Source organism: Somniosus microcephalus, chromosome 13 (genome assembly GCF_052327205.1).
Source record: "Somniosus microcephalus isolate GS21.2 chromosome 13, FLI_Smic_1.0, whole genome shotgun sequence".
Lineage (NCBI taxonomy): Eukaryota > Metazoa > Chordata > Chondrichthyes > Squaliformes > Somniosidae > Somniosus > Somniosus microcephalus.
In genome coordinates, this window is record NC_140999.1 from 35,778,129 (window position 1) to 35,922,307 (window position 144,179).

The window sequence follows — 144,179 nt, forward strand, 5'->3', positions numbered from 1 at the left end:
GTGGAACAAACTCCCAAAGAAAGTCATTGATTTGGGGTCAGAAATTTCCTCCAATTAAATATTGGGAAGACTGAAGCCACTGTCGGAGGCTGAACCAGGCTGTTTGCAACCATGTGTCTGTCCTATGTGACTCTGGGCTGAGCTTCTGACCCCATATCCTCTCCATCACCAAGACAGCCTACTTCCACCTTTGTAACATTGCCCGTCTCCGCCCCACCTCAGCTCATCTGCTGCTGAAACCCTCGCTTTCTTAACTCTAGACTCAACTATTCCAATGCTGTTCTGGCCAGCCTCCCATCTTGCACCCTCCATAAACTTGTGCTCATCCAAAACTCTGCTGTCCGTGTCCTAACTCGCACCATCTCCATTGGTGGCCCTGCCTTCAGCTGCCTAGGCCCCAAGCTCTGGAATTTCCTCCCTAAACATCTCTGCCTCTCTACTTCTCTCTCCTCCTTTAAGGCACTCCTTAAAACTTACCTCTTTGACCAGACTTTTGGTCACCTGGCCTAATCTCTCACGTGACTTGGTGCCAAATTCTGTTTGATAATCGCTCCTGTGAAGCGCCTTGGGATGTTTTACTATGTTAAATGTGCTATATCAATGCAAGTTGTTGTTGGTCTAGAAATATTAGCATTGCTTGATTATGAGGAGAAATCACACAAACCAGGGTTGTATTCCTTGGAATTTAGACGGTTAAGGAGTGATTTGATCAAATTTTTCAAAATATTAAGGGTAGGTAGAGAAAAACTTTCCGCTGGTTGGGGAGTCTAGGTCTAGGGGACATAGTCTAAAAATGAGAGCCAGGCCTTTCAGGAGTGAAGTTAGGAAACACTTCTACACGTAAAAGGTGGTAGAAATTTGGAACTCTCATACAAACGGCAGCTAGGTCAATGGTTAATTTTAAATCGGAGATTCATAGATTTTTGTTAACCAAAGGTATTAAGGGATATGGGGGAAAAGCGGGTATATGGAGTTAGGTCACAGGTCAGCTGTGATCTCATTGAATGGCGGAACAGGCTCGGGGAGCTGAATGGCCTCCTCCTGTTCCTATGTTCTTTTTAGGAAACGGAATGTGTGGAGGAGGGTGGGCGCGAAAGAATTGTAGTGGCCCTAAAGTAAGTCAACAATCAGCAGTATGGGAGGGACGGCCATGTTAGAATAATCTCACATAGGGTCAAGATGAACAGAAAGGCCTCTTCTCACTCCAGGGGCAACGTGCAGTACAGATTGCAGGCTAGGCCATGATGTATTTTGTTATCTGGCCACAGTGATGCAGAGGTGTGAGCAAACTGATCAAACAGCTCGACACAATAGGTTTGAAAAAAAAAATCAACATTTCAAAAGGATTGTGCAAGAGTGCAGGGGGGGATGGAAAAATAGATGGAAGATGCACTTCATGTCGAAGATTGAAAATGTATCTTGTACTTTCACAAGCAATAGGGAGAGGAAATATTTCTTAAAAATGGTCAAACTGGCAAGTGGCAGGCAGATGCATATTAAAGATAGCAGCACAAGTAGATAAGGCCACACAAAAGCAACAGAGCGGCAGAGGCCTCAAATACAAAAGCAAGGGGGAAATCTTAAACTTGCACAAGACTTCAGTTAGGCTGCAGTTGGAGTACGGTGTTCGGTTTTGGGTAACCTATTATAGGAAAGATATAAAAGCAGTGGAAAAAGAACGGCTTATTAAATCGAAGTTGCTATCAGATATGGGGGGGGGGGGGGGGGTGTTAGTTATGTCAAGAGACTTAAGTGAAAAAAGCCTCAACAGGAGCTTAGAAGATTAAAGGATAACTTGAGAGATTTTCAAGATTATGAGTAGTTAAAATAGGGTAAGCTGTGATAGATTGTTTCCACTGCTCAGAGATAGGACGGGGAGGGCGCCGCTCCCCGAGACACAGGGCGGAGAGGGCGCCGCTCCCCGAGACACAGGGCGGCGAGGGCGCCGCCCCCCCGAGACACAGGGCGGAGAGGGCGCCGCCCCCCCGAGACACAGGGCACCGCTCCCCGAGACACAGGGCGGAGAGGGCGCCGCTCCCCGAGACACAGGGCGGAGAGGGCGCCGCTCCCCGAGACACAGGGCGGAGAGGGCGCCGCACCCCGAGACACAGGGCGGAGAGGGCGCCGCTCAGAGAGACAGAGGGCGCCGCTCAGAGAGACAGAGGGCGGAGAGGGCGCCGCCCAGAGAGACAGAGGGCGGAGAGGGCGCCGCCCAGAGAGACAGGACGGAGAGGGCGCCGCCCAGAGAGACAGGACGGAGAGGGCACCGCCCAGAGAGACAGGACGGAGAGGGCACCGCCCAGAGAGACAGGACGGAGAGGGCGCCGCCCAGAGAGACAGGGCGGAGAGGGCACTGCCCAGAGAGACAGGACGGAGAGGGCACTGCCCAGAGAGACAGGACGGAGAGGGCACTGCCCAGAGAGACAGGACGGAGAGGGCACTGCTCAGAGAGGCGGGACGGAGAGGGCACTGCTCAGAGAGGCAGGACGGAGAGGGCACTGCCCAGAGAGGCAGGACGGAGAGGGCACTGCCCAGAGAGGCAGGACGGAGAGGGCACTGCCCAGAGAGGCAGGACGGAGAGGGCACTGCCCAGAGAGACAGGACGGAGAGGGCACTGCTCAGAGAGACAGGACGGAGAGGGCACTGCTCAGAGAGACAGGACGGAGAGGGCACTGCCCAGAGACACAGGACGGAGAGGGCACTGCCCAGAGACACAGGACGGAGAGGGCACTGCCCAGAGACACAGGACGGAGAGGGCACTGCCCAGAGAGACACAGGACAGAGAGGGCACTGCTCAGAGAGACACAGGACGGAGAGGGCACTGCTCAGAGAGACAGGACGGAGAGGGCACTGCCCAGAGAGACAGGACGGAGAGGGCACTGCTCAGAGAGACATAGGACGGAGAGGGCACTGCTCAGAGAGACAGGACGGAGAGGGCACTGCCCAGAGACACAGGATGGAGAGGGCACTGCCCAGAGAGACAGGACGGAGAGGGCACTGCTCAGAGAGACAGGACGGAGAGGGCACTGCCCAGAGACACAGGACGGAGAGGGCACTGCCCCCCGAGACATAGGACGGAGAGGGCACTGCTCAGAGAGACTCCACGGAGAGGGCACAAATTTAAAGTGAGCACACAAAAAAAATTAAAGGGGAAGTTAGAAAAAGTGTCTACACAGAGGCTGGTTAAATTGCGGAATCCTCTGCCACAAACTTGTTGAGTCCATAAATTCTTTTAAAAAGGAATTAGATAGTTGCCTGAAATAGAAGAATTTGAATGAGTATGGGGAACATATAGAAGAGTAGGATCAGTCTAGGTGGCTGATGGATAAATACATCAGTGCAGATTTGAGGGAGCAAATGGCCTGTTTCTGCAGTGTAACATTTTATGATTCTATCATGCATTATGGGGCAGGAAAGCTACGAAGTTGCAAACTCTAGTTGATCAGAAGGACACAAATACTTTCTATCAGGCAAATCAAGAGTGTTCGCAGCCCAGTTATCATTCACGCTGGCCCTACTCAAAACAGCAGATGGCACTTTGCTTTCCATGGAACCATGGAAGTTTACAGCACAGACGGGCGCCATTCGGCCCACCTCTATGCCAGCTCTTTGAGAGAGCAATCCAAAACTAATCCCATTGCCCGGCTCTGTCACCATCTGTCGCATATCTTTTCCTCTGCTTCAAATATTTATCCAATTTTTCCTTAAAAGATGAAATGGTCTCTTCTCACTGACAACCACTCATACTTTGGGGATGAGATGAGCATTTTGAAGATCTACTGAACCACCTTCTAATAAGATATGATGGCCTGGATTTCACAAGTCAAGCAGTGCCCTATTCATTATGGATGTCTGATATCTGTGACAGGAGGAGCTCCACAAAGCTATCAATTCAATGAACAATATCAAAACACCTGAACCAGCTGGAATAGCAGATTTTTAATTAGTTATCCAGCACCCAGTGACTGCCTGTCATCCTTATCCTAAAATATCAGCAAACAAGAAAGCCATTCCACAGCAACTTAAGGATGCCAAGATTACAATATACAAGAGAAAGGGCGCGAGATACTGTAGCACGCTATTTCCCCACTCGCAATTGTCAGTCAAATACTCACAAAAATACTTTTCAATCACCCCCAATCAAAATCATTGGCCAGCTCCTCTTAAGACTCGATGTGGACTCTGATCACAGAAAAGCACAACCGACATGAGATTTATTGTGCATCAAATTCAAGAGAAGAGTAGAGAGCAACACATGGGCCTACATTGTTTTAACTGATGTCATCAGCATTCGAGTTGTCCGTGACTATGGAAGTTGTTGGGAAAAGTTCAGCTACTTGAATGCTTCTATTAATATATACAAAAAAAAAACTAGTATTTATATAGCATCTTTATCATAGTAAAACATCCCAAGACGCTTCACAGGAATGTTCTATTGACACCGAGCCACATAAGGAGGTATTAGGGCAGAAGGAGGTAGGTTTTAAGAAGTGTCTTAAAGGAGAAAAATGAGGTAGAGAGGTGGACAGATTTAGGGAGGGAATTCCAGAGCTTTGGGCCTCGGCAGCTGAAGGCAAGGCCACCAATGGTGAAGCGATTAAAATCAGGCTGCTCAAGAGGCCAGAATTGGAGGGGCACAGATATCTCAGAAGGTTGTAGGGCTGGAGGAGTCCTACAGAGATGGGGAGGGGTGAGGCCATGGAGGGGTTTGTAAACAAACATGAGAATTTTAAAATCGACAATGGATAATGGTAAGGTGGTCAGAGCGAGGGGAAAAAAACAAACTTCCACTTTAGTGCCTTTCACATCCTCAGGATGTTCCAAAGTGCTTCACAGCTAATGAATTACTTTTGAAGTGTAGTCATTCATTATATAGGCAACTGCAGTAGCCAATTGTGCCCTGTAAGGTGTCTCAAACAGCAATGAGATAATGGCCAGTTAGTCTGTTTTGGTGGTCTTGGTTGAAGGATACCCGCTATTCTTTAAATAGTGCCATGGGATCTTTTACGTCCACCTGAAGAAGCAGATAGGGCCTTGGTTTAACATTTCATCTGAATCTTTGACAATGCAGCCCTCCCTCAGTATTGCCTTGAAGTGTTGGGCTAGATTTTGGCCTCAAATCCCTGCAGTGGGGCCTGAACCCGTGCCCCTCACTCACAGGTGAGAATACGACCAATGAAACAAGCCGAGAGAGAAATGCCAGAACCTTCAGCGTCTACAATGGTGTCAAGCAAGGTTGCATTCAGGAACCAAATCTTCTCAGAATATTCTAGACAAGGCCACCGGGGAATGAATGCATATACATGTCTACAAAAGTCAATTATTCTATCTGGCAAGATGAGAGACTAGAGCAATGCAAGCACTTACCAGCGAGTGTCTGGATGCTCATGACTCTGCACTGGTAGCTCATTCTGAAACTGCAGTTTAGTACAAAAAGGGCATGGCTTAAATTTCAGATATACAGATATTTATAGCATGTGGTGTTCTCGCACAGGGGTGGGGGGTGGGGGTCTCAGTTTATTCAGCAGGGTAAGCCTCAAATTCAAACTATATCCTGGAAAGAGCTTTGTGCCTTCGAATGTCAGGACACCGATGATTGTGGATTGGTCCATGTCACATTCTGCCACCATTAACTGACTGATCAAAGGGATCACAGTAGCAGGGAACTGCTTTAGATTCCAAAAAGAAAAATCAGAAAACTGAAGCGCGGATAGTGGGGAAGGTAAACCCAAACAATAATCTAACAGAAAGAGAACGCAATTACCAGGTAGAAAAAAAAAAGTACAACTTATGTTCCTTCCTCCCAACCTCCCGTACGTCAGGGCGCCCTCCAATCCCTCCTTTTATGCCTAAGGTTTCATCATCAACCCCGTCTGTTCTTCTACCCTCGTTCACACAACACAGTCTGGTTTTTCTAACTGAGAGACACCAGCAACATGAACGGACTAATCGGGGTGATTTCGCTCTAACGGAACAATCTATTATTTATATAAACAAAGTTCCATGGCAGAAAGACCAGAGTATTCTCACGAACACTGCGTCCAATGGCCTCACCAGAGACGGCCATGCTTTCCGCACATGTATATTTCTGATCCATTATTCAAACCACACTCTTGTAAACAGTCCAAAATTTACATTCGATAAAACATTTGCTATGCACACAACAGAACAGAAGCAACTCTAGGGGACAGCTTTAAACATATTGCAATTTTCAGAAAAGGTTTTGAGTATCGTTAATCAAAAAAACTTCAAATTCATCTATCAAAAGTAATCCAAGAATATTAGACTGAAACATTTCTGAATAAAAGTGACTTTTGTGGTCAGCTCTCTTCTGGAATAATGGGGAACAAGAGGAGCAAAAGGTTAATTTAATTATGTTATTCTTGGAAAACATAACCTCTGTAATCTCCTCCAGCCCTACAACCCTCCGAGGTATCTGCGCTCCTCCAATTTTGGCCTCTTGAACATCCCCAATTTAAATCACTCCACCACTGGTGGCCGTGCCTTCAGCTGCCTCGGCCCCAAGCTCAGGAATTCCCTCCCTAAACCTCTCCGCCTCGCTACCTCCCTTTCCTCCTTTAAGACGTTCCTTAAAACCTACCTTTGACCAAGCTTTTGGTCATCTGCCCTAATTAGTCCTTATGTGGCTCGGTGTCAAATTTTGTTTGATAATCGCTCCTGTGAAGCATCTTGGGACATTTTACTACATTAAAAAAGGTGCTATATAAATACAAGTTGTTGTTGAAAAAACACAAACCACAAAACTCTTGGAAATCAGACAAGTATGTCTAAAAACATGTGGTGCTTAATCACGTCACTCTTAAACATGAGATCCTGTAGTTGCTTGTCTCTGAGAATAGACACAATCTTAAATAATTAACAGTCTGGATCACATCATCGCTGAATTGTTCTCTTAAATTCACCAAAAATAGTGACATACACTCATTTGAAAATTCTTTACTATTATATACACCGACGGGGGTGGATGTGCCGCAAGTAAAGACAAGAGTGGCAGGGGCCCAGAAGCAGACAGTACCCCGTGATATCCAAAGTCTTCAGCTCCTAAATCACAACTGTAGGGTTACCAGTATTTTGTTCTTCCAGAAGCACATTCATCGGAAATTATATCTAAGTGGCAATGATAAAGACACTTTAATATTTGACTGTAAATTTTCCTCAATAAAAGCTTCTGTTTAAATGGGCCGGTATTAGTTAGCGTGCCTTCAATACACAGGCACGACAGCAAGAAGTGACTTCCTTATACAATCAGGTCTTGATAAATACACACCTAAATTTGCCAAGACAATATAACTCACAAATAAGAAGTGCTATTGTTAGGAATAATACAATATATCAGAACAGGGTATGGTAGCCTAGAGGTTATGCTACTGGACTAGCAACACAGAGGTCACAAGTTCAAATCCCACGGCAAATTGGGAAATTGAATGCAATAAATCTGGTAATTTGTGGGTTAACACCAGAAGAAAAAATGGTCATAAAAGCTGCCGGATTGTCATAAAAATACAACTAGCTCACTAATGTCTTTCGGGAAAGGGAATGTATCACCCCCTACCCAAATTCAACCATTCCATGCACACACAAAGCAGCCCCGCTGCATAACCCACCACCACATGCTGCTCAGTTTATATGGCAACTAAGTCTCACCACACTGTCCCGTCTCTGCACGCTCTCTCAATGGACTTCAGTGCAAGGTCTCGGAGATTCGAGACAACCGTTATTGATCGCCTTCATTTTTGACCCAAACTACAACACCACAGTGGTGGATTCCTGTTGCAAACAGTAATTATACAGGGCTTAAATGCAAAGCTGAAGCAAATAGGGATCAATGTTGAGTCAGAAAGTGTTATGTAAATAGTATTTAAGTGATGTCATGCAAGGCTCAGTGGATAAACGCACTGAGCTCCAGAGGCCAGTAATGGGCCTGGGTTCAATCATAAAACTTGGCACGTTAGTTGACCTGGACCTCAGCATAACCCTGAGTGACGGTATTATTTTTAAAGTGATGTTATGCAATACAGAAAAAGGCACCTTTGTTGTATTGAAGTTATCAGCAGAATTTGTTCATCTGTTTCCCCTCCCCCTTTGAATTTTCTAATCTTATCCCGCTTCCTCACAGTTTGTGACTTTTGATGCTGTATGCTTCCATCAGCAACAGTACCTCACACAAATGCCCATTCTTTATCCACGAGTCTTGGCGGCAAGTTTTGGTGGGCTATTCAACCATGGGCATCATCCCCGCTGAATCCAATCCCATCCTCAGCTAGGTGTCCACACTCAGCAGGGAATCACTGGAGAACTGAAATCTTGTCGGATTTTTCCCTTTGTGGCTGGCATGTCAGGGCTAATTGTAGCGCTGGACTGCCAGCCTTGCTGAGCGTGACTAAGTTAGCAGAAGCCACAAATCAAACTTGGGACCTACCTGGTCAATATGGCGCTGTGTCACACCACAGGGGGCAGAACTGCCAAGCTGCAACGCACATTGTAGTCGCAGAGTAAAAGAAAACCCCAATAGAAGCCAAAACTACACAAGAGCTGTTTTATAACCGCGAGTTTATGGATCCAGTGTCACACCTTTCACCTGTTTACCATGACTAACTCAGCAGAAATTGAGGTAGCATCTTATTAGTGGAAGTGCACACTGATTGAATCACACTACAGCCGACAGCAACAACTTTCTCGAAAGTGCCATATACACTTATTTCAAAAAATAAAGTCGCAGTTCCCTACAAAATAACTGAAAGCAGACGACTCGAGGAGAATCCCTCGCCTCAGAACTAAACACAAAACATGTTGCAACAACGCCTCACAAATCCAGGAGTAAGTGACTAGGCCACTGCACCCCTGACTGCTGCCTGTACCCAAGATCCACTCACTCATTACCCCCGTGCTCAGTGACCTACAGTGGCTCCCAATTCGGCAACGCCTCGATTTTAAAATTCTCATCCTTGTATTCAAATTTCTCCATGGCCTCGCCCCATCCTATTTCTGTAACCTCGTCCAGCTCTACAATCCTCCGAGGTCTCTGCACTCCTCCAACTCTGGCCTGAAGTAATGGAGAGGGTTGATGAGGGTGGAGTGGTAATGTTGTGTATATGGACTTTCAAAAAGGCGTTTGATAAAGTACCTCATAATACTGTAAACTTGTTAGCAAAATTGAAGCCCATGGGATTAAAGTGGCAGTGGCTGCATGGATACAAAATTGGCTACGGGTCAGAAAGCAGAGAGCAGTGGTGAACGGCTGTTTTTCAGACTGGAGGGAAGTATACAGTGGTGTTCCCCAGGGGTCAGTATTAGGACCACTGCTCTTTTTGATCTTTATTAATGACCCGGACTTGGGTATACAGAGCATAACTTCAAAGTACGCAGATGACACAAAACTCGGAAATGTAGTGAACAGTGAGGAGGATAGTAATGAACTTCAGGAGGACATAGACAGACCGGTAAAATGATCAGACTCATGGCAGATGAAATTTAACACAGAAGTGTGAAGTGATTGATTATATTAGGAAAAATGAGGAGAGGAAATATAAACTAAATGGTGCAATTTTAAAGGGGGTGCAGGAACAGAGAGACCTGGGGGTATATGTACACAAATCTTTGAAGGTGGACGGACAAGGTGAGAAGGCTGTTAAAAAGGCATACAGGATCCTTCACTTTACAAAAAGAGGCATAGAGTTCAAAAGCAAGGAAGTTATGTTAAACCTTTATAAAACACTAGTTAGGCCTCAGCTGGAGCATTGTGGTATCACACTTTAGGAAGGATGTCAAGGCCTTGGGGAGAGTGCAGAGGAGATTTGTTAGATTGGTGCCAGGGACACAGGACTTCAGTTATGTGGAGAGACTGGAGAAGCTGGGATTGTTCTCCTTTGAGCAGAGAAGGTTAAAAGGGCAGATTTGATAGGTGTGTTCAAAAATCATGAAATAAATAAGGAGAAACTGTTTCCAATGGCAGCTGGGTCAGTGGCCAGAGGACACAGATTTAAGCTAATTGCCAAAAGAACCAGAGGTAACATGAGTAAATAGGTGGTGAAAGGGTGCAGAAAACAGATAGAACAGCAACTCTCAAAAGGGAATAGGAGAAATACTTGAAGGCAAACATTTGCAGGGTTACGAGGAAAGAGCAGGGAAGTGGGACTAATTGGATGGCTCTTTCAAACAGCTGGCACAGGCATGATGGGCCGAATGGCCTCCTTCTGTGCTGTAGTATTCTATGATTCTACCACATCCCTGATTTCATCGCTCTGCCATTGGCGGTCGTGCCTTCAGCTGCCTAGGCCCTCAAGCTCTAGAATTCCTTCCCTAAACCCCTCCCTCCTCCTTTAAGTCACTCCGTAAAACCTACTGCGTTGACCAAGCTATCCTAATATCGCTTTACGTGGCTCGGTGTCAAATTATGTCTGAAAACGCTCCTGTGAAGTACTTTGGGATGTTTTACTATATTGAAGGCGCTATATAAATGCAAGTTGTTGTTGACCAAACTATATACTTTAGGGAGTCTGTTACTAATTTCAGGTCTGCCTTAGATATTCTCTCAGGTATGCGTCACCGGCCTCTTCCGTAAGTGGGCCCATATCCCTCGCGATCAGGTTACGGACTACCTAGATGTACGACAGTGTAACACAGGGGATGTAACAATGACGTCCCCTTGGTGTACAAACTGGATATCGTGATCCCAGCATGTGCATTTCTCCAATCTTCCAAAATGGTGGAATGATTAACATTTAATTGCAACGAGGCCAAATACGAATCATTGCTTTATATTACTACAATAACAATTTGTACGTACATACCGCTTTTACATAGGAAAATGTCCTACGGCACACCACAGAAGCATAATCAATCAAAAATTGACACCTAGCCAAAGGAGGAGATATTAGGAGACTAGAAGCTTGGTCAATGAAGTAGGTTTCAAGGAGGGTCTTAAAAGAAGAGAAAGGTGGAGAGGTTTAGGGAGGTACTTGCAGAGCTTAGAGCCTAGATGGCTGAAGGCATGCCGCTAATGTGGGCCGAAGTAAGTGTGAAATGCACGAGGCCAGAATTGAATGAACACAGAATTCTTGGAGGGTAGTAGGGCTGGAGGAAGTTACAGAGATAAGGAGGGGTGAGGACATGAAGAGATTTGAACACGAGGACGAGAATTTTAAATTTGAGGCTTTGATGGACTAGGAGCCAGGTCAGCGAGCACAGGGGTTATGGGCAGTAAATGAACTTAGTAAATCTCAACTTATTTCACCTTGACGTTAGTCGCTCCTCAGAGATAAAGAATATATAACAACAATACGCCACAAAGTTAGCTGTCAAAGTTACACTTTCTTTGGGTCAGTCCCATCAGTGAATCAAACCATGGCTTATTGTGGGGCCTTGAGGCAGACTGGCCTAGGACTTCCAGCCAAACCTTACCAACTGACCTTGGATATGTGTTTCACTCTTTTGTTGCTACTCAGATTTGAACGCTCAGAAGCAAAAGAGCAAAACATATATTTAAACATTCACTCCCTCCACCACCGGCGTACCGTGGCTGCAGTGTGCACCATCTACAAGATGCACTGCAGCAACTCGCCAAGGCTCCTTCGGCAGCACCTCCCAAACCCCCGACCTCTTCCACCTCAAAAGGACAAGGGCAGCAGGCGCATGGGAGCACCACCACCTCCAAGTTCCCCTCCAAGTCACACACCATCCTGACTTGGAAGTATATCGCCGATGCTTCATCGTCGCTGGGTCAAAATCCTGGAACTCCCTCCCTAACAGCACTGTGGGAGTACCTTCACCACACTGACTGCAGCGGTTCAAGGCGGCGGCTCACCACCACCGTCTCGAGGGCAATTAGGGATGGGCAATAAATGCTGGCCTTGCCAGCGACGCCCACATCCCATAAAAACAAATAAAGTCATCCCACTTCATCCCTGTCCAAGGATTGGCCAGTGGGGCTGTCATTTATCCAGCTACCACCACACTGAGTGGAGGAGCAGCCAAGTTGTGTACGCATGTATTTGGTATCTCCCAGCATCTTGTGTAAAAGCCCATTGGAACTATCTGAAACAAGTCAACCAGCCCCCCACCCCCACACTGTCCTAGATCATTAATAATAGTTACAATGGTTGGCCAATCTGGCTTGACCGCACAACTCTCTCCCCCTCCCAACCCCCAAACTCTAACTTCAAGCTAGATTTTAACCCACTGAGAACCCACTTTAGCTTAAACACAATAATTCAATATAAAGTTTTACTGAAATTCTTTGATGGTAAAATGGTTGAAAATCCTAAAATGCAACAAAAGTCTAACCAATTTTTGTTTTAGCAATGCTGAAATCATCCTGCTATAAATCCATGCACAGTGGCAGAGCTCATAGTTCTGATTAAAATACTGTCCTAGGGGTAACCTTTCATTCAAAGAGGGGAAAATGGAGAAAGAGGGAGCAGGGAGGGAAGAGAATCTTAAACATCTTTATAAAGGATTATACGAGTTTCCAGCACCACAAAAGTCTCAAGAACCTAACCCCTCCCTGGCATAACTCCTGGGAAGTACCAACTGAACATAATCAAACCTACAGCTTTAAAGCACACTTATATGCTTAATAAAACAAAACTAACATTCAAAAGGCTCCTACAACACAGGATTCTATGGTGCAGTATGCAGTACAATCAGAAACCCTCATAATACACCATTTCTTATGCAGAAAATCCAATTTTTCTAAATATTTTGCATAAATCTATAAAGTTATTATTCCAGAAGTCAAATGCCAAATTTTTACCTGGCTGTAATCCTACTCTGTGTATCCAATGCTAAATCTATCCATTACTTTTAGAAACTAATACCATGCATACCCATTCTTGACAAATTTACATTACAAATTTGGAAGTTGGGGACAGGATTGCCTGGGCTTTCTATAAGTTTAAGCATAATACTGATCAAGCTAAATCAACACAAAAAAGGCTTACTCCATTTATACAGTGCTTTTCACAACCTCAGAACATCCCAAAGGCTAATGAAGTACTTTTGAAGTATAGTTATTAGTTACTGTTGTAATGTAAGGAAACGTGGCAACCAATATGCACACAGCAAGGTCCCACGAACAGCAATGAGATAAATAACCACATCATCTGTTTTAATGATGTTGGTTGAGGAATAAATATTGGGCAGGACACCGGGAGAACGCTCTTGTTCTTCAAATAGTACCACGGGGTCTTTTTAGTCCACCCGAGAGGGCAGATGGGGCCTCAGTTTAACATCTCATCTGAAATGTGGCACCTCCAACAGTGCTGAACTCCCTCAATACTGCACTGGAGTGTCAGCTTAGTGTATGTGCTCAGGTATCTGGAGTGGGGCTTGAATCCATGACGTTCTACCTCAAGGTGAAAGTACTACCACTGAATCACAGTTGATATATTAGTTACAAAAGTATTATTGACTTGAAATCCAATTAAACCCCCCATGCAAGGCTCCTACTATGTCAGCTAGATGTGCATATGTAGTCACTGGGTGACCATAGGATCAGACTAAGCCATCCCATGCTCAAACATTAAGAATCACCACTTGATGAGGTACCAATACGTTCCCACCACTTGTAGACTCATATCCCAGCTTAAGTCACCAACTTCAAGAAAGGGCAAGAAAAGAAAACTGAAGACTTAAAAAAAAATTCAAACAATACAACCCAGGACTCTTTTTAAAATTAGGGCAGAATTCTAGTTGAGAATATTGAGAAAAGTGAATTAGCCATATTTCAAGTTCATTATCAAAGACGTTAAACAACACAATGGTATGATGTAAAGACCATGTCATGGTTAGTGTAAGTATCTCCATGAGCAAAACTGACCAGACAACACAAGAATAACAAAGTCACAAAGTTGTTACGGTCAACTTCACCAATTAAAATATGCTTCCTATCTCACCACTTCCCCGAAAATATTCTGGTTGTCATAACTGGGGCTCATTTTTAGCTCTGGAAAACTATGTATTCGATGTGTGTAAGAGAATCAGGAGCTGTGTGGCAACGTTCTACCAGTAATTAGGTTTTTTGTTATAAATATTTTCATGGACAATTCTGCAAATGAGGTGGAAAACTATATTCCTTTGATGTAAATTCAAATATGCTTTGCCATGTAAAATTAGTATCAGCAACTGGCGATTTGTTTGCACAGTACTGGAAGGAATTTAAAATGTCACAGCAATCCATTTACCAGCAGCCGCTGTTGTTAGTCATTGTACTATATTGCACAAATACATAGATCATCTTAAAAAAGAGGCTACATACTGGCTTACAAGTTGAAATCAAAAAGGTACCCAACATGACATTACAAAAATAATGAGATTACGTGGCTAATTAGAATATTCCTTCAACAACTATATTAAAGTTTGCCTTTTGAAATGGTTCAGAAAGAAAATATATTTAAAAATCTCAGTGAATTCTAAGACTGTCAACTTGTTGAATACCAATGGGGGGGGGGGCAGGGGAGGGGGCTCATCAAACTTTAATCTTGAAAGATTCTTTAGTAATGTGGAAAACACTGAGAAACCTTGTGATACCTAGTTGCACTCTTTCATATCTAATACATACTTCAAGCTGTGACTCAATAGGCTTCACTCAGTAGCTTATAGTAAAATGGATTACCAATTAATGATTTTAACATCCTAAAGAGTGTGCTGGACTGCTGCTAGAGAGCTTGCTGGAAGCCTTCTACATGAAGATTTTTTTTTTAATGGTAACTGCCATTTTAAGTTTATTGCTGCAATTCTCCTTACACAAGATCCTTGCCTCAGTCTTATTCTAAACACCAACTCCTAAATCTTATCCTTAATCTCAATACTAAAGCAGAATCCTTAAAAGCTAACTCTCCCCTTATTAAATGCTTAACCTTCAACCCTCAAACACTAATCTAATTCAGGAACTCATCCCGGCTCCAGAGACTACAGTCGGCCTTCCTTAAAGATGTACAGTAGTTAGCCTTTTCCAATCATGTACCTGTCAACTAAACCCAAATATCTATCTACTATCTATCTATACATAGATCTCTCAGTGCTTTAGATAGGGGGCCATCAGCATTCACTTTACTGCATTAAGTGTTCTTTTTATATAAAATAAAACTTTCCAAACAAGATCGGGGATGAATTTAAGAAATTCCAGCAGTGGGGTCTGTGCACTTTCACGCTGCCGGCTGCGTCGCCAGGGTTCTTGCAGGAGGCCCGAGGGATCTGGAACTAAAAATGCACGCGAGGCGGCGGGAGGGAGTGAGCGAGCGGGCGGGCGGGCGAGCCTGCAGCCCCGGTCTGCGGGGACTCTACCTGATTGTCCATGGCGTTGCCGTGCGCCGCCTCCTCCTCCTCCTCCCCCACCGCCTCTCCTCTCCTCGCCTCTCCTCTCCTCCCTCGGCCGCTTCCCAGTTCACACTCGCATTGTATCGAGCCGATTTTTCTCCCACAACGGAAGCGCCGCCGATTTGTTACACTGACACTCGGGCAAGGTTCCAAAACAGAACGTCGCCGCGGCCAATCCGGCCGAGGGAGGGCGGGGCCGGCTGAGGATTGGGGAGGGGGGGGTGGGAGTTACACCAATCAGCGCCGAGCGTCGAGTGGCAGAGGGGGGCGGGATTTCCCGTCAGCGAGCCCGCTGTCTGTTCCGCCGGTGATTGACAGCTGGGCTGACCATTGCCGGGAGAGAGACCGAAGCTGCTGGCTGGCCGCCCAATCAGCGGCAGCGAAAGGGGGCGGGACCCGCGGCCGGCAGCCGGCAGCCATTGGCTGCTGCCTTTACGCGGAAGTGTGGATTGGCAGAGCTGATTAATTGGGGCCGCTCTGATCCGCGTCCTCCATATGCTGCGGGACTGGAGCCCGTACCCTGCCGCTGCCCGGGGGAACAACTCATGGGGAGGGTGGTCCTTCCCTTTCAGACTAAGGGTAGGGTGGGGGATGATCCTCTCGGGGTTGGCCCGCACCCTCAGGCACCAAGTAGCGTTCGGGTCAAGTGTTTCATTCCTAATCACCTCTGGTACATCAGGCACTAACCCCATCCATTTTACCATCTCCTTGTGTTTTATTTCAATCTGTCTTGAGTTTGTTGCTTTCAATTATTAAAAAATAATCCGCATCGGATTAAGATCTACCCGCACCTCACTGCCAGATTAATCGGATTACGGTCTTTATCCTGACCGTAAAACTTTAAGTACTGCGTGAGATGCACGCCGAATGGGTACAATTGCCCATGAACGGCACATTTAAAACGTTTGCAGTCTTAAGATTCAAAAGATGGGTGGAAAAATTCAGTAAGAATCCTGGCCTATTCATCTCCACCTCCAGACCTCTTTGTACCGACGCCTTCTCCGACTGATCTGATCAATTCTGGCAGCTCGGTTAAATCCAAAAAGGAAATTTAAAAAAAGCACGGGCGCAAGAGTCCTCACCATGCTTCTGGCTCTTCGAATTATAATTCTGAAGTGTCCTTTGGAAAGGAGAACATCATTACTTCTGAGCTTGTGCTGCTTTTGACAAGAAATGCATTCCTGTTCAAGATGTAGCATGGAGATGGCTTCCTTAATTCTATCATTAAGGGATTGCAAACCAGCTCACAGAAAAGAAAATGGCCCAGTTTATTTTGATACCAAAGTTGCGACCAGTTTAATCCCGGCGTCAGAGGGAGGGAGGCCAAGCCAATCAATTTAAATACAACTATCTAATGGCATTAGTTCAAATATATATTTGATTGACAATTTTTGGGGAGTTTATTTAAATTTGCGTGGTCCTGTTCATTTTTTGGAAAGTATTTCTTTGTCTGGTTCAAAGAGTCTATCTGAAGCTTGGGCAGCGAGATGGTCAGGTTAGACAGCTTCCATCAGTCAAAATCGAACTGCCATGTAAGAGTACTGTGTATACTACAGTCTAGCTCAGTAGTTGTGATTTTATTTTCTGCTTGAGATAATGAAGTGTAACCACTAAATCTACAGTGCTCAACTATGTGATAAAGCTGAAATAAAGTAGAGGCTATTTTTATTCGATCCATGGGCACACTACAAATTTAGCAGATATCTGGGCAAGTTAAAGCACCCTCTATGCCTGAGGGAGTTGGAGGCTGTTCTGCAAGTGAACTGAGATACTGAATCCAAAAAAATATCTAGAGTAGAAAAATCCTAAGTGATCGGTGAGGTACAGAATCACTCACAGACCAACAAGCAAGTGATATCAAGAAACGGCTGAGTGCACTGGATACAGCAAAGGCTATGGGCCCCGACAACATCTCGGTGTCGTGCTGAAGACTTGTGCTCCAGAACTAGCCGTGCCTCTAGCCAAGCTATTCCAGTAAAGCTACAACACTGGCATCTATCCGACAATGTGGAACACTGCCCAGGTATGTCCTGTCTACAAAAAGCAGGACAAATCCAACCCGGCCAATTACCGCCCCATCAGTCTACTCAATCATCAGCAAAGTGATGGAAAGTGTCGTCAACAGTGCTATCAAGCGGCACTTACTAATAACCTGCTCACTGATGTCCAGTTTGGGTTCCGCCAGGACCACTCGGCTCCAGACCTCATTACAGCCTTGGTCCAAACATAGACAAAAGAGCTGAATTCCAGACGTGAGGTGAGAGTGACTGCCCTTGACATCAAGGCAGCATTTGACCAAGTGTGGCATCAAGGAGCCCTAGTAAAACTGAAGTCAATGGGAATTGGGGGCAAAACTCTCCACTGGCTGGAGTCATACATAAAGGAAGATGGATGTTGTGGTTGGTGGTCAATCATCACAGCTCCAGGACATGGCTGCAGGAGTTCCTCATGGCAGTGTCCTAGGCCCAACCATCTTCAACTGCTTCATCAATGAACTTCCCCCCATCATAAGGTCAAAAATGGGGATGTTTGCTGATGACTGCAAGTTTTCAGTGCCATTCGCAACTCCTCAGATAATGAAGCAGTCCATGCCCGCATGCAACAAGACCTGGACAACATTCAGGCTTGGGCTGATAAGTGGCAGGTAACATTCGCGCCACACAAGTGCCAGGTAATGACTATCTCCAACAAGCGAGAGTCTAACCAGCGCCCTTTGACATTCAACGGCATTGCTATCGCCAAATCCCCTCCATCAACATCCTGGGGGTCACCATTGACCAGAAACTTAACTGGACCAGCCACATAAATACTGTGGCAACAAGAGCAGGTCAGAGGCTAGGTACTCTAAGGCGAGTGTCTCACCTCCTGACTCCCAAAAGCCTTTCCACCATCGACAAGGCACAAGTAAGGAGTGTGATGGAATACTCTCCACTTGCCTGAATGAATGCAGCTCCAACACTCAAGATGCTCAACACCATCCAGGACAAAGCAGCCCACTTGATTGGCACCCCATCTACCACCTTAAACATTCACTCCCTCCACCACCGGAGTACCGTGGCTGCAGTGTGTACCATCTACAAGATGCGCTACAGCAACTTACCAAGGCTCCTTCGGCAGCACCTCCCAAACCCGCGACCTCTTCCACCTAGAAGGGCAAGGGCAGCAGGCGCATGGGAATACCACCACCACCAAGTTCCCCTCCAAGTCACACACCATCCTGACTTAGAAGTATATCGCCGTTCCTTCATCGTTGCTGGGTCAAAATCCTGGAACTCCCTCCCTGACAGCACTGTGGGAGTACCTTTAACGCACGGACTGCAGCGGTTCAAGAAGCGGCTCACCACCACCTTCTCAAGGGCAATTAGGGATGGGCAATAAATGCTGGCTTTGCCAGTGTCACCCAGATCCCATGAATGAATTTTTTAAAAGGTGGACCAATAGTTGTTCAAAATGTCCCTAAGTGCTCAGAAATATATAGATAGACAAAATTATCCCATTAAAACTCTCTACCCTGAAGGGTACAACCGCAGTACCACTATTGTCGGAACTCTTTTATTTCCTATAGGAACAGGAGGAGGCCATTCTGCCCTTCGAGCCTGTTCTGCCATTCAATTAGATCATGGCTGATCTGTATCTTAACCCCATCTACCCGCCTTGGTTCCGTAACCCTTAACACCTTTGCCGAACAAAAATCTATCCCTCTCAGTTGAAATTTTCAGTTAACTTAGCCTCAACTGCTTTTTGGGGGAGAGAAATCCAGATTTCCACTACCCTTTATGTGAAGAAATGCTTCCTGATATCACCCCTGAATGGTCTAGCTCCAATATTAAGGTTATGGCCCCCTGTTCTGTACTGTCCCACTTGAGGAAATCGTTTCTACCCTATCAAATCCTTTAATCATCTTAAATGCCTCAATTAGTTCACCCCTTGATCTTCTATACTCGAGGGAATAGAAGCCTGGTCTATGCACCCTGTGCTCATAATTTAACCCTTTTATCCCCAGTAACATAGAAACATAGAAGATAGGAGCAGGAGTACGCCATTCGGCCCCTCGAGCCTGCTCCGCCATTCGATGAGATCATGGCTGATCATCCAAACTCAGTACCCCGTACCTGCCTTCTCCCCATATCCCTTGATACCTTTAGCTCTAAGAAATATATCTAACTCCTTCTTGAATATATTTAAAGACTTGGCCTCAACCGCCTTCTGTGGTAGAGAATTCCACAGGTTCCCCACTCTCTGGGTGAAGAAATTCTTCCTCATCTCTGTCCTAAATGGCTTACCCCTTATCCTTAGACTATGACCCCTGGTTCTGGACTCCCCGACCATCGGGAACATTCTACCTGCATCTAGTTTGTCCAGACCTGTCAGAATTTTATAAGTTTCGATGAGATCCCCTCTCATTCTTCTAAACTCCAGCGAGTATAAGCCCAATCGACCCAATCTCTCCTCATACGTCATTCCTGCCATCCCAGGGATCAGCCTTGTGAATCTTCGCTGAACTCCTTCCATGGCAAGAACATCCTTCGTCAGATAAGGCGACCAAAACTGCACACAGTACTCAAGGTGTGGTCTCACCAAGGCCCTGTACAACTGCAGCAGGACATCCTTGCTCCTGTACTCAAACCCTTTCGCTATGAAGGCCAACATACCATTTGCCTTCTTCACCGCCTGCTGCACCTGCATGCTTACCTTCAGTGACTGGTGCACAAGGACACCCAGGTCTCGTTGCACTTCCCCTTCTCCCAATCTATTGCCATTCAGATAATAGTCTGCCTTTCTGTTTTTGACACCAAAGTGGATAACCTCGCATTTATCCACATTATATTGCATCTGCCACGCTTCTGCCCAATCACCCAACCTGTCCAAATCATCCTGGAGTTTCTCGGTATCCTCCTCGCAGCACACACGCCCACCCAGCTTTGTGTCGTCTGCAAACTTGGAGATATTACATCTAGTTCCCTTATCTAGATCATTAATGTATATTGTGAATAGCTGGGGTCCAAGGACTGATCCCTGCGGTACCCCACTAGTCACTGTCTGCCACTCGGAAAAAGACCCATTAATTCCTACTCTCTGCTTTCTGTCCGCCAACCAGTTCTCTATCCAAGTCAATACCTTGCCCCCAATCCCATGTGCCTTAACTTTACACGCTAATCTCTTATGCGGGACCTTATCGAAAGACTTTTGAAAGTCCAAATACACCACATCTACTGATTCTCCCTTATCTATTTTCCCAGTTACATCCTCAAAAAGCTCCAGTAGATTAGTCAAGCACAATTTACCTTTTGTAAATCCATGTTGACTTTGTCCGATCCTGTCACTGTTTTCCAAGTGCTCAGCTATTACATCCTTTATAATGGACTCTAGCATTTTCCCCACTACCGATGTCAGGCTTACCGGTCTGTAATTCCCCGCTTTCTCTCTACCACCCTTTTTGAATAGTGGGGTAACATTAACTACCCTCCAATCCATGGGTACAGTTCCAGATTCCAGTGTATTTTGGAAGATGATCAGCAATGCATCTACTATTTCTAGGGCCACCTCCTTAAGTACCCTAGGATGTAGATTATCAGGCCCTGGGGATTTATCGGCCTTCAATCCCGTCAATTTCCCTAACACCATTTCCCTACAAATACTGATTTCTTTCAGTTCCTCCCTCTCCTCAGACCCTATGTTCTCCAACATCTCTGGGAGGTTATTTGTGTCCTCCTTTGTGAAGACAGAACCAAAATATGCATAATGCATAATATGATAGAATTGGTCTGCCAGTTCTTTGTTCCCCATTATAACTTCCCCTGCTTCTGACTGCAAGGGACCTACACTTGATTTCACTAATCTTTTTCTCTTCACATATCTATAAAAGCCCTTACAGTCAGTTTTTATGTTCCCTGCAAGCTTACTTTCATATTCTATTTTCCCCTTCTTAATTAATCCCTTTGTCCTCCTTTGTTGAATCCTAAACTGCTCCCAATCCTCAGGGTTACCGCTTTTTCTGGCCAATTTATATGCCCTCTCCTTGGATCTTATGCTATCCCTAATTTCCCTTGTTAGCCACGGTTGAGTCACCCTTTTTGTTTTATTCTTATCCCAAACTGGGATGAACAATTTCTATAGTTCATCCATGCGGTCTTTGAATGTTTGCCATTGCCTATCCACCGTCGACCCTTTGAGTGACATTCCCCAATCAATCCTACCCAATTCGCGCCTCTTACCATCGTAGTTTCCTTTATTTAAATTCAGGACCCTAGTCTCCGAGTCAACTACTTCACTCTCCATCCTAATGAAGAATTCTATCATATTATGATCGCTCTGACCCAAGGGGCCTCGTACAACAAGATTGCTAATGAATCCTCTCTCATTACATAATACCCAGTCTAAGATGGCCTGATCTCTGGTTGGTTCCTCGACATATTGTTCCAGAAAACCATCCCGTAAACATTCTAGGAATTCCTCCTCCACAGTATTTTTACTAATTTGGTTAGCCCAATCTATATGTAAATTAAAGTCACCCATGATGACTGCTGTGCCCTTACTGCATGCTTCTCTAATTTCCCTTTTAATGCATCCCCAACCTCCGTATTACTGTTTGGAGGTCTATATACCACTCCCACTAACATTTTCTGCCCCTTGATATTTCTCAGTTCTACCCATACAGATTCCGCATCATCAGAGTTAATATCCTTCCTTTCAATTGTGTTAATCCCCTCCTTAACCAGCAATGCTACCCCACCTCCCTTTCTTTTTTGCTTATCCTTCCTAAATATTGAATACCCCTGGATGTTGAGTTCCCAGCCTTGGCCACCCTGGAGCCATGTTTCTGTAATCCCAATCAAATCATATTCGTTTACCTCTATTTGCGCAGCTAATTCATCCACCTTGTTCCGAATGCTCCTTGCATTAAGACACAAAGCCTTCAGGCTTGTTTTTTTAACGCTCCCAGACCTATATGAATTATTATTTGCTGTGACCATGTTTGATTTAAACTGTTGAGTTCTTTGCCTTCTAATTTTGTTTTTCTCCTTCCTGTCTTTTGCTTTTTTCCTTGTTTCCCTTTCCTCTGTCTCCCTGCTCAGGTTCCCAACCCCCTGCCACTTTAGTTTAAACCCTCCCCAACAGCACTAGCAAACACTCCCCCTAGGACATCGGTCCCGGCCCTGCCCACGTGCAAACCGTCCCGTTTGTACTTGTCCCACCTCTCCCAGAACCGGTTCCAATGTCCAAGGAATTTGAATCCCTCCCCCTTGCACCATTCCTCTAGCCACGTATTCATTTGAAATATCCTCCTATTTCTACTCTGACTAGCACGTGGCACTGGTAGCAATCCTGAGATTACTACCTTTGAGGTCCTATTTTTAAATTTACCTCCTAACTCCCTATATTCTGCTTTTAGGACCTCATCCCGTTTTTTACCTATATCGTTGGTGCCTATGTGCACCACGACAACTGGCTGTTCACCCTCCCCCTCCAAAATGTTCTGCAGCCGCTCCGAGACGTCCTTGACCCTTGCACCAGGGAGGCAACACACCATCCTGGAGTCTCGATTGCGGCCGCAAAAATGCCTATTTATTCCCCTTACAATTGAGTCCCCTATCACTATAGCTCTTCCACTCTTTTTCCTCCCAGCCTGTGCAGCAGAGCCACCCATGGTACCAGGAAGTTGGCTGCTGCTGCCTTCCCCTGATGAGTCATCCCCCCCAACAGTATTCAAAGTGGTATATCTGTTTGAGAGGGGGATGGCCACAGGGGATTCCTGCACTACCTGCCTGCACCTCTTACTCTGCCTGCTGGTCACCTATTCCCTTCCTGCCTATACACCCTTTACCTGCGGTGTGACCAACTCGCTAAATGTGATATTCACGGCGTCCTCAGCATCGCGAATGCTCCAAAATGAATCCATCCGTAGCTCCAGTGCCGCAATGCGGTCTGTCAGTAGCTGCAGCTGGACACACTTCCCGCACACATGGTCGTCAGGGACGCAGGAAGTGTCCCTGATTTCCCACATAGAGCAGGAGGAGCACACTACGGGGCTGGGCTGTCCTGCCATGACTTACCCTTTAATTAATTCATTAAAATTAAATGAATCCCACCAATTTCACTTCAATTAAATGATGTACTCAAAGGCCCTTGCTTAATAGTAGTCCCCGCTACACAACAGAGACCTTAGAAACCACAAAATTTAAGTTTAGAAAAATTTAGAAAGAAAATACTCACCAACCAATCACTTACCTGCTTCTTGGTGACGTCACACTTCGATTACTTTTTGCTTCCCTCTCCCGGAACCTGGATTGGTAAGCCGCCTCTGGTGCTCCCTCGCAGGTCCGCCGCCTCTCCGCTCTCTCGGGGCTCTGGGCCTCGCTGCTCGCCTCCTCTGGTGCTCCCTCACAGGTCTGCCGCCTCTCTGCTCTCTCGGGGCTCTGGTGAATCTGCACTGCACCCACTCCAAGGCCAATATATCCTTCCTGAGGTGCAGTGCCCAGAACTGATCATAGTATTCTAAATGGGGTCCAATCAGAGCTCTATATAATTTTAACATAACTTCCACCCCTTTGTATTCCATACTTGGACCCCAAAATCTCTCGGCTCCTTCACAGCTCCTAGTTTCTCACCATTTAGAACATTCTTTGATCTATCTTTCTTTGGTTCAAAATGGATGACCTCACACTTCCCCACATTGAACTCCATGGCCGGAATGGTTTTTTTTTGGGGGGGGTGGGGATCAGGGGGCGCATTTGGTGGCGGGTCAGCTGGGAAAATATTGTTTTTTGACAACAGGTAGGAAACCAGCTGTCAACCCGCCTCTACGCTAGTCCCCCAGATGTCGGGTCTGTCATCGCAGAACAGAATTGACCAGTGGGGGAGGCAATTTAGATCATTCGCTGGATTGTTAAGAAGCAATTAAGTCTTATTTTAAGCTTACCTTTAGATTTTTAGATTTCGCCAACGGCTTCCCCACTGCTCGAGGATCACGTCAGGTAAGGAGATCGGGTGTTGTGTCAGCATGGGATGATTTACTAACTTGACAGCTGCAAATGGTCTATAAAAGCTCCCATTTCATAGGTCTTCACTTTGCAAGTTTAGAAGCTGTTGCTTACTGCATTTGGAAGACAGATTGAGCTTTATGCAGCTAGAAAGTGTTTGGAGCAAACTCTCTATCCAGTGTCACCGCATTGGAACAACCTCTCTCAGCAGTGACAGATCGCTTCTGTCATCTCAACCTCACCTGCCATCTATTCCATCAGCATCGGTGCCCTTGAAAAAGTCTCACCTGGTCCTCAGAATCCCACCACGATCAGCCCCAACACCAGCAGCACCAACATTAACACCAATCTTCTCCACAATCAGCTGATGCTGCACAGGACACAGGGCATCAGCACCTGACCACATTGCTGCCCAGGACGCCAGGGATGGCCTCACCATACCACATTTACTTCACTTGATGCTGTACACCCTGGCTGCCACATGATGCACCAGGTTGGCACCACTCCACACCAACACCATAAAGCATCCCTACAATGCCCAAGCCATTACTTTCACACTCATCGCCATTGCGGGGGGTACCATTATGTCTCATCATTCACTGCAACTCACTAAACCACTTCCAACAGTCAACACCATTCTGTCCAAGAACACAAAGTGTTGAAAATAAAGATTTCAATGTTTGACAGCACATTAACAGAACCTTCACATGAACATTGCATAAAACACCCCCAAGTGCCTACCCTTGTGTGTTGTTAGTTGATATGATTGGACTAGGATGAGGGTGAGTGTGAGGGGTGGCTAGTAAGGTGGGGAAGTGATATTATAGATAGAGGGGGATGGGTGGAGGTGCAAGGTAAGTTAGTCTGAGTAAGGATGTCTAGAAGTAGGGTAAGAAAGGCAAAGTGATGGGGATGTGATGAGTGGCACAGCAGGGTGAGTTTGAGTGTGGCTTTGCAGTAACGTTTCGTGATCTACTGAGATCATTGAAAGGTTTGCGCCACTGCAGCCTGGTCCTCCTGATGACATCCCTGCTTGTGTCCTCCTGTGCAATGTGCAACCAGGCTGCGTTGATCTCCTGGGGAGGTCTCTTCCACCCATTGGAAGCGAAGAGAACCTCCCTGCGTGCTGTGACTCCCGCCATAAGGATATGGAGGGAGTCATGGGAGAACCTGGGTGCAGCTGTGCACCTCTATGCAGTGCTTGTCAGTGTTTACAGCACCTCAGTGCTGTAGAACACTGACAGCACAACTGTCAAAATGAATGTGAACATGGCCCCTTTAAGGATACTGGCTGATGACACGTCATCAAGTGACGTTATCAGGCCCGCTTAATAAATTGGCCGGCAAACGTGCTGGGTGGGCTTAACAAGCCCAATCAGTGTAAAATTCTTTGGGATGGAGCCAGCAGCAGGGTTGCACCTTGCCTCCTACCCCAGCAGCCCCAGGCCCGCCTTGGTAGGCAAAATCACAGCCCATATGCCACAGTTTTGCCCACTCACTTAATCTATCAATGTCCCATTGCAACTTTCTTCTCCCATCTATGCAATTTACAGTGCCACGTAACATAGTGTCATCAGCAAACTTGGATATATGGCTCTCTATTCTTTCATCTCAATCATTTATAAATATAGTGAAAAGCTGAGGTCACAGTACAGATGCCTGGGGTGGGTGGGGGGGGGGGCACTACTAGTCACATCCTGCCAATTTGAGTACATACCCTACTCTCTGCCACCTACCTCCTAAGAAATTCCCTACTCTGTCCCTCAACTGGTATTGATTTGTGATGACAAGACCAAAATCCTGTGTTCATAAATATACCATCCCATTGCATCTACGCTACTACAGCATACTCTAGAATGTGTGACAGCTCCAAAGACACTTGCAGAGGAGCTCCCCTTGACAGGGGCCCTAAGCCAGTCTGTGCTTCTTTCATGGATGCTCAAATTACTGCCATAGAGGCCTGAAGCACCATATTGGAGTGCTTCAACATACTTGGTAACCATGAGGCAGGATAGACAACAGCAACAACAACTTGCATATAGATAGTGCCTTTAACGTAGTAAAACATCTCAAGGCGCTTCACAGGAGCGTATTAAACAAAATTTGACAACGAACCACATAAAGTGATATTAGGGCAGATGGCCAAAAGCGTGATCAAAGAGGTAGGTTTTAAGGAGTGTCTTAAAGGAGGAAAGAGTGGTGGAGAGATTTAGGGAGGGAATTCCAGAGCTTAGGGCCTAGGCAACTGAAGGCACAGCTGCTAATGGTGGAGCAATTAAAATTGGGGATGCGCGTGAGGCCAGAATTGGAAGAGCACAGATATCTCGGAGGGTTGTAGGGCTGAAGGAGGTTACAGAGATAGGGAGGGGCAAGGCCATGGAGGGATTTGAAAACAAGGATGAGAATTTTAAAATCAAGGCGTTGCTCAGCCAGGAGCCAATGTAGATCAGCGAGCACAGGGATGATGGGTGAATGGGACTTGGTGCGAGTTAGAATACGGGCAGCAGAGTTTGGGATGAGCTCAAGTTTATGGAGGGTGGAAGATGGGAGGCCGGCCAGGATTGCGTTGGAATAGTCAAGTTTAGAGGTAACAAAGGCATGGATGAGGGTTTCAGCAGCAGAGCTGAGGCAGGGGCGACGTCCGGCAATATTACGGAGGTGGTTGTAGGCGGTCTTAGTGATGTCTTGGATATCTGGTCGGAAGCTCCTCTCGGGGTCAAATATGACACCAAGGTTACGAACAGATTGGTTCAGCCTCAGACAGTTGCCAAGGAGAGGGATGGAGTCAATGGCTAGGGAATGGAGTTTGTGACCAGGGTCCTAAGACAATGGCTTCGGTCTTCCCAATATTTAGTTGGAGGAAATTTCTGCTCATCCAGTACTGGATGTCGCAGAAGCAGTCTGACAATTTAGAGACAGTGGAGGGGTCGAGAGAGGTGGTGGTGAGGTAGAGCTAGGTGTTGTCAGCGTATATGTGGAACTTGATGTCGTGTTTTCGGATGATGTCGCTGAGGGACAACATGTAGATGAGAAAAAGGAGAGGACTAAGGATAGATCCTTGGGGGACTCCAGAGCAGGAAGAGAAGCCATTGCAGGTAATTCTCTGGCTATGACTGGATAGATAAGAATGGAACCAGGCGAGTGCAGTCCCACCTAGCTGGATGACGGAGGAGAGGTGTTGGAGGAGGATGGTGTTGTCAACCGTGTCAAAGGCTGCAAATAGGTTGAAAAGGACCGTGAACACAGTCACATAGAATGTAGTTTGTGACTTTCATAAGAGTCCAAAGATGTGCAGGTTAGGTTGATTGGCTATGATAAATTGACCCTTAGTGTTAGGGAGATTAAATACGTGGGGTTACGGGGATAGGGTGGGATATGTGTAGGGGTTACGGGGATCGGGTGGGATATGTGTCGGTGCAGGCTCGATGGGCCGAAATGGCCTCTATCTGCACTGTGGGGTTTCTGTGATTCTGTGATTCTGTGATTCATATTCAGTACTGTGGCTGAGGGGAGAAACCTGTTTAGAGGGATTCAAACATGGAGTTCCAGGAAAGACAATCACTAGGCAGGGATTCACCAATCTCGTTGGTACCATTAGGATTTCTTTCCCTTAGGTTCATGACCATATGCCCAGTACTAATAGCTTGGCAGGAATGCCCTCAGATGATGGTGCTGTCTGTCAGGATATCACCACATAAGTGCTCTAACACCAGCTGCATGGATGCCTGCACACGTGGCAAAACATAGCAGGCCCGGCTCACGCATGCAGCACCATACAAGGTGAGCTTAGACCAGCTCCATTTCAGCACTTAGCCCCAAGAGGCCCAGATTAACAATCAGGAGCCAGCTACTTCATTGCATTCTGCTACTCAGGTAGCATCTAGGAGGAGCACTAAATTAGTTTGAACAGTTCCCACTTCACACACTGGCATGGAGGGGAAGCACAATGGTAAGAAATTCGAGGCACATACACACATTATTAGTATCATTAAAATCATGGTTGCACTAAAGTTGTTCTGCATCAGACATTGTTGTTGACAAGATTTGGAAGGGGCTTTAATCAGTAGTATAAATGGAACCTGTGGGAAGTTATGCACACAGAGAATTGTCTGTAGACAACTCAATATTTGTAGAGGGAAAGGGGAGGAGGTGTAAACAGGATTGTTAATCCAGTGCTCAGATGTGGAAGTTTAATTTATAGATAAATTAGAATAATATAGTTATAATAGTAGGATATTTTAATTATCCAAAAATAGACTGGGATAGCAAAAATATTTGTAGTGAGAAAGGGGAGGTTTTTTTTGTAGTGTGTTCAGGTCAGTTTTCACAGAAACAGAAACCCCACAGTGCAGATAGAGGCCATTTCGGCCCATCGAGCCTGCACCGACACATATCCCACCCGATCCCCGTAACCCCTACATCAACACATATCCCACCCTATCCCCGTAACCCCACGTATTTAATCCCCCTAACACTAAGGGTCAATTTATCATAGCCAATCAACCTAACCCGCACATCTTTGGACTGTGGGAGGAAACCGGAGCACCCGGAGGAAACCCACGCAAACACGGGGAGAATGTGCAAACTCCACACAGACAGTCACCCGAGGCCGGATTCGAACCCGGGTCCCTGGCGCTGTGAGGCAACAGTGCTAACCACTATGCCACCGTGCTGCCCTTTTAGTCAATACATTGCTACTCCAACAAGGAAGGATGTACTATCTGATCTGGTTCTGGATAATGTAGTGGAGCAAGTAGGTGATCTAAAAGTAGTGGAACATTTGGCATGTGACCACAATATAATTAGGTTCAGTGTTAGAGGAAAAAGAAAAGTTGATGACTTTTGGGTACTTGAATGGAAAAAAAACTATTTTTTTTAACTATTCGTTCATGGGATCTGGGCATTGCTGGCAAGGCCAGCATTTATTGCCCATCCCAAATTGCCCTTGAGAAGGTGGTGGTGAGCCGCCTTCTTGAACCGCTGCAGTCCCTGTGGTGAAGGTACTCCCACACTGCTGTTAGGGAGGGAGTTCCAGGATTTTGACCCAGCGACAATGAAGGAACGGCGATATACTTCCAAGTCAGGATGGTGTGTGATTTGGAGGGGAACTTGGAGGTGGCGGTGTTCCCATGCTGTAGTGTATGTACTTTGAAGAAGGAACTATATTCTGCAGCCCCTGTATACTGCAGTACCAGTAGTGACCACCCCTGTATATAAGCCTGTGTAGTAACTTTGCATAGTAGTTCCAGTTTTGTCTCCACTCAGTAAACACCTGTTATAACCAACTCCTGCAGTCCGTGTCTCAATTACACACAGACGTAACACTGGCGACGAACAGATCCGAACTTACCTACAGTTCTACACCACCTCATGGGGATCCATCCCTGAAGCGAAGTTGTTAGAGGCCGAGGCCAGAAGGAAGAAAAAAAAACAAACAGAAGAAACGGGTGTCGACCGTGGGCAACTGCCTCTGATCCATCGGATTTGAAGATTTGCAGGAGAGGCTGTCGAGAGCGGGGCTTGGTTATCCTGTCTGTGGTGTTCCAGCTAATCGGGCTGGTGGCAGGTAGTACACTGATCCTTCCTGGGCTGCGGCGGGCTAGAGCTCGATCGGGTGGCTTTTCAACGGGGCCGAGCAGCGTTGTCGGGAAGAGGATCTTATGTTCATTAATAAATAGACATTCTTATTATGAACACAGCTAGCTTTTGCTAGACACTTTTATTGAGCACATGTGGACTAGGTACAGTATCTGTAGAGGCATCCATCTTGACTGCTGCCTCATGGGTAATGTAGTCTTAATATACATACAGCTGGGTAGTGTAGTCTTATATACATACAGCTATATACAGCTCTACACAGCTCTACGGCTCCACCTAGTGTCCACTACAGAATGACATGTTATTGATCATTACAGAGGAGAGAGGGTGGAGCACACAGGGCGCGGCCGGTGCTACGAAGCCGGGCAGCGTACTGACCCGAGAAGAGGGAGGAAAGTGTCCCGTAGGGTTGCTCTGACGACGGGAACAGTAATTAAAATAAAAGAAATTAGAAGCGCAGAAAGCCGCGAGGAGCTGCAGTTTGCCACGGGGACCGCGGAGAGCAGCGTTAGCAGCAGCACGGGGGGAGAAATGCGCGAAGACCATAGGGCGTCGCCATCAAGGCATAAAAACGCCAGCAACAGTGTTAGCAGCAGCGGAGAAGACAGAAAGCACGGGAGGCGCCATCTTAATCCAGCGGGGAAGAAGGCAAAGCGCGGGAGGCGCCATTTTGTTCAATCGGGGAAGAAGGCAAAGCGCGGGAGGCGCCATCTTAGATCTCCAAGATGCCGAAGACTGGCAATATCACTGCCTTCGATAATGCAATAGAAGACTGGAACACGTATGTGGAAAGAGTCGAAGTATATTGCAAGGCAAATGAAGTAGCCAATGAGAAAAAGGCATCGGTACTACTAAACTTAATGGGCGCAAGAACGTACGGCCTATTGCGGAACCTGATCACTCCAGCCAAACTGATGGCGAAGAGTTTTAACAAAATTGTTGATATCCTACAGGAACACCTAAATCCTACACCGCTGCTGACAGCAGAAAGATTTAAATTCCACAAGAGAAATCAGCATAAAGATGAGAGCAATGCTGATTACCTTACGGAACTACGCAAGCTATCAAAGCACTGCCAGTTCGGAGCAGGACTGGCAGATACCCTACGGGACAAATTTGTCTGTGGACTCCTGAGTGAAGGAACCCAGAAGAGGTTACTCTCAGAGAAAGAGCTGACGCTAGATAAGGCTTTCAGCGTGGCAGTATCGTATGAAGCAGCAGCAAGGGGAGCTGCGGAAATACAGCAAAAGCCACATGAATACGGCACCCATGAAATGACACGGGGATTTGAAAAATGTTATCGCTGCGGCAGAACAACCCATGACCAGAAGGACTGCTGGTCCAAGGACAAAATATGCAGGCAATGCGGAAAGATGGGACACATTGCACGAGTTTGCAGGTCTGGGAAGAAGACTAACGACAACAAAAAGGCTACTAAGGAACAGTACAGGAAAGTACAAAAGATGACGGACAGTAGTTCCGAAGACCAGAAGAGCGATATTGAATCCGGGAACAAGAGACTAAGCTGTCTCAAACTTCACAACATAATCGCAAAAGAGGATCACTGAACCATTTGGGTCACCCTCACGATAGCAGGGTCCCAAGTCAAAATGGAATTGGATACAGGATCAGCCCTGACCATCATGAATCGACGAGACTACGAGCGGCTATTCTCACACATACCCTTGAAAGACACATCCATTGTCTTGAAGACATATACGGGGCAGAAAGTATACCCGAGGGAAAATAAGGGTGCCTGTCGAATACAACGGCAAGGAAATACAGAAATTGTATCTGTACATACTGCAAGATGGTGGACCACCGTTATTGGGATGTGAATGGATCAGAAAGATAAGTTTAGACTGGCACTCCATTCAGGCACTGACTGTGGCTGGTAAAAAGGATGACGACGTCACACCTGGACAATTGTCAAAAATCTTAGCTAACGCTAAAGAGGTATTTCAACAAGAACTGGGAACTCTTAAAGGCGTAACCGCCTCGATAAAAATAGAAGAGAATGCAATTCCCAAGTTTTTCAAAGCAAGACCGGTACCGTATGCAATTCGCCCAGCCGTTGAGGCAGAGCTGGAGAATGCAGGCGTGTTATCTAAGGTAGACTGGAGCGAGTGGGTGACACCCATCGTTCCTGTCATGAAGAAAACGTTAAACAATAAGTCTGAGGAGCGAAGGAAGGTTCACATCTGTGGGGACTTCAAGGTGACGGTGAACCCAGTCCTTCACACAGTACAGTATCCTCTCCCGAGGATAGAAGATATTTTCGCCTCACTATCTGGAGGGAAGCGTTTTACAAAAATTGACCTAGCACAAGCATATTTGCAGATGGAGGTTGAAGAATCCTCTAGGAAGTATCTCACGATAAACACTCACAAATGTCTTTACCAGTATAATCGACTGGTATTCGGAGTAGCATCAGCTCCGGCGATATGGCAAAGAGCGATGGAACAAGTCCTGCAAGGGATTCCGGGGACTCAGTGTTACTTGGACGACATCCTAGTGACAGGTGAAAATGACAGTGAACACCTTGCCAACCTAGAGCAGGTGCTCACTAGACTAAGAGAACATGGGCTACGAGCCAATCGCCCCAAGTGCGAGTTTTTTAAGAAACAGATATCGTATTGTGGCCACGTGATTGATGAAGAGGGGTTACATAAGTCCCCTGACAAAATTGAAGCGGTAGTTAAGGCTCCAGCGTCTGAAAATGTGTTGCAACTGAGGTCATTCCTCGGATTGGTGAATTACTACCATAAGTTTTTGCTGAATTTGTCAACAATTCTGCACCCACTGAACGCCCTACTACAAACTGGGGTAGCATGGAAATGGAGCGATGAATGTAAGCGGGCATTTCAGAAGAGTAAAGACCTAATCACTTCAAGAGAAGTATTGGCTCACTACAACCCATCACTACCGGTAAGACTGGCGTGTGATGTGTCTCCCTACGGCATTGAAGCGGTACTGTCACATAAATTCCTTGATGGTTCAGAGAGGCCGATAGCTTTTGCGTCACGCTCGTTAACTTCAGCCGAGCGTAACTACGCCCAGGTTGACAGAGAGGCCCTCAGCCTGGTGTGGGGGGTGAAGAAGTTCAATCACTACCTGCACGGTCAGAAATTTACTCTACTAACTGATCATCAACCTCTTGTCTCCATTTTCAACCCTCAGAAGGGCGTCCCCATAATGACAGCACAACGGCTACAGAGGTGGTCCCTTTTCCTAGGGGCACACCAATATGACATCGAGTACAAAGGAACTAAACAGCATGGGAATGCTGATGGATTGTCGCGCCTACCGTTGCCGACGGTGGAAGAAGCAGCTGCGCTGGATCCTGTGGAGATATTCCACTCGACCATAGTCGAATGTCTACCTGTGACGAATGCAAACATAGAAAAGGAAACACGAAATGACCCAACACTCTCCAGGGTCTATGATTTAACGGTGAAGGGATGGCCAGCACATGGCGAACCACTGTTGCCAGCATTCTCGCCGAGAAGAGAACAGCTGTCAGTGTGCAGAGGAACCTTGATGTGTGGATCCAGAGTAGTAATTCCACCCAAATTGAAGGATAGAGTGCTCAATGAGCTTCATGAGGGTCATCTGGGAGGGGTAAAAATGAAGAACTTAGCCAGAGCGTTTGTGTGGTGGCCGGGAATCGATAGAAAAATCGAAGAGATGACCAAGAGCTGTACAGGATGCCAGAAGGTCCAAAGCGCCCCACCACAAGCCCCTCTACATCCATGGGAGTGGCCCTCATCTCCATGGCAAAGGGTGCACATTGATTTTGCTGGTCCATTTATGGACTTGATGTTTTTAATTGCGGTGGATGCACATTCAAAGTGGCCAGAGGTAATAAAAATGTCCTCAACCACCACAGAAAAAACGATCACAGTCTTACGAACCATATTCGCCAGAAATGGGCTGCCTGAACAGATTTGCTCCGACAATGGACCACAGTTTGTGTCTGAAGAGTTCCGGAGGTTCTTAAAGAACAATGGTGTTAAGCATTACACATCCGCCCCATATCATCCAGCCACCAATGGATTGGCTGAGAGGTTCGTTCAAACCTTCAAGAAGGCTATCAAGGCAATGTGTAATGAAGACATACCCCTACAACACAAGGTGGATAACTTCTTGTTTGCCTACCAGAATGCGACACATGCGGTTACCAACCAAACTCCAGCCATGATGTTCTTCAATCGAAGACTACGATGCCGCTTGGATTTGGTTAAGCCAAACATCAGAAGAGATGTGGAGAACAGGCAGTTTCAGAATATGAATGAAAGGCTGACCAGGAGTTTTAAGATAGGTCAACCAGTTTTGGCCCGGGACTACCGCACAGAGAAATGGCAGCCAGGAACGATCTGCACACGGCAAGGACCTCTAATGTATACCGTGGACGTTGGAGAGAGCATTGTAAGACGCTCATGCTGACCAGATTCTAGAGTCACTGGAAAACATGAAATCCACACCACGATCCGATACACCTGGTGATGAAACCGAAGTACCAATTGCATCTACCTCAGAATCGGTGATATTGGAAGCAGACAAACCAAACAACGACGTTGATCCCGAATCAACTTTGCCAGAAGAACCTGATACCCCAAAGAGGCATTATCCAGACAGAATCAGGAAGCCTCCTCAAAGACTGAATTTATAATTGCTTAACTTCAGCTAATGTTTATAGCAACTGTAATTGTAAATATGTTATTTAATTATTAATCGAATGTTATGTACTGTTTAGCTAAAAGGGGAGGAATTGTAGTGTATGTACTTTGAAGAAGGAACTATATTCTGCAGCCCCTGTATACTGCAGTACCAGTAGTGACCACCCCTGTATATAAGCCTGTGTAGTAACTTTGCATAGTAGTTCCAGTTTTGTCTCCAATCAGTAAACGCCTGTTATAACCAACTCCTGCAGTCCGTGTCTCAATTACACATGGACGTAACACATGCGCCTGCTGCCCTTGTCCTTCTAGGTGGAGGAAGTCGCGGTTTTGGGAGGTGCTGCTGAAGAAACATAATTATAATGTGATAAATGGGTTCCCTTGCTCAGATTAAATGGAACTGTGCATCATCAATGGGAAATATTTAAACAAGGGATGGAATGCGCACAAATCAAGTTACAAATTTCACAGGTATTGCATTAGATAATTTTTGGGGCTCAATGTCAGTGGACTCCACATCCACTACAATTGGGAGTGCACTTTTACTGCCCAATATCTAGTTAAGCAATAGCATGACGTAGGGACCAAAATGTAAACCCTTTGATATGCATGCGTACCAGCTACTATAACCTTACATGCCACTACATGGGCTCTCCTGTCTTTATGGAAGCCAGAATGAAAAACACTCTAGCAAGACGAGACACAACTGTAAATCAACAAACAGGTTCATTTTACATAAAATATTTTATTACAGTTTTCACTGTGGAATTCATCAATTTCCTGCCACTCATGTCCCATAAATATAACAATGCATCTGTGCCGCCATTCTGGATAAAAACTCACTTTTCAAGCTAGCTGTTCCTAAGTATCTGGCCGTTTCCGAGACATCTATGAGGGTCCAGCCATGATCCTGTCTCTTAATAGCTCATTAGCACTTCAGATCATCATTGTTAAGACTAATCCCAGACTGTTGGCCTTAATTTTCAAAAATACTGCATTTGATCATAGAATCATAGAAATATGCAGCACAGAAGGAGGCCATTCGGCCCATTGTGTCTGTGCCGACATGAAAAAGAGCGATCCAGCCTAATCTCATTCTCCAGCTCTCGGTCCGTAGCCCTGTAGGTTACGGCACTTCAAGTGCATATCCAAGTAAGATATATAAGAAATATTATAAATTGGCAAAATTCTGCTCAGACAATGCCAGCAGAACCCAAAATGTTACCTAGGCACATTACTGTAGTAGAAACAGAATAAGTAAGGTCGGGGAAAGGCTGATAAGAGATAAAGGAAGCAAGCTTGTGATGGAAGTTGAGGGAATGGTAAAAATACTAAATAAGTACTATGTCTCAGCTTTTGCAGAAGAGGTGGATATTGAAATTGTAGAACTGCCAGTAAAGAATTACGGGAAACCCTAAAGGGTTAATATTAATATTCTGGGGAAGCCAAGATCACAAAAAAGTGAGGTACAGGAAATCACACGTGAGACAGCCAACAAGTGGTTGATTGACACAGGAACTACAAATGTCATAAATCTGACAGCGACCCGAGAGACAGATTGATGGGTCACAGTTGTTTGTGAAGTTAGCCAGGAGATAAACAAAAGAGTTGGTTTATGGCCCTCTGGCTGTAGCTGATTGATAAGAGATACTAAGAGATGTGAACTGGCCAGGAAGGTATGGCTTTCATCAACAATATTTGAAATTTGACCAGTTACAGATGCTTGCTTGTCTATTTGATTGACACCTAGGAAATATCCCAGATGACAGAGATAACCATTTTTAAAGGACATTTAATTCCAAAAAGGGGCTTGCTTTAGTGAAATTTAAGATATATAAAAACCATGCCTTTTCCTTCTCTCTAGGCAGGCAAATCAGTTGAAGTCAGTTGGGTTAGTTGGGTCAGTGAGGCCAAAAGGCAGGAAAACAGAAGGAAGAGATCTGGGGAGAGAAAGAGGAGATAGACCAGAATCAGAAGATTTTGTAATCCTTTAGAAGGCTAATAAAAGTTGTAAAACACTTAAGAAGCAGGATAAGCACAGATGGCCACTCACCACTAGCCTCCAAGGGGAAGTGAAACAGATGGAACCGCAAAGTCAAACCACTCGAATGCTAGCTATCCATGTAAAACAGGCATGTATGGATTAAAGACAAGGAACTGTACCCTCTCAAATTGTAATGAAGTCTGCACACCTATTTTATTTCCATATTTAAAAGAGATGTTACCCTTTGGGATTTTATTTTTCTGGTTTGAAATTCGGAATTATAGTAGACTCCAAAATGCCCCAAATGAAGTGCCAAAAATCAACATTTTCTGGAAGCGCATGCTCCCATTTTCCCCTAAAAACAAATCTTGTGCTTTTAGTGTCCACACACCCTTCAGAAATGTCTCTATCTGCTACTGAAAGAAACAGTAGTTTTGTTTTTCTTTCCTACAATACAAGTGATAGAATATTGGGGACACTGTAGCTTAACCTATAACATGCCTCTGTCCCACTGCACTTTCAGTGCAACTACTTGTTTTCACGTTTTGACAATGCCACTGGATTTCAGTTTCACAGAAAAACAGATGAATTGTGGAATTGGATCCCAATACATCTATCAAATTCTCGGAAAAACAGAATTTAACCTAAATACAGTGGCCTAGGTTAAAAGGTAACATTCAGGGCTGTTTTTGAGTTGTCAGCTTCTTTGGTACAGTACCAGCACTTTTTCAGCTGTTGGTCAACTTTTGCTAATGTTCTAGGTCGGCTTTGTCTGCTGTTCTCCTGCCCATAGCTGGGCAATTTTCCACTTCCTATATTATGTCCTTGTGAAAAATAGAGAGGATTAACTTTTTGAATCATACAAAAGTCTATATTATCTGTTTCTACGTTAGGTTCCACTTTGAATTTGTCTTATTGAAATTTGTCAGTCTGGCAAAATATACAAACATCACCAGCGGCTTTTGAATAGAGGTTTCCAAAATTATGAAAAGTTTTGAGAGGATAAATAATGAAAGATTTTTCCACTGTTTGGTGAATCAGTAATAAGGGGACGTGGACTCAAATTTTCATAAGAAGAAAGAAGGGGGAAGTTAAGAGTTTTTTTTCCACATAGACAATTATTAGAAAATGAAATGCTTGTAGATGGTTATTAGAACAAAGTATGTTTTACCATGAGTGAATATTGAGAATCTTATTTAATGTATAATTGGATAAGTAGTTGAACAGGAAAAAACATAAAAGGATATAAGGAAATTTAAAACATGGGAGTACAGAAAATGCTGGAAATACTCAGTTTCCACAGATGCTGCCTGACCTGCTGAGTATTTCCAGCATTTTCTGTTTCTATTTCAGATTTCCAGCATCCGCAGTATTTTGCTTTTGTATGGGAGTAGAGTAAGCCACTTCAGTTGAAGTATGATGGGTCAAATGGCCTCCTTCTGTGCTGTAAATTCTATGATTCTATGAATTGCACACTCCATAGCTGAATGAAAAAACTTTTCTTCACTCATACTAAGTGGCTCATTAGTCCTGCATTGCAATTTGGTGATATATGATCAAACCATTTGTAGAAAGGACACATTTCCAAAGATGTACATTTCTGCAATTTCATTAGCAGATATTCAATAATAGTTAAAGTAGATATTTTGGGGTTTTGTCCCCTAAATTCTTCATGGACAGGAGATCACAGTATAAATTACACATAACTCACACTAATCTGCCATTCTTCCTTCAGAGAGTGCAGAAGGATGGCTGGCTTGGGAAACTGGAATATTTTTCAGAAGGAGCTTTTGCCTGCTAATAACCCATGCCATACTTTGCCAAGGAGTACTTTATATGACATTGGGCATAAAAAGTTTAAAAAATGTATTCTCTAACCTTCATCTGATGTACACAGAATTCACAGAAAAATAAATACATTAGAAATAATAAATATAGAAATCAGTGCTCCAAATTTAAAAATTTGACCCAAAACCTCTATTAAGTTAATAACGCATGGCCAACAATACTGTGAACAGTGTAAATAAAAAACAAATATATCATTTGGATTCGGCTTTTTCCATCTCCTATCATTAAAATCCCCACAGTAGCACTTTACAGAGAGTATAATAAAGTGTTTCGATCATTTAACAATGCACCATCAGCAGGTCTTTTGGAGATGATCCTTGGTTTCTATAGCAAGGTATGGTAGACCCAGGCCTTGCGAGTTTATGGGCCAATATTTCACTTCTGGGTTGGTCTCTGGAATTTCATAAAATGCATCAAAATACGAAAACAGCGTTGTGCCATGGACAACTGCGATATTAATCAGTACGTGCCTGCAAAAAAATCCAGAGTAATGAGATAAGGTGTGTAGACATATAGGATTTAATTTGTTTATTGTTGTATTTTGGTCTCCTTCACACAATAAAACCAAACACCTGCTTTTCCTAGCCATGAAAGTAGATAAGTAGACTACAGAGTGCATGACTATGTCATCTCTAAATTGTCTGGAAGAAGACATCATTCCATGAAGTAGGACAAAAGGAATGTCTCAGCAATCGGTTAATGAGATCAACCTGGCCTGGAGATATTTACACAAAGCACAGTATCCCTACAGGAGGACAGCAATGTACTAATACTGTCTAGTACCACTACAAATGAGTAAAATCAGTGCCATATTTGCTCAAGTTGGAACAAAAAATCACTGGTTACATAACATGGGAAACATGATCGCATTAAATGGCGGAGCAGGCTCGAGGGGCCGAATGGCCTACTCCTGCTCCTATCTTCTATGTTTCTATGTTTACTGTGAGCTGCAATTGAATGAGATGCTGATAGACTGAGTTTTTGCTGAGGTGTTACATTTTTAGGTTTTTACTTGGGTTCAGTGTGACTGATCATTCCTGTAAGAAGATCTTACATCCCGTATGAACCAGAATATGCATTTCCTGTCCAATATCTAGTAAATGTAGAGTCCCCAGGATCAAACAGTGAACCCTTTTTACTGTACTCTGGCTTACTGCAACTTGCCACCACATGTTCTCCGAGACTTTGGAACACTGTATTAGACTGTGGCTCAGACTATAAACTGCTGGACAAAGTCATCAAATATTAAACAGGTAAAAGAACAGTAGAAGTAGTACAGTACTAACAAGCTTTACTTTTCTCCTTGAAATGTCAAAGACGCTTCTCCTGCACTAAACTCTCAAGATAAAATTGGCCCTTGAAACATGGTCAGTTACTTCTTATGTGGCTATTCGCTGTCACTGAGCCTCTGAGTAGTCTCATACCCCTGATGGAGTCCACGTGATTAGTGAGCAGGGTTCAGGTTGCCATATATAAAGTGACAATAGGATCTCCTGGCTACGGAGATGCCCATAAAATGGACTACAACGAATCAAGGCCTAGTGCCTCTGAGTCAAAACCTGACTCAAGTCTGCAACTCAGATGTAGCTGCCAATCAAATCTATTACTTTAAGATCACAAAGGGTCAAATGTATTCAGTCACAACACATAAGGTGTTCAAAAGCCAGCTGCAGATACGGTTCCTGTCCTCAGCCTAAGTTGTTAGCAGCATTGCAAGGTTTGGTCATGTGTCTCCAAGATTAAAGGCTTGAGAGAGGTTGCAAGCCACATCATTCAAACATAAACAATGTCGTGTGATTGATTCAGGTATGTGTATGGTTGACAGCTCCTTCTTGAACTGCATTGTCAGTTATTTAAACCCAGGAAACACTAACTAATTAAATGTAATTGTTCAAATTATCGAGAATGTACGATTGGAACCTTAAAGTATCAGATCAGACCAGTTTTACTCCCACAGTGGTAAGAAGATAGAAGAAAAAAAATCATTGTATGTGTAAAATGTCAATTCAAAAGAATGGTAATTTAGTATAAAGCTAAATAATATAATTTATACTGTATATATGTATGTTATATTTGTTATTACTTATTCACTTGTTTATCTATCTATAATGTATTAAAAATCTTACATTTGCATGTACTTGCATTATAAATTCCTATTTCCACATTTATAATGGGAACTGCCTATGTGAACATATGCTGTAATTATACTCTCCTGCCATGGGGACTGAATTACATCTGAGCACCCTAGCCCAACTATACTCTGGCCTCTAACCCTGCTTCATCTGAAGACTACACTTGGTCTTCACTCTCCGCATACAATGCCATGGGAGATTGGCTAGTGTTTCCTGTCCCAGAATCTTACTTTCTGTAACCAAGATTCCTGAATAATCTTTTTATGCCAACATAAACAATGCAATGTTAAAACGTTGAACATTCACCATGGCAATTTCCTATGTCTGCAGTTACCTGTCACAGTCTAGTGACAGGCCTCCCACTACTAGGTGCTTCCCTTTTGCTCAGACTGTACTGTCCAGAAACTCCTGTCTCAAGCTCTATTTTTCTGCTTATCAAATTGCTTTAGGTTTTCCTATGTAAGTATGAATATCAAATAAAAGTTTACTTTTATTCTGACCCAAGAATTTATTCATACCTTAGTGCCCTCAATCCAAATCCCTTTCTACCTCTGCAGCCATTTTTTATGCCTACCCCGCCCAATCCCTGTACCCATTTCTTTAGGCCTGTCACCCCTTTGCTCCTCTCATCCCATTCCCTGACCCACTCTGGTCTCCCTCTGAGGAAGGCTCCATTATATTACAACGCATCTTCTGTTATACAGCATAATAGTCCTATTGTTACACACCAGTGGACCATCCGACACACCGCGAGCAATGCCACGGAAGACCCATTAGTTAAATAAATTTGCCTGATAGCTCAAGTCTGAAACAAGGTGTGATGTTGTGCTGTTTTTTGCAGCTGGAAGAAAGATCCTGTGGAGACATCGGATAATTCCAGTAGTTAATTAGCAGAAAGATTTTTCAATACATTATCCTGGGATAAGCTGACCTAGGCATCAACTCTGCTGAAGATACTCGTGAGACCATAGGGAGTTGGGACTCACCTAGGAGAGTAATCTAAAATACCGTAAAAATCTAAAAGGATAGAAAAGACCCAAAATTATAATTATCATCATCTATAACACCTACTTTGAAAAAAACTGAGATCACAAGCAATATTAATAGTGCTGAAAAACTGTTCAGGTTAAAACATTTTTTACCAGAAGCTATGGAGGTAGTAAAAGTTTATCCGTCTCCAGAAAGCACAGAGCAAGCGGTCACTCAGCCAGCAAGAAATCGCCATAAGCCACCAAGCCACGGTCACAAAGGCTAGATTAATTATTCTTTGATCTGTACATCTGAAAAATAAACACCAAAGCTCCATGGGTTTAATTAGAATTGCAATCTGTCTCACTGTTTTTGATCATAAACCTCTCACTCCCATCACTTTTCCCAATGTTAACAGCTGTTTTCCTCCCCTGCACCTTTGATGTACTTTTGCCATTTTTCCCCAGCTCTGCGACTTGCTGTCTTTTTTATCCTGCTCTAATCTTCATTTGCTCCCTAAGTGTTCTGACTCTAGCAGGTTGCTGGGTCCTTTTGGGTTGAGCATACTAGGTGAATTTTCCTGTTCAGTTATCCCAGTTACATTGAATATCATAGAAAGTCCATGGGTGCGATCTTGCCAGCCCTGGGGAGGTGGGTATGGAGGCGGGACTGCCGGGAGAATGGCAGAATCTGGGGGCGGGTGCCCATCCTGCCCCCAACTTGCCTCCATGCCATTTGCCAGGAGGCGGGTAGCCGACCTGCGCCGGGTCCCGTCTCCTTGGAGGCGGGAAGGGATTACAGCCACTTTACTGCCTGTTAACAGGTAGTTAACAGGCAGATAAGAGGATTATCCCCATTTTACCCACACAAGTGCGGGCTTCCCAAAGGCTCTGAAAGCCGCCAGGGTCACCGAGGGGAGTAGTGGGTCTGCGGGGGTCGGAGGGGTGCAAAAGTGCGCTGTGAAGGTAAGTGATGGGTGCAAGTGTGGAGAGGTGAGTATGTGAGGTAAGTGGAAAGTGTTAGAAAAAGTTTACTTACCTTTGTTTCTTCCTGCAGGCTTCAAGATTTGGGGATGCGGAGAGTCTCCCATCTCCGTGGCAGAGATGACAGATGGCTGCTGCATTCTCCAATGCAACAACCATCTAATTTCTGCTCAAGAAAGCGGTTTGATGAGTCTTGAATTCAAGAACTCATCAAACAACAGAGAATGTCAGTGTTTGACAGCTTCACAGAGCTGTCAAACGATGACAATTCATCTGACAGATGATACGTCATACACTGACGTTCTCTGTAACTGGCTTCCCCTTAATTGGCCTGCTAAGCCCGCTGGGCGGGCTTAACAAGGTCAATCAAGGGAAAATAGCGTGGGTTGGCCACAAACCAATGGAAGCGGGACAACGACCCGACAAGCAGCAGCCCGCCTCCAACGCGCCCCCATTGGCAAAATCGCCCCCCATAGAGTCATAACGACACAGAAGGAGGCCATGTAGAGCAATCCAGTCAGTCCCATTCCCCCGCTCTATCTCCATAGGCTTGCAAGTTTATTTCACCCAAGTGCCTATCCAGTCTCCCCTTGAAAACATTGAGTGTCTCCGCTTCCACCAATTCCGTCGGCAGCGAATTCCAGGAGGGCCTTGTTTTAGACTTGCACTATCAGGCAAATTTATTTAACTAATGGGTGTTCCGTGGCATTGCTTGTGGTGTGTCGGAAGATCCACTGGTGTGTAACAATAGGCATTTCTCCTGTATTTTATGTCAATACTGCAGTAGCAGTGCTGAATGCAACAGATGCCAGTATGTTACGGGAGCCCAAAAGTTGCTAGTGTGGCAATCTATTTATTGCACCCCCGCCGAAACAGATGCTTTAGAATTTTAAAAAATGAGTCCTCCTCTTCAGCTGCCCCAGAAGCAGCCAGCCTGCTTCACTGATACAGGTACTTGAGGTTTGCAACAACCATTTTCATCCTCCTCCAAGGTGAGATTCCTGACACAGGCGGAAATCTCACCTTGAGGCCACCAAAAATGATTGAAATCAGGCTGAGCCTGGGAAATTGGCCCACTGTTTGTAAGCTGCTGAACAAGTGCATCTAACACCCACATCTTCCTTTGATAATCATAAATGGCACCATCCATACATGGCTGCATCAGTTTATTTATTTATCAATGCTCATGTTTGCACTTTCTTCAGGTAAGACACTTTCCTCCAGATACTTCTCCAAGTGCGTTGGATGGATGACAGAGTTCACCAGCTGCTGATTGATCCCCTGGCTGCTATACCTTCTGCTTGGGTTGATCCTTCGTTGCAAGATCTCATAATATCTATAATTAATGACAAGGCATCTTCCTGCAAACAGGCTTTGCACTTTCTCTGCTGACCCTCAATTGGGCCACAACTGTGTGCAATTTATACCAGTTAAGTAGCTGTTTCCCTCCTTATCAAGTGTCTCTGCACTATTATTACTGGTGCATTCCAATTGGCTTCTCAACTGTGCATTACTGATAATGCATCCAGACAGCACAGTAGAGTTGTGCATTCCTGAAATAAAAAAAATGTAAAAAATGAACCCTCATTCGGTGCACTCTGTGAGCTAAGCGTTGTTTTGCCTTCTACATGAGCCAAGTGGTAGCACTTCTGCCTCGGAGCCAGAAGGTCATGGGTTCTAGGCCCACTCCAGAGACTTGGGCACATAATCTAGTACAAAGGGAGCGCTGCACAGTCAGAGATGCCATCTTTTGGATGCAATGTTAAGCCGAGGTGTCATCTGCCCTCTCAGGCGGATGTAAAGGATCCCATGGCACTATTTGAAGAAGAGCAAGAGAGTTCAATATTCATCCCTCAGCTAACATCACTAAAAAAAAAGATAATGTGGTCATTTTTCTCACTGCTGTTTGTCGGACCTTGCTGCAAAAAAACTGGCAGTCGTGTTTCCTTAAATTACAACAATGACTACACTTCAAAAGTGTGAAGAAACTGATGTTACGATTCAAGATTTATAACGTCATCAGACCCACCCTATTAAAATCCTGCCTTATTCTCTGGAATTTTAACCTATATTTACTCTAGCATGAAGTCTAAATTAATACATGAGGCATTTACATGGTTGACAAACAATGGAACATGTTCCAAACTTACAATATAACACCATACTTTAATTACAGTGCATCTGTTGGGATGTTTTGGTTAGCAGGCTACTGTTGAAATTAAGACTTGATTCTAGGAGGATTAATAATACTTTAAACTGTTTTGATGTGAATTATGTCTCCAGATTTAATACTGCGTTGTTGTAAAGTTCTTACCTTTTCATTTCAAGTGAAATCACATAAATAATGTGCAAGGCAACGCTATTCAGTGCATAAGCATTCACGGTTGGTTTAAAAAACGACAGGATTGTACTCAGCAGAGCAATAAGAAAGACAATCCATGAAAAAGACTTCCTGGGTGGGGGGAGAAAACACATTTCAGTAAATTCTGGGCTGTCGGATTGTTTTTCAATGTTAATTTCTGCTCCATTGGCTCATGTCTTTCAGAAAGTAACTGCCATAGAAGTATTTCCTGCATTTTCTATTTTCATTTTGGAGTCTTAGCGTTTCCAGCTTTTATCTGTTTTATTTAAGGGAGGTTATAAGCTGCTTTCTGTATCTGTGCAAGTGTCGAACTGGCAACACAGCTTGTGAGGAGAAGTAGATATTTGGGCCTGGAGTTTCCTCTGCATTTGCACCCATATACACCCGTAATCTGGGCACGAACCAATTAGGTGGCTTTAAAGATCACGGAATTTTGGACGCAAGTGATATATGAGCCTAACTACAATACGCCCAAGTCTCCTTGCACTTTTACTTCTATCTATCAAACCCTACATCCGAATGAATCTCTGCCCACAATACTGGCCACGCCCCCAACTCTCAAATGCAAGTATTCTCCAACTGCGCTTGTTCAGGGGGGGTCACGATATTACGACCAGGTTTTCAGGTGCAGCAGGACATAGAAACATAGAAGATAGGAGCAGGAGTAGGCCATTCAACGAGATCATGGCTGATCATCCAAACCCTAGCACCCGGTCCCTACACCGACAGCCATCCCACCCAAGCCCTATCCCCGTAACCCCACGTATTTAATCCCCCCTAACACTAAGGGCCAATTTTTATCATGGCCAATCAACCTAACCCGCACATCTTTGGACTGTGGGAGGAAACCGGAGCACCCGGAGGAAACCCACGCAAACACGGGGAGAATGTGCAAACTCCACACAGTCACCCGAGGCCGGATTTGAACCCGGGTCCCTGGCGCTGTGAGGCAACAGTGCTAACCACTATGCCACCGTGCTGCCCCTAAAGTCACTTTAAAAAAAAAATTATTGTTGACATTTTGTGAGCGTTTTAAAACATTTTTATCCTGACTGAGACCTGCTCTGTATATTCTGTTTCATTGAATGCATTTTTATTGCATAAGTATAAGTCACATTAAAAATTGAAAAGCTTCCCCGATCGCAGGTTCTTGAACACGCTGTACCTGGTGTGCATGAATGATGGTTAAATTAGTTGAAACTTAAATTTTAAGACTCAAAGAAGAAATATATGGTGTGGGTTTGGCGTTTACACTGATTTATGGCAATTTTAAATTCGGGTGTATTCTAATAAGATTGGGAGGGTACTTGGGCGTAACGTGACATCAGCAAAGTGGGCGGGACATCGGGCACGTTTACAGGTCTAAATCCCAGGTTGCGCCCAAGGAGGAAGCTTCAGGCCTTGGGACCTGTGTTTTGTTCTCTTTCCTTTCAATCTGACTTTTCCCCCACATGGTGCTGTATTAGTGTAAACATACTTTGCTATTTTATCCATTTTTATAGCCAAGAATTACTCATCGGGCTGCATTATGTCATAGCCTACTTTCAAGTTATAAATAGCTGCTGCCAGGCAACCTAAGAATGGATGTTTTTTAAACTGTAAGGAATCACCGAAAGTATAAAAGACAACATGTTGGGTAAGAGGGCATTTATGTAATTTTAATTAATATAATGGAGCTGCACATGGTAAGTTGGAGGATATGGTTGGGAGCCAGATGGGAAAATAGGTAAGTGAAGAAAAATTTTGAAGACGGGGGGCTAGAAACATTAGAAAATAACATTTTAAAATAATGTGGCTGGAGTTGGCAGGAATTTTTTTTTTTTTTAAAAAACAGTTATGGCTGGAGTTATGGTGGGAAGCTGCGGTGAGGCAAAGTTTTGAACGAGTCAGGACATGAAAATTGGTGGAGTGGTAAATAGCGAGGAGGGAAGCCCCAGGCTACAGGACGATATAGACGGGTTGGTCAGATGGGCAGAACAGTGCCAAATGGAATTTAACCCTGAAAAGTGTGAGGTGATGCATTTTGGAAGGACTAACAAGGCAAGGGAATACACAATGAATGGTAGGATTCTAGGAAGGACAGAGGATCAGAGGGACCTTGGTGTGCATGTACATAGATCTCTGAAGGCAGCAGGACAGGTAGATAAGGTGGTTAAAAAGGCATATGGGATACTTGCCTTCATTAGCGGAGGCATAGAATGTAAGAGCAGGGAGGTTATGATGGAGCTGTACAAAGCTGGAATACTGTGTGCAGTTCTGATCGCCACACTATAGGAAGGATGTGATTGCTTTGGAGAGGGTGCAGAGGAGATTCAGCAGGATGTTACTTGGGCTGGAGCGCTTCAGCTATGAAGAGAGACTGGACAGGCTGGGGTTGTTTTCCTTAGAGCAGAGAAGGCTGAGGGGGAACCTGATTGAGGTGTATAAAATTATGAGGGGCATAGATAGGGTAAATAGAAAGGAACTTTTCCCCTTAGTAGAGGAGTCAATAACCAGGGGGCATAGTTTCAAGGTAAGGGGCAGGAGGTTTAATGGGGATTTGAGGAAAAACCTTTTCACCCAGAGGGTGGTTGGAATCTGGAACTCACTGCCTGAAAGGGTGGTAGAGGCAGGAACCCTCACAACATTCAAGAAGCATTTAGATGAGCACTTGAAACGCCATAGCATACAAGGCTACGGACCAAGTGCTGGAAAATGGGATTAGAATAGATAGGAAATAACAACAGAAAATGCTGGAAATACTCAGCAGGCCAGGCAGCATCCATGGAGAGAGAAACAGAGTTAACGTTTCAGGTCTGGGATCCTTCATCTGATGAAGGGTCCCAGACCTGAAACGTTAACTCTGTTTCTCTCTCCACGGATGCTGCCTGGCCAGCTGAGTATTTCCAGCATTTTCTGTTGTTATTTCAGATTTCCAGCATCCGCAGTATTTTGCTATTATATTAGAATAGATAGGGCTTGATGGCCGGCGCGGACACAATGAGCCGAAGGGCCTGTTTCTGTGCTGTATAAGTCTATGACAAGCTTGGGTTGGGAACACGTGCAGAGGAGGAGTTTTAAAGAATTGGGGTTGAGGACGGGTTTAGGGCTTGGGAACTGCAGGATGGGGGGAAGCTGAGGCCTAGTATATTTAAAGAGTGGGAGTGGGGGCTGGAAACCTGTAAGGGGAAAGAGGCCAAAAATTTGTCAAACAGGTGGCCTGGGGCTGGGACTAGGACACACCTGCAGGGCAATTTTTTTGAGAGTCAGGCCTGGGTTGGGGTTAAGAATCTGTGGGGAGGGAAGGCCAAGAATTTTGAAAGAGCTAGGAGAGCACGGCCAACAGGGCCAAAGCTGGGGGCCGGGAAGGCAATGAAGGTGTGGGGTCACAGGTTGCAGGCAGCTAGAGCAGCTAGCAGAAACAACATTTATGGACAGAGAAGGTGGGAAGGCAGCCACAAGAGGCTTAGCAGTTCACTGGCAGGATGGGGAGGTTGTACACTGCCACCAGTGGTGGGAGACATGCAACTACAGCGTTATAGGTAAATGTTTATATAGGGAAATTTCCATTAGAAGTGGATAGATGGACAGTTTCCATTGTAACTGGTGACAAAAAAGATATTCAAAATCATGACGCAGAAAGTTGTATAGGAAGTGCGTACATATGCAAAACGTTTAATATTTATATAAAACAGTCACTTCTGTAACGAAGTCTTTCATGAGTGAGTGCAGAATATTCAGATGATTAAAGTGTAATCAATTATGGCATACAGCACACTGTCTATGAATACAGTGACCCAAAATCGACACTCCTGTTGCTGTGTGAAGCAACATAATATGGAGACAGCAGGTTCCTTCCCCTTGTCCCATCCATCAGAATTTCTACTGCATTTGAGGATGGTCGCATAGTACGACATATTAGGGCAGCATGGTCATACAGCATGCTTCCTATCACTGGTGTCCCAGCAATGCTGGATGCAACAGATGTTTAAGTGTCCTTAGCATTCAGCGTTGCTAATGGCCCCTGAGGGGGATGGATTTAAAACTCAGAAGGGCTGTTTTTGGCAATGCAATTAATCAATATCATTATTGAAACCGACCTAATGGAAAACCAACAATTTCTAAAAAATGTTTTCCTGGACCATTGGGGCCCCACAGTGATTTCCTTCTCCCAAAGCACGGCCACAAAACTTTCTCCTGCAGAATTGGGAGTTCAATGTGCGGAGTGCTGAGGCCTAGCTTCCTGATTTTGCCGTGCACACTCCCGATGAAGGGGGCACTCACCAAACCAAACACCAGAGAATCGGTCCTTAAGTTTGATTTGCATTTAGCTGTTATTCATTCCTGTAGTTATTGAGGGCACATTTTTTTTGCATGGCAAGACTTTTACGTTGCAACTCCTTTTTATTCAATGATCTTGCTCACAGCTGCAATTTGGCTTGCAGCAAACAAACTGCTCAGGGTGGCAATTCTTTTTGGAGGGCCCAATACTGCTGTATTGACCAGATAAGGAAAATGACATCATAATCATACTTTAGTGGTTATCTACACTCCTGCCCTTACCCAAACTACAGACTGACACAATCATATTTGGGCATCTCAGAGGAGGGATGGCTTTGCGACTTCTGCTTCATATGCGAATCTGTCACTGAGCCAAGCCATCTTCTCCAGGCCAACCTGCAGACAACTCCTACCACAAGCTCAGCTCTTGCTGTATCTGTGGAGGTCACCACTGCATTGAGCTTGGAGGTACTGTTGAAGTAATCTTGGTGAGTTGCTGCAGTGCATCCTATAGATCGTACATACTGCAGCCCCAGTGCACCAGCGGTAGAGGGGTTGGATATTGAATCTAGCGGAAGGGCTGCCAATGAGACAAACTGCTTCCTGAGTGCTGTTGCAGCTGGACCCATCCAGGCAAAATTTTTTTTTTTATTCGTTCATGGGATTTAGGCATTGCTGGCAAGGCCAGCATTTATTGCCCATCCCTAATTGCCCTTGAGAAGGTGGTGGTGAGCCGTCTTCTGGAACCGCTGCAGTCCTTGCAGTGAAGGTACTCCCACAGTACTGTTAGGGAGGGGGTTTTCAGGATTTTGACCCAGCGACGATGAAGGAACGGCGATATACTTCCAAGTCAGGATGGTGTGTGACTTGGAGGGGAACTTGGAGGTGGTGGTGTTCCCATGCACCTGCTGCCCTTGTCCTTCTAGGTGGTAGAGGTCCCGGGTCTGGGAGGTGCTGCAGTGCATCTTGTAGATGGTACACACTGCAGCCACGGTACGCTGGTGGTGGAGGGAGTGAATGTTTAAGGTGGTGGATGGGGTGCCAATCAAGTGGGCTGCTTTGTCCTGGATGGTGTCGAGCTTCTTGAGTGTTGTTGGAGCTGCACTCATCCAGGCAAGTGGTGAGTATTCCATCACACTCCTTACTTGTGCCTTGCAGATGGCGGAAAGGCTTTGGGGAGTCAGGAGGCGAGACACTCGCTGCAGAATACCTAGCCCTGCTCTTGTTGCCACAGTATTTACATGGCTGGTCCAGTAAGTTTCTGGTCAATGGTGACCCCCAGGATGTTGATGGTGGGGGATTCGGCAATGGTAATGCCGTTGAATGTTAAGGGGTGGTGGTTAGACTCTCGCTTGTTGGAGATAGTCATTGCCTGACACTTGTGTGGCGCGAATGTTACCTGTCACTTATCAGCCCAAGCCTGAATGTTGTCAAGGTCTTGTTGCATGTGGGCATGGACTGCTTCATTATCTGAGGAGTTGGGAATGGCGCTGAACACTGTGCAGTTATCAGCGAACATCCCCATTTTTGACCTTATGATGGAGGGAAGGTCATTGATGCAACAGCTTAAGATGGTTGGGCCTAGGACACTGCCCTGAGGAACTCCTGCAGCGATGTCCTGGGGCTGTGATGATTGACCACCAATCACCACAACCATCTTACTTTGTGCTAGGTATGACTCCAGCCAGTGGAGAGTTTCCCTCATCCAGATTCCCATTGACTTCAGTTTTACTAGGGCTCCTTGATGCCACACTTGGTCAAATGCTGCCTTGATGTCAAGGGCAGTCACTCTCACCTCACGTCTGGAATTCAGCTCTTTTGTCCATGTTTGGAACAAAGCTGTAATGAGGTCTGGAGCCGAGTGGTCTTGGCAGAACCTAAACTGGGCATCAATGAGCAGGTTATTAGTGAGTAAGTGCCACTTGATAGCACCGTCGACAACACCTTCCCCACTTTGCTGATGATTGAGAGTAGACTGATGGGGCGGTAATTGGACAGATTGGATTTGTTCAGCTTTTTGTGAACAGGACATACCTGGGCAGTTTTCCACATTGTCGGGTAGATGCCAGTGTTGTAGCTGTACTGGAACAGCTTGGCTAGAGGCGCAGCTAGTTCTGGAGCACAAGTCTTCAGCACGACAGCCGGGATGTTGTCGGGGCCCATAGCCTTTGCTGTATCCAGTGCGCTCAGCCGTTTCTTGATATCATGTGGAGTGAATCGAATTGGCTGAAGACTGGCTTCTGTGATGGTGGGGACCTCAGGAGGAGGTCGATATGGATCATCCACTTGGCACTTCTGGCTGAAGGTGTTTGCAAACGCTTCAGCCTTGTCTTTTGCACTCACAGAATCATAGAAAGTTACAGCATGGAAGGAGGCCATTTCGGCCCATCGTGTCCGCGCCAGCCAACAAAGAGCTATCCAGCCTAATCCACTTCCAAGCTCTTGGTCTGTAGCCCTGCAGGTTAGAGCATCCCAAGTGCACATCCAAGTACTTTTTAAATGTGGTTGGGGTTCCTGCCTCTACCACCCTTTCAGGCAGTGAGTTCCAGACCCGCACAACCCTCTGTGTGAAGAAATGTCCCCTCAAATTCCCTCCAAACCTTCCCCCAATTACTTTAAATCTGTGCCTCCTGGTTTTTGACCTCTCTGCTAAGGGAAATAGGTCCTTTCTATCCACTTTATCTATGCCCCTCGTAATTTTATACACCTCAATAAGGTCTCTCCTCAGCCTCCTCTGTTCCAAGGAAAACAGACCCAGCCTATCCAGTCTTTCCTCATAGCTAAGATTCTCTACTCCCAGCAACATCCTTGTAAACCTCCTCTGTACCCTCTCTAGTGCAATCACATCTTTCCTGTAATGTGGTGACCAGAACTGCACACAGTACTCTAGCTGAGGCCTAAGTAGTGTTTTATACAGTTGAAGCATAACCCCCCTGCTCTTGTATTTTATGCCACGGCTAATAAAGGCAAGCATTCCGTATGCCTTCTTAACCACCTTATCTACCTGGCCTGCTACCTTCAAGGATCTGTGGATATGCACTCCAAGGTCCCTTTGTTCCTCTACACTACTCAGTGTCCTACCATTTAATGTGTATTCCCTTTCCTTGTTAGCCCTCCCCAAATGCATTACCTCACACTTCTCCGGATTGAATTCCATTTGCCACTGTTCTGCCCACCTGACCAATTTATTGATATCTTCCTGCAGTCTACAGCTTCCTTCTTCACTATCAACCACACAGCTGATTTTAGTATCATCTGTAAACTTCTTAAATCATACCCCCTATATTCAAGTCAAGATCGTTGATATATACCACAAAAAGCAAGGGACCTAGTACTGAGCCTTGCGGAACCCCACTGGAAATAGCCTTCCAATCACAAAAACACCCATCAACCATTACCCTCTGCTTCCCATCTCCGAGCCAGTTTTGAATCCAACTTGACACTTTGCCCTGGATCCCATGGGCTTTTAACTTCGTGACCCTAATGCACTACATCAAATGCACTACCCTCCTTGTTACCTCCTCAAAAAATTCAATGAAGTTTGTCAGACACGACCTTCCCTTAATAAATCCATGTCTTTCTAAATGAAGATTTATCCTGTCCTTCAGAATTCTTTCCAATAATTTTCCCACCACCGAGGTTAGGCTGACTGGCCTGTAATTACTCGGTCTACCCTTTTCTCCCTTTTTAATCAAGGGTACCACATTAGCAGTCCTCCAGCACCACACCTGAAGCCAGAGAGGATTGAAAAATGATGGTCAGGACCTCTGCTATTTCCTCTTTTGCTTCGCTTAACAGCCTGGGATACATTTCATCCGGGCCTGGGGATTTATCCACTTTTAAAGCTGCTAAACCCCTTAATACTTCCTCTCTCACGATGTTTATTTCATCTAATATTTCACACTCCTCCCCCCCGATAGCAATGTCTGCTTCGCCCCTCTCCTGTGTGAAAACAGACGCAAAGTATTCATTAAGAACCCTACCGACATCTCCTGCCTCCACACACAGATTACCCTCATGATCTCTAATAGGCCCTACCCTTTCTTTAGTTATACTCTTACTCTGAATATATTTATAAAACATCTTTGGGTTTTCCTTGATTTTACTTGCCAAGAATTTTTCATGCTCTCTCTTTGCTTTCCTAATATCATTTTTAATTGCACCCCTGCACTTTCTGTACTCCTCTAAAGATTCTGGAGTATTTAGCCCTCGGTATCTGTCAAATGCCTACCTTTTTTTCTTTATCCTACCCTGTATGTCTCTAGACATCCAGGGGGCTCTAGATTTGTTAGTCCCATCTTTTTTCTTTAAGGGCACGTTTGGTCTGAACCCTCCGGATCTCCTCCTTGAATGTCTCCCACTGCTCTGACACTGATTTACCTTCAAGTAGCTGTTTCCAGTCCACTATGGCTAAATCCCCTCTGAGCTGGGCTCCACCATCATTGAAGATGGGGATATTCATGGAGCCTCCTCCTCCCGTTAGTTGTTTAATGGTTCACCACCATACACGACTGGATGTGGCAGCACTGCAGAGCTTTGATCTGATCCGTTGATTGTGGGATCGCTTAGCCCTGTCTATAGCATGCTGCTTCTGCTTTTTAGCATGCATGTAGTCCTGTGTTGCAGCTTCCCCAGGTTGGCACCTCATTTTTAGGTACACCTGGTGCTGCTCCTGGCATGAACCAGGGTTGGTCACCTGGCTTGATGGTAATGGTAGAATGAGGGATATGCTGGGTCATGAGGTTATAGATTGTGGTGGAATACAATTCTGCTGCTGCCCCACAGGGTCTCATGGATGCCCAGTTTTGAGCTGCTAGATCTGTCCTGAATCTATCCCATTTAGCACGGTGGTAGTGCCACACAACACGATGGAGGGTGTCCTCAGTGTGAAGACGGGACTTCGTCTCCACAATGACTGTGCAGTGGTCACTGCTACCAATGCTGTCATGGACAGATGCATCTGCGACAGGTAGATTGGTGAGGACGAGGTCAAGTAGGTTTTTCCCTCGTGTTGGTTCTCTCACCACCTATCGCAGGCCCAGTCTGGCAGTTTTGTCGTTCAGGACTTGGCCAGCTTGGTCAGTAGTGGTGCTACCGAGCCACTCTTGGTGATGGACATTGAAGTCCCCCACCCAGAGTACATTCTGTGCTCTTGCTACTCTCAGTGCTTCGTCCAAGTGGTGTTCAACATGGAGGAGCACTGATTCATCAGCTGAGGGAGGGCAGTAGGTGGTAATCAGCAGGAGGTTTCCTTTCCCATGCTTGACCTGAAGCCATGAGACTTGGGGAGTGTCCCATCACACTCCTGATTTGAGCCTTGCTGATGGTGGTGAACCTTAGATGGGTCAGGAGGTGAGCCACTTGTAGTACACTACCCAGCCTCAGCAGCACCATGGCTACAACAGTGGGCAATGACTGATCCAGTTAATCCTCTTGTCAGTGGTGATGCTCAGGATGTTGATGATGGGGGATGTGTATTGAGTGCCCCCCAAATATGTGCTGCTCGCAGGTAAGCTTCTCCATACTTGGAAAATTACTCCCATCATTTATTCTTTTAAACCCCTTCCACAGCCAGCCTTGGCTATCTACTCATGCAGAGTTTAAAATGTGCTTTCACAATGGAATTCCTCCATCGGTTCAAAATGGGCAAGCCTCAGTGCCCTCTGAAGCCCTGTTCCTCTGCCCCAATGATATCCCATCCCATCTCCTGTATTGTTGCATCATTGCTGTGCATCGCATTATATATATTTTATATGCTACACTATATCATGACCTGATTACTGCATTGTTCGTGATTTGATTGCTACATTTATAGAATTTAAAATTATAGGGGTAATTTTCTGTCTTTATACTTCCGGTGGGAAGCACCACCAGAATACATGTTGGAGGTTCCGGATTGTGCTGCACACGATTGTCTGGCCATTTGAAATATTGGTCAGAATATTGTGGGCTGTATGTGTTGGAATGTCCGACATGCACTTTCTGTCTCAACTATTACTGACTGTGTCAGTGTCAGCTGTGGCTCAGTGGGTAGCACTCTCTAGGTGGGAGGGGCTAGGAGTGAACAGGTGTTGCTGGTTGCCTGATTGCAGCAGGGAGTTGGAGTGAGTTTGTAAAAAGTTGGTGGTGGGTTTTGGGGTTTTTGTTTTCAGGTTTTAGGGCCTTTTTGGCCCATAAAAAACAGCCAGATGGCTGCTGAGAGGTCCGGAGCACCGGGCCCCTCAGAGGACAGTGTTCCCAAGATTAATTTAATTAGGGAAGAAACTGTGGTTGGAAGGGAAAGAAAAAGGCCCAAAGATTTGGGCCGGGACCCCAGGAGGTTTGGAAAAGAAAACACAGTGGTGGTTCAGTGCGAGGATAAGGAGATACGAGCTTGGGATATTATCCAAGCGGTACATGAGGACTGTGGCGAGGGAAGCTACTTTGCCTGCCGACCAAAGCCGAATGTTGGGTTCGAGGCGACGGTCAGTGGCCGAGAGGAGGTGGAAAGATTTTTACTCAGTCTGAAAGTTGGCGATAAGTTCTTGGAGGTATCTCTGCTATATTCGGAAGAGGTGGTGGTCTCATTCTTAAACTTGCCAGTTTATACGATGTGCTAATCAAAAAGTTGGGAGTCGCGGGACATTAAAATTTGCTCAGCAATAAAGAGGTACTATCCAGGAACACGGGTAGCAGATGGAACCCGTTACATAAAGGTGCGGTTCCCAGAGGGGGTGAAGTCATTACCATACAGCATGAAATTTGAGACACTGGAAGGAGTGCAGTACTTTCGAGTACTCCATGATAACCAAATTAAGGTTTGTTATTATTGTTTTGGACACGACCATCTTGTAAGAAACTGTCCAGACTTGTACTGTTATAATTGCGGCGAGTCTGGACACATCGCTCTGAGCTGCAAGGCGGCGAGCTGTGGGGTGTGTCACAAAGGCCCCACCCGCTGTGAGTGTGAGGCAGAAAGAAGCTCTACGAGTGACGAGGAGATGGGAGAAGGAGCAGGAGGTGTGAGTGGAATGGCTGGAGGAGTCGGAGGACACAGCTGGTAAATTGAAGGAGAAAAAAGCACAGGAAGAGGCAGAAAACTGCGGAGCAGAGAACAGGATGGAGATGGTGGAAAACACACCAAGTACAGTGGAAAAGAACAAAGACAGCAGCAGGCAGCAAGGGTCGAGTGCAGACTCGAGCCTTAATACAGTTCAGCTCTCCCTAAAGAATCTGGTGTCCGTGGGGGGAGAGGAGGCGGGAGCGGGGTGCGTGGTAAATGTAAGTACTCCAAAGAAAGACGGGGAGTCGGACATCTCGGTGAGCAGGAGGGGGCAAGACAAGGAGAGGGTGCAAGAGGCAGGAGCCTTAAAGGGGCAGCAGGATGGGATCGGCGAGACAAAGACGCTAGAAGGGAACAATATAGGTGCGCCATTGTCCCAGAGAGAGAAGGATCAGGGAGCAAGGGTCAGAGGTGGAGATGAGGTCGAAGGGAGTGGCACTGTTGGAGAAACCGCGATAGCAGGAAGACTCTCTATGGGAGATGATGTATCTGATGGGGAGCAGGATTGTGTATCTGACAGGGAGCAGGCACAGAGGGTTACAGAAGAGCTTGAGAGTGAGGAATTAGAGGGGGACAGAGACATGGAAGTGGGGGGTGGGGTGGCATCATGTGGAAAGGGAAAGGTTAGTGAGGGGCAGAAGGAGGGAGAAAGGGCAGCTCCCGTGCCCAAACTTAATGCAAGGAAGAGGCTGAAACAGCAGGGAAGGTTCAAACAGGGGGGTGAAAAAGAGTCGGAGGCTGCAGGAAAAAGCAACAGCTGGCCGAAAAGTTGGGAAGGAGCATGCGAGGAGGGAAGGGCCAGAGATTAAACGATGGGGAGATTATCAGGCATACTTCCCTTCTTTGGAGCCATGATTACATTGGTCTCGATTAATGTGAATGGACTGAGGGGTGAGAAGAAATTGCAGCAGTTGTTGCAGGGTTTTAAAGGCATGGACTTGTTGTGTCTGCAAGAAACCTTTTGGGATGAGGATATCCTAGAAAGAGTTCAGAAGGTTTGGAAGGGAGAGGTGTTTGCAAGTTGTGCAAACAATAACCGTAGAGGGGTGGCTGTTTTGGTGAGTCCGTCCATAAAAGAGAACGTTGCCTTGGTGGACAAGGACACCGAGGGGAGATTTTTACAGCTAAGGGTAAAAATGGAGGAATTTAATTGCGATCTCTTTAATATCTATGCACCGAACGACCATTGCAAGCGTCGCGAGTTTTTTTCGGGGGTTATTCACTGAAGCGGCAGAGGTGGAAAATCCTTGTATAGTGGGGGATTTTAATGTATTTTTATCTTGGATGGACATTTCAGCCCAGATGACCTTTAAGGATGATAACTCCAGAGGGATGATTGTAAAAATGATGGCAAATTTAAATTTGAGAGACTTATGGAGGGACCGGAACCCCATAAAAAGGGATTTCTCCAGATCAGGTTGGGTGGGTGATGTTTTAAAACAGAGCCGAATAGATTTTGTGTTAATGCGGGAAGGGTTAAGTTCTGAGGTGATGGAGATTTATTATAAAAAAGTATTTTTTAGTGATCACTCGGCTTTGGTTCTTAGAATTAGGAACAGCAGAGTTAAGATCGGTTCAGGGGTGTGGATTTTAAACAATCAATACCTGAAAGAAATTGCTTATAAAGAAGGGATTTTAAATATAATAAAGAATGCTCGGAAGGAACCTTTGTTCCTGAAAGAAAGAAGAGTTTGGTAGGACAATTTCAAATATGAGGTCAAAATTATGGGAAAAAGAGAGCGGCAGCTAACCGGCGTCAAGAGAATATAAACAAAAGGTTTACGGATGTCTGTAAAGCAGTTGACGGAGGGGATAAGGGAGCTGAGACTAAGTTCCGGGTGCTAAACGAAGAGTGGGAATTATTGCAAGCTGAAAAATGCAAGGGGGCCATTCTCCGTGCAAAGGCTAGAGATGCATTGGAGGGCGAAAGATGCACTCGATATTTTCTAGAGCAAGAGAAGCTGCGACAGAGATTATCATTAATTGAAGAGTTGAAAGTTGGGGAGAAGATCATTCATGAAAGTGGGGAGATTTTAGAGGCGGCTAGCAGCTTTTATCAAGAGTTATATACAAAAGAAGACATTTCCAATTTGGCGATGGAGAAGGTTACTGCTTTTATTGAAGAGGGTTTAAAGGAGGATGAGAGAAGCATGTGTGACAAAGAAGTAGGATTAGCGGAAATAAAAGTAGCAATAAGTGGAATGACGGGGGGGAAAAGCCCAGGGTCTGATGGACTAAGTGCAGAATTTTATAAAGAATTTTTTGAGATTTTAAGTCCATTGCTCTTAGTTTTTAAGGAAATTAAAATTGAGGGAAACCTGGCCCCATCTATGAGGAGATTGTTGTGTATGTACCTTTAAGAGAATAACTGGTCTCAGACTGCAGTACCGGCAGTGACCACCCCTGTATAAAAGGCGCTAGAGAGCCTCTGTAGTTTAGTTTCGTTAATGCCTTTCACCAGTAAAGATCTGTTTGTTTTCTCTCCTGCTAGTCCGTGTCTCAATCATTCACGGACTTAACACTGGCGACGAGTAAGAAACGAACTTACCTGCAACTCAGCAGCAGCTCCGACGACATTGTTGAAGGTCGGAGCCAGAAAAAAAAGGCCATTGAAACTCGAGAAATGGGCGTCGACTGTCAATCATCGATTTTAAAACTTGCAGGAGCGACTTTCCAGAGTCAGGCTGGGTTCCTCGGTCCGTGGTTTCCCAGCTAATCGGGCTGGTGGCAGGTAGTGCTCTGATCCTTCCTGGGCTGCGGCGGGCTGAAGCTCGATCGGGTGGCCTTTCAACGGGGCCGGGCAGCGAGTCGGGAAGCAAAGAGAGAGAGAGAGAGGGTGGAGCATACAGGGCGCGGCCAGTGTTTCGAAGCCGGGCAGCGTTCGGACCTAAGAAGAGGGAGGGAAGTGTCCCAGAGGGTCCGCTCCACGACGGGAAAATAATAAAAGAAAAAGAATACGCGCAAGAAACCGTGGAAAGCAGCGCTAACAACAGCGGGGAAGAAGACAAAGCGCGGGAGGCGCCATTTTGTTAAATCGGGGAAGAAGGCAAAGCGCGGGAGGCGCCATTTTAGATTTGCTAGATGCCGAAGACTGGCTGTATCACTGCTTTTGATAATACATTAGAGGACTGGACCACGTATGTGGAAAGAGTCGAGGTATATTTCGAGGCAAATGAAATAGCGGAGGGGAAAAAGGCATCAATATTGCTAAACTTAATGGGCGCTAGAACGTACGGCCTATTGCGGGATCTGATTACTCCAGCCAAACCGAAGGCGAAGAGTTTTAACGAAATTGTTGCTGTTCTACAGGAGCACTTAAACCCTGCACCGCTGTTGATAGCAGAAAGATTTAAATTCCACAGGAGAACTCAGCACAAAGATGAGAGCAATGCTGAGTATCTTACGGAATTACGCAAGCTATCAAAGCACTGCCAGTTCGGAGCAGGACTGGCAGATACCCTATGGGACAAATTTGTCTGTGGACTCCTGAGTGAAGGAACACAGAAGAAGTTACTCGCAGAAAAAGAGCTGACGCTAGATAAGGTTTTCAGCGTGGCAGTATCGTATGAAGCAGCAGCCAGGGGAGCTGCAGAAATTCAACAAAAACCACAGGAATACGGCACCCACGAAATGACACGGGGATTTGCAAAATGTTATCGCTGCCGCAGAACCGGTAATATTGGAAGCAGATGAACCAAACAACGACATTGATTCCGACTCAACATTGCCAGAAGAACCTGTTACCCCAAAGAGGCGTTATCCAGACAGAATCAGGAAGCCTCCTCAAAGACTGAACTTATAATTGCTTAAACTTAACCACTGTATCTAGTAACAGTAATTGTGATTGTAATTCGTTATCATTTAGTTGTTAAATGAATGTTATGTACTGTTTATCTAAAAGGGGAGGAATTGTTGTGTATGTACCTTTAAGAGAATAACTGGTCTCAGACTGCAGTACCGGCAGTGACCACCCCTGTATAAAAGGCGCTAGAGAGCCTCTGTAGTTTAGTTTCGTTATTGCCTTTCACCAGTAAAGATCTGTTTGTTTTCTCTCCTGCTAGTCCGTGTCTCAATCATTCACGGACTTAACAGAGAGGTATCATAAGCTTAGCTTATAAAAATAAAGGGGATAGACGGGATCTGAAGAATTGGAGGCCCATCACATTATTAAATGTGGATTATAAGATCTTGGCGAGGGTTATGGCAAATCATTTGAAGGAGGTGTTGCCGCAGATAGTTTTGCCCTCTCAGTCCTATGGAGTCATAGGCCGGGACATCACAGACTCTGTGGTCTCAATCCGAGATGCAATAGAGCTCATGGAAGAGAGTGGGAGGGAGGCTTATGTATTAAAGATAGAACAAGAGAAAGCCTTTGATAGGGTCTCTCATGAGTTTTTATTGAAGGTTTTGGAAGCATTTGGTTTCAGGGAAAATTTCATTCAGTGGATTAGGATTTTTTATTCAAACATATTTAGCTGTGTTAAATGTAATGGTTTTTTATCCAAGTATTTTCCGATACAGAGATCAGTGAGACAGGGTTGTCCCCTGTCCCCATTGTTGTACACATTGGTAGCAGAACCATTAGGTTACATGATGCGAAAGAAACAAGGTGTAGTTGGGATTGTGGTTCCCAGTTCTGGGCTGGTGTCGGTGATACACCAATATGCAGATGACACAACCTTAACATTGAGAAATGGAGAGTCAGTGAGGAAAGCTATGGATGTAGTGGAGGAATATTGTAGAGCTTCAGGTGCCAGAGTGAATTATAGTAAGTCCCAATGCCTGGTTGCAGGGAGGGGTAGGGGGAATGGTTGGGGGAAAGTCCCTTTAAGGTGGTGGAGGTTTTGGAAGTTCTGGGGGTGCAAGAAAGACAGGGATGAAGTGGATCGATTAAATTGGGAACCGAAGGTTATGAAAATTAAAGATTTTGGGAAGATGGGAAAGAAGGTGGTTGAAAGTGCAAGGAAGAGTGACAGTGGTGTCTGCTCTCCTGCTATCTAAACTATGGTACTTATTGACGGTGGAGGATATTCCCGAGTGGGCGGAAAAGTCCATCCGAGAGGCTTGTGTGAGGTTTTTATGGGAAGGGAAACCAGCCTTGGTGGCTTACAATACCATCATTGGACGGAGAAATCAGGGAGGACTCAATTTCCCAAATATTGATTTGAAGAAAAAATCCTTTAGAATCAAATGGGTGAAGAAATTTCTTCAGAAGTCAAATACAAGTTTTTGGAAGAGTTGTTTTGAGCATTTTTTAAAACGAAGTGGGATAGGAGGGCAGGGGATATTGTATATGGAATACAATAATATATTTTTGAAATCGATTAAACTTCTCCCTAGGTTTTATAAGGGGGTGTAGAGACTTGGGCCCAATTTTTAAAAAGTGTGCAATTTATGCCCAAGGGGGCTGAGGAATTTTTAGAACAGCCCTTATTTTTGAACAGGTGGGTCAACATTGAAGGAGAGGTTTTATTTAATCAAGCTTTTATAAAAGCTGGTATTATATGTGTGAAAGATGTATTATACGAGGTAATTCCAGGTTGGTTGTCGGAAGCGATAGTGAGGGACATGGTGTGGGAGGAGGATCAGGAGGTAGAGGAAAAAGCAATAGGGATCATGTATGAGAAGATTGAGAGGGCAATGCCACAGGATTGGATGGAAGAAATAAATGCAGAAATCTCCAAAGGAAGTAAAATGTGTCCTGCTTTTCCAAGCTTTGTACTGGTGAAAGGGGGAGAGTTGGTCCAATTTGACAACTGTAATACTCGAGATTTCTGTGAGGTATTTAGAGAATGGAGATTCAAGACACCGGCTGGTCAGGAGTTTTGGCAGAGTATATACCCACAGCTGGACTTCAACAGAATTTGGAAGGGAGTGTGGGCGAATTTTAAATGTCCAGAATGGATTGAACTGGATTTCAAATTGGCTCATAACCGGATCTTTACCATAACGGTCTTGTGCAAGATTGGACGAGTGGAGGGGGCAACTTGCCCAGTGTGTGGGACACGGGATGAGACTCTGTCCCATTTACTGGTGTTATGTCCGCAGTTAAATGATTTTAAGTACTATGTTCGACAGTTGTGTGAAGCATTTTTGCTGTGTGGGGACCGAAGAGCGAGAATAGGAATCCTGTGGGATTCAATTTTGAGATGGGAATTGCAGGAGAGTCTGCCTGAGTCTAGCGGAGCGGCAATTAATTTAATGTTCAGTTTGGCTAGATTTGTGATTGTGCAAAGAAGGAATGCTCTGTTTTTTAAGGGGAGAGAATGCTCTTTTTTTAAGGGGAGGAGAATCAATCTAAAAGAGTATTTTAAATATAAGCTAAAAGATCATTATAAGGCTCTGTGGATGTTTTATTCAGAAAGGAATTTAAAGATAGTATTTTACAACCAATTTTTAAAGTACAATCAACTAATATATGTTACAGGAGACAAATTAAACTTCAGGTTTTGATGTTAAAATGTGGTGGCGGAATGGCTGTGCAGAGTGGCGGAATTGATTTGTATCATACGATGAAATGATCACGATGTTGCAAATGTTCTTAATGTTCAATAAAGTATATTAATTTAAAAAAAAGTGGGTAGCACACTTGCCTCTGAGTCAGAAGGTTGTGGGTTCAAGTCCCACTCCAGGGACTTGAGCACATAAAGCTAGGCTGACACTCCAGTGCAGTGCTGAGGGAGTGATGCACTGTCGGAGGTGCCTTCTTTTGGATGAGACATTAAACCGAGGCCCCGTCTACTCTCTCAGGTGAATGTAAAAGATCCCGTGGCACTATTTCGAAGAAGAGTAGGGGAGTTATCCCTGGTCTCCTGGCCAATATTTATCCCTCAATCAATATAACAAAAACAGATTATCTGGTCATTATCATGTTGCTGTTTGTGGGAGCTTGCTGTGTGCAAATTGGCTGCCACGTTTCCTACATTACAACAGTGACTATACTCCAAACGCACTTCATTGGCTGTAAAGCGCTTTGAGATGTCCGGTGGTTGTGAAAGGTGCTGTATAAATGCAAGTCTTTTGCTGGGTTTGTACATTTGAGTGTTAAGAAATTTTAATTAAAAAAAAACCCCACTCATTACCTGCCTTTGATGAACGTTGGCCAGTGTCTCCTGGGAAACCACAGCATGTAACCAATCGCCAACACCCACAGGATGGATAGTTCATCTAGTAACTGACCAAAGTAACTCAGAGTCATGTGGTAGTATGCAGAGAAAAATCCTATTATGAGGATAGATTGAAAAAACTATCATTCAAATTAAATAAGGACTGTAGCTATCAGTTTTCTAAATATAATTTTCAGAATATGTTTGTTTTTAGACCTTTATGACTCAATGAGTAAACTCGTCACATGACATGGTACTAAGGGGGAGAAATTTGGTATCGCCCCGTTTGGGGCGCAATTATCAGCCTGGCGCTAATTATCACTTCCGACTGCAAACTTGGCTTCTATCGCCCCTGGAGGTGATTGGAGCACTAAATCAGGCGCTACACACCTCTCTTAAGGCGCTAACGCCGATGAGCGAGGCGCTACCTCAGAGCGCTGGCGAAGCTCATGTGATGTCAATTAGCAATGGAACACAGACACACAGGCGCCAGCCAGTTCTTAAAGGGGAGGGTTGATCTTGCTCTCCATCCACACCCTGCTCGTTGCAGTCTTGAATCTCGGCCTGGAGAGACCTGTACATCAATTCTGCTGGAAACAACAATGGAGAGAACCAGGGGAACAGCTCAGAGTGCAGCCCCCATAGTCTCTTCTAAATTGATGCAAGGAAGGTCAAATCAAAATGAACCTGCAAAGTGCTGCTCAGTACCCAAAACTCCTTCACACACCGTTGAATCTCTCCAGAAGTCTCTCTCTCTCTGAATGCGTGGTGCAAAAATGTTGCAGACAAAAAAAGGCAGGAAGCGGCCACCTTTAACTAGCGCTCCCCCAGTCCCTTCCAGACTGCAAAACCTTCCCCTCTACCTGTCGTTGCTAGCGGCAGGCAGAAAGGCAGGGGGTGCCACTCAATATCCGGTCCGGGGCACTCCACGCTCGACTGACGTCACGATCTGCGGGTGCAGGAGATCGTAGTGGTGGTGTTTAACGCCGCCGCAAAATGTCTGGTCAATTTCACGAGCGGCGCAAACATCGCTGCGCCCGGGTGCTCGTTGCTTTGCGCCCCGTTAGTGCCCTCTTAGGGCGCTAACGGGAGGTGCAAAGCAACCGAATTTCCCTCCCTAAGTCTTAGAAACTAGAAATGACCCTGGTTTAGTCTTTGGTCTGGGCTGCATTAGTTGATCTCAGATGGGGCTGTGGTGGAGGTTCAGCAATTGATCTCGCTATCTCCTTGCTAGAAATTGTATGCACGTCTACATTGCCCTGAATTTTCTTTGCCAAACAATCCATGGATTCTCACTCCATCAGAATTATAGCAGTGGAACAGGTCCGAGGATTTTCTGCCCCGCCAAGTCTGTTCTTTCAAATTCTAACATTTTGTTTCTGCTTACAGGAAAAGGCTGGATATAGTGGACGAGAACATATGCAGATGAGAAGTGGCCCTCCAAATTGCTGACTGCTAACTTGGTACAAGAAGTCAACCCTCCAAATTCTACAGCCAGAGACACGAGAGGGAATGGGAGAGGAGCACTCGGGGTCCTCTCCCAAGTTCAGGGCAGCTAGTGCAATCCTTTGCTTTTTATTTTTCTCCCTACTCACCTGGTTTTGCAAAGCTCCCTGATCTGCTTCATCTACAGAACAGCAACATAGTGAAATGCTTTGGGGGGTACCACTGTGCAACAACTGTTTCTCTTAATATCTGGTCCATGAAACTTTTGACAACGCTCTATATCAGTGATTAATGGCTAAGGTAAGAAGTTGTGAAATGGCGGTAAAGTAATGGAAAGTTATCAACTTAAATACAGGAAACAGAGGGTAGCAATAAGTGGGAACTTTTCAACATGGAAAAAGGTTGTGATTGGAGTCCCCCCAGGGATCAATTGTGGGGCCCTAGTTATTCTTAATATATAAATGGCTTAGAAGAAAAAATCCAAATTCTTCTGAATCAAGTTCCATGATTTAGAGATTGCACAAATTTGGAGACAATACAAAAAGAGGCAGCAGTGCAAGATCTAAATCGTGGAACTTGATTCAGAAGAATTTGGATTTTTTTAAATGTATCTACGCCAGTAGGTGGCAGGTGTGGTTCAATGTGGACAAGTGTAAAATAGTAAGTATGGGAGCAAGGACTTAAAAAATACATATGTGTCAAATGGAACAATCGCACTGCACAATTCAAGAAAGAGATCTTGAGGCTCAGTGTGCATAAATCTACAAAACATACCAATGCTGGATCTTCCAGTATTCGGACAGCTGGGAGTGGGAGATATCAAGCAGTGGGAATTTCAAAGACATTCATTAGTTTGCTTGGAAAACTTGAGACACGCTGTCATTTTAAAAAGACCTGGAGTAACAAATATCCATAGCACATTTCTTTCAGATGTTGTTGGTGTGCTCATCTGGTAGTACTGGAAGTGGGGTAAGATATTGTAATTAGGCAGAAATAAATCATAAAAATGCCGTTCTATTGATTAATATAAGCCAGGTAAATATGTCATGACTTTCAGTGATGGACTGCACTCGGATGTACTGACAGGTAATTATTATGCTGTGCAACTCACCTACTAACATCATCATGACCCAGATGAGATACACAGCTCTATTCCTCTTCTGAGCATACGGATGTAATAGATACATCATTATAGGGGCAGATATAAAGAAACTCACATTGCTGATCTGTAAATTAAAGGAATAATAAATGATAACAAATGGATTGTCTGTCCTTTACTTTAGTGAGTGACACACTTTTTCTGTGACCACCAAAATTATAAAAAGTAGTACTCATTTTGAGGGTTTTGTATAACTGCAACTATAGTGCAGAGTGGAATCTGTATGGGTAGAGCTGAGAAATACCAAGGGGCAGAAAACGTTAGTGGGAGTTGTACACAGACCCCCAAACAGTAATGCCGAGGTTGGGGATGGCATTAAACGGGAAATTAGAGACACGTGCAGTAAGGGCACAGCAGTTATCATGGGTGACTTTAATCTACATATAGATTGGGCTAACCAAATTAGTAACAATACTGTGGAGGAGGAATTCCTGGAGTGTATACGGGATGGTTTCCTGGACCAGTAGGTCGAGGAACCAACTAGAGATCAGGCCATCTTAGACTGGGTACTATGTAATGAGAAAGGATTAATTAGCAATCTTGTTGTGCGAGGCCCCTTGGGGCGCAGCGATCATAATATGATAGAATTCTTCATTAAGATGGAGATTGAAGTATTTGACTCAGAGACTAGGGTCCTGAATTTAAATAAAGGAAACTACGATGGTATGAGGCGCGAATTGGGTAGGATAGATTGGGGAATGTTACTTAAAGGGTTGACGGTGGATATGCAATGGCAAACATTTAAAGATCGCATGGATGAAGTGCAGAATTTGTTCATCCCTGTTTGGCATAAAAATAAAACAAAAAAGGTGACTCAACCGTGGCTAACAAGGGAAATTAGGGATAGCATAAGATCCAAGGAGAGGACATATAAATTGGCCAGAATAAGCAGCAAACCTGAGGATTGGGAGCAGTTTAGGATTCAGCAAAAGAGGACAAAGGGATTAATTAAGAGGGGGAAAATAGAGTATGAGAGTAAGCTTGCAGGGAACATAAAAACTGACTGTAAAAGCTTCTATAGGTATGTGAAGAGAAATAGATTGGTGAAATCAAGCATAGGTCCCTTGCAGTCAGAATCAGGGGCATTTATAATGGGGAACAAAGAAATGGCAGACCAATTAAATACATACTTTGGTTCTGTCTTCACAAAGGAGGACACAAATAACCTCCCAGAGATGTCGGGGAACATAGGTTCTAATGAGAGGGAGGAACTGAATGAAATCAGTATTTGTAGGGAAATGGTGTTAAGGAAATTGATGGGATTGAAGGCCGGTAAATCCCCAGGGCCTGATAATCTACATCCTAGGGTACTTAAGGAAGTGGCCCTAGAAATAGTAGATGCATTGCTGGTCATCTTCCAAAATACTATAGATTCTGGAACAGTTCCCATGGATTGGAGGGTAGCTAATGTTACCCCACTATTCAAAAAAGGTGGTAGAGAGAAAACTGGGAATTATAGACCGGTAAGCCTGACATCGGTAGTGGGGAAAATGCTGGAGTCCATTATAAAAGATGTAATAGCAGAGCACTTGTCAAACAGTGACAGGATCGGACAAAGTCAACTAGGATTTACAAAAGGTAGATCATGCTTGACTAATCCACTGGAATTTTTTTGAGGATGTAACTGGTAGAATAGTTAAGGGAGAACCAGTGGATGTGGTGTATTTGGACTTTCAGAAGGCTTTCGATGAGGTCTCGCATAAGAGATTAGCGTGTAAATTTAAAGCACATGGGATTGGGGGGCAAGGTACTGACTTGGATAGAGAACTGGCTAGCAGACAGGAAGCAAAGAGTTGGAATAAACTGCTCTTTTTCCGAGTGGCAGGCAGTGACTAGTGGGGTACCGCAGGGATCGGTGATAGGCCCCCAGCTATTCACAATATATATTAATGATCTAGACGAGGGAACTAGATGTAATATCTTCAAGTTTGCAGACGACACAAAGCTGGGTGGGCGTGTGTGCTGTGAGGAGGATGCCGAGAAACTCCAGTATGATTTGGACAGGTTGGGTGATTGGGCAGATGTATGGCAGATGCAGTATAATGTGGATAAATGCGAGGTTATCCACTTTGGTGGCAAAAACAGGAAGGCAGATTATCTGAACGGCAATAGATTGGGAGAAGGGGAAGTGCAACGAGACCTGGGTGGCCTTGTGCATCAGTCGCTGAAGGTTAGCATGCAGGTGCAGCAGGCGGTTAAGAAGGCAAATGGTATGTTGGCCTTCGTAGCGAGAGGATTCGAGTACAGGAACAAGGATGTCTTGCTGCAGCTTGTACAGGGCCTTGGTGAGACCACATCTTGAGTATTATGTGCAGTTTTGGTCGCCTTATCTGAGGAAGGATGTTCTTGCCATGGAGGGAGTGCAGCGAAGATTCACCAGACTGATACCTGGGATGGCAGGAATGACGTATGAGGAGAGATTGGGTCGATTGGGCTTATACTCGCTGGAGTTTAGAAGAATGAGAGGGGATCTCATTGAAACTTATAAAATTCTAACAGGACTAGACAGACTAGATGCAGGAAGGATGTTCCCGATGGCGGGGAGTCCAGAGCCAGGGGTCACAGTCTAAAGATAAGGGGGAAGCCATTTAGGACAGAGATGAGGAGGAATTTCTTCACCCAGAGAGTGGTGAACCTGTGGAATTCTCTACCACAGAAGGCAGTTGAGGCCAATTCATTAAATATATTTAAGAAGGAGTTAGATATATTTCTTAAGGCTAAAGGGATCAAGGGATATGGGGAGAAAGCAGGGACAGGGTACTGAATTTGGATGATCAGCCATGATCTCATTGAATGGTGGAGCAGGCTCGAGGGGCTGAATGGCCTACTCCTATCTTCTATGTTTCTATGAGTTGCTAAAGTCTAATATGACTATCCTTTTCTCTAATTCACCCATCAAAAACCTGCAAAGCATTGGCCTGACTTCATTCTTTATTAGCTTCAATGACCTGAAGGAAAAAAATAATTTGCTGGGCTACGGAGAACGGGCAGGGGAGTGGGACTAGCTGAAGTGCTCTTGCAGAGAGCCGGCACGGGCTCAACGGGCCGAATGGCCTCCTTCTGTGCTGTAACCATTCTATGATTCTATGATCTGGTGGATGTCATTGAAAGTGACATTCCTGTGTTTGAAAAAAGCATTTTATTTTTGAATATTTCAAGAAAACACAAATGAAATCACAGAAGCAAGCAGCATTTCTAAGTGTTGACTGTGAGAATTGCAATTTCATTTGTGGGAATGAAAGAAATCAGCCAGTCACGATGCATCTGCAATGACGATCTTTTCATGTTTCTAAAAGACCTACTAACTGCTCCCCGTAACTTTCAGAAAGCTTGAGAGTCCTGGTGTGAAGTTCCTGTCAAAACTGTCTCAACAGCAGCAGAGAACAGGTCCATTTAGCAACAAGCTCCTGGGACTGTTGGTAAACACAATTTTGGAGCAATGCTAGCACATTTTGGGGAGCTTGAGAAGGCAGTTATCCTCAGACATTCCCAGATAGATATACTTGGGTTTGTTTATTACACATAACACTCACAGTAATTCCCATATTCAGAATTTAGATTATTGCAACCAAACATAGATTGTAGCAATGAGACACTTCCAGAAAAAGCCAAAACATCAATGCCCTTTATCGCCCATTTTATATGAGTAAGCTGAGCGCACTCAGCACTCTTGGAAAAAGATCAGGAAATTCCTGGGAGCAATCAGTTCCATCTAATTATCATTAAGATTACTATTTAAATGAAGCTGTTGCATATCTTTAGGGAGGCGTACTCAACAGATAGCCCTTGACAAGGGAGGGGAGGTAGGTTGCTCTTTGGGGTAAAGACCTTTTGTGTGAACATATGTACCTCTCCGCCTCTCTCTCCTTTAAGATGCTCCTTAAAACCTACCTCTTCGACCAAGGTTTTGGTCTCCTGTCCTAATCTCTCCTTCTTTGGCTTAATGTCAATTATTTTGTCTGAATACACTTCAGTGAAGCGCCTTGGGACATTTTACTATGTTAAAGGCGCTATATAAATGATGTTGTTGTTGATCTGTGCTTTGTGCTTAGTTAGGCATTACTACCAGAGTAGTAATGGAACAGCACAGCAAAAAAAATCTCTTGTTCGTGAAGTCAGTAAAGTCCAAAAAGATTAAAAGAAATGGACTGGATAAGAATGATCTATTCTAGGCAGACTCCATAATCTGTAACATGCCAGAAATGTAACCGCACTATTCGGCTTCTACAAAACCAAGATTACAAGCACAAGAGCCACTAGTGCTGAAGCCAGACCTCTAGGTTTATGCCAGAAATGCTGCCGTTATGTTTTGCACCAAGCAGAGTCTTGATAGAATACCACCAATGAAGTCCATGAATAGCTTCTCCTGCCTCTGGAACTCTTCTAAACAGATTGCCTCTTGTACAGACAAGTTTACAGTTGTTTATGTAACAGGACCATTCCCTGAAATGGTTCAATGTATCTCAATTCTGCCTATCTCTATAAAAATGCCCTCACTTACATTACAAGGGGACTTTAAAATTAGTGTGGATGAAAGAGCTGGCAAACAAGTAGGTCCACTGGCAGACTGAAGTGCTCCCCTCTATACAGGTAGTGAATTGGTTTCTCTACCATTCACCAGTAGGGAGCCTTTTAGGAAGTTATCAAAACAAAATTTAAAAATCGTTTTAAGAAATTGGTAGCTCCTTCAAAGAGCCAGCACAGACATGATGGGCCGAATGGCCTCCTTCTGTGCTGTATAATTCTAAATAATTTAAGTAGTGGCGGCTTGTCCGTGTGTTTTTATTTTGGAAACCTTGTTTCTTTTCACAGAATCACAGAAACCCCACAGTGCAGATAGAGGCCATTTCAGCCCATCGAGCCTGCACCGACACATATCCCACCCGATCCCCGTAACCCCTACACCAACACATATCCCACCCTATCCCCGTAACCCCACGTATTTAATCCCCCTAACACTAAGGGTCAATTTATCATAGCCAATCAACCTAACCCGCACATCTTTGGATTGTGGGAGGAAACCGGAGCACCCGGAGAAAACCCACGCAAACACGGGGAGAATGTGCAAACTCCACACAGACAGTCACCCGAGGCCGGATTTGAACCCGGGTCCCTGGCGCTGTGAGGCAACAGTGCTAACCACTATGCCACCGTGCTAATCAGATTAACTTCCCCAATGGCTGGGGATATCCCCAGCAGATGAGTGGCAGTGAAAGTCCTTCACTAACTGTACAGACATAGCAGAGGCACTTCAGCCACCCAATCTAGCTGGATCACACTGCTGTCCCTGTCCTTAAACCGAAAACCATGCCACCACTATCTGGAGACCATCCTCTCAGACATGTTTCTGAGAACTCAGGCATATATTACAGATTTGGCACTAGTTTCAACAGCTGCACCAGTGACAGATCAGTACTATAAATGAGGAATAAAATCACAGAATGAAGGTATCCAAGTCAATATAAGCCGTGTACTCTCTATGGGGAGATAAAGTGATTCATTTTACTTGGTAACCTTAGTTTAAGACCAGGAACTCCAGATGTGGCAAATCATGAGCCTAAACTCACACGTTAAATCTGTGATTGGTCAAAATAGCCTGACAGGTTTATAATTGAGTAAAGACATTGCTTTAGAGAGCTTGTTTCAATTCTTGTCTATGATACGGTAGAAAATGCTGCTGCCTGTTCTAATTTTAGTCTGTAATATAGTTTAAAATGCTGCTGCTTGTTTTGTACTTCAAATTGTTTGACACAATCATGAAATTACGTAGTCAATAGTTACCACTCACCGTGTTGTAAAACTCAGCAACTTTCTCTGAAAACTGAAAATTGTCTTCACACCAGTCGACCTGAGAGCTCTGATATGCAAACACATTGACCATCCCGAGTCTTTACTGAAAGATTTGTATGAAATAAACAGTGCTCATAAATAAATTATAAAATGAATCTACAACAAATTAAAAGCTTGTGTGTCTGAAACAAGGAGAGCGCGAGAGAGAGAAGCAAGTGGTATGAATTATTCAAAGCCAACCTTGCAGGTATCCAGAGTAATCAGAACTATTGTCATGTGATGTCAGCCTCAATCTGTCCTGGGAGTTTCAGCTCATGCTCATAAACAAAAGATTTCAAGTAAACAGATGCAGATGTAGTGAGATAGTTAGAGATCAGGTTGGACTTGATGCCAGAAGGTGTACAACTACGTTCCAAAATAATAGCACTAATTCTTACCCACCTCTTAACCCTAACACGGCTGTGTGACTATCTACACACCATTCCTAAAATAACAAAAGATGTGTGCTCTCAATCTATTTGAGAGCGAGAATCTTTCATTTTCTCCAAGCTGTACAAGGCATGTGCCAGATTCTTTATAGGCTCCTGGGACAGTGCTGTGTAATATTCAGAATCATATTTTGCAAGCTTATATGATTTGGAAAAAAAGGGAAAGATCGTTAGCCCTCAAAAGGTTAAAAGGGCATTATCTCACTTAGCATAAAAAAAGCTGTGTCCGCTGGAATTTTGGCCCTGTCAAACCTGTTCTTTTGTCCTGCCTTCTCAGTTTTACTGATAATTGGTCGAGAAGCAGTGTTCACTAAATCAAAACGGGTGGCGGACAAGCGGGATAAATGTGCCTAAAGAAACTTTAGGCGCAGAGGTTTAGGGAGGAAATTTCAGAGCTTAGGTCCTCGGCTGCTGAAGGCACGGCCGCCAATGGTGGAGCGATTAAAACCGGGGATGCGCAAGAGGCCAGAATTGGAGGAGCGCAGAGATCTTGGAGGGTTGTAGGCAATGTTCCCTGTAATTTTTTGGGGGGCTGCGCGGCCGCTTGGCCCATTCCAATACCGCGCATGCGCGGTTTTTCTATTTAGAAGCCGGCAATCCGGCTGCGCAGGACCCCTGGAGCGCTGCGCAGCCTAAAGAGAACATTGTTTGTAAGGCTGGGGAATGTTACAGAGGTAGGGAGGGGCGAGGCCATGAAGGGGTTTGCAAACAAGCATGAGAATTTAAAAATCGCGGCGTTGCTTAACTGGGAGCCAATGTAGGTCAGTGAGCACAGGGGTGATGGGGAAACAGAACTTGGTGCAAGTTCGGACAGAGTCTTGGATGAGCTTACGTTTATGAAGGGACACCAGCCAGGAGCGCGTTGGAATAGTCAAATCAAGAGGTAACTAAGGCATGGATGAGGGTTTCAGTAGCTGATGAGCTGAGGCAGGGGCAGAGTCCGACGATGTTGTGGAGGTGGAAATAGGCGGTATTAGTTGATTGGGTGACCGCTTTGTGGAACACCTCCGTTCAGTCCGTAAGGGGGACCTCGAGCTTCCGGTCGCCTGTCACTTTAATTCTCCGCTCCACTCCCACTCAGACCTCACCGTCCTCGGCCTCTTGCATTGTTCCACTGAAGGTCAATGTAAGCTCGAGGAACAGCACCTCGTCTTTCGATTAGGCACTTTACAGCCTTCTGGACTCAACATCGAGTTCAACAATTTCAGATCATTACCTCGGCCCCTATCGTATATATATATTTTTTATCCACACCATTTATTTGTGTCTTTTCTTCTCTCTCACATGGCAGCTGTCTTTAATTCTGCCAGCACAATTTACACTTCATCTAGAGCCATCTTTTGTTTCTTAACCTGTCCCATTACCATCTCCTTTTGCCTTGAATATCTCTTAACCTCTCCTGCCTTCCATCCTATCACAGACCTTCCCCTTTGTTCTTTCATCCCCTCCCCCGTTTCCCAGCCCCTGCACTTGCTTAAAAATCTGTTCCAGTTCCTGCTTTTTTCCAGTTCTGACGAAAGGTCATCGACCTGAAACGTGTTTCTCTCTTCACAGATGCTGCCTGACCTGCTGAGTATCTCCAGCATTTTCTGTTTTTATTTTATATATTATATTAGGCGGTATTAGTGTTGGCGCGGAAATGTGGTCGGAAGCTCATCTCGGGGTCAAATACGACACCAAGGTTGAGAACAGTCTGGTTCAGCCTCAGACAGTTGCCGGGTAGAGGGATGGAGTCGGTGGCTAGAGAACGGAGTTTGTCGCGGGGACCGAAGACAATGTCTTCAGTCTTCCCAATATTTAGTTGGAGGAAATTTCTGCTCATCCAGTACTGGATTTCGGACAAGCAGTCTGACAATTTAGAGACAGTGAAGGGGTCAAGAGAGGTGGTGGTGAGGTAGAGCTGGGTGTCGTCAGTGTACACGTGGAACCTGACGTTGTGAAAGCAACTTTCCAAACAAAGTTGAAATACAGTGCAACCAATTTTCCCATGGCACTTACCATTAGTGATGGTGCATTGTGTGTAATTTCGAAACCCTAGCCTATGACTTTAAGTAAGTGATTCCCCTGTGGAAGGAGTAAGAGTGACAAGTGAAACTTTGAATTTGATATTTTACATTGTTTATTTTGAAATATGTTGTGAGTGATTGGGGTAGTTAAATTTCTTGTTTTTCTGCATCTATGTGTATCCAAAAAGAGAACACAAAAACAAGAATATTAGAGAAAGTGTTAACTTAAAAGGAGTGAATTTCTAAAAAGGACTGCACCATCATTTGCGTAGAGGGAAGTCTAAATAAAAATCTAATATAGACATACAACCTGAAATTCCTGGAGTGGGAGAGCGGTACAACACGGCCAGATCACCTGCAGGGTAAGAGGAATTTGGGGAAGAACCAGCTCCGCCAGGTTTCTACCCACAGTGCTGCTGTGACACCAATTCGAGTCAGAGGTCAGATGTCTTCTGGCCACTCCCTACATTCGCAGCAAGCTAAGTTATTTGCTGCTGCATTATTTTAATGAAGGTGTGTCCTGGGCGTTTCCAGGCTACCCCAGAAAGTATGCCACCTAACAGGTCCATTGGAATCTATGCCAGCTGAGAGTTGATGTCGGTCCCATACTGGGCATTAGGGAGGCCCAGATAGTGCCTGAAACCAAGGTAATCGATCCCAGTGCAGATTGATTAACTTTAAAAAGATGGCCATTTTCTCCCTTTGGAGCATTTAAAAATCTAGGCTTCCCTTCAGCCCTTCCTGAGCTTCAGTGTCGCCATCAGTGCAGCAAGGTGCAGAGGACACGCCTGTGGGGCAGGAGTATGGTGGGCTCTACAGGCGCCAATGACATTTGGGGATCCTGCCATTTGACAAAATATTAGGGCTGTCTCTCGTTCTCTATTGTCCACAAGGATAATGGTGTACCTGCATCCTCTTGGAAAGGAGGCATCAGCTTGCATTATGCAGCAATACACTGCAGACTGACTGACTTTCCCACTCGCTCTCTGGAAAGAGTCCAAGGCAAACAAATTTGATTGTGACAAAAGGCTCCACACCCAATATGTTAACTCCTCCACTCTCTTCACAGGCACAGACCTGCTGAGTTTTTCCAGCATTTTCTAATTTTGTTGCAGATTTCCAGCATAAGCACCGTTTTACTTTTTCAAACAAATTAGAGAAGTTATGTTAAACTTGTATAGAACTTTGGGTAGACCACACCTAGAGTGCTGTGCTGGGTTCTGGTCTCCATATTATAGAAAGGATAGAGGCACTGGAGAAGGTGCAAAAAAGATTCACAAGGATGATACCAGAACCGAGAGGATATGCCTTTCAGGAAAGGCTGAACAGGCTAGGGCTCTTCTCTTTAGAAACGTTAAGGCTAAGGGTGACCTGATAGAGGTCTTTAAGATTATGAAAGGGTTTGATAGGGTAGAATCACAGAAACCTACAGCAGAGAAGGAGGCCATTCGACCCGCCGTGCCCGTGCTGGCTCTTTGAAAGAGCAGTCATGCTTCGTCCCACATCCCCACTTTTTGTCCATAACCCTGTAAGTTCCTCATCCTCTAGTACCTATCCAACTCCCTTTTAAAATTACTTAGGAATCAACTTCCACCACCTTTTCAGGTAGAGCGTTCCAAATCCCGACAACTCCGAGTTAAAAAAAGTCTCATCTCCCCTCTAGGTCTTTTTCCAATGATTTTGAATCGATGACCTCTAGTTATTGGCCCACTCGCCAGAGGGAATACTTTTTCTCTATTTACTCTATCAAAGCCTCTCATCATCTTGAAAACCTCTATTAGGTCACCTCTTAACCTTCTCTGTTCCAAGAACAGGCATAACTTTTCCAACCTCGCCTCATAACTGAAGTCCCTTATCCCTGGTAAACCTCCTCTGTACCCTTTTTAATGCCTTTACATCTTTCCTGAAGTGCGGTGCCCAGAATTGTCCACAATACTCCAGCTGAGGCCTAACCAGTGATTTATAAAGTTCTAGCATCATCTCTTTGCTTTTATATTCTATTCCTCTATTTATAAACCCAAGTAACCCATATGCTTACAAAAGCAAAATACAGGAAACTTTGGTTTATCCGGAGGTTAGCTGTCCGGAATGCTCGATCCACCGGCAAAATTCAGGAGTCGGTTCAATAAGTTTTTTTTCACCAGTCAGGCTCTGCAAGGTCTAGCTAAAGCTGTTGCTTAGCTACAGAGACGCTTGCAAGCTACGGCCGACTGTTTAGAAGCACAGGGTTTGTTGCTAGATACGGAGCTCAAAAGCTCCGTATGTTTTAACATTAGCGCTGGTTTGTCCGGCAGTTTCGATGGGACGGCAACAGCTCGGTCCCGTCGGTGCCAGATATCACAAAGTTTCCTGTAGTGTGGATGCTGGAAATCTGAAATAAAGACAGAAAATGCTGGAAATACTCAGCAGGTCAGGCAGCATCTGTGGAGCAAAACAGAGTTAACGTTTCCATGGGGAAAGTGATCCATCCGTGGCTAACTAAAGAAGTTAAGGATAGTATTAGATTAAAAGAGGCTTATAGTGTTGTGAAGAATAGTAGTAAACCTGAGGATTGGGAGAGCTTTAGAAACCAGCAAAGGATGACCAAAAAATTGATAAAAAGGGAGAAAATAGAATGAGAGAGTAAACTAGCAAGAAATATTTTAAAAATTGTCAAAGCTTCTACAAATATGTAAAAATGGAGAGTAGCAAAAGTAAGCATTGGTCCCTTAGAGGCTGAGACAGGAGAAATTATAAAGAGGAATAAAGAAATGGCAGAGACTTCAAACAAATATTTTGTATCTGTCTTCACAGTAGAAGAAACAAATAGCATACCAAAAATAGTGGGGAACCAAGGGGCTAATGAGAGCGAGGAACTTAAAGTAATTAATATCAGTCGAGGAACTAATGGGACTAAAAGCCGACAAATCCCCTGGATCTGATGGCCTACATTGTAGGGTTCTAAAATAGGTGGCTGCAGAGATAGTGGATACGCTGGTTGTGATCTTCCAAAATTCCCTAGATTCTGGAACGGTCCCAGCGGATGGGAAGGTAGCAAATGCAACACTGCTATTTAAGAAAGGAGGGAGAGAGAAAGCAGGGAACTATAGGCCAGTTAGCCTGACATCAGTCATCGGGAAAATGCTGGAATTCATTAATAAGGAAGTCGTAACAGGGCACTTAGAAAAACATAATATGATTAAGCAGAGTCAACACGGTTTTATGAAAAGGAAATCGTGTTTAACAAATTTATTACCATTTTTTGAGTCAGCTGTGGCTCAGTGGGTACACCCTCGCCTGAGTCAGAAGGTTGTGGGTTCAAGCCCCACTCCAGAGACTCGAGCACAAAAATCTAGCTGACACTCCAGTGCAGTGCTGAGAGAGATGTTAAACTCTCTCAGGTGGACTTAAAAGATCCCTTGGCACTATTTCGAAGGAGCAGGGGAGTTCTCCCCAGTGTCCTGACCAATTTTTATCCCTCAATCAACATAACAAAAACAGATTATCTAGTCATTATCACATTGCTGTTTGTGGGACTTTGCTCTGTGCAAATTGGCTGCCGCGTTTCCTACATTACAACAGTGACTGCACTTCAAAAGTACTTCACTGGCTGTAAAGCGCTCCCGCGGGCGGAAGGCAGCGATCTGGAAAAATCTGCGCTTGGACCGGAGGACTCCCGGAAGGCGCACAGTTCCATTGCTAGGCCTCTCCAAACTGCCGGTGTGCAGGGCCCACGTATCCCAGAGGCGCAGGCGGTTCGCAGCGTCCCTGGGATCACGTGGGCCATGGGGAGCCAATCAGAGAAGGGAATCTCCCTTCATACATTTGACAGGAAGACCTGTCAAATATATGAATGGAAATCACCCCCAAAACAGTAAAACTTCAAAAAAAAATCACATTTTTAAAATGACTTGAAATTACATAAATTAATTATTTTAAACAAAAATTTTAATTTTTGAAAAAAATAATTAAAGTTTTTAACGGGGCTAACAATAATCTTACCTTTCTTTAAAGTATTTTTAAATGATAAATCAGCAGGAATTAAAAAAAAAAAAACTTTTTTCAACTCTTATCCTGGTACCAGGCGCAAGAACTGTAAGTGTTTTCTGTGGGCGGAGGGTCTCCAAAAAGCGGAACTCTCCGCCCGCAGAGGCCCTTCTCCAGGGCAGCCGGAGGATCTGTCAAGAGCTTTCTTGACAGATCGGAAATGCCAGTTTCCAGCGCATGCCTGAAACCGGCATTTCCAATGTCCCTCTGGGTGGGTACACAGCGCATACACACCCGTAGGGATCGGAATATCTGGCCCTATATAAATGCAAGGCTTTCTTTCTTTTTCTTTTATGTAACTAGCAGGGTAGATAAAGGGGAACCAGTGGATGTAGTATATTTGGATTTCCAAAAAGCATTTGATAAAGTGCCACATAAAAGATTGCTACACAAGATAAGGGCTCATTGAGGTTGGGGGCATGGATAGAGGACTGGTTAACAGACAGAAAACAGAGTAGGGATAAACGGGTCATTTTCCGGTTGGTAGGCTGTAACTAGTGGGATGCCGCAAGGATCAGTGCTTGGGCCTCAGCTATTCACAATCTAGATTAATGACCTAGATGAAGGGACTGAATGCAATGTATCCAAGTTTGCTTACGATACAAAGCTAGGTGGGAAAGTTAGCTGTAAGGAGGATACAAAGAGCCTGCAAAGGGATATAGAAAGCAAGACTTGCATTTCTATAGCGCCTTTCACAACCACCGGAAGTCTCAAAGCGCTTTACAACCAATGAAGTACTTTTGAAGTGTAGTCACTGTTGTACAGAGAGATTAAGTGAGTGGGCAAAATGGTGGCAGATGGAGTATAATGTGGGGAAATGTGAAGTTATTCACTTTGGTAGGAAGAATAGTAAAACAGAATATTTTTTAAATGGTGAGAAACTATTAAATGTTGATGTTCAGAGAGATTTAGGTGTCCTCATACAGGAAACAGAGTTAGCAGGCAGGTACAGCAAGTAATTAGGAAGGCAAATGGCATGTTGGCCTTTATTGCAAGGGGGTTGGAGTATAAGAGTAAGGAAGTCTTGCTACAATTGTACAGGGCCTTGGTGCGACCACACCTGGAGTACTGTGCACAGTTTTGGTCTCATCTGAGGAATGACATACTTGCCATAGAGGCGGTGCAACGAAGGTTCACCAGATTGATTCCTGGGATGAGAGGGTTGTCCTATGAGGAGAGATTGAGTCTATGCTCTGTGGAGTTTAGAAGAATGAGAGGTGATCTCATTGAAACATTCAAGATTCTGAGGGGGATTGACAGTAGATGCTGAGAGGTTGTTTCCCCTGGCACCAGGGGGCACAGTCTCAGGATAAGGGATTAGCTATTTAAAACTGAGCTGAGGAGGAATTTCTTCACTCAGAGGGTTGTGAATATTTGGAATTCTCTGCCCGAGGGCTGTGGATACTGAATCGTTGAGTATAGTCAAAGCGGAGATAGATTTTTGGACTCTAGGGGAATCAAGGGATATGGAGATCAGGTGGGAAAGTGGAGTTGAGGTTGAAGATCAGCCATGATCTTATTGAATGGTGGAGCAGGCTCAAGGGGCTAAATGGCTTATTCCTGCTCCTAATTCTTCTGTTATGTTCCAGGTCAATGACCTATTGTCAGAACTAGAAAATGTTACAGATATAACAGGGTTTTAATCAAGTACAGAGGCAGGAAAAGGAGGGGATGGCAGGAAAGAACAGAAGGGAAGGTCCGAGAGAGGGTGGAAGGCAGGAGAGATAGAATGACAAAAGGGATGATGGTGCAAGGCAAAAGGGGGTGGTAATGGGTCAAGTAAAGAAAGAAAAGATGGGTCTAGAAGAGGTATAAATGGGAATAGCAGAATCAGCACCTGCTGTCCGAAAAAATGGGGGCAGAGGTTTTAATCTGAAATTATTGAACTCAATGTTGAGTCCGGAAGTTGTAAAGTGCCTAATCGAATGATGAGGTGCTGTTCCTCGAGCTTACGTTGAGCTTCATTGGAACAGTGAAGGAGGCCAGGGACGGAGAGGTCTGAGCAGCGAAAACAGTATACCAAATTGAAGGAAGTACAAGTAAATCGGTTTCCCCTGGAAGGAGTGTCTGGACGGTGGGAAGGGAGGAGGTAAAAGGGCAGGTGTTGCACGGGAAGGTGCAAGGTTGTCAGGGGTGATTGAAGAGTGGACCAGTGTGTCGCGGAGGGAGCGGTCCCTTCGGAATGCTGAAGGGGGAGGGGAAGATGTGTTTGGTGGTGGGATCACGCTGGAGGTGGCGGAAATGGCAGAAGATGATCCGTTGAATGTGGAGGCTGGTGGGGTGGAAGGTGAGGACAAGGGGAACTCTATCGTGGTTCTGGGAGGGAGGGAGGGGAAGAAGTGAGAGAAGAGCGGGAAATGGAACAGACACAGTCAAGGGCTCTGCCAATCACAATGGAGGGGAATCCTCAGTTGAGGAAAAAGGAGCTCTTATCAGAAGCACTGGTTTGGAAGGTGGCATCAGAACAGATGTGACAAAAAAACTGGGAGAATGGAATGGAGTCCTTACAGGAAGCGGGGTCGGAGGAAGGGTAGTCAAGGTAGCTGTGGGCTTATAGTGGCTGACTCGCTTCATATTTCACCGCATTGAACTCCATCTGCTATGCTTCCGCCCATTTCACTATTCCTGTCTAGGTCATCCTGAAGCTTATAACTATCCTCATCATAATCGACTACTTTGCCAAGTTTTGTATCATCTGCAAACGTTATAATGCTGCTCCCTACACCAGTCTAGGTCATTTATAAAAACTGCAAGAGTAATTGACCCAAAACTGATCCTTGGGGGACACCACTGCAAATCACCTCCCAGTCTGAAAAACATCTATCCACCACCACCCATTGCTTCCTGTCACTGAGCCAATTTTGTATCCATGCCATCATTCCCCTCAATTCAATGGGCTTCCATCTTCTTAATAAGCCTCATGTGTGGCACTTTGTCAAATGCCTTCTGAAAGTCCATATATACATCTATTGCAATGTTCCTTTTTTTGGGTGCGCAGCCCACCCAGTTTTGCACGTGCACAAAACTTAACACTGAATAAGCTGATCCCAGGCTGCACGGGACTGAGAGACTGTGCAGCCTACAGGGAACGTTGATCTACTGCACTACCTTGAGCAACCTTTTGTTACCTCATTAAAAAATGCAATCAAGTTAGTGAGACATGATTTAATTTTCACAAATCCCTACTGGCACTCGCTGATTAACCTATGCCTTTTCAAATGAAAGTTTATTTTGTCCCTGATTTTGTCCCCACCACCGATGCTAGGCCGACTGGCCTGTAGCTTCCTGGTTTATCCCTCTCCACTTTCTTGAATAGTGGTATAACCTTAGCGGCCCTCCGGCACTGCTCCTGTATCCAATGAGGATTGAAAGATTGTGACCAATGCCTCTGCTATTTCTACCTTTGCTTCTTTCAGCAAGCTAGATGTAGAGAAAATGTTTCCACTTGTGGGGGGTCCAAAACTAGAGGTCATAAATATAAGATAGTCACTAATAAATCCAATAGGGAATTCAGGAGAAATTTCTTTACCCAAAGAGTGGTAAGAACATGGAACGTACTACAAGGAGTAGTTGAGACAAATAGCATTGGTGCATTTAAGGGGAAGCTAGATAAGCACGTGAGGAAGAAATAGAATATGCTGATAGGGTTAGATGAAGTACGACGGGAGGAGGCTCGTGTGGAGCATAAATGTCGGCATAGAGCAGTTGGGCCAAATGGCCCGTTTCTGTGCTGTATGATTCAGGGTGGCCGTCACCATCACTTCCCCCGGCAGCACAATGCCTGCTCCGGAGGTCCTCCTGCACCATGCTGAATAACTCTTTCACAGCCTCACCGGTGAAGCAGTCCCCAATGGCGCTGCTCCCCAGTCACTTCCCTGCATCGAGGTTGTTGGCAGGATAATGACAGGTAAGAGCTCCCTGCCTTACTTCCCCAGCATCTAAAAGTTCTTCCTCACGAGTACAATGGGACCCCGCGAGCAACACGTGTTGTGCAAAGTGAAATGGTAGCAGCCTCTGAAAAATCAGCCTTTCAAATCGAGTGGCCCCACACAGTGCAAGCCAACTGCTCAAAAATGAGGAAAATGCTACTTTCAATACCTTACGTAAGATTTGCTGCAAAAACTTCTCCTACCTGCCCCTTTAATGAGCTTTGCGCCTCAGGCACACTTCAGCTGCTGTCAACTTTTTACCGGCATTCTTTTTACCTGGAAGAAAATGACGGATGTTGATGCATCACTCGCGTGTTATTTTAATAAAATTCAAATTTGCGCCTTTTAGGCAGGTCGTTTCTGCTCCCACCCAGAATGCACATCATGCTCAAATGAGACCATGACCTGTCATAACTGGTTTCCATCCCTCATCAAACACCCCAGAAACTGCTACTGGGGCATTCCAACTGAGTAAAATGAGGGCCCCCATGTCACTTTCTGCTAGTGCACTGATTCTGCCTTAAATGAGCATTTTAAAGAAACCAATGTTACACAGTGCAGTTACGATGCATTACAAATATGACCGGAACAGCAGCCAATCAGGAAAAACTGCAAAAGTGACATTAACCTTCCAATCAAAGTGCAAAGTGTTATAAATGTGTCATGAAATGCAGAAACTGTGGCGTGCTGATGAATGGAGTAAGGTGTAGAATGGCCCACTTTACCGATCAGATTGTGAGTGAATGAAGAAATATGCTCTACAGCTCAGAAGGCCAACCCACCATTCAAGAGCAGATCCAGCAACGTTGGAGGCAATTACACAGGTGAACACTATTTCAAAACCTGCCGATTTTGGAAGGGTATGCAGAACACTTTCCATTTGAAGAGAAACACCAAGGACCATTGCTAATTTCTCATTTTGCCACGTATAATTAATAACTTGACATTGCAACACATGGGTGTGAATGCCAATTATTTAGATTTGACAGCACAGGCTAGGTTTTTGCTCCACTCGTGCACCCTCCCGGCCTACATCATCTAATCCCATCAGCAGATCGTTCCTATACTAACTAGCATATACTTCAAATTAAACTTTGCGATACACTTTACAGCCTTCTGGCCTTAACATTGAGTTTAACAACTTTAGACCTTCACCACCACTCCAACTGTCTCTCAGACAGCAGGTGCTAGTAGTGAAGGATGGCTGCATTGGAGCAATTGAAGTGGAGGTGGTGTGGGTTTGTACTTGACCTGTTCAGCTGCCTGAAGTTCCTGCGTAGGCACTTGGAAAAACCGCGCATGCGCGCCAGTTTGAATAGGCTGCGCAGCCCCTTAAAAGGAGCCACGCACTCAAATTTTTTTTTTTTTTTTTTTAAAACAGGGAACATTAGTGTGGATCCCCTTATTGGTACATGGCTGGTGGGGTGGCCCGCACCCCTTGGCATCTACCTGCCTCACTCCTGCCACAGGAGCCTTCTCTTCTTTGCCAGATTTTCCATGCTTCCTTCTGCCACTGCTATTCTGCTGCAACCATTTACATCTCCTCTGGCCTCATCTTTTGTTTCTTTATTGACTCGTTATCACCTCCTTTTGCCTTGCACCATAACTTTTGTTATTCAATCACACCTGTCCTCCCGGCTCCATAGAGCTCTCCCTTTTGTTCTTTCCCTTGCCCCCCTTTCACCTGGCTCTGCACTTACTTAAAAGCGGTTCATCTCTCATCATCCAGTTCAGATGAAAGATCGACCTGAATCGTTAACTGTTTCTTCTCTCCACAGGACTTGCCGAGTGTTTTCAGCATTTCGTTTTTATTTCAGATTTCCAGCATCCGCAGTAGTTTGCTTTGCGATATAATTCGTTAGTATAACTCTAGGCCAACTGTACCTCAAGACTGAACTCACACTGAGACCAAGCTCCACATTCTTCAAGACTCCAGTAGCTTAAATCAAATCTCTCAGTAGAAAGCTCACATTTACACCATCTTCGTTTACTAATAGTTCAATTACCACATCCAGAAAACAGCTAGTCACCACTTAAGGCACCAAACAAACAAGTTTAAACAGCTCCTCATATTGAACAGCTAAAATGAAGTAAAATTAAACCCAAAATACAATAATTGAGTGAAGATTTGGATATTCACGGTGGCATAGTGGTTAGCACTGCTGCCTCAGCGCCAGGGACCCGGGTTCGAATCCGGCCTCGGGTGACTGTGCAAACTCCACACAGACATTCTCCCCGTGTTTGCGTGGGTTTTCTCCGGGTGCTCCGGTTTCCTCCCACAGTCCAAAGATGTGCGGGTTAGGTTGATTGGCTATGATAAATTGACCCTTAGTGTTAGGGGGATTAAATACGTGGGGTTACGGGGATAGGGTGGGATATGTGTTGGTGTAGGGGTTACAGGGATCAGGTGGGATATGTGTCGGTGCAGGCTCGATGGGCCGAAATGGCCTCTATCTGCACTGTGGGGTTTCTGTGATTCATGTCCCAATCACTCAGCCGAGACTAAACCCACAGTCTTCTGGCCCAGCTTACCCAATTTTATTCTGAATATTTTGCGCATCTAAAACTACAGAATTGGGCACCCCTCTGATCTATACAATGTCAGTATCATTATCACTGGTGACAGAGTGGTAGGACACAGATCCAATTATTTACTCTGAGCTCCCAATCTCAACCACACAGGTTCCCTATGAGGGAGAATTGAAGTCATTCCTAGTTCACTCTCCGGGATGGCTCAGGGGCCACACTGGCTGAGGGTTGGGAGCACATAGCTCATGCACTCAGCTGCAGGACGTTAAAGGGTAGATATCTGCAGTTGAAAGTAAAAAAAAAAAGTTCTTTTTTATTAAAAACCCATTTATTTTGAAAATTTATAACAAAACTAGATACATTAACATGAAATAGGTCTTCTGAACTTATTTTCTGTACAGAAATAACCTGAACAGCAACATTTCAAAGTTTAATACATTTGTAAAGTTACTACACTGAAAATTTATATTCAAATTCATTTTGCTCTAAAAAATTCACACCACACTAAAAATAAAAAGTAACAAATTACCTAGTTTCTAATCTCAACATTTAGTTTTCTTTAAAAAAGTCCCAGAGTTTATAAATATCCATTTTTCAATGGGTATCTAGAACTAATTCCATAATATACTGTTATAATACAAAGAGACTGTTGACCGAGTTTATACAAATATTTGAAAGCCATTTACTTTCCTCTTTATAAGGTTTTTTTTGCATTTGTAATTAAAAACTGAACAACCTTTTTCAGAAAATCTGGTATACCTGTAGCAAGGCTCTCAATACATTTTGATTTCTATACAACTGCTAGTGACATTTCTACCAGATCCATTTTTAAGACGAAACATTAGAAAGTCAGCAACAGTTCAGAGCCCTGCACTAAAACGTAGAACACCAATGAGTGTCTGGCAGTTGCAACTACAAAATATACCTTAATTATAATTATGAAATAGATTTTTCATACTCAGGTTTCTGAAAAAGACAGCTTCTTAAAACACTTCTGCTCTCCACTCTTGCATCAGTTCTGTTGCTATGGAAATGCCAAAACAATAAGTAGTCAATAATGGACACTGGCATTTAAAAAACAAGAGACATTTCTGACGGATTGCACAGGCTGTCTTATTGTACACCCTAATAGACTTTTAAGTACAGCGACAACTTGATAATCCCAACCACATTTAACAAAAACATTGTCTGCTGGACCAACTACACTATAAGGCACAGTAATGGCATAAACTCTAAACTGAATGCAGTGGGTTTGAGACAGGTTTTTTTTTATAATAATGTATAACGGCTATCCTTAGTAATAGCGAGTGGTATTTAAAAAATGAATACCTACCACAAGAATCACCTATCAGTTTGAAGTCATAGCTTTCTACTAGCTAAGGCTATGGAGCACTTGCACCCTTCAACAAACTTAATGGCTCAGGAATGCCAAGCCACTCAAGCTCCTTTGTCACTCTTTGGAATACCAATCCATGAGGGGTGGAGGGAAGGGGGAAGAAAGTGAAGAGAAATACAAATACTGGTGGGAAACTTTGCTTAAAAAAAAAAAATCGCACGCTCTTTGGAGCGGGATGGTAACCGATTCTTATGGGAGTTAAAGGGGAGAGATTATAAACAAAACTCACCACTACCCAAGTTTACATAGTACAACTTTGGTTTAACAGTGGCAACTCTGACCAATCTAAGGCAACATTCCAGACCCCCAGCAATCCAGATGGTATATCCAACTTGTCAGAAATGTGATAATCTGTTATTATAAATGCACTTTTAAACAGAATAGCTCATGAAATATATTTTTCATAAATACACATCGCCATAGCTACAGATACTGCCTCAGAGGAATGTCACTTGATGCGAATATCAACCACAGTCACAGTCTATACATTTATTGAGCTCATTCATCATCTTCAGTATCCTCTTCGCCATCATCCTCTTGGGTCCGCTTCCGTTTCTGGCCTTGGGCAGTTTCTGTGAAGGGAGCATTTATTCAAATATTAAGATATAGTGTTTTAGTTAAGTGATTGTTGCATTGAAAAGCAAAAGGCAAGCCAACTATATTGGTCTTCACCGAGATAAGGCGAGGGGGCAGCAGATATGAAGGAGGAAATTATTTCCATTATATTGGGACCATTTGGAGAAGGGTTACAGAGCCTATTAAAAAATAAGATAGAAACTGACTTGCTGCCTTATAAGTTGAGAGATTTAAGGTTGCTTGTCTACAGCAAAACTCACATGATGACAAAAATAGTCACAATTCTCTTCTCTGCAATGCTGCCCGTTAGCCTCCTCCACTCTCAATCGCCCATCCTGCTCTTTTCCCTATTGTCAATTAATTGTTGTCATTAAGTTTCTGCCTTAAAGTACTTAAGGGTAATTTTTTTGTTTCTTAAAATTAATGGGCGGAAAGTCCTGGAAAGTGTGTCCAATTTCCCTGATATGCACCCTGGTGCTCCTTGAAGTAAAAACTTTAAGGCATTAAAATACAATTTAATTAGTAAATATAATTGTTATTGTGAAATACATAATTTTTATTTAAAACTTTATGCTAGACATGAGAAATTGCAGATACTGAGGAAAAAAAGGCAGACATGTTTTCCTTCCAAAAGCCTATAGTGTGATTCAGGCAACTATTTACATAGGCAGTTTTAATGTTAAATGTTGGCATAAAAGCCATACCAAAAATGAGAACAGGATGCAAGGTTCGTGGACAAGAAGTGCGTATATATACACGCAAGATTTTTAAGAACAGGTAGATAGATATGTACAGCAATGTTCTCTTTAAGCTGCATGGCTGCGCAGCACTCCAGGGGTCCTGTGTAGCTGGTGAGCCGGCTTTTACATTGGGGGAAAAAAAAGCACATGCGCAGACTTTTGAATGGGCCGCGCAGCCCGTTAAAGGGGCCACATTGTCCAAAAAATATTACGGGGAACACTGATGTACAGATAATATATATATAAATTTTCCATAAGAGTATTCAATATCATTTGTATAGATTATTCTGTTACAGGTATACATAAAAATATTTGTAGAAAGTCAGTTTGTGTAGTCGGTGGAAGGTTATGTTTATTTTAATATAAACGTGTATAATAAGTGTTTAAATGTCCAAACTTGTTTTCAAAATGGTTGGGGGTTTGTTAGCATGTAGTTGGACATCGGACGACAGATTGAGCAGGCCTGGGGGTATAAAATGTTATGGAAAGAGGAGGCAACAATAAAGCCACAAAGAGGCCATGAGTGGGTGGTAAAGGCTGAGTGGCTCAGACTGTTGACAAAATGTTTATAAAGCACTGAGGAGGAAGTCTTGGGTTTATAGTAGGAGAAATGGGAAAGGTGTTTCCAGAATAGAGAGAGAGAGTGGGTGGGGTGATGTGACAGGTGTCTGTAAGCACATGGTGATTGTGGGAGGTGGTTTCGGACGTAGGAGAAGTGCAGTGGGGTTAAAGAATCGGACAGCAGTGGAGGTAGTGACTAAAGGCGACCAGTGGATAGGGAGCGAAGTAGGATCAGCAGAAAATCATGATTCTGAACGGACGAAATGTGCATGATGGACAAAACTTTTAGTATACATTAGAGATTACGTAATATACATCTTTTCTACATTATAAATAAACTAGCCAAATGCTTGAAACTTACCTTTGCATTCCTCTTCACCATCTTCAGCTTCTTCATCCTCATCCTCCTAGATGAAAAAGAACAAAAATATCAGGCTCGACTGTAACAATAACAGCACCACACACTTGGATGCAAATATTTGTGGACATCCTGTGCACAAAACCAATCCCAAAGTGGGATGACAGCCTGGACTTAACGTGTGTAGATCTGATGTCACCGGACAGTTTTTCTAATAGGTTGAGGCAGAGTTTGCCCTACAACTGGATCCCACAACTATAAAACTAGTCTCAGACACGTGAAAAATAAAAAGGAAAAGAGAAATAAAGACAGATAGATCAAATCAGGAAGATGTGTTTTCTGAGGAAATGGTTTGTTTATTGCTTACATCATCCTCTACACTGACGTCATCATCGTCATCGTCATCATCTTCATCAAGTTCATCTTCATCCTCCTCATCCAAGACATCAAATTCCCCCTCTTCATCATCCTCCTCCTCCTCCTCTTCAACTACAAAAATTATAAAAGTTAGTGAATTAAATCAGTGCAGATAATGAAGTACTATAGACAATACTTTTAAACAAAAGATCACAATGAAACAAATTTAATAGTAGCTTTTACTTAGACACTCAGTTTCAAACCAAATAAATGGTAAGCAGAAATAAACTTTGTAGGCAGAACAGAGACTCCAAATGCACCAACAGCAGTTTAATGTTGAGCCCACTTCCGGTTACTAAAAAATGGAGCAAGGAGCAACAGGGACACACTTAGGCCATGGTCTTGTGACTAAGCAAGTTTTTGCCATTCGATTGGGTAAAGGAGAAGGTTTTATACCCATATTTTAACCTAAAAGCAATTTTGATTCCACTTCCAAAATGGGACCATGGAAGCAAACAATAAAGTTACACATTTAAAAGTTAAGAAAATATAAAAACTAAAGAACAGAGTAAATTTATTAGAAAGAAACACAATTAAAGTTACAATGGAGAGAACAGACAAGACCATGAGCACAGGTAAAGCATTTACATTTTTTATATATAAAACTGTTTCAGATGTTTATTTTAGGTTATTGTAATTACAGTAATAAAACTATTTCTAGTTTAACCAGTCTGTGGTTATGAAGTAATAAAACACCTCGAGTTTTGATCATCAGCTTAGATCCTGTGCAAACACCTACCATCTTCATTTTCCTCCTCATCATCTTCCTCGTCGTCATCGTCGAGACAGTCACCATCTCCTTCCACATCTGAATCTGGGGCCTCTTGGTCATCCTGGTCGTATCCATCAAGGTACGTGAGCTGGGGGAGCAGCTTGAACATGCTATCTCTGTAGTCATTTAAGTTAGTCACTTCACAATTAAATAAGTCAAGACTCCTCAAATTCAGAAGTTTCTTCTGTTGAACAAGAAAATAAATTCCAGAGTTATGAAAACAGAATACATCACACTTGTTTTACCTTCATTCCCATGATGTTCACTTGACAGTGCTGAAGTACAAGGAGGGTGGGAGAAAGGGATACAGCAGGTATGATTCAACTTGGCTATATTTTTCTTTAAATTCAGTATATATCTCATGGAACCTATTGTAACAATAGATATTTTGTAACAAATACTCCATGTACCTTAAATATCAATTTGTCTTCACACCTGGAAACTTTGGGTGGGAACAGAATTCGACTTCTCTTTCTCATGCACACTTATACAATTAAAAAAAAATCTACAGTAACTATTTTGCAATGGAGGATGTCGCTACTGCAAATTTAAATGAAACAAGATTCTTTTGATGAAGGACTGATTAAGGTAAAAGCTTTGATCCAGGAGACAGTTTACTTAAAATGAAAGTTGGAAAGTGCCCCGACGTGAGCGAGTACAATCGGTTCTACTGTGTTACTTCTGCACTATTTAGCTAAAAGGAAAAGGACTTGCATTTATGTGGCGCCTTTCACGACTTCAAAACGCCCCAAAGCCTTTCATAGCCAACAAAGTGTTTTTGAAGTGTTGCAATGACAATCCTAACTTCAAGTGAAATATCCTTAAAACAGGACTTGCATGTCATTTTGAGGTTCGCTTCTCATTAATATACATGTAAAGTCCTGAGATGCTCAATGAGAGGAGAACTCGAGGAATCCACACACACTGCTGGAGAAGGAGTGTTTTGGACCATTTGTATTAACTGTGGAAGTCTTTCCACCGGAGAGCTGAGAGCGCCAGGCACTGCATGTTATAATGCTTTGTGGTACAACGTCATTAGTCGCAAAACAGTGACCTGGGTTTAGGCTGTTTGATCCGATACCAATTGGTGTTTGAAGCACGGCTTCTCTCTCCCTTTGAACTTAAATTTCAGGGTTACAGCAACAAACCTAGAAACAACATTTCTATTAAATCTGCTCTTAGCCTACCCTGCTCCAGTGGAAATAATTTCTCTCCATCGTCCCGGTGAATTTTTGCGGCATTAATACCCTTTCTGTAATGGGGCACCCAAAACTAAGACCTAACCATTGCCCTTGTACCATAACTCTTTGCTCTAGTACCCTCATGATCCTATTTATAGAACCCAAAATCCATGACTTTGTAAAATGGCGTTACCTAACTGCATTTTCAAAGAATGCTATTTAATCCTATAGCTGTTTATCCACACCCTTCAGCATCGTTCCAGAGTATGTTTACCCATCCCTTGTTATTCTGATCAACACCCATTAAATCCAGTCCTGTTTCTGTTCATCAACTTTCTAATGCACTTTTCTTATGCCTCAAATCTTTCTAACAAGCCTCCTATTAGGTATTTATTGAACACCTGCTCAAGTTTTATATATACACATCTACTATATCTGTCCTATTACCCATTTCTTCAAAATTCAAACTTATTAAATATGACTTGCCTTTAACAAGTCAATCTTATGTATTTCTAAACGCTCACTAATTTCATCTTGAATAGACTAACTGGTCTATAGTTACCTGGTTTATGCATCTCTCCCTTCATGAACACAGGCGTTACATTGGCTAGCTTCCAGCCGCCCAGAGGACATTGATAAAAGGCTCAAAATTTACTCCCAATTGCTTTAGGGTATCTCAGTCCTCTAATGCATTTCTGTCTCAGACGCTCCCACTCAGACACAATTCTGTAAGCGAATCTTGTATCTTCCTTCTCCTTTCTCTTCTCAGTACCAAATAAAATCAGGCCATCTCATTAACCCAAACAACCAAGGAAGTGAAAAATATTAGCACCACAGCTTTTACCATTTAAAAAAACTCATTTCTCTACCCAAGGATCCAAAATGAATTTGGAAATTCAAGACTCAAGATATTTTGTTATCACATAGTTCAAATCCAGCTCCACAGCACAAAAGCACCCACTAAAATGTTGTTATCTGAGGCCACAGTGGAGGCACACAAGTAGTACAGGTTAAGTGCAACCACTGGCTGTCCAAAGTGCATTGTTCCACTTGCAGGCGTTGGCACCTTTTGCCTTGCGAGCAAAATTTGGCCAAAATGTGTATTTTAAAAACCTCAAATGATAATCCAGTAATCCATCAGTTTAAACTCTCCATGCAGCTACTATAAGTCTCCAATGAAGGGAGCTGATTACTGAGAAATTCTGAAACAATCACGCAACTAATTTTTGCCTATCAAGGCTCGCTGCTTTGCTGTATCACTAGGCAGCAACGGATAATTGCTGACTCGTTACAGCCATAATTCTATCCAGCTGAAGTCTTGCCAGGCTATAGTATATATATGTATTAATCAGGGCTTCTAAATTTCAACCCTCAACTATTACTAATTTCTTACCAAAGGCTCCAGAGTGTTGATGTCCTTGATTTTATTTCCACTGAGGTTTAAATGTGTAAGGCTTGGGGTCCTTTCTGCCAGAACTTCAAGGCCTCCAGATATTCTGTTATCACTTAGTTCAAGCTGAAAAATTAAGATTGCAATGCTTACAAATCTCAATGCCAAACTATTTTGTTACAAATTTAAAAATTCAGCAAGCCACAACCATAGGCCCGGTGCCGCTCACAGCCTACTGTAGCACTGCAATACACAGACAGGATCGTTTTTAAAATACAGATCACGGGTAGGCGGTAGCTGCACAATATAATTTTAAAATAATTTGCACATCCTGGCTTTTCAATAAGCTCAAAATACAGTAACTGCAACTAAAGTCAAATTACAACTATGAAAATATCAATAATTGAAGCCCTAAAAACCAATCAGAAACCAAGGGCAGTGCCAGTTTTGTGTAGAAACTACCACGAGTCCATAGCCACACATTTGGTTAAATTAAAAGGCACAAAAGGCCATGTGTAAAGAGTTTAGGAATCATGTCTTCTGAGTGGAGAAACTGTTAAGATTGAAAGTTGGAAGGTTCAGAAAGTGAAGTGTTTAATCTCAGAAGCAAACTCATAAGGTTATATACTATTAATCACGTGGCAAGCCTTTTAACACAATGTGAGAGTAAAGTAATAGCATAACGAGAGAAATAATATGTCTACGGTGATTGTAGTTAGGACATGATGACCAAAGATGACAATGACCATCGCTTGCAACTCACCACAAACCATCTCCAGGAGAAGTTGAACATCTCAAGTGGATGGCAGAGAAGCCAAGCATAAAACAGCTAATCTATTGGACAGAGGAGATTGTATGTCTGTGCTCATATCACAGAGGAGTAAGACCAAAAGCTCCAGGCTGGAAATGTATTAAATTTGAACTGTAAACATAACTGTACGAAGTTGTACTGAATGTAACTGTTATATTGTTAAAAAAGTGAAACCCAGCTAACGCTGGGATAATGTGATATACTTACAACTACATTTGTACCCATAGTGATTAGTTATTCTACCCAAGTATACTCTCAATGTTTAACCTCCTGATGATGCTATCATAAATGCTGTTAAATAAAATATTAACTGATGTCGATTTTATCATGGATGACTGCCAATTAGGAGCTTTATTCAGTGTCATACTGCTCCCCTGTGTTAATTGATTAGGGCTTGCATAGCTATCAATAAATATTGGACTAGGTTATAAAAGGTAGTTCAAAAGGAAGCTAAGATTGGCATCCTACAAGCCTCAAACATCAATGGGAAATTCCAGCTGATTGATCAGATGTATACATATTAGGAGAGGGGAAAATAATTACCTGATACCCTTCAATTAATATCCCTCACATAATTCAGGTTGACCAGTCACTATCTTGAGGGCTTGTGACCAGGATTTGAACTTCTCAAAATAACTGGGGGCATTAGTAAGCTCAGATCAACCTACTCGAGGCATGAATGTTGATACCATTGTAAAATAGTTTATAAGCCAACTAATGACAGCAAATTTGCTAATTTATGTAAAGTGCAAACGACTGAATATGAACTCTTGCCGAGATACCAAGAATTGAAGTGTAAATTTTTTTATGTGTTTGCTGGTATGGTGTTTTAGCCAAGTGATAAATGGCATGCTGAAGACAATAGGCTAACAGCTGGACAAGCTGCTTCAGCTAGAGATGTTGTCTGCTCAAATGTTAAAGCAATTGCACGCTTTTATTGAAGAACCACCACCCAGGACAGAGCAACCCAACTGATCAGTGTCCCTGCCACTGGACTCAATATCCCTCCTGCTCACCATTGATGCAGTATGTACTATCTACAGAAAGCACTACATCAACAGCATGGGAACACCTTTACCAAGTCACATACCATCCTGACTTGGACACATCTCATTGTTCCCTCATTGTCACTGGCTCAAAATCCAAGAATTTCCCACTTGGAAAATCACTATAAGGACTGCAGTGGTTCAAGAAGGCCTACCGCCACAGATTCAAGCCAACCAAGGATGGGCAATAAATGCAGGATTGCCAGCACCGCCCACATCGAGAACAAAAAAAAAATGCCAAAAGGAGCTAATACAATGAAAAGAATTTAAAGGGCCACGATATGTAGATTAATAATCTATAATACTGGTAACGGAATATCTGTAAGGAATAGTGGCGGAAGGATATTCGATGAATTGCTTAACACTTTTCTATAATTCCATACCAGAATTGGAGATTTACCATTCGCATCTAAGGTTATAGATATCTAATTTAGCTTGAACTTGAATGTAAGTATCTAAATTTAGTTTCCTTTCATTCATCTACCATTACCCAGTCCAATGTATACTAACAGTTACACAAACCAATCACCGAGGACACTGTACACTCCTAAACTAAGTATTCAATGCCTAATATTCAGAATCAAAGATGAAGTCAGGCACAGATGCATTAATACTTTATGAACACATTTGTGGTTATCAGTTACCGACATCACATGGTTAAGCATTGCGAACTATAAATATTATTAGGCAGATATTAATTGGAAGTTTAAATTGTTAGATGGTTCACAAGTTTACCATAGTATCGCAGCCTCAGCAGAGTTTCTTTATAACCATTTAACAGCTATGCTCAGAATCCAAGATCACCGTACAGTTACACTTAATGGCGTGTATTCAATGTAATCAATGGAAAGTTTCCCACCAGGAAGATTACACCTAGCAGACACAGAACCTCATGTCCAGTAGATTGGCTGTGTTGCATTAGTAGCTTGACCTTTCTGGGATGATCAACTCCACCCAAAAAATGCTAAATGAGTTCAAATTCCTACCTTTCTTAGTTTATTTAACCTTGGGAGATCTGACACAGATGTCAGCATGACATTGATCATACTGAGAAACTCTAAGCTCTCAAATGCTGCAGACAGTCCTTCAATTTTGCCATCATTTGATCTGCAGTTGTCCAGAACCAGCTCCTTAACCTGTAAAGAGAAAAACCAATCGGATAACCAAAAATGTCTTTCAGATAAACGCAAGAGACAATTTTTCCCAAAGCCTTGACTATAGTACGGCATGACTCTCAAATTACTGCAGTATAGTCTTCAGTGCACTGTATTAGATATTTTTAAGACGTTAGGGCCCCAAATTCCTGGGCCTAGAGGGAACTACAGCAGCATAAGTTAGGTGAGAATGCCAGAAAGTGGAATGGGACCTAAATTCTGCCCGGTGTTGGGGCAGGAGCTGTACTGGAAGAGGCGGGGCTTACAGCATGAAACCAGCCACACTAAATCCCACCATCTTAACTCACATTGCCACCACTGCACTATATGAAGGTGTCCAGTGCGTGCCAGGATTCGGTCCTGGTGGAATTGGGGCCCAAGCAGCTCTGTAAATGCCTGCTTCCCGGCAGCAAATGTGAATTCTGGGCCTTTCGGCTCCATCCAGCTTGTCTGGCTCAGGTATAGTGAAGCTAAGTGCCTGAGCACCTGTACTTATTCAAAGAGGCATATTCAGCAGCTGACCCTGCCCAATGCCCCTTTATGGGCTAAGTTAGCAGATCTCAGCTGGGGCAATGGTTGGGGAACTGCAACTGAAATTAGCCAGGGTCGTCTCCTTGCTCCAGATCACATCCCAATAGTGTTTGTGGACACAGGGTGAGGGCAAAATGTACTGAGTGACGATGCTGTCTGCAGTTTAATATTCAGGGTCTAGGCTCGCACACCAAGAATGCCTGTTTGGGCAAACTATCACATTCAACCAGTGCCCGTGGACCTGTACCCTAGCAAAGAGTTAACACTTCTGAGGTGTGGGGAGTAGAGAGAAAATTAGCAGAAAACAGTGGTAGGAGATAAAGCCCAAGATCTCAACGGCCTTTTACTCGATATCTGTAGTATCACCGAGTGCTTGCTTGGGGTGGTGCTGGGCAGCTAGATGTGACTGTTCTCAACACTGCCTCTGCTGGTAATTGTGGCAGCACTGATTCAAAACAATCCAATTCAAAACCTGTGCATTGATTTGATAGGCTATATATAATTTGGTGGCAGTTCTAAATTATAGACAGCTATATGGTAGTGAACATAATTGCTTACATCTGTTCCTAGGTTAATGCTGTAGATAAGAGTTGCCACTAATGGCAAAGCAGAGGGAGTGGAGAATAAGAAGTAATCTAATCTCAGAGAAGCAGAGGGTGGCTGCCAATATAGACAGCGGGAGATTGCAGAGGTACTGTGCAGCAAATCCATTGAGGGACCAGAAAATCTGCTGGCACACAGCAGTGAAGCTTAGCAGGAGTGCAGGGCTCTCTAGGGCCATGGGTAAGTTGTGGTTTGTGAAGGCCACTAATGAGAGCTGGGCAATCTCAGCATTGAAAGGAAGTGGTCTTGGTAATAAATCAGGCATGGGGAAGAAAACACAGCTCAGGGTGGAGCAGCACTCTAGGATAATTGCACCTTTTATTATGGTGGAGAAAATTACAAATCATCCACTGTGTCATACAGAAAGTATATTAGTATAACATTAAAAAGTCAGACCTATTCCCCATAAGTCCATTGACAGGTGATTGTTAGGCACAGAAACTCAAGTGAAATTCTGGTTCATTAGCACATAATGAAGCAAGGTAGATTTGTGGTAAATGGGGAACTGGTTTCAGGGAGGTAAGGCATCAGCCTACAATGACCTGTCACTGAGCACCCTGGAGAACTCAACCTCACAGCAGATATGTCTCTTTCCCAAAGTTGCTCACATAAGAAGCTGGATTAAAGAAGGAAAGAACGAACTTGCACTTTGATAGCATCGTTCATGCCCTCAGGATATCCCAAAATGCTTCACAGCCAATGAAGTACAGTTGCAACGTAGGTAAACACCACAGCCAATTTGCAGAGAAAGGACCCCAAATCAGCAATGAGATAAACGGCCAAATGGGTTTTTGGTGGTGCTGGTTGAGAGCTAAACATTGGCCAGGACACCAAAACCCCCCTGCTCTTCTTCAACAAGTGTCGTGGGGCCTTTCACACCCATCGGAAAACAAACGGCAGCCCCAACAGCGCAGCACTTCCCCAGTACTGAACTGAAGTCAGGCTGGATTATGTGCTCAAGTCTTGCAGTGAGACCTGAACCCAAGTGCAAACTGAACCACATTACAGTGGATTACAAGGTTACTTTCTGTATAACCTTTTGGCGTAAACAATTGTTTGGCAATTCCATTGTATCAGGAGCATCTATTCCATTTCGCGAACACTACTTTTTCATAAATCTGGTACTCACTCAGACGAGATTGCTACTACTGAGCCAAGTCTGACACCTTAAACAGATAACGAGTGAGCCTTTATACAGACATTGAACTTGAGACGTTTACAACACCAAGGTAGCTAGCATGTCGCAAGCTGTGCTGCATAAATTCTTCCAATTCTCTGATGGCTCAGACTTAGTACAATGGCTACTGGAAGCTACAAGAACACACGTGCATTTACCCATAGCTCAGTACCTACCACGATTGGGTTGCAGAGGCAAGTAGCTGCTGCTGAAGCTCCATTACCTATAACTGGTGGAACTAAGGTTAGACAAGATATGATGTGTGTCCATCTTGTGGTCAGGATGTGGTAATGGACATTTTGTAATGTGAGTTGTGCTGCTTACTATACCACCCCAGAAAAACGCCTGGTGCCTGCACCCTCACACCAAGAAAAAAGGAACTTGCATTTACATAGCGTCTTTCACATCCTCAGGATGTTCCAAAGTGCTTCACACCCACTGAATTACTCGCTGTTGTTGTAATTACTTTAGTGGACTTGATTGAGAGATAAATGCTGCCCAGGACAGAAAGAACTCACCTGTTCTTCTTTGAATAATACCATAGGATCTTTTACATCTACCCGAGGGGGGGCTGGGGGAGAACAGGACCTTAGCTTAATGTTACAATTGCAAGATGGCACCTCTATGCAGCAGTCTCTCAACTTGTGGTGTAAGAAGTAAGCCCACAACCACTGACTCAGAGGCAAGAACAGACCCTTTGAGCAAGTCCTCAAACACATGGCTGATACCTGGGATGGCAGGAATGACATATGAGGAGAGATTGTGTCGATTGGGCTTATACTCACTGGAGTTTAGAAGATTGAGAGGGGATCTCATCGAAACCTATAAAATTCTGTCAGGTCTGGACAGACTAGATGCAGGAAAGATGTTTCTGATGGCCGGGGAGTCCAGAACCAGGGGTCATAGTCTAAGGATAAGGGGTAAGCCATTTAGGACTGAAATGAGGAGGAATTTCTTCACCCAGAGAGTGGTGAACCTGTGGAATTCTCTGCCACAGAGGGCGGTGGAGGCTAGTTCATTAAATATATTCAAGAAAGAGTTGGATATATTTCTTGAGGCTAAAGGGATCAAGGGATATGGTACTGAATTTGGATGATCAGCCATGATCACATTGAATGGCGGAGCAGGCTCGAAGGGCCGAATGGCCTACTCCTATCTTCTATGTTCGTCAGTTGTTTAAATGATCAACTAGTGACTATCCTCCACAGTAATATAAGGCACAGCTCGACTGGCTCATTAATGGGATCCTGCCAGCCCAGGGTCGCGATCCCAGGAGCCGAAACCTTTCACTGGGATTCTTCCCACAGCTCCAGATAACCTGGCAGACCAGTGCTATAATGTGTAGGGTGGTCTGGACGAGGCAAGTAACAGGAAGATTCTTAGTGCTAGTAAACTCCAGCACCACCCCTGTGGATACTACAGGATCCCCAAGCTTGCAACCTGTGGCTAAGTTCTCTGGGATAGGCAAGTGTCAGGAGTCCCGATGGGAAAAGTCCAAGCACTCCACATCATGCAAACAGAAACTGTATTCATGGATTTCTTAGTAGCTTGGTTTTGAAATTAAAACTTTGTAATGGGTTTCTACATTGACAGACACCTGGCTAACCAAAATTAATCACCCCAAATCCTGCAGGAGGTGGTCAGTGGTCAATGTTATTGTTTTACCAGTTTTGAAACCCAGCCCCCAAGATGATCTTACTTAAGCTACCTTTTTATCAATTTCTAACCATTCTGCAGTTTTCCTCTAAATATTTATAAAGTCACGTTACAGTTCTTGGCATAATTATATTCCCTTTCTCAAATACTACTAATTTTGAGTCAATGCAGTCCTTTACAGTATGCAAATATTTTAACTCTGTAAACCTAAATTCAATCAAAATAAATATTTCACTGTCCACAGCGCCAGATAACCCGACAGTTTTGCTGGTTTATACTATCTGAATGAATTAAAGAGTCCAGAAAGTGCAATAAATGCAAGCCTCTGTTCACTTCTGCTCCCCAAGAAACGCCAATCCTAAACAGACTGCACTTTTCCAATTAAGTCTGAATATTATTGTGCTGCAAAGGAACCCTGGGAATGCCAGTAAACGCACACTAGCACAGATTAGTTAATCCTACATAAACTAAAGGACATTTCAGAAAGTGTAATAAATCAGTAATTCCGAGTTGCTAACTGGGGGGGTTGTGGCAATTAAAAAAATCTACACTTTTAAGTTAGAATTAAGATCAAGGACTCGATGCAATTGATCGCATGAAAGAATGCATTCAATGAAAATCCATAAGTCATGTCCACAGTTTCTGTAAAAATAAAAGTGGATCCAAATAAATGGACTGAGCAAAACAAGTTAAATAGGTCCTAGAAAAGGCACCGTTTACAAACCATGTCCTGGAGTAAACTGATGGTAGAAAGTCGACGCTTCTCATGGGAGCCTCTCAAAATGGTCCGACGCACAACAAAGAAACCAATCGTCTCTTTTGCACATCAGGCTGGGGCTCGGGGCGGCCGCTCAGCCAAGCGGTGGGAGAATAGAGCGGCGGCGGGCGGTGGGAGCGGGGCTTTAGCGCCGATGGAGGAGGCCGGGCTCAATCCCCATCCCCCCGCGCCGGCAGCCGCTCGCTGCCAACACGTGGGGCGGCCGAGCCGTCGGCTTGCGCTGGGCCGGGGAGAGGGGCGGCGACCAGCGGGGCCACTTTCAGCGGGTGTGGGGGGGAGGGAAGGAAGCAAACTCGGCGCCGGCGGGAAAAGGGCGCAACAACCGCCAATTTCGCGGCGGCGGCCCCAGCCTGAGGCCCGCTCCTCACCGGGCTGTCTTCAAGCGGCCTGGCCTGGTCGGGCTCCGGCCGCCGCTGCTCGGGGGGGTTTACACGGGCTCCGGCCGATGGGCTGAGGTGGTGGCGGTGGTAGGATGTGAAGGCGGAGCCGGGCACAGGCCGCAGGGTTTCAGCGCCGTCGCGCTCCTGCCGGCCCAGGCCCCCCCGCCATCCCCGAGAAGCCTAGGCCCCGCCATTCACCCAGCCGAGTCAGCGGGAAATTTAAAATAAAAAGACGAGCCCAGAGTGGTTTTTTTTTTCCTTCTCCACAAGGAGCCCTCCCGCCAGCCCGACCATGCGGTCCGAGCGAAGCGGCTTCCCCCCCGCCACACACCCCGGCCCCGCTCACAGCGCGTCCCCCCCCCGCGCCAGCCTCACGTCTGCCGGAGTCCTGTTCCTCAGCTCCAGGTTGATCCTCTTCTTCATGTCCATGACTCTGTGGATGGCCGCGGCAACCGCTCTGAGTATGAAGCAATGGACGGAAAGCCTGGCTCTCGCACAGCAGTTCCAACCGCGCCAAACTGCCGCTGCCTCTGGGGATCGGCGCGGAGAGCTCGGCAGCGCCGCCTCAGGGCGCCCAGCGTCACTGCAGCTTCACCCAGAGTCCGCCGGAACCAGCGCCGCCTCAGGGCGCCCAGCGTCACTGCAGCTTCACCCAGAGTCCGCCGGAACCAGCGCCGCCTCAGGGCGCCCAGCGTCACTGCAGATTCACCCAGAGTCCGCCGGAACCAGCGCCGCCTCAGGGCGCCCAGCGTCACTGCAGATTCACCCAGAGTCCGCCGGAACCAGCGCCGCCTCAAGGGCGCCCAGCGCCACTGCAGCTTCACCCAGCGCCGCTGCAACCAGCCCCACCTCAGGTTTTTCGCGTCCTCGAAGCGCAACAATTGGTATCACTGCTGTTGGCTTTGGGGTGTTATACAGAATTACATGAATAATAAGTAAAATAGTACTTGGGGATAACTGCAGGTTGTAAAAATATGTCCTGGACACAAACGGAGATTTCATCCACCACTATCATCATGGAATCTGCCAACGGATCATCACTGACCCTCTCCACATTAGCCTCCAGAATGTCCGTTCACTCGTGAACAAGGCCCTTGACATCCATGAGCTTATTGTGAATGATTGCATTGACATCCTGCCTTTGACTGAAATCTGGCTCACGGGTAGTGACACCTTGCCCCTTACCGAAGCCTCCCCTCCTGGCTATACTTCCCAACACCTGCCCTGCCCAAACATTGTGATAGTGTGGCCCATCACCGAATCACACCTTGGTCTCTCCACCTACATCTAAAGGCATCTTCTCCTTCGAGCACCTTACTTTGTTTAACCCCTCTAACCGCTTCTTTAAAATCCTCGTCTACTGTCCCGCCCTGAGTTTCTCACTGTGATCTCCTCCCTCTTTACAGCAGATTTACAACTGCACTTTCAAACTTCCAACTGCTGAGACTTTGGCCTTCCATTTTCCATATTTCTGCAGCTGTCAATTTGACCAACCACTCATCACCTTTATGCCCTTGTCCCAGGGAACACAATTACTCTCTTCCACCATGGTTGTTTACCCTAATGTGGCTCCCATCTTTGCTCCTTCAAGTCCAGGGAACACAATTGGATTAGCTGTCTTTGACTTGATCTGGCTGTCTTACATCAAGCACTTTTCGCTGTGAAAACCATCCACCACTCCAGAATCATTCTGAAAAGCAAAGATAACCCCAGGCTTCTTTTCTCCACTATCAACCGTATCCTTAAACTCGTCTCTCATGGCCCCTCCACCCTCACCTCCAACAAAAAGTACGATGAGCCCATGGACTTCTTTTTCACTAAGATTGAGACCATCCATTCAACTGTCTCTGCTGCTAACCCCCCCATCCCTTTCCCCAAGCCAAACCTGCCCTCAGGCCTTCCCCTGCCCTAGCCTTGAACCCTTGTCTCTCTCTTTCTAGTTTCTCATCCATCTTTCCTCATGCCATCTCCAAGGCCATCTCATCTACGAGACCCACCTCCTCCTTCCTTGACCTCCTTCCCACTAAACTGTTGACCACTCACCTTCCCTTCCTGGCCCCCCATGTTAGCTGACATTGTGAATGGTTCCCTCTCCTCAGGTACTATACTCCTCCCTTTCAAAACTGCCACCCCTCTTCAAAATAACATCCTTGACCCTCTGCCTTGGAAAACTACCACCTCATGTCATGACCAATCTCCCTTTAAACTCGAAAGTCCTTGAACATGTTGTCGCCTCCCAAATCTGTGCCTACCTTCCTTGCAATTCCATGTTCGAATCTCTCCAATCAGATTTTTGCCCGTGCCACAGCACTGAAACGGCCCTAATCAAAGTCACAAATGACATCCTCTGTGACTATGCCATGGTGTCCCTACTCCTCCTCTCTGCAGCCTTTGACATGATGAACCAAACCGTCCTCCTCCAGTGCCTCTCCGCCATCATCCAGCTCAGTGGGACTACCATTGATTAGTTCCATTTTTACCTATCCAATTGTACTCAGAGTAAATTTAGCAATGGCTTCTTTTCCCATCCTCACGTTAACTCTGGAGTCCCCAAGAATCTGTCCTTGACCCCCTCTTTCTCATCTACATGCTGAGACATGAAAAGCTCTACCTTTCCACCACCTGTCTCAACCCTTCCATTGTTTCTGTGATGTCAGACTGTTTGATTGACGTCCAGCCTTGCATGAACTACAATTTCCTCCAGGTAAACATCTGTAAGACCAAAGCCATCGTCTTCACCCATTGCCACAAACTCCAGTACACTTGCCACCAATTCCATCGATCTCCCCGGCTGCTGTCTCAGGCGGAACAAGAGTGTTCACAACCACAGAATTCTGTTTGACTCTGAGCTGAGTTTCCGACCCCATATTATCTCCATTACAAATACTTTGCCTCTCTAACCTCCACCTTGGCCCCTACATTGCTGTGTAATTTTGAAAACATGAAAGTAACTATAATTAGCAACATTCTAAGATGATAGAAATAATAAGAGTAATCTAGAGGAAAGAATAAATAAAACATTGAAATTATACTTTATTGAAGTTCAGTCAATAAAATATCAAAATAATTGTTGGTATTAGTTGAGTAAAATATGGAAATGATAATTAATAAAATGTTACAGAAGAAATTACAGAAATGATCACTCATCTAATGTCAGTAAGTAAAATGTTAAAACTATTATTTTTAAAATTGATTGGAATATATAAATTGAGATGATATATTTATGAATTGAAAATACAAAATTTGTGTATTTAAATTTATTAAATGAATAAAGATTAATCAGGTGAAAATTTTAAGATGACTATTTATTACAGATGATTAAATTAGTATTTATGAATGCAAAGTATATCTATTAAGTACATATTTATAAATGGCAATTAAAAATAGAATAGTGATATATATATAAAAGAGGATATAAAGACAGTTATTGATATAAAATACAGTTCCGGCGAACCTGAAGGCTCCCGAGAGGTGACAGTGGGGACGGGTGGGGAGTTCATAAGAGAAGGCCATAGGCCTCATTTTGGGCAGCAAAAGACTTAGCTGAATGACAACCCAGGGCAAGAAAAGCTTTGCAGCAGCGAAAAAACACCTCCCAAAATTCAGATAAGACTTGGGAATCGGCTATAAGGTGGAAGAAGCAGATTACAAACAATAAAAATAGACTGGAGTGAGGCTGAACAGGCAGAAGAGAACAGGCAGAGGGCCCTGGAGGCCCATCCAAGGGAAGTTTCATGATGTATTATTTTATTCTTGCCAATGCTCAGAGAAATTAAAAAATCTATACTATGTTAAACGCACTGTGTATGTCACACACTCCTTATTTGGGCATCGCCACTTGTGACACTTCCATCACTAGATGGAGCTTTATATGCTCCAGAAGCTGCAGATCCCCACACCTAAACCCACAGCATTACTAACACACTCTGAGGGAAGTTTTGCTTTGTTCTGAATTTCTGTGGGCAAAGCCATAGGAGATGCACTAGTCAAAATTGAAAATGCAAACGGAAAACTGAAGAGAGCTAAGGAGAAAATGGTGACTAATTCTTCTGAACTTACTGTTACCAAGGAGGGAGGTTTAAATGCTATCAGTGTCCTGGAGCTGTGAAAGTTCTGAAGATGAACAATGGTGATTTAATCTGTTGGGACCTGGATGAAGCTCCATCTAGTGGTGGAGATGGAACTGTTAGCATGATTGGGGCCTGTGACAGCTCGCTACTCACAATGGGAAATCCCATCAAGGTGCCTCGTAGAGGTCTGATAGGGAATGATGATGCCCAAAAAAAGGAGTGCATGACATATGTACCGATTTTAATATTATAGGAAATGTGTGCTTTTTGGTTGCTATTACCTTGAAAAACTAGTGGCAAACTGTTTCCTACTATCTGCTCATATCACTTACTTTTGTGGACTTTGTTTTGTGCTCCCCATGCCACTCCCTACTGAGTTCTGGATAAATGGACAGTTGTCCAGGATATCAGCAACATCTTCATAGCTCTGGACATCCTGTGTTGTGCTTCACTAATCCTGCACCTTTAGGTACTGGGCACCACAAACCCCATAAACCATGTCAACAAGAGGATTATTAAAAGAGCAATAAGCCTAATCAATTTTCTTTGGTTTGTAATATCGATCGCACCATAAGAACATAAGAACATAAGAAATAGGAGCAGGAGTAGGCCAATCGGCCCCTCGAGCCTGCTCCGCCATTCAATAAGATCATGGCTAATCTGATCCTAACCGCCAATCTACTATCACAGAACCATCTCCTGAATCTAACAGAATTAGACACACGAAATAGGAGCAGGATCAGGCTACATGGCCCCTGGGCCCGCTCCGCTGCCCACAGGGCCATGTCCGATCCGAACCTAGACTCATGTCCAAATTCCTGCCCGCTCCCCGTAACCCTTAATTCCCTTTACTTCTAGGAAACTGTCTATTTCTGTTTTAAATTTATGTAATGATGTAGCTTCTACAGCTTTTTGGGGCAGCATATTCCATGGACCTACCACCCTCTGAGTGAAGTAGTTCCTCCTCATCTCAGTTTTGAAAGAGCAGCCCCTTATTCTAAGACTATGCCCCCTAGTTCTAGTTTCACCCATCACCGGGAACATCCTCCCCGCATCCACCCGATCCAACCCCTTCACAATCTTATATGTTTCAATAAGATCGCCTCTCATTCTTCTGAACTCCAATGAGTAGAGTCCCAATCTACTCAACCTCTCCTCATATGTCCATCCCCTCATCCCCGGGATTAACCGAGTGAACCTTCTTTGTACTGACTCGAGAGCAAGTATGTCTTTTCTTAAGTATGGACACCAAAACTGTATGCAGTATTCCAGGTGCGGTCTCACCAATACCTTGTACAACTGAAGCAATATCTCCCTATTTTTATATTCTATCCCCCTAGCAATGAAAGCCAACATTCCATTGGCCTTCTTAATCACTTGCTGCACCTGCATACTAACCTTTTGAGTTTCGTGCACCAGGACCCCCAGATCCCTTTGTACTTCAGTACTTTCCAGTTTCTTGCCATTAAGATAATAATTTGCTCTACGATTTTTCCTGGCAAAGTGCATAACCTCACACTTTCCAGTATTGAATTCCATCTGCCAAATCTCTGCCCACTTACTTAGCCTGTCTATGTCCCCTTGCAGGTTTTTTATGTCCTCCTCACTCACTACTTTTCCTCCCATCTTAGTATCATCTGCAAACTTTGATATGTTACACTCGGTCCCCTCCTCCAAATCGTTAATATAGATTGTAAAGAGTTGGGGACCCTGCACTGACCCCTGCGGAACACCACTACTTACTGATTGCCAGTCTGAGAATGAACCATTTATCCCAACTCTCTGCCTTCTGTTAGATAGCCAATCCTCTATCCATGCCAGAATATTACCCCCAATCCCGTGATTTTTTATCTTAAGCAATAATCTTTTGTGTGGCACCTTGTCAAATGCCTGTTGGAAGTCTAAATACACTACGTCCACTGGTTCCCCTTTATCCACCCTATATGTTACTTCCTCAAAGAACTCCAGCAAATTTGTCAAACATGACTTCCCCTTCATAAAACCATGCTGACTTTGTCCTATTAAATTATGATTATCCAAATGTCCTGTTACTGTCTCCTTAATAATGGACTCCAAAATTTTACCTACCACAGATGTTCGGCTAACTGGTCTATAGTTTCCAGCCTTCTGTCTACTGCCCTTTTTAAATAAGGGTGTTACTGTAGTGTATGTACTTTGAAGAAGGAACTATATTCTGCAGCCCCTGTATACTGCAGTACCAGTAGTGACCACCCCTGTATATAAGCCTGTGAAGTAACTTTGTATGGTAGTTCCAGTTTTGTCTCCATTCAGTAAACACCTGTTATAACCAACTCCTGCAGTCCGTGTCTCAATTACACACGGACGTTACACTGGCGACGAACAGATCCGAACTTACCTACAGTTCTGCACCACCTCACGGGGATCCATCCCTAAAGCGAAGTTGTTAGAGGTCGAGGCCAGAAGGAAGAAATCCAAAAAGAAAAAAAAACAAACAGAAGAAACGGGCGTCGACCGTGGGCAACCGCCCTCTGATTCATCGAATTCGAAGATTTGCAGGAGAGGCTGTCGAGAGCTGGGCTTGGCTATCCAGTCTATGGTGTTCCAGCTAATCGGGCTGGTAGCAGGTAGTACACTGATCCTTCCTGGGCTGCGGCGGGCTAGAGCTCGATCGGGTGGCTTTTCAACGGGGCCGAGCAGCGTTGTCGGGAAGAGGAGAGAGAGAGGGTGGAGCACACAGGGTGTGGCCGGTGCTACGAAGCTGGGCAGCGTACAGACCCGAGAAGAGGGAGGAAAGTGTCCCATAGGGTCTGCTCTGACGACGGGAACAGTAATTAAAATAAAAGAAATTAGAAGCACAGAAAGCCGCGAGGAGCTGCAGTTTGCCACGGGGACCGCGGAGAGCAGCGTTGGCAGCAGCGCGGGGGGGAAGTGCGCGAAGACCATAGGGCGTCGCCATCAAGGCATAAAAATGCCAGCAACAGCGCTAGCAGCAGCGGAAAAGACAGAAAGCGCGGGAGGTGCCATCTTAATCCAGCGGGGTAGAAGGCAAAGCGCGGGAGGCGCCATTTTGTTCAATCGGGGAAGAAGGCAAAGCGCGTGAGGCGCCATCTTAGATCTCCAAGATGCCGAAGACTGGCAATATCACTGCCTTCGATAATGCTATAGAAGACTGGACCACGTATGTGGAAAGAGTCGAAGTATATTGCAAGGCAAATGAAGTAGCTGATGAGAAAAAGGCATCGGTACTACTAAACTTAATGGGCGCAAGAACGTACGGCCTATTGCGGAACCTGATCACTCCAGTCAAACCGATGGCGAAGAGTTTTAACGAAATTGTTGATATCCTACAGGAACACCTAAATCCTACACCGCTGCTGATAGCAGAAAGATTTAAATTCCACAAGAGAAATCAGCATAAAGATGAGAGCAATGCTGATTACCTTACGGAACTACGCAAACTATCAAAGCACTGCCAGTTCGGAGCAGGACTGGCAGATACCCTATGGGACAAATTTGTCTGTGGACTCCTGAGTGAAGGAACCCAGAAGAGGTTACTGTCAGAGAAAGAGCTGACGCTAGATAAGGCTTTCAGCGTGGCAGTATCGTACGAAGCAGCAGCAAGGGGAGCTGCGGAAATACAGCAAAAGCCACAGGAATACGGCACCCATGAAATGACACGGGGATTTGAAAAATGTTATCGCTGCGGCAGAACAACCCATGACCAGAAGGACTGCTGGTCCAAGGACAAAACATTCAGGCAATGCGGAAAGATGGGACACATTGCACGAGTTTGCAGGTCCGGGAAGACGACTAATGACAACAAAAAGGCTACTAAGGAACAGTACAGGAAAGTACAAAAGATGACGGACAGTAGTTCCGAAGACCAGAAGAGCGATAGTGAATCCGGGAACAAGAGACTAAGCTGTCTCAAACTACACAACGTAATCGCAAAAGAGGATCACCGAACCATTTGGGTCACCCTCACGATAGCAGGGTCCCAAGTCAAAATGGAATTGGATACAGGATCAGCCCTGACCGTCATGAATCGACGAGACTACGAGCGGCTATTCTCACACATACCCTTGAAAGACACATCCATTGTCTTGAAGATGTATACGGGGCAGAAAGTATACCCCAGAGGGAAAATAAGGGTGCCTGTCGAATACAACGGCAACGAAATACAGAAATTGTATCTGTACATACTGCAGGATGGTGGACCACCGTTATTGGGACGTGAATGGATCAGAAAGATAAGTTTAGACTGGCACTCCATTCAGGCACTGACGGTGGCTGGTAAAAAGGATGACGACGTCACACCTGGACGATTGTCAAAAATCTTAGCTAACGCTAAAGAGGTATTTCAACAAGAACTGGGAACTCTTAAAGGCGTAACCGCCTCGATAAAAATAGAAGAGAATGCAATTCCCAAGTTTTTCAAAGCAAGACCGGTACCGTATGCAATTCGCCCAGCCGTCGAGTCAGAGCTGGAGAATCTGGAGAATGCAGGCATGCTATCTAAGGTAGACTGGAGCGAGTGGGCGACACCCATCGTTCCTGTCATGAAGAAAACGTTAAACAATAAGTCTGAGGAGCCAAGGAAGGTTCGCATCTGTGGGGACTTCAAGGTGACTGTGAACCCAGTCCTTCACAGTACAGTATCCTCTCCCGAGGATAGAAGATATTTTCACCTCACTATCTGGAGGGAAGCGTTTTACAAAAATTGACCTAGCACAAGCATATTTGCAGATGGAGGTTGAAGAATCCTCTAGGAAATATCTCACGATAAACACTCACAAAGGTCTTTACCAGTATAATCGACTGGTATTCGGAGTAGCATCAGCTCCGGCGATATGGCAAAGAGCGATGGAACAAGTCCTGCAAGGGATTCCGGGGACTCAGTGTTACTTGGACGACATCCTAGTGACAGGTGAAAATGACAGTGAACACCTTGCCAACCTAGAGCAGGTGCTCACTAGACTAAGAGAACATGGGCTATGAGCCAATCGCCCCAAGTGCGAGTTTTTTAAGAAACAGATATCGTATTGTGGCCACGTGATTGATGAAGAGGGGTTACATAAGTCCCCTGACAAAATTGAAGTGGTAGTTAAGGCTCCAGCGCCTGAAAATGTGTTGCAACTGAGGTCATTCCTCGGATTGGTGAATTACTACCATAAGTTTTTGCCGAATTTGTCCACAATTCTGCACCCACTGAACGCCCTACTACAAACTGGAGTAGCATGGAAATGGAGCGATGAATGTAAGCGGGCCTTTCAGAAGTGTAAAGATCTGATCACTTCAAGAGAAGTATTGGCTCACTACAACCCATCACTACCGATAAGACTGGCGTGTGATGCGTCTCCCTACGGCATTGGAGCGGTACTGTCACATAAATTCCTTGATGGTTCAGAGAGGCCGATAGCTTTTGCGTCACGCTCGTTAACTTCAGCCGAGCGTAACTATGCCCAGATTGACAGAGATGCCCTCAGCCTGGTGTGGGGGGTGAAGAAGTTCAATCACTACCTGCACGGACAGAAATTTACTCTACTAACTGATCATCAACCTCTTGTCTTCATTTTCAACCCTCAGAAGGGCGTCCCGATAATGACAGCACAACGGCTACAGAGGTGGTCCCTTTTCCTAGGGGCACACCAATATGACATCGAGTACAAAGGAACTAAACAGCATGGGAATGCTGATGGATTGTCGCGCCTACTGTTGCTGATGGTGGAAGAAGCACCTGCAGTGGATACTGTGGAGATATTCCACTCGACCATAGTCGAATGTCTACCTGTGACGAATGGAAACATAGAAAAGGAAACACGAAATGACCCGACACTCTCCAGGGTCTATGATTTAACGGTGAAGGGATGGCCAGCACATGGCGAACCACTGTTGCCAGCATTCTCGCCGAGAAGAGAACAGCTGTCAGTGTGCCGAGGAACCTTGATGTGTGGATCCAGAGTAGTAATTCCACCCAAATTGAAGGATAGAATGCTCAATGAGCTTCATGAGGGTCATCTGGGAGGGGTAAAAATGAAGAACTTAGCCAGAGCGTTTGTGTGGTGGCCGGGAATTGATAGAGAAATCGAAGAGATGACCAAGAGCTGTACAGGATGCCAGAAGGTCCAAAACGCCCCACCACAAGCCCCTCTACATCCATGGGAGTGGCCCTCATCTCCATGGCAAAGGGTGCACATTGATTTTGCTGGTCCATTTATGGACTCGATGTTTTTAATTGCGGTGGATGCACATTCAAAGTGGCCAGAGGTAATAAAAATGTCCTCAACCACCACAGAAAAAACTATCACAGTCTTACGAACCATATTCGCCAGAAATGGGCTGCCTGAACAGATTTGCTCCGACAATGGACCACAGTTTGTGTCTGAAGAGTTCCGGAGGTTCTTAAAGAACAATGGTGTTAAGCATTACACATCCGCCCCATATCATCTAGCCACCAATGGGTTGGCTGAGAGGTTCGTTCAAACATTCAAGAAGGCTATCAAGGCAATGTGTAATGAAGACATATCCCTACAACACAAGGTGGATAACTTCTTGTTTGCCTACCGGAATGCGACACATGTGGTTACCAACCAAACTCCAGCCATGATGTTCTTCAATCGAAGACTAAGATGCCGCTTGGATTTGGTTAAGCCAAACATCAGAAGAGATGTGGAGAACAGGCAGTTCCAGAATATGAATGAAAGGCGAACCAGGAGTTTAAAGATAGGTCAACCAGTTTTGGCCCGGGACTACCGCACAGAGAAATGGCAGCCAGGAACTATCTGCACACGGCAAGGACCTCTAATGTGTACCGTGGACATTGGAGAGAGCATTGTAAGACGCCATGCTGACCAGATTCTAGAGTCACTGGAAAACGTCAAATCCACACCATGATCCGATACACCTGGTGATGAAACCGAAGTACCAATTGCATCTACCTCAGAATCGGTGATATTGGAAGCAGACGAACCAAACAACGACGTTGATCCCGAATCAACTTTGCCAGAAGAACCTGATACCCCAAAGAGGCGTTATCCGGACAGAATCAGGAAGCCTCCTCAAAGACTGAATTTATAATTGCTTAGTTTCAGCTAATGTATATAGCAACTGTAATTGTAAATATGTTATTTAATTATTAATCGAATGTTATGTACTGTTTAGCTAAAAGGGGAGGAATTATAGTGTATGTACTTTGAAGAAGGAACTATATTCTGCAGCCCCTGTATACTGCAGTACCAGTAGTGACCACCCCTGTATATAAGCCTGTGAAGTAACTTTGTATAGTAGTTCCAGTTTTGTCTCCATTCAGTAAACACCTGTTATAACCAACTCCTGCAGTCCGTGTCTCAATTACACACGGACGTTACAGTTACATTCGCAGTTTTCCAGTCTGCCGGGACCTTTGCTGAGTCCAGGGAGTTTTGGAAAATTATTACTAATGCATCCACAATCCCTACCGCCACTTCCCTCAAGACCCTAGGATGTAAGCCATCAGGTCCAGGTGATTTATCCGCCTTGAGTCCCATTATTTTACCGAGTACCACTTCCTTAGTGATTTTGATCGTGTTTAGCTCCTCCCCCTCTATAGCCCCCTGTTTGTCCAGTGTTGAGATATTCTTAGTGTCCTCTACTGTAAAGACTGATACAAAATATTCATTCAGTGTTTTTGCCATCTCCATATTTCCCACCATTAATTTCCCAGTCTCATCCTCTAAGGGACCAACATTTACTTTAGCCACCCTTTTTCTTTTTATATAACTATAAAAACTCTTACTATCTGTTTTTATATTTTTTGCTGATTTACTTTCATAATCTATCTTCCCTTTCTTAATCAATCTTTTTGTTATTTTTTGCTGTCTTTTAAAGTTTTCCCAATCCTCTATCCTCCCACTAGATTTGGCTACCTTATATGCCCTTGTTTTTAGTCGAATACTATCCTTAATTTCTTTACTTAGCCACGGATGGCTGTCTTTTCTTTTACACCCTTTTCTTCTCAGTGGAATATATAGTTTTTGGAAGTTGTAAAATCACTCCTTAAATGTACACGACTGATCATGTATCGTCTTACCCTTTAATCTATTTTCCCAATCCACTCTACTCAATTCCGCTCTCATACCTTCATAGTCTCCTTTATTCAAGCTTAGCACGCTTGTTTGAGATCCAACCTTCTCACCCTCTAATTGAATTTGGAATTCAACCATGTTATGGTCACTCATTCCAAGGGGATCCTTTACTAGGACATTTTTAATTAATCCTGTCTCGTTACACAGGACCAAATCTAAGGTTGCTTGCCCCCTGGTCGATTCAGTTACATACTGCTCAAGAAACCCATCCCTAATACACTCAATGAATTCATCCTCAAGGCAGCCCTGCCCAATTTGATTTGTCCAATTAATATGATAGTTAATATGATGTTGGATTGGAGAGCTCCTGCAAATAAGGCTGACCCAGGTGCATGTAAAATGAGTTAAGACCCTGGTTACTATTTATCCGACTATCAATATATTGTATACCCTCATCATACTGCTAGTCCTGCAAGGAAAGATCTTCAGAGCAGTCAGGTTATGCACCAGAAAGATGATTTAGCAGACTGAGACATAAGTACTTTGTCAACTGAGTGCCACAGTGGAACTATGCAAGAAGGAAAACTGGAGAAAGATTAAGTGTGTCAACATCCAGGGGTATTCAATATTCAGGAAGGACAGGCAAAAAGGAAAAGGCAGTGGGGTAGCATTGCTGGTTAAAGAGGAGATTAACACAATAGTAAGGAAGGATATTAGCTCTGATGATATGGAATCTGTATGAGTAGAGCTGAGAAATACCAAGGGGCAGAAAACGTTAGTGGGAGTTGTATACAGACCCCCAAACAGTAATGCTGAGGTTGGGGTTGGCATTAAATGGGAAATTAGAGATGTGTGCAATAAGGGCACAGCAGTTATCATGGGTGACTTTAATCTACATATAGATTGGTCTAACCAAATTAGTAACAATACTGTGGAAGAGGAATTCCTAGAGTGTATACGGGATGGTTTCCTGGACCAATATGTCGAGGAACCAACTAGAGATCAGGCCATCTTAGACTGGGTATTATGTAATGAGAAAGGATTAATTAGCAATCTTGTTGTGCGAGGCCCCTTCGGGAGGAGCGATCATAATATGATAGAATTCTTCATTAAGATGGAGAGTGAAGTAGTTGATTCAGAGACTTGGGTACTGAATTTAAATAAAGGAAACTACGATGGTATGAGGCGCGAGTTGGGTAGGATGGATTGGGGAATGTTACTTAAAGGGCTGATGGTGAATAGGCAATGGCAAACATTTAAAGATCACATGGATGAACTACAGAATTTGTTCATCCCTGTTTGGCATAAAAATAAAACAAAGAAGGTGACTCAACATTGGCTAACAAGGGAAATTAGGGATAGCATAAGATCCAAGGAGAGGACATATAAATTGGCCAGAAAAAGCAGCAAACCTGAGGATTGGGAACAGTTTAGGATTCAGCAAAGGAGGACAAAGGGATTAATTAAGAGGGGGGAAATAGAATATGAGAGTAAGCTTGCAAGGAACATAAAAACTGACTGTAAAAGCTTCTATAGATATGTGAAGAGAAAAAGATTGGTAAAGTCAAGCATAGGTCCCTTGCAGTCAGACTCAGGGGAATTTATAATGGGGAACAGAGACATGGCAAACCAATTAAATACATACTCTGGTTCTGTCTTCACAAAGGAGGACACAAATAAACTCCCAGAGATGTCGGGGAACATAGGGTCTAATGAGAGGGAGGAACTGAATTAAATCAGTATTTGTAGGGAAATGGTGTTAGGGAAATTGACGGGATTGAAGGCCGATAAATCCCCAGGGCCTGATAATCTACATCCTAGGGTAATTAAGGAAGTGGCCCCAGAAATAGTAGATGCATTGCTGGTCATCTTCCAAAATTCTATAGACTCTGGAACAGTTCCCATGGATTGGAGAGTAGCTCATGTAACCCCACTATTTAAAAAAGGTGGTGGAGAAAAAAACAGGGAATTATAGACCGGTAAGCCTGACATTGGTAGTGGGGAAAATGCTAGAGTCCATTATAAAAGACGTAATAGCAGAGCACTTGGAAAACAGTGACAGGATCGGACAATGTCAACATGGATTTACAAAAGGTAAATCATGCTTGACTAATCTACTGGAATTTTTTGAGGATGTAACTGGTAGAATAGATAAGGGAGAACCAGTGGATGTGATGTATTTGGGCTTTCAGAAGGCTTTTGATAAGGTCCCGCATAAGAGATTAGCATGCAAAGTTAAAGCACATGGGATTGGGGGGTAAGGTACTGACTTGGATAGAAAACTGGTTGGCAGACAGGAAGCAAAGAGTTGGAATAAATGGGTCTTTTTCTGAGTGGAAGGCAGTGACTAGTGGGGTACTGCAGGGATCGGTGCTAGGACCCCAGTTATTCACAATATATATTAATGACCTAGACAAGGGAACTAGATGTAATATCTCCAAGTTTGCAGATGACACAAAGCTGGGTGTGCGTGTGTGCTGTGAGGAGGATGCAGAGAAACTCCAGTACGATTTGGACAGGTTGGACGATTGGGCAGATGCAGTATAATGTAGATAAATGCGAGGTTATCCACTTTGGTGGCAAAAACAGGAAGGCAGATTATTATCTGAACGGCAATAGATTGGGAAAAGGGGAAGTGCAACGAGACCTGGGTGTCCTTGTGCACCAGTCGCTGAAGGTAAGCATGCAGGTGCAGCAGGCGGTTAAGAAGGCAAATGATATGTTGGTCTTCATAGCGAGAGGATTCGAGTACAGCAGCAAGGATGTCTTGCTGCAGTTGTACAGGGCATTGGTGAGACCACACCTTGAGTATTGTGTGCAGTTTTGGTCGCCTTATCTGAGGAAGGATGTTCTTGCCATGGAGGGAGTACAGCTGTGGGGGACTACGGTCTCCCGCGTAAAGAAATAGGCAACACAGCGAGCTACAAAAAATAGGTCTTTACTCCAACTCTCACAATACAGTACTGAATTCGTGAAGCCCGCGAACCTGTGATGACTCACGGATTGGTCACCTGCTGGAACCTGATTGGTTTTCCTTCTATCAGCAGCAGGCAAGTCTGAACGTGCCTTATTCCTCTCAGCTTGCAACTGTCTTGCGGGGGGAGGGGAATACAGCAGTTAAAAGGGGATTATACAGGTTTATCTACATACACACAGTGTTTCCCCAATGTGGCAACGCCACATACGCCCCCCCAGAATCCTCGTTAACTGTAAAAGTCAGTCTCTGCAGAGGTTTGACCAAGCGGCCGTAGCGGCTGTAGTAGCCATCTGGCGTGTGAGGAGGGCTGTCTGGGAGGTCGGCTGGTTGGTTCGTCGGCTGGTCTGGCGGCTGGTCTGCCGGCGGGCTGGCTGGACGGGCTGCCGGCGAAGTTGGGGCGGCGGCCAGAAAGTAAGGTTCTGGCATGTCTTGGTCCTCTTGTGGGGCCGCCGCCAACGCGGGAGGTCTGCCCGCCATGGGGAAGAGCCGGCCGAAACGGGAAGCTAAGGTCCAGGTGCGCCGGTTTGAGGCGGTCTACTGAAATAAGGTCCGGCTTCCCGCCGACATCGATAAGAAAAGCTTTGTCCCCCGTCTCCAATACTGGGAAGGGGCCGGTGTATGGTGCCTGCAGCGGGCCTCTGTGCGCGTCCCGGCGCACAAAGACGAACTCCGCATATCGTAAGTCTCGAGGCACGTAGGACGGCTGCGGGCCGTGTTGCGAAGTGGGCACTGGACGGAATTGCTGGGCCGCGTCCTGGTGCAGGGAAAGCTGTCTGGCGGCCGACCACGGCTCCGTTGTCAGGGGGAGGAAGTCGCCTGGTACTCTGAGCGGTTGGCCGTAGACCATCTCGGCCGCAGAGGCGCGGAGGTCCTCTTTGGGCGCGGTACGCAATCCCAGGAGAACCCAGGGTAGTTTGTCGATCCAGCTGGTGTTGACCAGGCTGGCGCGGAGGGAGGCTTTCAAAGAACGATGAAAGCGCTCGCAGAGCCCGTTGGCCTGCGGGTGGTAGGCTGTTGTCCTGTGCAACTTGGTGCCGAGGCCGGCGATGATGGCATTCCACAAGTGGGAGGTGAACTGGGGGCCTCTGTCCGAGGATATGTCGGTCGGCACGCCGTACCGGGCCACCCATGTCGAGACGAATGCTCGCGCGACGTTGGTCGTGGTGGTGGAGGCGAGGGGAACCACCTCGGGCCATCTGGTGGTGCGGTCGACGATCGTGAGCAGGTGTGTAAAACCGTGCGACGGCGGCAAGGGGCCTACCAGATCGACGTGGACGTGGTCGAAACGCCTCTCGGGCACCGGGAAACACTCCAATGATGCCTTGGTGTGCTGCTGGACCTTAGCGTGCTGACACGGCACGCATGTGTTGGTCCAGTCTCTCACAACCTTGTGGAGTCCAGGCCAGACGAACTTGGCGGACATAAGTTTCTGAGACGCACGCATCCCTGGATGTGAGAGGCCGTGGATGATGTCGAAAACTCGCTTGCGCCAGGCGAGGGGACTGAGACGTCGCACAGGAGGGTTGTGCCGGCTGCGTGGAAGTGGATGTCGGCCAGGGTGAGGCTGGTAGTTGACGTCCTGAGGGCCTGGATCTCCGCGTCGGCAGCCTGGTCTCTCGCCATGCTGGCGTAGTCGACGCCCAGGTGCACTGCGTGGAGTGAGGGTCTTGAGAGGCAGTCGGCCTCCAAATTGACCTTGCCGGCGACGTGGCGGATGTCCGTGGTGAACTCCGAGATGAAGTTGAGTTGGCGCTGTTGGCGCGCGGACCAGGGTTCGGTTACTTTGGCCATGGCGAAAGTGAGCGGCTTGTGGTCCACGAATGCGGTGAACGGCCGGCCTTCCAGAAGGAAACGGAAGTGCCGGATTGCCAGGAACAGGGCCAGGAGCTCTCTGTCGAACGTGCTGTAAGCCTGCTCGTTCTTGCGCAGCTGTCGGCTGAAAAATGCCAGTGGCTGCCACGTGCCTTCGACCCACTGTTGCTGGACGGCGCCGACGGCGTAATCCGAGGCGTCCGTGGTGAGGGAGGTCTTGGCGCCCGGGATGGGGTGGGCCAGTAGTGTGGCGTTGGCCAAGGCGCTTTTGGTCTGGTGGAAGGCTGTCGCCATCTCGCTGGACCAGGTGAGTTGCTCTTTGCCCGTTTTGCCCCTGGTGGCTTCGTAGAGGGGGCGCATGAGTGCGGCGGCCTTGGGCACGAACCGGTGATAGAAATTGACCATCCCCAAAAATTCCTGCCGCGGAGTGTCTGGTCTCTGGGCCCTGGAGGGTTCGTGAGAAGAATGTGTATAGCTCTCACTCAGTCAATGCGTTATTGGGGCAATTGCAGACCCAACACCTGACTACCGCCAGGCAAAATAAGTACGAAATATACTTACTGAACAATCCTAGGCTTACATTTAAACACTGTAGCACTATCAACCCTGCCAGTTTCCTTGCACATCCGCCCTCCGAGAGTGATGAACCAAGCCATGATTGCTTACACCTCATTAAGGATGATACCTCAGTCCGACCTGATTTGTCTGACACTCCTATTACGGATCCCGGTATTACCATGTATACGGATGGCAGTTCTTCAGTTGATGACATGGGAAAACGAATTTCTGGTTATGCAATTGTAAATCAGGAAGGTGTCACCTTAGAATCAGCAGCCTTTGAATCCCCTTTCTCTGCCCAGCAAGCCGAACTGTTTGCACTCATACGAGCTTGTACTTTGGGAGAAGGATTACGAATTAATGTATATACAGACTCTAGATATGCCTTTGGAGTAGTTCACGACTTTGGACAATTGTGGAAAAATAGAGGATTTCTAACCTCTTCGGGCAGTCCGATCTCACACCGTCAGTTAGTTTCAGACCTCTTGCAAGCCCTTTTACTCCCCAAACAGATAGCTGTGATCAAATGCTTTGCCCATACCAGTGGCCAAAACCCGGTAGATATAGGAAATCGTCGCGCTGATCAGGCGGCCAAAAATGCTTCTAGGAGTCACCAAATGATTGTGCCCCGAATGATGAGGCAGACTAAAAATTCCAAAAAGAATCAGTCTCCCTCGGAAAAACTAATGCCAACCATCCAAGAGGTGATTAAGTTGCAGGAGGACGCTCCTGATAGTGATAAGCATTTGTGGAGAGAATTGGGATGTGTATATAACCCTTTATCAAAACTCTGGACTACTCCCGCGGAACAGACTTGCATGTCTGATGAGCTAGCTTTATGGGTTATTGAATGTGTACACTTTGCAACTCATTGTGGTGCCAGGGCAGTGGGTGATTTGCTTCTAAGTACTTGGTGGCATCCAAGGCTTCAAGCAATAGCACAGAACATTAGCGATCGATGCCTGATTTGTCAACAACACAACCTTGGAAAGGGAGTGCCTTGCGAATGGGGAAAAACCCCTTTACCTGAGGGTCCCTTTGAGACCCTGCAAATGGACTACATTGAGTTGGAAAGATGTCAGTGTTACAAATATGTACTTGTCATTGTAGGTGTATTTAGTAAATGGATCGAGGCATATCCAACCACAGACAATAAAGCCTCTACTGTTGTTAAGGTATTGCTGAGAGAGATCATACCTCGGTATGGTATTCCAACTCGGTTAAGTTCTGACAACGGTCCTCACTTCACTGCCCAAGTGAACAAGGAACTTTGTACCCAGTTGAACATTCATCAGCAATTGCATTGTGCTTATCGACCACAGGCTGCAGGACTTGTCGAAAGAACCAATCAGACTCTGAAGAACAAACTTGCTAAACTGGTAGCCGAAACCGGCTCCACTTGGTTGAAATTGCTTCCTGTGGCTCTCTTTCAGATCTGCACCACACCAGCGGGTAAAGCACGACTTACACCTGCTGAGATTATCTATGGTCGACCACTCAAGACTCCCTGGAACCAAAATGCTCCTACAACGGTGCATTTTCACCATATGACTGAAGAAATGACGACCTATGTCTTGGCTCTTACTAAGGTTTTGCGTGGGCTGCATTCACAGGCCCGTGCTGCATATGGTGAACTTCCTGACTTATCTGGTTCTCTAAAAATTGAACCGGGTTCGTATGTGATGGTTAAGAACTGGACTCGTAAAAGTCTGGATCCCAGGTGGGACGGTCCCTATCAGGCCTTACTAACAACCCCGACTGCAGCTAAGGTCGAGGGAAGAAGCGCATGGGTGCACTTCCACCACTGTCAATTGATTGGAGAAACCAATCAAAAGGGGGGGAGATAATCAGTAAATCAGTACAGTATATAGTAGATTTCAGTACAGTATATAGTAGATTTTACGAACAATCATTAATTTTATTTTGATTGATCAGCCATTGATAGGAGACTACAGAACTCGTGCTCGGCCTTGATAGAGGTGACTGCAGTTTTTACGAGGTCTGGTGTTGTGTTTGGATTGTTCTGGCCTGCTGAAATCCTACTCTTATTATACGATTTTAATTTTTAATTTTTAAAATTTTAGTTTTAAGTTTTTAACTTTTTGATCTTGTGTAAGCACTTTGTTTTCCAGATTAATAGTTAATAAGTAGCATTGATTGATCACCAAGAATCAAGATGAGGACTTTATTACTGCTTCTGAGCGTTATCCTGCTCGCGGGCGGGGCGTTCAATCGACTGAAGAAATGTAAGAAAATCACACCTGGAAAAACAGTCCATCTGTGCCGAAGAGATATTCTCCAGTGCAAAGACAAGAATCTTAAAGCTTTCGGATCCTGTAACGTGACTAAATGGGACTTCTGTAATGGACTATTAAAACAGGAACATCAGGAAGTACATTTGGACAATAGAAACAGATGGGGTTTGCCATGTTGGCACCAAAAATGTACTTGTAGGACCAACCCAGAAAAAGGAAAAGAATCATGGATGATGTATAATGGAGGATGTTACAGAGAGGCATTAGTTAAAGAACCATGGTTGCAGGAAAGGGATCCACCGAGATGCTTAGGGTCTAGAAAGAAAAGGGAAGTTAGGAAAAGGAGGGAGTTACGTATCAACACCTTTCTGTACATGTCCTATGAATATGCCAAAAGCTGTAACTTAACAAGCTGTTGGGTCTGTAGCCATATCCCAATCCATAGTAAAAGAGGGATTCCCTTGAGACCCATCCCGTTCAATGCCACAGAGATGGCAGAGTGGGTCATGCGCCAGAACGCCAGCGGCGATTATAAGATTCGTACAACCAGGAGGGTGACAGGGACAACTGGAAGTCGGCAGGTTACGACCTAACCACTTTCCAGGGGTGGTACCTGTAAAGTCTGTAGGTTGTGCAGTAAATAACTTCAGAGACTTTAGAAGTACAAACAAAACAGGTCTTTACTATTCAGAGGTCTGGGCGATTTCTGCCCTAGTTAACGTATCACAACCCTTATATACTGGTGTGGTCACTATCGGTATTACAGTATACATGAGCCAATAAATAGTGCCACCCTGAAGTAGTGCTCTTAAAGGCGAACGGTCACATTCTATAGTTCCCTTAAAGGTAAACGGTTACATACACAACACTCCTCCCTTCCTAGCTTATTACTTACAGAATCCCGTTAAACATACAATCTTCAATTTTATATAAACAGGTTGCAGATATACTCTCGATGGAGTCAACGTCATATAACAATTTACAGATATACTCTCGATGGAGTCAACGTCATATAACTTCATGTTTAACATAACATAATAACATATATAACTTCATGTCAAAACAGATCACAGATTCAGTCTCTGTGGAAAACAGTTCATAGATTCAGTCTCTGTGGTGTAGTCGGTTCACATTGCTGGAGTGACTCATTCAATAGTCCTTCCATGGGTTTAACAGTTTGAACTTCCGAACTGAATTGGCTCCGTTCGGAGGGACCACGTGTGTGATCTGGTAGAGGTAATCATGGTTCAGATGGGTCATCTTCTGTTTCGACTTTTCCTTTTCTGCTTCTTGGAGACTCTCTGGGCTCCACTGTCAGCTGCCAGCTGCATGCGCAGTTCCTCCTTCTCTTCCTCCTTTTTCCGTAGTAGAGCCACCTTCTCCCGATGTTCCGTAGACTTTCGGTGCTCCTCCATGATTTCTGTATGGTGGGAGTCGAAGTTACAAGTTGGGCAGGACAGGACATAGTAATATTCGGAGTCGTCCTGAGCTAGGCCAGCGAGAGGGTCTTCTATGTCCTCCCTACCCAGCTGGACATCAGCCAGCTTTTGTTCCAAATCCAGACATCTTTCCTGAAGAGACTTCTTCACGTGTTCCGCTTCCTCTAACTTTTTCTGGGCTTTCAGCAAGTTGTTTACTAATGACCTCATTTGTGATTTTAATACTTCAACTTCCTTTGGAGATTGATTGATCGGACTATTCAATCCCTCTACCGGAGCAGTTGTTTCAGCGTTCTGTTGTTCAACCTTGACATGAGTCAGCGTACTTTTGGTATCTAAGGGTTGCTCTGCTGCCATCTTCTCAGTCTGTGTTGCAACCTCGGCTATTTCAATAACTTTTGAGAGCTCCAAACCCTTCTCCTCTGACGATTTAAGCTCATGTTCATGGCCCATTCTTACGGTCTCTGTGTTTCTTACAGTTCCCTTTTCTTCCACTGAAAAGATTTCCAGTTGCATCTGTTCTTCAAGTCGTTGGACCTCGGCCATTGCCGCTTCATATTTATTTTGTGTTTCCTTTAATAATTTAACGAGTTCTTGGACATCCTGTATTCCCTGTTCTGGTATGTCTTCCACCACTAATTTTTTTCCCATGGATTGAATCCCTAACGATGAGTCAGCCTTGGCCTGAAGCTCATCAAACATTTCCTGCAGACTTTGTAATTCTTGCTTATGGTCAACCTTTAGTCGTTCATGTTCTTTCACTAACACGAGCTTTTCGGAAGTTGCCAAGTTAACCCCTTCCAGGATTGTAGTCCGAGCCTGTTCATACTGTTCTTTCAACTCGTTACACTCTGCTTGCAACAAGTCGTAGAGGTGAACTGGAATACCATCCTGACTTCCTGAAGATTCCTCTTCCTTTGGATCGTTCTGTGTATATTCTAGTTCCTGAACAGCCTCAGGGAGATGTGATTGGTACTTGGCCACGATGGCTCTATGGTCGCTCTCTGCTTGAGCGAGCTGTCTCTGTTGTCTTTCCAGGGACTCCCATTCGGTGTCCCAGAACTTTTTCACCTTTTCCATCTCTTGTAGGAGACGGGCACTCAACTGTTCTAATTGTCGTTGTACTTTGACATAACGTTGAGTTCTAGCCCGGTGTTCCTCCGTAATGCATCTGTCTGTAGCTTGAACAGACTCAGAATTCTCTGTCTTTATGCACGCCATCGATTTCCCAACCTTAGTCCGTGAGTTCATGTTAATCTTGTTTTTCATACATAAGCTGGACTTATCGTCTTCCGGCTCGGAGTCTGAGCTGCTTGTCTGCACCGAGTCCTCACTCGTCATTGCTTGTCGGTAGTGCCATTCCATGTCTATTTTCTTGATCCACTCCCGTCCCAGAAGTGGTGGTCCTCCCTCAGGTAGTACGTACAGATACATTCGTGGGTGTTCTTTACCCCTATCTCTCACCTTGACTCGTATTTTTCCCAGGGGGTATACATGATGCCCCGTGTATGTCTGTAATACGAATTTGGTATTTCTTAAGGGTATGTGAGAGAATAGCCGGTGATAGTCCTTTTGGTTGATGACGGATACAGCTGATCCCGTGTCCAGCTCCATTCGTACTTGGACTCCCGCTATTTTTAGTGTGACCCAGATCAACTGTAGATCAGTTACTTTACCCACATGGTGGATTCTCAGACTATCCAGCTCCTGGCTGTTTGGGCCTGAGTCTGAATTTTGTTCGTCTGAACTCTTTTCAGCCACCTGATGCACCTTGTTGTACTTTCCTTGTGGTGGTGGCTTCCTTTGCTTGTTGGTCTTCTTTCCGGACCTGCATACCTTCGCGATGTGACCCAGTTTGCCACATTTCCTGCACTCTTGGTTCTTAAACCAGCACTGATTCTGGTCGTGCGTTGTCTTTCCACAACGGTAGCATTTGGGAGTGCTTGTTGTAATTTGGTCCACCCCGAGTGCCGCCGCCTTTAGCTGCATTTCCGCCGTCCCTTTCGCTGCGGCTTCGTGCGATGAAGCTATGAGGACAGCCCTGTCCAGTGTGAGGTCGTTTTCTTCCAGAAGTCGCTTCTGCGTTCCTTCTTTGGCCAAGCCGCATACGAACTTGTCCCGCAGCGCCTCTGTCAAATTCCCTCCAAACTGGCAGTATTTCGCTAGCTTACGCAGTTCGACTAAGTATTCCGCATTGCTTTCATCTTGCCTCTGGGTTCTGGCGTAAAATTTAAATCGTTCAGCCAGCATCAACGGTGTGGGGTTCAAGTGATCCTTCAACACTGTTACGATCTCTTCGAAGGTCTGGTCCACTGGTTTAACTGGTGCTATTAGATGTTTCAAAAGCCCGTATGTTTTTGCTCCCATCGAATTTAACAAAGTTATTGCCTTGTTGTCATCCTCAATTTCGTTGGCTACGCAATATATTTCTATGCGTTCCACATACGTGGCCCAGTCTTCTATTTCTGCATTAAAGTCATTAATATTTCCTCGCTTAGGCATCTTCTTCTCTTTTTGAGAACAGTACAAGTATTACTTTACTTATTATTAATTTTCTTCTCTCTTCTTGAGAACACACCAGCCTTTCTGAAAAATCTTATTACTTTTCTGAAATTCTTAATAATTTCCAAGATGGCGGTTTCCCGCTTCTTCCTTCTTCTTCAGCGGTTTTCCCCGAAAAATGGCGGCTTTCCCGCGCTTCTCGCTCTCCCCGCCCACTTCAATGGTGGTTTTCCCGCGCTTGGCGGTCTTCACCCGGTCCCCCGACGCCGTCTGTCAGCCCGAGTGCGGTCCTTATCTATAATGCGATCGCTGGATCGCGAAGCGGCTGCCGGCCCTTATCTGTAGATCCGATCGCTCTCGCGGCTCTCGGCCCTTATCTGGAGATGCGATCGCTGGCTTGCAACGCCTCCCGCTCGGCTCTGGCTCCCCCGCTCGCGCGGCTCTCGGCTCTGACACTCCCGCGCCTACTCGCAGGCTCAGCGCTTCGTGGCAGCGGTTGCTGCACGGCTTCTCACATTGCCCGCGGTCCGGCTGTCACCCGACGCCGTTGGACCCGAATGCTTTGCCCTTCTCCTCCAAATACTTCTACCCCGTTTAAAAAAAAAATGTATTTGTTTTAACTACTCACAGTCTCTTCGGCCGCCTTGTTTTAGGCTGATTGGCTTGCTCAAGATGTGGTAACAGGGTAATCTGTGCCTGTTGCTGCCGCAGCTTTGCTGTTAATCTTCCAGCTTCCAGTAAGTACTATACTTTTAGTAGACGGAGCCTCGTGTTTTCTTTTTGAAGCTCTCTGCTACTGGTTAGTCTTGCCGCAGGGTACGATCGGACTCGTCGCCACTGTAAAGTCTGTAGGTTGTGCAGTAAATAACTTCAGAGACTTTAGAAGTACAAACAAAATAGGTCTTTACTATTCAGAGGTCTGGGCGATTTCTGCCCTAGTTAACGTATCACAACCCTTATATACTGGTGTGGTCACTATCGGTATTACAGTATACATGAGCCAATAAATAGTGCCACCCTGAAGTAGTGCTCTTAAAGGCGAACGGTCACATTCTATAGTTCCCTTAAAGGTAAACGGTTACATACACAACAGTACCAGCCTAATTATAATCGGAATAGGCAGCCTCCATCCTTAGTCCTTACTAATACTTCAGGGGTTGGTAGGCCGGAGGGGCCAATATGTTTAGCGAAGAATGTGTCCGGAGGTATAAAAGTAGGACGCAGTAACTGTTTCCAAGATGTTAATGTAACAAAATGTAATCGCACCGAAGGCTGTGGCCAAGGTTTCTTCCAACTAAATCATACCGGAACCCCCAATAGGACAAATGGGGGACCATGGAAAGGGGAGGAAATCAGATGGAGATGGAGGGTTCGTGAGGCACTAGGCGACAATTTAACCGCATATAACGGGACCTATTTTATATGTGGTCACCAAGCCTATCCATGGTTACCCCGGAATTGGACGGGCTCGTGTTACTTAGGTTATGTAGTACCATACATTCACCACTTGAATAAGATTGGGGAACACCACGAATTTAAGAAATACTGGGCTAAAAGAGAGCTAGGAGCTTTTCAAAGATTTTTTGGCGTAATAAACCCTCCCTATGGAATGATGAACTTGATGGATGAAACAAGGAACCTGGCAAGGCTACTAGAGATAGTTGCCAATGACACTGAGGAAGCTCTAGCAGACATGAGTGCCGAAATGGTAGCCATTAGAACAGTTACCCTCCAGAATCGAATGGCCTTAGATTACCTCCTTGCAGCACAAGGAGGAACCTGTGCCTTGATAGGAAGTGAGTGCTGTACTTATATCCCTGATAGCTCGGAAAACATAACCAACATTGTCAAACATATCCGGGATGCAGTAAGTCAGTAAGAACCTAAGCCCGGGGATGGCTGGTTTGATTGGATCATTGGAGGATGGCTAGGATCAATGGGACAGACTCTGCTACATGGGCTAGTGGTGGTACTTGCCGTAATTATGTGCATTTTTCTAGTTTTCACGCTGATTAAGTGTTGCTGCAATAGATTAGGAGCAACTGTAATTCCAAGTCAATTGGTACAAAGGAAATCATCAGAAGAAGAAATTGAATTACTAAATATAGAGGGTGAAGCAAGTGAGATGGTAAAGGAGCAAGTTGAGAAAGAATTAATGGAGGAGGAGTATAATAGACTCAATAAAGTAGAGATGGACCAGTATGATGAAACTCAGAATCACTGAGTACCTTGGGGAATGAGGATATAGAATGCAAAATATGGTATCAACTCGCTTCGCATGGCCAAGGATCCTGTCAGCATAAAATGGTGGTGAAATGTCGACATCGCTGAGTCACTTGTATATTGTACAAGAATTGATCAAGTTAACCTTGTAACTAGCTTAGAGCAGTCAGACTGCAGTCATGTGATGGAGAAACTGTATATTGTACAAGAATTGATCAAGTTAACCTTGTAACTAGCTTACAGCAGTCAGACCGCAGTCATGTGATGGATTGTCAAGAAACTGTATAAATATTTGACCTTTTGTTTTGTAACTTACTTGCTCTGGTGAGCCTGTCGGACTCTACTGGAGTCAGGACTGTGCTGTATCAGAGTAAGTCTCCCGGGATGACGAAATAAAACTGTTGAACGCAACCAACCGGTATTCGACTCAGTGTTTGTACTGAACCAGATTGAGGGCAAAAGAATCGGAATCATCAGATGGAGTGATCAATGGGGTTGAGGTTACATAAGAACTAGGAGCAGGAATAGGCCACTTGGCCCCTCGAGCCTGCTCTGCTATTCAATAAGATCATGGCTGAACTTGGGCTCAAAGCCACTTCCCTGCCCGCTCCCCATAACCCTTCACTCCCTTATCTTGCAAAAATTTGTCTATCTCCACCTTAAATGTATTTAATGACCCATTATCCTTCCTTAAATAAGGAAACCAAAACTGTACACAGTACTCAATGTGTGGTCTCACCAATACCCTGTGCAATTGTAGCAGGACTTCCCTGCTTTTATACTCCAACCCCCTTGCAATAAAGGCCAACATTCCATTTGCCTTTTTGATTACTCGCTGTACCTGCATGCTAACTTTTTGTGTTTCATGCACAAGGACCCCCAGGTCCCTCTGAACTGTAGCATTTTGTAATCTCTCTCCATTTAAATAATAACTTGCTTTTTTATTTTTCCTGCCAAAGTGGATAACCTTGCACTTTCCTACATTATACTCCATCTGCCAAATGTTTGCCCACTCACTTAGCCTGTCTATATCCCTTTGCAGATTCTTTGAGTCCTCTGCACAACTTGCTTTCCCACCCATCTTTGTATCATCCGCAAACTTGGCTACGTTACACTCGGTCCCTTCATCCAAGTCATTAATGTAGATTGTAAATAGTTGAGGCCCCAGCACCGATCCCTGTGGCACCCCACTAGTTACCGTTTGCCAAGCGGAAATTGACCCATTATTCCCGGCTCTCTGCTTTCAATCGAGAAGAACACGGAGCAGAAGCAGATGGTCATGGTCAGATATCATGTTCTTTCTGACTGATAAAATGTTGTGGGCATGGCAGAAATCAGAACAATCTGAAATATGGACTGATGGGGGTGGTGTGAACTAAGAAAAGGAAGACTGAGGATAAGACAATAATCAAAAACACTGAAGAAATTACACTGAGGGGGTGTGATAAAGTCAGTCTTGAATGGAGTTCGGGAATGCACCTGGGAAAAGGACAAATTGATAATGTGAGCAACCATGAGGCCAAGGAAGTGAGGTTCGACGGTTAGGAGAGGATCAAGGGGGCAGGTGATTGGTTTCACAGCCATGGCGAGGTGGAAACGGGGGAGAAAAAGCAGAGAATGGTATGAATGGGGCTCAGTTGACAGAAGGGAAAGCTGGATATTGGAAGACTGTCAAAGCAGGTGGCAGCAGTGGCTAAGATATGGGCTTGATTTTGGACACAAAGAAATTCCTGAGTTCCTCATATTTTGAGTCAATGTGAGGATGGGAGATGTGGAGAAAGGAGGACTGAGGAGACGGTTTGTAAAGAGTTGAGTCATTTTTGCTCTCTAAATACCAACAAAGGAGTGGGAAAAGACCAGCAAGCTCATAGTGTAGCCATGCAGACCACTGACTCACTCGCTAACCATGCAATCACCCGTGAAAGGGAAGAGAGATACTGGATGTAGTACTCCAAGTGCAATACCAAAACCTTATATTGTCTCAGTATATCACTCTTTGTTTTGTACTCTATGGTTCCAGCAATACACCTCATTACAGGTTCCACCTCATGCTGTTTGTGGAACCTGTAATGTATGAGCAACAATTACTTTCATGTATAATAGCAAAATACTGCAGATGCTGGAAATCCGAAATAACAACAGAAAATGCTGGAAAAACTCAGCACGTTCCATGTTCCTTTCTTGATCGGTTACCCTTACTGGGTAGCCCTGCATGGTATAAATGTGCCTAGCTTCCCAACCCCAAATGCACAACACTACATCTGTCCACATTAAAGGGACATCTGCCAGAAGTGGGTTTGTTCCCCTAACTTGTCCAGATCACCTGCAACTTACTGATTTGGTCTAAATCTGGTCAACCTGTGAATATTCTCATGTCATCTCAGAATTTAAAACTATACCATTTATGTCGCATCCAGGTCATGAAAATGATGAATAGCCACATTACTCCACTTGATCGGCACCCTATCCACCACCTTAAACATTCACTCCCTCCACCACCAGCGCACCATGGCTGCAGTGTGTACCATCTACAAGATGCATTGCAGCAACTCGCCAAGGCTTCTTCGACAGCACCTCCCAAACACACCTAGAAGGACAAGGGCAGCAGGCGCATGGGAACACCACCACCTGCAAGCTCCCCTCCAAGTCACACACCATCCGGGCTTGGAAATATATCGCTGTTCCTTCATAGTCGCTGGGTCAAATTCCTGGAACTCCCTACCTAACAGCACTGTGGGAGCACCTTCACCACATGGACTGCAGCGGTTTAAGGCGGCGGCTCACCACCACCTTCTCGAGGGCAACAAGGGATGGGCAATAAATACTGGCCACATGAATGAATTTTTAAAAAGTTCCAACTCCACTCGTGGCGAGGCTTCATTCACATCCATTCCCAGTAATGACAATCCTCTGCCTGCGAGATCTCAACCAATTGCCTAGCCAACATGATACATGTCCAATCATCACATATGAGCTCATTTTATCCAATAATCTCCTGTGTGGTACTTTTATCAAATCCTTTCTGGAAACCCACTTATATAACATCCACCATACTGGTCACTTCTTCAATTAGGGCCGACATTTCCTAAACGATGTTGAGAATCCCCAGTAACTGCCAAACTTTCCAAGTACTCATAAATCATATCTAGTATAAAGCTTTCCAACAGCTTGCTTACAATCGACGTCAAGCTCACAGACCTGTAATTCCTGGAGTCTGATTTCTTCCCTCTTTAAATAATAGGACCACACGAGCCTCCCTCCAATCCATGGGGACCCATCCAGATCTCAAACTATGGTGATTGTGAGCCAGTGGCTCACGTACAAGATACTTCATTTGCTGAAGCACGGTAGCGTAAATGGAACCCTCTAGCCCATCAGCTTTGAGCATCTTAATCATAGCCAAGACTCCGTAATAATTGCATATTAAAACAATTTTCGCTGCACACCTATTCTGAACTACAGGTACCAAGATCGTAGCATCGCCTTCAGCCATTAAAAACAATGTAAATGATCTATTTAGCTCATCAGGATTGGATTTATCTTCATACCCACCCTGCCCCAATTAATCTCTTAGAAAACCAATAGTCTTTTAATTGTTTTCTGACTTCATAACCAAAAAATCTCTCTCCATCACTAGTTTTCCACTATGTTCTTTTCTAAACATTTCTTTTAGCAGACCTATCACTGTTCTTCATTATTTTCAGCATTTAATGTATATTTCCACGCTCTTGACAACTGTACCTTTTATACATAATAAAATACTTTTATGATTAATTTCCCTACCAATCTTCCTAATTTCCCTACAAACCTTCCTAATTAGCCATTCAGGCTTCACTTCCCCATGAACCTTTCTTTTCATGTTGGGAGATATACAAGGCCCCATTGTTCATCAGCACGGATTTGTTATTCTTGCCTAACAACTTTTCTCAAATCGTGCCTCATACATGCATTACTAACATTAAATTATCAGAAGCATGAATTTGTCACAAACTCAAATCTAACTATTACAATGATCACTGTTGTCCAAATGTTCCCCCACAAGGAAACTGGATATTGTTGCAGGATTACTGGTGAGTTCTAAAACTAATACAATATTCTCTCTAGTATATTCACTAACATGCTGAATAAGGAAGCAATGATTAGCAGCATCAACAAATAGTTCATTCCTGCCTTCCTCTGACCTTGTCTACCCACTATCAAACCACTATCGCCCATGACAGCAACAAAATGTTATTCCTACGTTCTTCCGATTTAATCAAGAATTCCCTCTAGAATGATCTTCGAGTCAGCAGTTTTGGCAAAGAGAGGGAGCGATGGAAGAGCTTAAGGTGGGCAGTAAGGTGGCAGATGGAGTATAACGTAGGGAAATGTGAGATTATTCACTTTAAAATGGTGAGAAACTTTCAGATGTTGGTGTTCAGAGAGATTTGGGTGTCCTCGTGCAAGAAACACAGAAAGCTAGCATACAGGTACAGCAAGCAATAAGGAAGGCAAATGGGATGTTGGCCTTTATTGCAAGGGGGTTGGAGTATAAGAGTAAAGAAGTCTTGCTACAATTGTACAGGGCCTTGGTGAGACCACACCTGGAGTACTGTGCACAGTTTTGGTCTCCTTATCTAAGGAAGGATAAACTTGCCTTGGAGGCGGTGCAACGAAGGTTCACCAGATTGATTCCTGGGATGAGAGGGATGTCCTATGATGAAAGATTGTGTAGAATGGGCCTCTACTCTCTGGAGTTTGGAAGAATGAGAGGTGATCTCATTAAAACACAAGATTTGTGAGTGAATTGACAGGGTAGATGCTGGGAGGTTGTTTCCCCTGGCTGGAGTGTCTAGAACTAGAGGGCACAGTCTCAGGATAAGGGGCCGGCCATTTAAGACCGAGATGAAGAGGAATTTCTTCACTCAGAGGGTTGTGAATCTTTGGAATCCTCTACCCCAGAGGGCTGTGGATGCTAAGTCTTTGAGTATATTCAAGGCTGAGATAGACAGATTTTTGGAATCAAGGGATATGGAGATCGGGCAGGAAAGTGGAGTTGAGGGCGATGATCAGTCATGATCTTATTTAATGGCGGAGCCGCCTCGAGGGGCCGTATGGCCTATTCCTGCTTTCATTTCTTATGTTCTTATGTAAGGTGCAGCAGTCAGATCTGGTGGTGGACAGCCCAGTTGGTCGATCACTCAGCGGTTCAACCTTATAACCTATGGATTTGAAGGCTCGGGAGTGCTTGTTTTACAGGAGAACAGCGGGAGGGAGAGACCATCTGGGATTGGAGAGGGTCAAAAGTGTGGGCAAGAGGGTATGATGATCAACCGAGACACTGATGTCATCAGTGGTGGCAGGCCAGAGGAAGTCAGAGAATTGTAGAGGACTTGGAGAATGTTGATAAATCACTTCAGCTTTGTAACTGCAGTGCTTAATGAACCATGCGACAACTATGCAAATCAACTGGGATTCGCAGGAGATGGGATCGGTTTAGCATTCTTAGACAGTTAAAACAGCTTATTCAGGTACTTCCTGGTGAGACACAGCATCAGTATTATTAAAATGTACTTTAATAATAAACTCTACTGTGATTATATAAAATCATACATGCAGAAAATTACAGCTTTTGTTTAATTAGCTCAAACATTATACTTCTAGTAAATGCGGTGTGTGATGCCAGAACGGAGATACTAAGACATGTTAATGCTGGTACTTAGGTTTTCCTAATCCCTTAAACTCGACTTCATGAAGACATAATTTATTTTTCCAAGAATGTCGCACCATCTTCAGCCTGTTGAAATTGGAGTTATAGAGGTACTCTCCTTCACATCCTGTGCCCAGAGGCCAATTAAAAACACCTCAGATCTGACTTGGTATTTGTCAAACATCACTGTTCTGTTGAGACCGGCAAGTGTGAGGACAAATACAAACTGGTTCCAAAGAAGTGAAGGTTCATCCGAAAACTAGAAATAAAAAAAATCCTCTAAACCATTTTCCATCTACGGTATATCCCGTATTCACATACGTTTATTATTAATATAAATTATGTCTCGGGAGATAACTGATAGAGGTGAATAATACAATTTTGATGTTTAAAAAAAAAAATTCAACAGCTAGTTCTGCTTCCATCATTGGGAAGGTTTTTAAAAAAAAACTAAACCCCAGTGACGAGCACTTTTATCGAAATCACTTGACATTTAATTACACACACACACACACTTTCTCGTGTTATTTTGATAATGTGCCTGATGGGGCCAAGTAAAAATGTATCTCCATTATATTGTTCGCTAAAAACCACACAACAGCAAACTACCACGGTGAAAGGAATACTCCCAAGTGAGGGAACAGCATTCATGAAGACACAAACCAAAGAAAATGATCAATTCAGACATTAGCTCATGCTTCTACACCCCACGTTCAAACTGATTTCCAAGAAATTACAACACTCACGTCACCCATTTTTAAAAATTGCTAAATTATATCGGTGTCTGGAATAGCTTGGTGAATTGTAGCAGCTGTCATTATTACATGGCCATATCTCACTCTGGGTACCTGGGCTCCAGGCAGAAGGTTGCAAAAGGTATGCCCTTTACACGGGATGAATAAAAACATTGAATAGAAACAAGTCTGGGCACGTCTCAAACCAGAGCTTCAGTCACAAAAGCAACCTCGATGCAATCCTCCTCAGCATTCCTCAAACACGGGCAGACATCAACACTACATTGTAATGTTGGCCCCTTAAAAAGTTAGGCAATGACACCATTTTGGTCTGCATTTTATTTCAGGAGCTTTCACTGTATTCTGTTCTTTGGGAAAAGAAAAGCAAAGACAGAAAAAAAACCCCACACATTTAGAAATTTAAAAAACTAGAGCCGGCACGGACTCGATGGGCCGAATGGCCTCCTTCTGTGCCATTATGACGCTATGACTCTCTGACATTTTATTGGCCAATCAATGACTTCCATCCTGTATTGGCCAATCAATGACTTCCATCCTGCCTGAATTCAATATTCCTTCCAAGCTCCAGTCTTCTATTGGTCCATTTCTCCCTCAACCCCACGCTTGGCTCCCTCTACTGTGCCACACTATGTTCCATTACACAATACAGTACATCCCCACAGGATCACAGAAAAGCCCAAATTTAAAATCAGGGCTCGTGCAGGAAAAGACAGTATGAGCACTTCAGAATTTTCCAAATATTCTTTTATTGGCATCAAAATAATGTGCCAAATCTTCCTTGAAAAATAACGGCGTGTTAACAACGCACAAAGTTATTACAGTAATGTGCAAATCGGCCAGCAAGTTCAAGGGATTACGATATATGCCGTGAGTTGCGAATCTCCAGAACTTGCGGGTCAATTTACGCCACTCCGCTGTTTGCCTCGTACATACAAATCGCATCGCGCCCTTAACCTTCCCATTATTAAGAACATTAGTTGCCCATTAAACGCACCGCAGAAAGTTAGGACTTGTAGTTAATAGCGCAAGTACCCTTTCAACAACGTGATAATTAATGCAATGTCAAATCAATATCGCAGGCCCAGAAAGGGAACAATTTAGACTGTCGAGTCCCATTTCTAAATTTAGATTTTTTTTAAATTTCAAATTGAAATATTTATTTTTTCTTACTTTTCCTTTGTCTTTTTTCTCTCTCTCTTAATCCAATCTTTCTTTCCCTGTCTTTATTTTCTCTTTCCGTACCTGATTTGACTCTAATTCACCCTGTTTCCTTCGCCGCCGTTCCACTGTTTCTTTCTCAATCCTTAAATCTCATGGGCTAAGGAGATACACTGCTGGTCCCATTGTTCACCAAGGTCCCTGATGCCCCGTTGCCCTCGCCGCACCCATTATCAGCTTGAACTTCCAGCAAGTTACGGCCCAAAAATACATTCGAGCTGAAGGGTGCAGGAAAAAGTCCAACGGCGCACGCCACGAGATGCCGGGCCCACTCCAGCAAGATTTGGCCCATCATCTCAAATTAAATTGAGCGAGTTGGACAAGGGGGCATGGCGTCAATCAAATAAAAGGTAAATATAAAACTGATAGTGAAGTTTTCTTACACCCAGAGTAATCAACACATGGAATAGATTTCCAGACAGTAGTGGAGACGAAAGCCATGGAATCATTTAAGAAGCAAGTAGATGCTGTGGCTGGGGGAAAGTGTATGGTCTTTCTAGGTGGATGAGCTGCCATGGGCTCAATGGCTTTTCTCGTCCGTAACTATCTTGTGATCATAGAAACATAGAAGATAGGAGCAGGAGTAGGCCATTCAGCCCCTCGAGCCTGCTCCGCCATTTAATGCGATCATGGCTGATCATCCAAATTCAGTACCCGGTCCCTGCTTTCTCCCCATACCCCTTGATCCCTTTAGCCTTAAGAAATATATCTAACTCCTTCTTGAATATATTTAATGAATTGGCATCAACTATCTTCTGTGGTAGAGAATTCCACAGGTTCACCACTCTCTGGGTGAAGAAATTCCTCCTCATCTCAGTCCTAAATGGCTTACCCCTTATCCGTAGACTGTGACCCCTGGTTCTGGACTCACCTGCCATCGGGAACATCCTTCCTGCATCTAGTCTGTCTAGTCCTGTTAGAATTTTATAAGTTTCAATGAGATCCCCTCTCATTCTTCTAAACTCCAGTGAGTACAAGCCCAATCGACCCAATCTCTCCTCATACATCATTCCTGCCATCCCAGGTATCAGTCTGGTGAATCTTCGCTGCACTCCCTCCATGGCAAGAACATCCTTCTTCAGATAAGGTGACCAAAACTGCACACAATACCCAGATGTGAATTTAGTCTGGAGGGGAGGGGGGGCGGGGGTGGAGAGGGGGGCATGACTGCTACAGTTTGTCACCAGAACACCTTCAATTGCTAATAGTCATAAATACCCAGAATTCAGATTGTGGTCTGTAATGATATCAGCAAATAGTGATGATATTTGTCTGTGTTTGATTACTTATGCCTTACAGCATATTTGTCTGTGTTTTTGATTACTTGTGCCTGACCAGCAGAGGTCATGTGAGAGACAAGCAGTCCAGAGGAGTTTTACTTTCAGTTTCATTCTAGATGCATCACAGCATAGTGTGTTCTGTAAAAAGCTGTAGAAAGTCTTGAACAAGACTTTAGATTAAACAACATTCTCTTTCAGAAATGAGTCTTTATTGAACCCAAAAAGAAAACAAAACATGATGTCAGAAGTGGCTGAAAGAGAAAAAATCTGAAGTTAGCAACTTGATGGGACAGTGAAAGCAGTTGTGGCAAGTAAGCGAAATCAGCTCTCCACATATTAGCAAGCCAAAAGAGAACATCGTTGCTTACCATTAGAGAATAGCTAACGAAGTGAAAAATGGAAGGTTTACACCCACCGGCGACGCTTCAATTAACAGGTAATGTGGCTGAAAATTGGAGAAGGTTCAAACAACGTTTAGAGTTGTATTTAGCGGCAATCGGAGCTGACAAGAAAAGTAATAAACAGAAATCGTCACTGTTCTTGCATGTCGTGGGTGATGAAGCGCTGGAGGTGTATAATAACTTCACATTCGCTGTTGATGGAGACAAAATGAAGCTAGATAAAATAATGGAACAGTTTGAGGCCTACTGCATACCTAAACGCAACGTGACCTTTGAGAGGCACAAATTTTTCACATGTGTACAGAAAATCGGCGAGACTATTGATCAGTATGTGACTGAACTGAGAAACCGGAGCAAATCGTGTGAATTTGGGGGACTCACAGACTCGCTGATAAAAGACAGACTGGTGTGTGGTATTCGAGATAATGGTCTAAGGGAAAGACTGCTAAGAGAGCAAGATCTAGACCTGGGAAAAGCCATAGCACTGTGTAGGGTTACAGAGACTGTGAAGTTGCAGGCAAAGGAGCTGTTCAGTGACAGTAGCTGCAACGTGGATGCAGTGAGAAAGAACGGATACAAACCGTTTAACAAAGAGAGCGCCAATGTGAAAAAAGAGACGTGGCCAGCAAACGAAAATGAAAGGGACAATCGGAAGTCATGTAGTCGATGCGGTACACAGCATCCACCAAGAAAGTGTCCAGCATATGGTAAAACTTGCAATAGTTGCAACAAGAACAACCATTATGCCCGTTGCTGTAAGAACCAAGCGCAACAAAGCAAGGTCCATACAGTAGATGAAAGCGAGATAGAGGAATTCAATGTAGATGTTGTGTCTGAAAACAAAAAAGAAAGAGACTGGATGTTGACACTAAAAGTGAATGACATACACATTCCATTTAAATTGGATACTGGAGCACAAGTTAATGTGATATCAGAGACCGATTTTAAGAGAATTAGACCCAGACCAAAGTTACATGGAATACAAGTGAAAGTGACCGGATACTCAGGTACTGATATACCAGTGAAAGGAAAATGCATTGTCAAAGTAACACACAAGGACAGAGAGCACACGCTAGCATTAATCGTGGTGCCAAAGGATGTGCAAGCCATACTAGGGTTAAAAGCCTGTGAGAGACTGAACCTGGTAAAGAGAGTCCTCGTTGTGGAAAGCGAAGGAGAGACAGTCTATGATGAACTCATGAAAGAGTACAAAGACCTATTTAAGGGTCTAGGCTGCATTCCAGGAGAACACACGATCAGAGTAGATAAAAGTATGACACCGGTCATACATCCATGCAGAAAAGTTCCGTTTGCTCTTCAAAAGCAACTGAAGGCAGAGTTGGACAGGATGGAAAGCCTGAACGTGATTCAGAAGATAGATGAGCCAACTGAGTGGGTGAGTTCCCTCGTCGTAGTGGACAAAAAGAATGGAAAGCTCAGAATTTGCCTGGATCCAAGAGATCTAAACAGAGCAATAAAGAGAGAGCACTTCAAGCTTCCTACACATGAGGAAATCATGGCACAGTTTGCAAATGCAAAATATTTCAGCAAGTTAGATGCGTCCTCAGGATTTTGGCAGATGAAGCTGGACGAAGCAAGTTCAAGACTGTGCACGTTCAACACTCCATTTGGCAGATACAGATTCCTAAGGTTACCATTTGGCATTGCCTCAGCTCCTGAAGTGTATCACAAAACTATCCATATGATCTATGAGCACCTGGAGGGAGTTGATACATCAATGGATGACATCATAGTATGGGGAACCACGAGAACTGAGCATGACGAGAGACTGAAAAAAGTGCTGGAAGCAACAAGGAAAACAAACCTGAAGCTGAATAGAGAGAAATGCCAGCTCGGGGTGACAGAACTGACATTCGTGGGAGATATCCTTAGCAGTGAGGGCATCAGACCAGATCCCAGAAAGGTGTCCGCCATTGAGAATATGCCAAGGCCACAATGCAAAAAGGACGTGCAGAGGTTTAATGGAATGATCAACTACATGGGTAAATTCATATCCAACCTCTCAGAAAAAATAGCGCCACTGAGAAGACTAACTGAAAAGAACATAGAATGGGAATGGAATCATGAGCATGAGAAGTCATGGAGCGATCTAAAGAAACTGCTCACAGAGGAACCAGTTCTGAGGTTTTATGACCCAGCGAGACCCATCAAGATATCATCAGATGCATCACAGAGTGGGCTCGGTGCCGTTCTTCTGCAACAATATGACTACTGGCAACCTATTGCATATGCATCGCGCTCAATGACAGACGCGGAGACGCGATATGCTCAAATAGAAAAGGAGCTGCTCAACATCACATACGCCTGTGAAAGATTTCACCAGTTTGTGGCAGGACAAGCAATCAGTGTAGAGACTGACCATAAGCCCTTGATTGCATTGTTCCAAAAGCCACTGAATAGCTGTCCGCTTAGAATACAAAGAATGATGATCAGGCTGCAACGCTATACACTGAATGTTGCGTACACACCGGGTAAGCTGATGTATACAGCAGACACGTTGTCCAGAGCTGTTGACCCAAGTGAGCCCGCAAACACCACAATGGATGAAAAAGTGAACGCCTACGTGGACATGATCACAAGTGCACTGCCCATAGCAGATGCAAAAATGGAGCTCATAAAGACTGAGACAAACAAAGATGAAACAATGAGACGACTGAGAAAAAGCATCTTGGATGGATGGCCCAACATGAAGCAAGACTGCTCACCTGATATAGCAGAGTACTGGAACTGCAGGGCGGAACTATCAGTGGTCGAAGACATCATCTACAAAGGAAGTAAAATAGTTATCCCAAAGAGTCTGAGAAGAGAGATGCTAAAAAAGATCCATGGAGGACATCTGGGAATCGAAAAGTGTAAGAAAAGAGCACGAGAGGTGATGTACTGGCCACGAATCAACCAAGATGTGACAAATGAGGTGTCAAACTGCACAATATGCCTGAAATATCGAGCAAGCAATCCGGTAGAACCACTAAAGCCACACCCAGCACCAGACAGACCTTACCAGAAGGTAGGCGCTGACCTATTCGTATGTCAAGGGAAGGACTATCTTGTCATCACAGACTATTACTCCCTGTATCCAGAGGTTTGTAGACTGTACACCACCACTGCAGAAGCTGTGATAAGAAGTATGAAAGCCATATTCTCCAGACATGGCGTCGCAAGCGAGGTCTTCACAGACAACGGACCCCAGTTTAACAATGCAAATTTCTGACACTTTGCCAAAGAGTGGGACTTTGTCCACACAACGTCAAGTCCTCACTATCCACAGTCCAATGGACTAGTGGAAAAATCGGTCCAGACAGTGAAAAGACTGATGTACAAGGCAAAAGACAGTGGAACTGACTTCTACCAAAGCATGCTTGTATACCGCACAACGCCGCTCGAGTGTGGTATGTCACCAGCCCAACTCCTGATGGGACGTCGGCTAAGGTCAAACCTACCCATCCCGGAGAACCTCCTGAAAACAAAAGAGGGGGAGAAAGTGAGGAAGTTCAAAGAGCAACAGAAAGAAAAGCAAAAGTACTACTATGACAGAGGAACACAAAACCTACCTGAACTCCACACTGGTGACCAAGTAAGGTTGAAAGACAAAACAAACACATGGACTCAGAAGGGAACTGTCCTGAGTGAAGTTCAACCAAGATCATACACCATTCAGACAGATGAGGGTGCTGTTCTGAGAAGAAATCGTTGAGATCTTCTCATGGGACCAGCCACAGCAGGTCAAGAGACTGATACTGGTGAACAACCTGATCACACAGCTGAGAACCAATCATCTGAGGCAACAACTCAGATTCAAGGACAATCAATCAGAAAATCCTCAAGACACGTGAAGCCTCCTGAGAGACTCATTGAGCAAATTTAAGGACTATTGTTAAAGAAGGAAGTAATGTTATCTTATTCTTTCTTCAAGTTCTAGTGTATTGACATATTTCATGTGAACACACAAAGCAAGGGTAAAAAACCTTGATCATGATAATGATAATGTAAGTTCATTAAATGTTGTTAATTAAAAGTAAAATAATTTTGTTTTAAGAAAGGGAGATGTAATGATATCAGCAAATAGTGATGATATTTGTCTGTGTTTGATTACTTATGCCTTACAGCATATTTGTCTGTGTTTTTGATTACTTGTGCCTGACCAGCAGAGGTCATGTGAGAGACAAGCAGTCCAGAGGAGTTTTACTTTCAGTTTCATTCTAGATGCATCACAGCATAGTGTGTTCTGTAAAAAGCTGTAGAAAGTCTTGAACAAGACTTTAGATTAAACAACATTCTCTTTCAGAAATGAGTCTTTATTGAACCCAAAAAGAAAACAAAACACGGTCTGTAACAACTTCTTGGACCCCTTTAAAGTGAGATTTATGTACAATATAAACTTAAAATATTTAGTCTTCCTCGCCCCCCCTTTCCACCGCCACCTGCCCTGCACAAGCAGCCTTGCACTGTGATTTCAAATGGAATAGACTTGCTACAAAATCTGATCTATAAGCTGCACCATCATGCCAGTCTGTGCCTTCTGGATTCAGACCGGACATTTTATATTCCAGTTAAAGTGCAATCTGGACTTTGTGATCTGGTCCTCTTTTGTACAGCGAACTTCAGACAACAGGAGGAGAGAAGTAATAACAGACCTGCAGACCAAAATGACAAGACAGCCAAGCCTACTTTACTTAACGTATTTTCATGCAGCTGTTTTTTGTGTGTGTGTGTGCGTCCCTCTACTTCATCACCCCTCAAAAAAGAAAAACTGGGTCAGGGAACTGCCTGCAACTGGAATCATCCTGTTCAGGTTACTAACGATGTGTGCTCTATCTAAGGAATGAGACTGAAGCGCCATCAATTACTCAAAAGACTGAGGTTAAGCGAGTAACAACCAGGCTTTTATTAACTAAAGAATGAAGGTCTAGTCTCGAGTGGTCGACCCGTCCAGAATACTAAGGGACTGGGAGGTAGTCACTTATATACCTGGAATAGTGGGAGGAGTCAGCCGAGGCATGTCCAGACCTGTACCTAGTGGAATACACATACACATACAGACAGGTATAACAGTGGTTTACCACATTCACCCCTTGTTTAAAAATGAGTCCGGCGGGGTGAAGTGTATTTAAAAGTTCGTGTATTGGAGTCTCTCCAGAGGTCTTGTCTGCCGCTGTGATCGACGTGGCGACGGCAGGGGTGGTGAAGCTTCCGGCGTCGCGTCCCGTGTAGGCTGGGGCACTGGAGTGTAGTCCTCGTGGGTGACGGTCCAAGGCGAGCCGGCTGCTGGGGTTGGATATCGGGTCGTGGGGGGGGGTGGTAATGGGTAGTGGGTTACAGCGGTCCCCGAGGGTGTCGTGGGGGGGGGCGGTAATGGCTGGTGGGTTACAGCGGTCCCCGAGGGTGCAAGGTCTCGTATGGAGACTGTGTCCTCCCGCCCGTCCGGGTACGCAATATAAGCGTGCTGGGGGTTGGCGTGGAGGAGGTCGACCCTCTCGACCAGGGGGTCCGTTTTATTGGCCCTCATGTGTCTTCTCAGTAGTACCGGCCCTGGGGACGTCAGCCATGGCGGTAACGCTGTCCCCGATGTGGACTTCCTTGGGAAGACAAACATTTTCTCGTGAGGGGTGGCATTGGTGGCAGTGCAGAGCAGTGACCGAATCGAGTGGAGCGCATCGGGGAGCACCTCCTGCCAGCGGGAGGTCGGAAGGCCCCTAGACTTTAAGGCTAGTAGGGCGGCCTTCCAAACTGTTGCATTCTCTCTTTCCACCTGTCCGTTCCCCCGGGGGTTGTAACTGGTGGCCCTGCTTGTGGCTATACCCCTAGCGAGCAGGTACTGGCGGAGTTCGTCGCTCATAAACGATGAGCCCCGGTCGCTATGGATATAGCTGGGGAAACCGAACAGGGTGAAGAGGCTGTTCAGACATTTAATGACCGTGGCACTGGTCATGTCCGGGCAGGGGATAGCGAACGGGAAATGGGAGTACTCGTCAATGATGTTGAAGAAGTACACATTGCGGTCGGAGGAGGGGAGAGGCCCTTTAAAATCGACGCTCAGGCGTTCGAAAGGGCGAGTGGCTTTTATCAGGTGGGCTCTGTCTGGTCTATAAAAGTGCGGTTTGCACTCAGCGCAGACTTGGCAGTTCTTGGTCATGGTCCTGACCGCCTCAATGGAGTAAGGCAGGTTGCGGGCCTTGATGAAGTGGAAGAACCTGGTGACCCCCGGGTGGCAGAGGTCATTGTGGAGGGCCCTCAGCCTATCGATCTGCGCGCTGGCGCAGGTGCCACGCGATAGGGCATCTGGGGGTTCATTGAGCTTCCCAGGCCGGTACAAGATCTCGTAATTGTAGGTGGAAAGTTCGATTCTCCACCTCAAGATCTTGTCATTTTTGATTTTGCCCCTCTGCTTGTTGTTGAACATAAAAGCAACTGAACGCTGGTCAGTGAGCAGGGTAAATCATTTTCCGGCCAGGTAGTGCCTCCAATGACGCACAGCCTCCACAATAGCCTGGGCCTCCTTCTCGACCGCGGAGTGTCTGGTCTCCGGGCCCTGGAGGGTTCGTGAGAAGAATGCCACAGGTCTCCCCGCCTGATTAAGGGTGGCGGCCAGAGTGAAGTCGGACGCATCGCTTTCCACCTGGAAGGGGATGGATTCGTCCACTGCATGCATGGTGGCTTTGGCAATGTCCTCCTTGATACGGTGGAAGGCCGAGCCGGCCTCTGCCATCAGGGGAAAAGAGGTGGATTTGATCAGCGGACGGGCTTTGTCTGCATAGTAGGGGACCCACTGGGCGTAGTAGGAAAAAAACCCTAGGCACCTCTTCAGAGCTTTTAGGCAGTGGGGCAGTGGGAGTTCCATAAGGGGACGCATCCGGTCCGGGTCGGGACCGATGACCCCGTGTTCCACAACACAGCCAAGGATGGCAAGGCGGTCTGTGCGGAATATGCACTTCTCCTTGTTATATGTCAGGTTCAGGAGTTGGGCAGTGCGGAGGAATTTCTCGAGGTTTGCGTCATGGTCCTGCAAGTCATGGCCGCAGATGGTCACATTGTCTAGGTAAGGGAAAGTGGCCTGCAGCGCGTTTTGATCGACCATCCGGTCCATCTCCCTTTGGAAGACAGAGACCCTGTTGGTAACGCCAAAGGGAACCCTAAGGAAGTGATAGAGGCGGCCGTTTGCCTCAAAAGCAGTATACTGGCGGTCTTCGGGGCGGATGGGGAGCTGGTGGTACGCTGATTTCAGGTCAATGGTCGAAAAGACGCGGTACTGCGCGATCTGGTTGACCATGTCAGCTATGCGGGGGAGTGGGTAGGCGTCCAGCAGGGTGTAGCGGTTTATTGTTTGGCTGTAGTCGATGACCAGGCGTTGTTTCTCGCCGGTCTTAACGACCACAACCTGGGCTCGCCAGGGGCTGGAGCTGCCCTCAATAATCCCCTCCTTCAGGAGCCGCTCCACTTCGGTTTTGATGAAAACCCTGTCCCCGGCATTGTATCGCCTGCTCTTTGTGGCGATGGGCTTACAGTCGGGGGTGAGGTTAGCAAACAGTGGGGGGGGGGGTGGGACTCTGAGTGTGGAGAGGTTGCATCTGGTGCGCGGCGGGCAATTTGGAGGCTGCTGGCTGCAGACTGTGAGTGGGGGGAGGGGGCCACCGTACACCATCGTAACGCTTTTGAGGTGGCACTGGAAATCCAACCCCAGTAGAACGGCAGCGCAAAGTTGGGGCAGGACCAGGAGTTTAAAATTATTGAACGCAGTCCCGTCTACTACTAGTGTCACCACGCAGTAGCCGCCAATGTCCGCTGACTGGGACTCGGCGGCCATAGAAATCCGCTGGTGCGCAGGCAGGACAGGGAGAGAGCAACGCCGCACCGTGTCGGGGTGGCTGAAGCTCTCTGTGCTCCCGGAGTCAAAAAGGCAGTTTATTGCATGGCCGTTTACCTTAACGTCCATTTTGGACCGAGCTAGTTGGTGCGGTCTCGTTTGGTCCAGCGTAACAGAGGCCAGCGTAGGGGTCGGTGTGTCGCTGTGGGTATCAGATGGGGGGGGGTTGGCGGCCTGCTGCGTCCCGGCTGGTGTCCAAGATGGCGGCGTCCATGATTCCCATGTGGCTGGAGTCGTCCAAGATGGCTGCTGCTGCGGTGGTTCGCACATGGCTGGGGAGGCCCAAGATGGCGGCTCGCACGGCCCACACGCGGCGCTGCTGGCGTTCGGGGTGGCTTTGGCCTTGCAGACGCTAGCGTAGTGTCCCTTTTTTCCGCAGCCCGAGCAGGTCGCGTTCTTCGCCGGGCAGCGCGCTCTGGGGTGTTTGGCCTGGCCACAGAAGTAGCATTTCTGGCCTTGGGATACTGCTGTCTGGCTTTGGGACGCTGCTGCGGTGGTTGGGCCGTTGTTGGGCTGTGGCTGGGGTGGCACGGTGCTATGGGGCTGTCCTACCGTGTCCCAGGTTGTCGTTCCCCGCAGCGTCCACGGTGCAGAGGAGTAGGCATCCATGCCCCGGTAGGCTGCGTCCAGCGTTACTGCGATTTCGGAGGCTTTGTCGAGGGTGAGGTCACTCTGCTCCAGCAGTCGCTGTCGGGTGTAGTTGGACCTGTGGCCCGCTACGAAGGCATCCCGAATCAGTTCCTCCGTGTACTTAGTGGGCGTTACCACCTTACACCCACAGGCCCGGGCAAGCACGGACAGTGCTTGGAGGTATTCCTCAGTCGATTCCCCAGGTTGTTGCTTGCGACTCCCCAGGAGGTGCCTGGCGTAAACTTCGTTCACAGGGTGCGTGT

At 44.9% G+C, this 144,179-nt stretch overlaps 3 protein-coding genes across 3 annotated transcripts in view; all 3 read right to left on the reverse strand.

The window, feature by feature from the left end:
• The window catches only part of LOC147108215 (protein ENL-like), an 82,332-nt gene extending 66,844 nt beyond the window's left edge, over positions 1 to 15,488 (reverse strand). Inside the window, exon 1 of the mRNA XM_086005996.1 lies at positions 15,304 to 15,488. Within this exon, the coding sequence (XP_085862122.1) occupies positions 15,304 to 15,315 (12 nt within the window). The 5' untranslated portion in view covers positions 15,316 to 15,488. The remainder of the gene's footprint in view (positions 1 to 15,303) is intronic.
• Positions 15,489 to 35,319: 19,831 nt separating this feature from the next.
• Positions 35,320 to 72,461, reverse strand: acer1 (alkaline ceramidase 1). Its single transcript, XM_086004749.1, has 6 exons — positions 71,674 to 72,461; positions 65,838 to 65,952; positions 63,257 to 63,395; positions 44,825 to 44,962; positions 41,701 to 41,838; positions 35,320 to 38,896 (listed from the first exon to the last, which is right to left on the reverse strand). Exons 1-6 carry the CDS (start codon positions 71,764 to 71,766, stop codon positions 38,719 to 38,721), a joined length of 801 nt encoding a protein of 266 aa, XP_085860875.1. The 5' UTR covers positions 71,767 to 72,461; the 3' UTR covers positions 35,320 to 38,718.
• Positions 72,462 to 84,959: 12,498 nt separating this feature from the next.
• On the reverse strand, positions 84,960 to 100,745 carry LOC147108217 (acidic leucine-rich nuclear phosphoprotein 32 family member D-like). The gene is made up of 7 exons (XM_086004750.1): positions 100,556 to 100,745; positions 94,888 to 95,037; positions 92,048 to 92,170; positions 89,441 to 89,657; positions 88,652 to 88,773; positions 88,288 to 88,333; positions 84,960 to 86,621 (listed from the first exon to the last, which is right to left on the reverse strand). The coding sequence occupies exons 1-7, from the start codon at positions 100,607 to 100,609 to the stop codon at positions 86,548 to 86,550; spliced, it is 786 nt and encodes a 261-aa protein (XP_085860876.1). The 5' UTR covers positions 100,610 to 100,745; the 3' UTR covers positions 84,960 to 86,547.
• Positions 100,746 to 144,179: the final 43,434 nt, after the last annotated feature.

Coding starts and splice junctions, on each gene's coding strand:
- acer1 (XM_086004749.1), bottom strand. CDS start 71,766: ATGGTCAATGTGTTTGCATATCAGAGCTCTCAGGTCGACTGGTGTGAA. Junction 63,396..65,837: donor GGTCATGATGATGTTAGTAG/GTGAGTTGCACA, acceptor TCCTCATAATAG/GATTTTTCTCTGCATACTAC. Junction 41,839..44,824: donor ATTTCACTTGAAATGAAAAG/GTAAGAACTTTA, acceptor TTTATTTTTCAG/ATGTACAGATCAAAGAATAA.
- LOC147108217 (XM_086004750.1), bottom strand. CDS start 100,609: ATGGACATGAAGAAGAGGATCAACCTGGAGCTGAGGAACAGGACTCCG. Junction 92,171..94,887: donor GGTTAAATAAACTAAGAAAG/GTAGGAATTTGA, acceptor TTAATTTTTCAG/CTTGAACTAAGTGATAACAG. Junction 88,334..88,651: donor ACGTCAGTGTAGAGGATGAT/GTAAGCAATAAA, acceptor TTTTTCATCTAG/GAGGATGAGGATGAAGAAGC.